This window comes from Solea solea, chromosome 12, assembly GCF_958295425.1.
Source record: "Solea solea chromosome 12, fSolSol10.1, whole genome shotgun sequence".
NCBI lineage: Eukaryota > Metazoa > Chordata > Actinopteri > Pleuronectiformes > Soleidae > Solea > Solea solea.
In genome coordinates this window covers 21,379,278-21,523,456 of record NC_081145.1, presented here as the reverse complement: position 1 = coordinate 21,523,456, position 144,179 = coordinate 21,379,278, and the positions used below count along the sequence as shown (strand labels likewise).

At 40.2% G+C, this 144,179-nt stretch overlaps 5 protein-coding genes across 8 annotated transcripts; 3 read left to right on the top strand and 2 right to left on the bottom strand.

Annotated features, from left to right (window-relative positions):
• The first annotated feature begins 1,674 nt into the window (after positions 1-1,674).
• On the top strand, positions 1,675-6,626 carry LOC131470647 (G1/S-specific cyclin-D1-like). The gene is made up of 6 exons (XM_058646612.1): positions 1,675-1,699; positions 2,016-2,227; positions 3,159-3,374; positions 4,280-4,439; positions 5,545-5,693; positions 5,774-6,626. Exons 2-6 carry the CDS (start codon positions 2,030-2,032, stop codon positions 5,933-5,935), a joined length of 885 nt encoding a protein of 294 aa, XP_058502595.1. The 5' UTR covers positions 1,675-1,699; positions 2,016-2,029; the 3' UTR covers positions 5,936-6,626.
• A 2,277-nt stretch (positions 6,627-8,903) lies between these two features.
• Positions 8,904-14,857, top strand: LOC131470202 (C-signal-like). Its single transcript, XM_058645867.1, has 7 exons — positions 8,904-9,139; positions 9,501-9,555; positions 10,965-11,161; positions 11,566-11,614; positions 12,309-12,427; positions 13,144-13,254; positions 14,561-14,857. Exons 1-7 carry the CDS (start codon positions 8,993-8,995, stop codon positions 14,672-14,674), a joined length of 792 nt encoding a protein of 263 aa, XP_058501850.1. The 5' UTR covers positions 8,904-8,992; the 3' UTR covers positions 14,675-14,857.
• A 24,489-nt stretch (positions 14,858-39,346) lies between these two features.
• On the top strand, positions 39,347-51,106 carry LOC131469462 (C-signal-like). 2 transcript variants are annotated; one of them, XM_058644408.1, is made up of 7 exons: positions 39,347-39,615; positions 39,990-40,044; positions 44,031-44,227; positions 44,752-44,797; positions 48,626-48,744; positions 49,489-49,599; positions 50,758-51,106. In XM_058644408.1, the coding sequence occupies exons 1-7, from the start codon at positions 39,469-39,471 to the stop codon at positions 50,869-50,871; spliced, it is 789 nt and encodes a 262-aa protein (XP_058500391.1). In that variant the 5' UTR covers positions 39,347-39,468; the 3' UTR covers positions 50,872-51,106. The 2 variants fall into 2 exon arrangements, with proteins under 2 accessions (XP_058500391.1, XP_058500390.1); XM_058644407.1 differs by having other exon boundaries at positions 39,348-39,615; positions 44,752-44,803.
• A 1,257-nt stretch (positions 51,107-52,363) lies between these two features.
• Positions 52,364-124,043, bottom strand: bcar1 (BCAR1 scaffold protein, Cas family member). Of its 3 annotated transcripts, XM_058645739.1 has the most exons (9): positions 123,525-124,043; positions 99,197-99,244; positions 75,405-76,139; positions 64,109-64,258; positions 60,210-60,305; positions 58,239-58,619; positions 55,850-56,734; positions 55,229-55,318; positions 52,364-54,009 (listed from the first exon to the last, which is right to left on the bottom strand). In XM_058645739.1, the coding sequence occupies exons 1-9, from the start codon at positions 123,534-123,536 to the stop codon at positions 53,464-53,466; spliced, it is 2,943 nt and encodes a 980-aa protein (XP_058501722.1). In that variant the 5' UTR covers positions 123,537-124,043; the 3' UTR covers positions 52,364-53,463. The 3 variants fall into 3 exon arrangements, with proteins under 3 accessions (XP_058501722.1, XP_058501724.1, XP_058501723.1); XM_058645741.1 differs by lacking the exon at positions 99,197-99,244 and having other exon boundaries at positions 123,525-124,042; XM_058645740.1 differs by lacking the exons at positions 99,197-99,244; positions 123,525-124,043 and adding an exon at positions 91,562-91,947.
• Positions 124,044-127,834: 3,791 nt separating this feature from the next.
• Positions 127,835-139,912, bottom strand: cfdp1 (craniofacial development protein 1). The gene is made up of 7 exons (XM_058646507.1): positions 139,576-139,912; positions 138,258-138,384; positions 137,924-138,161; positions 137,049-137,143; positions 134,362-134,520; positions 130,578-130,736; positions 127,835-129,326 (listed from the first exon to the last, which is right to left on the bottom strand). Exons 1-7 carry the CDS (start codon positions 139,643-139,645, stop codon positions 129,236-129,238), a joined length of 939 nt encoding a protein of 312 aa, XP_058502490.1. The 5' UTR covers positions 139,646-139,912; the 3' UTR covers positions 127,835-129,235.
• Positions 139,913-144,179: the final 4,267 nt, after the last annotated feature.

Genomic DNA, 144,179 nt, shown 5'->3' with positions numbered 1-144,179 from the left:
AGGCCATAAACTCATTCAGAAAAATAAAGAGACAGCATAGCAGCAGGTTAGCGAAGCCGATCGCTACAGATCACTCCCTATTGTCGGAGGGATCAATCATGACGAATCAATGGAATCTATACACAGCTATTGTATGCAGTGTCCAGAGTATGACCCTGGTCCCGGCCACCCCGAGAAAGTGAGGTGAAAGGTCACACGCACACTCGCACACACACACACAGAGACATGGCTGCATAGATCTCTGTCTCTAAGACCATCAATTCAGTGTGGTCTCCAGACTCTAGATTTCTGTGCGAGACAGGAAGTTACGTTACGGTGAAACACAGCACAGTGCAGAGCGGTGCACGATAATTACATCAGGTCTTTCTTTCTCTCGATCCTTCTCATGTTGGGAAGATAGTTTGTTGCATATCCAAGCATGCACTGGGGTAATAGAATCATCCATCCAGTAGACAGTGGACTCGACACAAAGTTTTGTTTAAAGATCTCAGCTCTCTATGAACAAATACTTCGTTACTGTACTTAAGTACAAAATTCACGCATCTGTACTTTACTTTGTTATTTGTATTTCTAGTAACTTTGACTTTTACTCCACTACATTTCCTCTAACTATCTTTGTTACTCGTTACTACCAAATAAAATCAGAGGAAGAAGAGTTGGTCTGTATTTATATAGCTTTACACTATAGTTTTGCCATTCATACCCATTCAACATGGGGTTAAGTGTCTTGCTCAAGGACACATATAGACCAGCAGAGCCAGAAAATTGAACCCACACACAACCTTCCAGATGAAAGACAACTCGCCCTACCACTGTTCTACCATGACTCAATCCTAACTCCTCACTTTTTAATAATTTTACTTGTACAACATAAGTACATTTTATATCAGAAAATTACTTTGATACTTAAGACTTTTACTTGTACCCAAGTATCCCTTTTAATTACTTTATACAAGACTGCTTGAAACAGAAAGTTGTAAATCTCTCACTCCACACCAAAGTCCACAGATTTTTACATCACGGCACCCTGGACTTACTGACTCAACTAATGACTTCGGGGTTTAAAATCACTTTGTTCAGATTCGCTTTAGTGGCACAAACAATAGGGCAGCAGGAGACTAGCAGCTTCTGTAGCCACTAAAAAGCTAAAAATGCTGATTTTATCTAAGGATTCTCAAAGGAGAGTAAGCCATTCACAAAGTTCACTTTCACAAATTGTTCAATGCAAAGGCAGGTTTATTTTTTATTTGGGTGAGCCTTTTATGAAATGGCTAAAATCTGTTTTTTCTTCTGTCCCTCATGGCCACCATGTTTTCAGGTCTCTGGAAATGGCTGCACACACACACACACACACACAGCAGCAGCAGCAGCGTGCTCTATGAAGTCTTTGTTGATAAAACTGTATTTCAACGCCTCAAAACAACCGCACTTCCTGAACTGCCCCTTTAAAGCACCAATACAAATTCCTTGTATGTTAATGTGTACTTGGCAGTAAAACCGCGCCTGGGTTAGTTAAATGGCATTTTATTTTGAAATGTTACTTTATTTTGAAGGCCCCTGGACCGGATAAGGAAACATTCCACGCACGTTGGCTTGACGCAGTGAAGTCATAAAGAGACGCAGCAGCGGCGGCATGTTTAGTAAACCTGGGCAGAAGCGCCGCAGCCGCTGCAGAGAACCCCCGCCCCCCCTCCCCCAGGTTTGTGCGCTCATTCTTTCTTCAGCAACAAAAGAAAGTTGAGTTAAAATTCGACAGGAAGTGAATAAAGCCACGCGCTGACACAACGAAGGCAAACGAGGGATGGTTTCATTGACTACATTTCGCAAAAGTCTCCGCTGCAGCGTCAACTTGGCTCGTAAATTCTCCCACAAATAAGAGAATAGGAAAAAAAAGGACTTTTTTCTCAACAAAATGTGGAGCGGTTAATCGTTAATAGTTGTCAGCGAAGTCGACGATTTTTTTTTCCGTAGTTTGTGACTGGACAAACAGCTGAAAGAGACGTTGCTTTCTTCAGGCAGGGTTCGGTCAATGGAGCCCCAGTTGCTGTGCTGTGAGGCGGACAGGCCTGCCAGGGCCTACCGGGACTCCAACCTGTTGACTGACCGGGTCCTGCGTGTGCTGCTGCTGGCAGAAGAGAAGTATCTGCCAGCTCCCAACTACTTCAAATGCGTCCAGAGGGAGATCGCTCCGTACATGCGGAGGATAGTGGCTACCTGGGTGCTGGAGGTGAGTTACAGCCATTATGTGTCCCACAAAGACACAAGAATCACGTTGTCGCTAATTCTTCCCCAAAGTGTAGGAAGCGGCCCACTGGTGGACCATAAGGGTATTGCAGCTGGACCTCAGACACATCTTTTTTTAACCAAAATTATTCTTTGTTTTTTTGGGGAAAAAAATAAATCTAAAATAAAGATGTTTAATAATATATGATGTCACACATTATTTTACATTTTAATGACGTATGACTGACTTTTGCTCATTTATTATCACCATTTGTTGCATATTATTTAGTTAATTGGCCAGTTATTAGTGTGCCATTTTTATGGTTAAATTCCTATTTATTAGATGCAGTGTAAAAAGTTGAATATTAATGGTCAAAAATGCAAACAGCATAAAAAATGTAGTAACTGCACAACAATTAACACTCATACCTATATTCTGGCTGCTCTCTCCTCCCCTTATGATACTGTGTTAATGCACTGACATTAATGTGTAATTATTTCTCCAGTGTCTTGTGTCAATGTGCTTCTGTTTCTTTGCAATGGGGAAACGACAGAGTGTACACATATAAAAACATATTGCAGTGCTTAAGTTCAGTCTTTCCTGAGGTTGAGCCCTGCTTTTGTTGAACTGGATTCAGACAGGCATCTGGATGTGTGTCAGAAGAAATATGACACCAACAAGCAGCAGACCAATCACAACTTTTGCAATCTGCATTTCTATGACACATAGTTAGATTTCTGGCGAGGTGTTTGTCACGTACATGGAGCATCATGTCATAGTGTCCTGCGTTGGGTAGGTAGTCAGGCAGGCACAGACCAGTGTGTAGTAACAAAGTGGAAGTTGTTGGCCTGGTGTGACACAAAGAAACCGACTTATTTATGACTCTGATAAAGACACAGTGTTTAAAGACAGTATTGTCGGTTTGTCTTTGCAGGTGTGTGAGGAGCAAAGGTGTGAGGAGGAAGTCTTCCCTCTGGCTATGAACTACATGGACCGCTTCCTGTCCGTGGAACCCACAAAGAAGAATCACCTGCAGTTACTGGGAGCTGCTTGTATGTTCCTGGCATCCAAACTGAAGGAGACAATCCCTCTCACTGCAGAGAAACTCTGCATCTACACAGACAACTCTATCACACCTGCTCAGCTCTTGGTAGGTCATAAACAGCCAGGTCTTGTTCTGTTGCCCCAACACAGAAATTCCCCTGGCCAACACTTCTCTTTTTTACTCCTCAGTTCACCTGGTCGGTGTAGATAGTCACACACTGTCAGTGATTGTTGAGATTGTGTGAATGGTTTATTTCTATGATATTGTAATAACATGATCATAACAGATAATGTGCCTTATGAGAAATAAAAAAAACGAATTGCCCTGTGGTTGTTTGTGCTGATGCGTTAGCATAGTCTACAATTAAATACATATTAATTATAGTCATTAAAAACAACACAGAACCAGCAGAGTGATACATATTGCCCTGTGTGTGTGTGTGTGTGTGCATGTGAACCAATTGTCAAACAAACCTATCTTTGTGAGGACATTTTGGCTGGTCCACATCTTTAACAGGCTTTTTGAGAATTAAGACCTGGTTTTGGGGTTAGGCATTTAGTTGTGATGGTTAAGGTTAGGGCATTATGTCTATGAGTGTCCACACAAAGCATGCAAAACCAGCCCACTACCACTACAGACTGAATTAAGTCTCTGTGAAATGCTTTCACTGATGTTTGTTGTCTTTATTTCTTCAGAATTACTGTATTTTTCCTGGGTGTTGATAAAATGCATCTGATCATTTAATTATGGTTCATTAAATACACTGTTTTCAAGTAAAAATGCACTCTTAAAGATGCACCTATTACTGTTTTATCATGGAATCACAGCTCCCTGTATCTTAATCGAACTGTAAGGCACCCAGTGTTTATTAACTATGTGCTATAAAAGTATAACGTGGTTCTCAGGCCTCAGACGAGAATCCCTCATGTTTTCATGAAACTTAACCCCACAATCGACTTCCCCACACAATCTTTTCTCATGAAAGTGCTTCTGTCTTCATCCACTCACAGCAAATGGAGCTGCTGGTTTTGAACAAACTCAAATGGGACCTGGCGTCGGTGACTCCGCTCGATTTCATCGACCACTTCCTGTTTCAGCTGCCAGTCAGGCAAGAGAGCCGGCCCATTCTCAGGAAACATGCTCAGACCTTCGTGGCACTGTGTGCCACAGGTATGTTTGGCTCGATGTTTCCTTTTCCGACACACCTTTACAAGCTCTCTTCACAAGAACAATGCCATGAGGCAAATTTACAAGGAAGATTGAGTGATTTCATGATTAGAGTTCATTTTAGACAGAATTCACACGAAAAGTGTCTCTTTCTGTGTTAAACTGAAGGGATATGCACTGAACATTCAGTTGATCTCATGACTTCACAGGTTAAGAAAACGGGCGTCTTAAAAACATTTTATGTGACAGAACATAACATAACACAAGTGCCTTATTTCTCCTGTTCACCTCGTGATTGTTAAGACAAGGTTGTATGAGGAAATTGCATATTGATTGTCTTACATCAGCCGTCTGCCTCGGCATCAGGAAAAAAGGATTTTATTTTGCGTCATCTCACTGTTTGTCTCGACAACCCAACAACTGGAAAATTAAGTTTGTGTGGATTTAGTAAACTATAAAACAAACAATTTCAGCTCCCAGGACATGAGAGCTGCTGGTCTGTTGTTGCCTCACTTTGTTGATTTTGTGTCACTTAAGTAAATCTGCACGAAGGATTTCAAACAACAAAGTCACACAATAACACACATAAAGAAAGAGAGTAGGAAAGGACTGATACTGTTTTATACTGAAATTTGAAAAATGTCGAATAAGGTGCTTTTCGGTGTGGGGGTGTCACGTTCACAGCAAAAAGATCTGAAGACCAAAGCACTTTTGTTGAGGAAAAGTAAAGATTTTACAGTTAAAATGAATACGGCAAACTATACAAACTAAGCACCAATGTGTTGCAGTGAATTCAGGCTTTCATCAATCGTCTTTTTCACCTTTTGTTTCAACTCTTTTACCGTACCCACAAATCAACTTCGTGAAAGAGCAATTCTTGCGTTCCACGATGTAAAATCACAAATATTCTTAATTGACTTTAGTTGCTGTCAAAACAGGAAGATCAAGTGGCGAACATATTCTAAGGAGGGTGTACGATCATTATTGGAGGAACCTTTTTAAAAAGTGGCTAAAATCAGTTTTTCCTGATGTGAAGTCTGAAGAGAGTTGAATTCTGAATGTGAAAGTGCGCTGATATTAAAATGTTGCTGTCATCGATGTTTCACAGACAACAAATTCATCGCCAGTCCTCCGTCCATGGTGGCAGCAGGCAGCATGGTGGCAGCAGTGGAGGGCCTCCAAATAAAACTGGTGGGAAGTTCCCTGAAGTCGCAGAAACTGACCGAGCAGCTTGCACAGATCATCAGGAGTGACCCGGTAGGTGCCAGAGAGAGCGAACACGTCACGTTCACACGCGTCGCCGTTCATACACTGACCTGAACTTGTCTTCTCTCCAGGACTGTCTCCGAGCGTGTCAGGAACAAATCGAGTCCCTGCTGGAGACCAGCCTCAGACAGGCACAACAGCAACACATTGGCGTTACTATGGAAACTAAGAACATTGGCGAGGGGCAGGACCTCTCAACTACACCCACAGATGTCCGCGACGTAAACATCTGACTTAGATGGGAGTGGAGGAGGTGGAGGAGCAGGTTGATGTGATGAAGTGCTTCTTTGACACAGACATGGCTGTGTTTTCACATCATGTGGTTTGTGTGTTGAACACTCACGAGTAACTGGACTCAATATTGTGTGACCAGCGTGAACCACGGTGGAGGCCACGAGTGGGAGCGGCGTGAAGGTCAAACGAACACCCCGTCAGATGTTGTCGGGAGGTGATTGTGACTCTCGTGGATGTCGTCTCTGGTCGCCTCAGTCCACTGTGTAATGTTAGAAGCGTCTGATAGAACGAGAAGAACTTGAACTTTTTTTTTCTTCTTCTTCCAGCCACACGTACAGCAAGTCTTTCTGTTGTCCCCGATGAAAAGGGGGCGAAAAAAAAAAAGACCTCAGGTGTTTATTTAGATTCTGATATTTATTGTTTCAGATCATTTGACTTGTACACGAAGTCGACGACTACGAGTTGTACTCAAAGCGGGGGACGTCTGTCTAGAATCTGCTACTCTATTAACAGTACGACTAAGTTGTCGTACCTACATAGTGCTATGAACTTTTTTTTAGGGTTTTTATAATGGTGTTTTCCATGACACTAGTGATGTGTATCAGATGAAGCTCTATATGGGTGCTTTTACGGTATGTCTGCTTTAGGACGGAATATAAAGATGAATTAAAGGACGACTGTCTGATAAAACACGTGTCGCGTTTGTTCTTGGTGTTTCTGTAGCGACCTTCTCTTCACCGGCCTATCATAGATGCAACTTTGCCAATCACTATTTGATTATACATGACTAAAATTTACACACATTTACTCTCAGAAAGTTAATAAATGCACTAAAGCTATTTTTTATCCAAGAGTTTATATAACGGTTTAGTTTTCTGATAACCTGTTTCATGTATATAATATTTAGCTTACATAAATTGTTATGTATTAACTGTTTATCACATGGAGGGGGGAAAAGAAAACTTTATGGCGCATTGACTCACACCTTAAATTACTGTGAACTTTGTCATTATTAATATGTAATTATATTCCTTTATGAACTGGCGACATTATAATGTCAGCTGGAATTGTCACCAGTGCCCCCTCGCGGCTCTCCTGTGTAGGATCAAGCGGTAGAAGATGGATGTAGCTGCACTCTTGCAATTCCAATTCCTCTTTTAATTTCAACTTCCGTCTTCTGTCACCATGTGCCCAAGGTATACCAGGCTGTTCTGAATTAAGGTGAATTATTTTATCTTCAGTTTCAGCCAAATAAAATGATTTTCATCTATAGCGTTTAGTATACGTATCTTTCATTGAGAACTGCCTTAAATATTCTGTGTTCTGTGCAGGAGACCGCAATAATACCAGAGTTAAGGACCCGGTAAGTTAAAGTCTCTCACCTGCACCAGAAGCACTTCAGTAAGTATCAATTTATTTCGAGTTTTCTTCTCAAAAACACAGCTTTTTACTGGACGTTTCCTGCCTAAGGTCATTTCTGCACTTCATGGGTTGTAAATGGAAAACTAAATTTTTAGCAGTCTACACTAAAAGCTTCTAGTCGTCTTGGTTAAGTCTCTTCTTCAAGCTTTTTGGCTCTTGATCCCTCTCTGTCGGGCACATCTTCTCCAGCCTTTGTTCGGTCTGTGACCTGCCGTCTTCAGCTCTTCATCTTCAGCTGTTTGTACGGGGCCAAGTGTAAGTGTGAGGCTTTGTGTGAACCCTTCAAGGACAGTCACAGGCTTGTCCTGAAGACACTCCAGCTTTAGGTCCTTGTCGTGCTCAAACGGTCACCTCCACTCTCATCGTCGTGTTGCTATGACTTCAAGGACCCTCTCTGATTTTGTGTAATTAAAAAGTATTGTCGTGGGAGATTAGGGGCCACAGGGAAAACTGAATTCTAAAAAAAGAATCAAGCAGAAATAGCAAGTTGGGGCCAGTCTTCATGTCCATGGAGTCCACACAAAATTAATTAATTATCTAATTTTCATTTATGTTACAAAGATTTTGACCAAGTGACTTGGATAACCAGCACTGAGAGTGTAATTAACTGTGCAGCTGAAACCACTGTTCTTCTGTGATACAGTGTAGTGCACAGTTGTCACCACTAGAGGGCAGTCAGTTGAGTACAATGATTAAAGGTTTGTCAAGGTTATTTTCCCCCCATGTCATTCTGACGCTGCGTTTTTTGACTGCTGTTTTACTTCCAGTCACTGTAACATACAGAGTAGTGGACTCTTTTACCCCTTTAAAGTGTGTATTTATTGGTTTTACTGTTGACCATCTTTATTCATTTGATTTCATTTCAACTTTTATTCCTAGTATTTAATACTATTTAAGTTCTACAAATCTTCATACTTTCTGCTCAGCCGATATCACGTTTTCACACATCTACCAATACCAGATATCAGTCCGACGCAGTCATTTTAGACCAATTATGAACTTTGATGCCATTTAACCAACACATTTGTGCCGAGTCATTTCAAAGACATAATTCTCCAGTAGTGTAACAACTATTGTTCTCCCAAAAGGAAGGAATAAACGGCCCAAACATGACTCACCATTTGATTTGTTGTTTGAGCAATGGTGTAATGCCAGCCCGTGTATGCAGTTTTTAAAATGACACATTTTTTTTTAGGAAAACAAAAAGAGGCAGAGACAATTCTATAGGTTAATGAATACATTCAAGCCAACAACAGTGGTCCTCAACACAGGGAGTGGCTGACCTCTCTTCCATTTGTCAAGTCACCTTAATATTTGTGCAGGTGTGGTGAACCACCCACATCTTTGTCTAATTGTGAAACTATCAAAAGTGTACCGAAGGTGTTTGCTGACACAATGACAAAGGGCTTTCTTAAATCCCTGTCTGCCCCTATTAAACACTGACCGTGTTGTAGAGTAAGATAAAGGTCCAGTAGTATAATATGTGCAATTGGTTACAAGGTCCCGCCCTCTTGAAAAGTAGCCACCTACTGTATATAAAACACACACAGAAGCTGCCTTGCAGCAACAGTGCACTCTCACACAGGTTGGCAGTCACACAGCATCTAGGGGGGTTTTCAAAGAGACCTGCAAACATGTCGGTGAAACTGGACGGCAACATTTTTGTGACTGGCACCAACAGAGGCATCGGTTTGGAGCTGGTCAAACAACTGGCCGAGAAGACAGGACCGACATGTCACATCTACGCCTGCTGCAGAGAGCCTGAGGGCACCGGAGCTGAGGTGAGACACATTTATATTTACAGACTGTCATTACCTGTTTCATACGTACTGCCAACACCCACACACACATGCACACATGCACACACACTATGTATGAAAGTGAGCTGGTTAACTGTTTTTACATGGACTCTGAACCCATGCACTCGAGGACGTGTCCGAGCTTTAATGTCACAGTCATAATCTGTGTGTGTGTGTGTGAGGTTAAAAATAATTGTATATCAAAATTTTGATCCATTACAGTCATGTCAAGTATAGTAAATATAATGTGCACAAAAATATCAACAATTTCATACAGAATTGAGTGTATTTCTATCGTCTCTGTGCATCCTCTTCTCATTCCTTCTCTCTCCGTTCCTTCCAGGCCCTGAGGCAGCTCGTCACTCAATATCCTGGAAAGATCACTATAATCAAACTAGGTAAACATGTTGCTATTATACAAACATACCACCCGGCTAAATTAAAAGAACACATTTATATATTCATATATATATATGTATATATATATACATATAAAATCCCTGTCACAGTCTTCTGTATCATGCAGTTCCACATGCACGTTAGCCTTCATTGAGGAAGAAGAAGGTGGGGTTAAAAGCAGAATGAAAAACAGGTACACAATCAGCAAACAGGATCAGCAGATGTACAAGACAAGACTGAGAAGGCTAAAGGGAAAACAATATGGTCAAACCACTAGAGTCTAACAAAAGAAAACTGCCGGAATGTTACCACGTGAGGGATGAGGCAAGGCGACAGGTGAACGGCTGAATGAACGAGGGCGAGGCATGGAGTTAAGGTGGCGTGCACTTGTGCTCTTTATGAGGAGGAAAAGGCAAGTCCAGTCAAACCAGTACAGATTTCCCCTGTGGATATGAACATGGACTGAAATTGAGTGTGTTTTTCTAGTAAGTTAGTAAGTACCTAAGTCATTCTTTTATTTATAAAACTCATTTAAAACATAGTTTTCCCGACTACAGAGCTGCACAGAAGAGATAAAACAAGTTAATACAGTAAAACATTCTCTTTGTCCCTCAGTTACTGTGTTGGGATCTGGTCACCCTAAGGACACGCTGCTAGTTACTAATACTGAAGCACAGCACCTCCCACCACACACACACACACACACACACACACACACTGTACACATCAATCAACAATGTGGATTTTTACTCTGGCTATTGTTTTGTAAGAGGAGAAATGAGAGGTCAAAGGCAACGTGATCAGAACCATGGACAGCGCTTGGTCCGAGAGGTGAAAACAGTGTGTGAGCCAAAGCGGAGGAGCTGTTTAATGCATTCTACTTGATATAGTCAAGCGGTTATATGAAGTAGAGCACCATGAGAGTGAAACGAGCGGCAATAATGAACAAACATCAAATTCTCCTAAAGTTACCTGTTGCATAGTTGTTGAGACACAGCTGCGCTGATGTCGGTGCTGGCAATGATTACAGGAGGGGAGGCCGTGGCGTTTTTGTTTTTGCTGCTTTCTCCTCCTGTTGGCTCTCTGCTGTCACGCCACCACAATCCAAGCATTCTTGTCATCAAAATCGGTTTAATGTGGTCAACATTCTTGGCAGATGTAATCATGTAATATGTCGCCACACCAGCAGCTGAGCGCAATCTGAGTATTTAATGTCTGTAAGATTTGATGCCACTGACTTGTTGACCTTTTAGTTACCAAAATCATTTTGCCACAACCCTCATTTTTCCCCACATTATTTCACACATTTCAGATATTTTACAGATTTGAATTGTTCTGATTTTATTTGGTGAATAGAAATCACCTTTTCACATCACATGAATATTTTCTGTTGCATGTCCACTTGCAGACGCATCCGACGAGGACAGTATGTCAGCTGCCGTCAAGACTGTGAGTGAGCGTATCGGCGATGCTGGTTTGAACCTCCTCATCAACAATGCTGCGATCAATAAACCTCCCCAGCATGCGACATTAGCTGACACTGGGAAAAAGGACATGATGGACGTGTACGAGACCAACGTGACTGGACCGTTTCTCCTCGCTAAGGTGGGATTTTTTTCTTTCTGTTATACACAGGACTTTTTATTTTAAAAGAGAGGTTAAAGAAAGTAACAAGACATGAACAGATAAAAAAGGAATTTATTCAAAATACGTGCACAAAATCTACATTACAAAGTGCTTTGAAGTGGTAAAAATGTTGAATTATTTGAATTACTTCCTCCTCTATAATTACTTAAAGGTACATTTTACATGGCTTGCACATTTTTACTGATCAGTTGTTGGTCTCAAGCTTAATGCAGCCCCCTGTGCTTCAACCTGAAATGAAAAATAAAGATGAGCTTTGCTTACAAAAAAAAACAGTTTGATGCATTAAAATCACAGTCTGATAAAAAGCATAACCAAACGTTAAAAATGCTATGACTAACAACAACTCTCACCTCTCTCCTCAGATGTTTCTGCCGCTCCTCCAGAAAGCAGCAGAGAAAGGCTCATCGGAGGGTAAATTTTTATTTCATGTGAAGAATATGAGAAGCGTAAAAACAGGAGGATAAGTTGACGTTTCAAAGGATGATCAGATTTGAGAGAGAATGAAAAGCCAAGTTAACAACAGGAAATACTCAAAAGGACTCACTTTTTTGAGTTTCAAACAAAATCAAAACTATGAAAGTAATGACTTACATTTACTTGTCTTACTGTAACTGAGTAGGTTTTTTGTATACTTGTACTTTTCATTTTGAAGCCATTTTTAAAATGTGTAATTTTACTTTTACTTAAGTATGTTTTTTTGGAAGTACTGTACTTTTCTACATCATATCTATTGTAAAACAGAGCAGACAAGGAAGAAAGGAGTGTGTACACACCCAGGTCTATTTATTATAATAATAAACTGTATTTGTATAGCACCTTTTATACAAGGATTGCAGCTCAAAGCGCTTCACATAAAAGGATCTAAAAAAGAAAAGAGATGCAAACACAACACAGGGTGGAATGAAAAGGAAAAGGCTAAAATCAAAAAGTAAAAAAAACAACCTGTTTTAACTTTGAGATAAAACAAAAGATGCAAACAAAACAGTAAAATATACAGGGTGGAATAAAATAAAAGGCTAGAGTCAAGAGGTTAGAAAACCTGATTTACCTTTAAAATATACTAAAAAAAAATGCAAATCTCTCTCTCCCTCTCTCTCGGTTTCAGGTGATAAAATGTCCTGCAAGAGGTCAGCCATCATTAACATCTCCACCATCTTCTCGTCCATGGAGAAATGTCCGGAGAGCTTCGCTTTTGCACCGGTGTACTCTTACAGGACCAGCAAGGTACAGTTGACCTGACAATTACAGTATGATCTATTATTCACATACATTCATCTCATTCAAACCCTTCATTTTTAGTTTGTTGTCAATTTGAGGATTATAATCTGAGCTTCAGTGGATGAGTGATTCCATCATGTGTGCATTGTCATCTTTCACCTGAACATGAACACACAAAGGACACTAGTGTTAAAGGTCAAATGTAAATTAGTGACATCTCACAGTGAGACTGCAGACTGTCTGAAACCGAGAACATCCACACTTTTACGACACTTCTTTTCTGTAGAGAACGTACAAATGTAAAGTTTTCCGTCGTTTGCAGAAACATGAGATAAATCACTCCTGGAGATCAATATGTTAAAATACAGTTCTTAACATGGATATATTCTAATTCTGTGTTCCCCAAACTTTCCTTATGGGACGTTTAAACATGACAAACCACTCTGACCCAACATAAACTGTGACAAGAGTGACTGTTTTACTACCATTTCTGTAGCATGTATGATTGTTCTGAAGAGGTAAATCAGCCACTATTTAGAGGTCTAATCTACTACAGATATAAATCTCCAGTAAAAGTCTCTGGGACTGACTGTGATCGACAGTAACAAAGAGCATCTGCCTCCAATCCAGTGTTTTACGAGTGGCCTCAGGAAGCACTTACCTCATATAAATGTCAGAAATCACATGTTGAGTTTTCCGTTGTGCCTGTGTTTGGTCACCAGGCGGCGCTGAACATGCTGACTCGCTGTCAAGCTGAGGACTTCAAGAGCCGCAACATCCTGGTGACAGCGATCCACCCTGGCTGGGTGCTCACTGACATGGGAGGAGAACAGGTGAGGGGATGGAGATAAGACAAAAAAAACCCCCTCACTTAACAAAACCTATGCCAGTTTCAGTCTGTGATATATGAACTGAGTGTTTGCAACTTTATTTCATCATCAGACAATGTTTTCTAACTGGAAACTGATGTTTCTGACTGTTCCAGTCCATCACAGTGTTACTGATCACACTAATGATGGCTGTGATCAGTTCATGTCAGCCATTTACACATGTGATGTTACTGTGACAATGGCTGCTTTGCATGTGGCTCATTTCCAAACTCCCTCAGTCACACTGGGATTAATACCAGTGACTTCCTTACTGTGTGGTAGAATAGAATAGAATAGAATAGAATTAATCTTTATTGTACACCAAGGTGGAAAATTGTCTTTTGTTCACCAATTTACAGATGACATAACAGTGATTACACTAAAAAAACAAGACCTTAAACCACTATAAAAGCATATTAAAATTATTTTTAAATAAATAAAAAGGAAAGAGTAAAAGGCAGTAATAGTAAGTAAAACAAACAAACAAAAAAAGTAAGTAATACTGTAAATAGAAGTTAAAAAGACCAATCATGCTAACCACCAGCTGGAGGTGGAGATAATTCCAGCTGACATGGGGAGAGAGGAAAAATCATTCATATAAGCACCTTTTAAACATAAAATGCCGAACAAAACTACATTTTGAAAAGCTAACAACTATAACGAACTATTTGAAAATAGTTTTTATTCTGTATTTAATTTTCTTTTCCCCAGCATGTTTAAAAAATGCAGGGAAAAGAGTGAAAAGAAAACATCATATCAAAAAGGCAAATTCCACTGTAATTTTGTCAGATTAAATATGTTTTTTTTTTAGTATCAACAAAGCTTCCATGCCTGATGTAGCTGGACATGGTGTTCCACAGTTTGGCAGTTTGGGTGCATTATTAAGAGATTTTTATGCCAGTAAATGTCTGTATGCTCTCTTCTTCTAGTGTTGGTTTAAAGTCTGGCAACAAAATTCTGAGCAAAGTTGACAAAAGACAAAGACAAAAAATGTATGGAATAGTTTGACTATAGTGTGACTGATTTTGTGTCATGGTGCAAATGTCAGGAACACGATTCAGTTCAGTATCTCGGTCTAGAGGAGACAACGTTCTGATTATAGGACCGTTTTCTGCTCTACACAGCCTTTCCTCCTCTAACGTGTCAATGCTGCTAAAATGAATCAATAAGTTCCACAATTCCTCCACTATGATGCTTCTGTATTTGCAATCTCCTTCACATCGTTTTATGTAAACATGAGTTAACTGACTCCTCTTACTCGTGTCCTCAGGCTCCAATGACCACCCAGGAAAGCATACAGAGCATGCTCACTGTGATGTCAATACTCTGCAACAAAGACAGTGGGATGCTTGTGGACTACGAGGGCAACCGAATCCCCTGGTAGCAGCTCACCTCACAATCCAACATTTGCAGAGTAAACCACCTTTGTCTGCCACCTTACACACTTAATAATACACGATACACAAAGTCCAGTTGCCTCCATCTAACTACTGTAGTATGAACTGTTGTAACTTTACTTTCATGTGAATAAAAGTAAGTAAAAGTGTGTATTTACACTAAAACAATTGTGAAAGTTTGTCATTATTAATATGTCAATGAAATGATATTCCTTACTAAGCATTATTTGAGATTATCAGTTGTGTGTCGCTACATTACAGCATGGCAGGAGAAAAAAAAGGTAATTTCGATGGGGCCCTTAACCGAAATGAAACGAAAAAAGTCATAGTTTAGTATGTCGTCCAAAATCAGTCAAAAATGTCATAGTATAGCATGTCTTCCAAAATCACTCAAGGAAGTCATAGGTTAGTATGTCGTCGAAAATGTGACAAAAAAGACATAGTATAGCATGTCGTCCAAAATGTGACAAAAAAGTCATAGTTTAGTATGCCGTCCAAAATCACTCAAAAAAGTCATAGTATAGTATGTAGTCTAAAATCACTCAAAAAAGTCATAGTATAGCATGTCGTCCAAAATCACCCAAAGAAGTCATAGTATAGCATGTCGTCCAAAATCAGTCAAAAATGTCATAGTATTGCATGTCGTCCAAAAACACTCAAGAAAGTCATAGGTTAGTATGTCGTCGAAAATGTGACAAAAAAGTCATAGGTTAGTATGTCGTCGAAAATGTGACAAAAAAGTCATAGTATAGTATGTCGTCCAAAATCACTCAAAAAGTCATGGTATAGTATGTCGTCCAAAATATGACAAAAAAGTAATAGGTTAGAATGTCGTCCAAAATCACTCAAAAAGTCATAGGTTAGTATGTCGTCCAAAATGTGACAAAAAAGTCATAGTTTAGTATGTCGTCCAAAATCACTCAAAAAAGTCATAGTATAGTATGTCGTCCAAAAATCAGTCAAAAATGTCATAGTATAGCATGTCATCCAAAATCACTCAAAAAAGTCATAGTATAGTATGTCGTCCAAAATGTTGCAAAAAAGTCATAGTATAGCATGTCGTCCAAAATTAGACAAAAATGTCAGAGTATAGTATGTCGTCCAAAATCACTCAAAAAAGTCATAGTATAGTATGTCGTCCAAAATGTGACAAAAAAGTCATACTTTAGTATGTCATCCAAAATGTGACAAAAAAGTCATTGGTTAGTATGTCGTCCAAAATGTGACAAAAAAGTCATACTTTAGTATGTCATTCAAAATGAGACAAAAATGTCATAGCTTAGTATGTCGTCCAAAATGTGACAAAAAAGTCATACTTTAGTATGTCGTCCAAAATGTGACAAAAAAGTCATTGGTTAGTATGTCGTCCAAAATGTGACAAAAAAGTCATACTTTAGTATGTCGTCCAAAATGTGACAAAAAAGTCATAGGTTAGTATGTCGTCGAAAATGTGACAAAAAAGTCATAGGTTAGTATGTCGTCCAAAATGTGACAAAAATGTCATACTTTACTATGTCGTCCAAAATGTGACAAAAAAGTCATTGGTTAGTATGTCGTCCAAAATGTGACAAAAAAGTCATAGGTTAGTATGTCGTCCAAAATGAGACAAAAATGTCATAGCTTAGTATGTCGTCCAAAATGTGACAAAAAAGTCATACTTTAGTATGTCGTCCAAAATGTGACAAAAAAGTCATTGGTTGATATGTCGTCCAAAATGTGACAAAAAAGTCATACTTTAGTATGTCATCCAAAATGTGGCAAAAAAGTCATACTTTAGTATGTCGTCCAAAATGTGACAAAAAAGTCATAGGTTAGTATGTCGTCGAAAATGTGACAAAAAAGTCATAGGTTAGTATGTCGTCCAAAATGTGACAAAAATGTCATACTTTACTATGTCGTCCAAAATGTGACAAAAAAGTCATTGGTTGATATGTTGTCCAAAATGTGACAAAAAAGTCATAGGTTAGTATGTCGTCCAAAATGTAACAAAAGAGTCATACTTTAGTGTGTCATCCAAAATGTGGCAAAAAAGTCATAGGTTAGTATGTCGTTAAAAATGTAACAAAAGAGTCATACTTTAGTATGTCATCCAAAATGTGGCAAAAAAGTCATAGGTTAGTATGTCGTCCAAAATGTGACAAAAAAGTCATAGGTTAGTATGTCGTCCAAAATGTGACAAAAAAGTCATAGGTTAGTATGTCGTTCAAAATGAGACAAAAATGTCATACTTTAATATGTCGTGCAAAATGTGACAAAAAAGTCATTGGTTAGTATGTCGTCCAAAATGTGACAAAAATGTCATAGTATAGTATGTGGTTCAAAATGAGACAAAAATGTCATAGTTTAGTATGTCGTCCGAAATCACTCAAAAAGTCATAGTATAATATGCCGTCCAAAATGTGACAAAAATGTCATAGTATAGTATGTGGTTCAAAATGAGACAAAAATGTCATAGTTTAGTATGTCGTCCGAAATCACTCAAAAAGTCATAGTATAATATGTCGTCCAAAATGAGACAAAAATGTCATAGTTTAGTATGTCGTCCAAAATGTGACAAAAAAGTCATAGGTTAGTATGTCGTCCAATATGTGACAAAAATGTCATAGTATAGTATGTGGTTCAAAAATGAGACAAAAATGTCATAGTTTAGTATGTCGTCCAAAATGTGACAAAAAAGTCATAGTTTAGTATGTCATTCAAAATGTGACAAAAAAGTCATAGGTTAGTATGTCGTCCAAAATGTGACAAAAAAGTCATTGGTTAGTATGTCGTCCAAAATGTGACAAAAAAGTCATACTTTAGTATGTCATTCAAAATGTGACAAAAAAGTCATATGTTAGTATGTCGTCCAAAATGTGACAAAAAAGTCATAGGTTAGTATGTCGTCCAAAATGTAACAAAAGAGTCTTACTTTAGTGTGTCATCCAAAATGTGGCAAAAAAGTCATAGGTTAGTATGTCGTCCAAAATGTGACAAAAATGTCATAGTATAGTATGTGGTTCAAAATGAGACAAAAATGTCATAGTTTAATATGTCGTCCGAAATCACTCAAAAAGTCATAGTATAATATGTCGTCCAAAATGTGACAAAAATGTCATAGTATAGTACGTGGTTCAAAATGAGACAAAAATGTCATAGTTTAGTATGTCGTCCGAAATCACTCAAAAAGTCATAGTATAATATGTCGTCCAAAATGAGACAAAAATGTCATAGTTTAGTATGTCGTCCAAAATGTGACAAAAAAGTCATAGGTTAGTATGTCGTCCAAAATGTGACAAAAATGTCATAGTATAGTATGTCGTCCAAAATGTGACAAAAAAGTCATACTTTAGTATGTCATCCAAAATGTGACAAAAAAGTCATACTTTAGTATGTCGTCCAAAATGTGACAAAAAAGTCATAGGTTAGTATGTCGTCGAAAATGTGACAAAAAAGTCATAGGTTAGTAGGTCGTCCAAAATGTGACAAAAAAGTCGTAGTATAGTATGTGGTTCAAAATGAGACAAAAATGTAATAGTTTAGAATGTCGTCCGAAATCCCTCAAAAAGTCATAGTATAATATGTCGTCCAAAATGTGACAAAAATGTCATAGTATAGTATGTGGTTCAAAATGAGACAAAAATGTCATAGTTTAATATGTCGTGCAAAATGTGACAAAAAAGTCATTGGTTAGTATGTCGTCCAAAATGTGACAAAAATGTCATAGTATAGTATGTGGTTCAAAATGAGACAAAAATGTCATAGTTTAGTATGTCGTCCGAAATCACTCAAAAAGTCATAGTATAATATGTCGTCCAAAATGTGACAAAAATGTCATAGTATAGTATGTGGTTCAAAATGAGACAAAAATGTCATAGTTTAGTATGTCGTCCGAAATCACTCAAAAAGTCATAGTATAATATGTCGTCCAAAATGAGACAAAAATGTCATAGTTTAGTATGTCGTCCAAAATGTGACAAAAAAGTCATAGGTTAGTATGTCATGCAAAATGTGGCAAAAAACTCATAGTATAGTATGTCGTCCAAAATGTGACAAAAAAGTCATACTTTAGTATGTCATGCAAAATGTGGCAAAAAACTCATAGGTTAGTATGTCGTCCAAAATGTGACAAAAAAGTCATAGGTTAGTATGTCGTCCAAAATGTGACAAAAATGTCATAGTATAGTATGTGGTTGAAAAAAGAGACAAAAATGTCATAGTTTAATATGTCGTGCAAAATGTGACAAAAAAGTCATTGGTTAGTATGTCGTCCAAAATGTGACAAAAATGTCATAGTATAGTATGTGGTTCAAAATGAGACAAAAATGTCATAGTTTAATATGTCGTCCGAAATCACTCAAAAAGTCATAGTATAATATGTCGTCCAAAATGTGACAAAAATGTCATAGTATAGTATGTGGTTCAAAATGAGACAAAAATGTCATAGTTTAGTATGTCGTCCGAAATCACTCAAAAAGTCATAGTATAATATGTCGTCCAAAATGAGACAAAAATGTCATAGTTTAGTATGTCGTCCAAAATGTGACAAAAAAGTCATAGGTTAGTATGTCGTCCAATATGTGACAAAAATGTCATAGTATAGTATGTGGTTCAAAAATGAGACAAAAATGTCATAGTTTAGTATGTCGTCCAAAATGTGACAAAAAAGTCATAGTTTAGTATGTCATTCAAAATGTGACAAAAAAGTCATAGGTTAGTATGTCGTCCAAAATGTAACAAAAGAGTCTTACTTTAGTGTGTCATCCAAAATGTGGCAAAAAAGTCATAGGTTAGTATGTCGTCCAAAATGTGACAAAAATGTCATAGTATAGTATGTGGTTCAAAATGAGACAAAAATGTCATAGTTTAGTATGTCGTCCGAAATCACTCAAAAAGTCATAGTATAATATGTCGTCCAAAATGTGACAAAAATGTCATAGTATAGTACGTGGTTCAAAATGAGACAAAAATGTCATAGTTTAGTATGTCGTCCGAAATCACTCAAAAAGTCATAGTATAATATGTCGTCCAAAATGAGACAAAAATGTCATAGTTTAGTATGTCGTCCAAAATGTGACAAAAAAGTCATAGGTTAGTATGTCGTCCAAAATGTGACAAAAATGTCATAGTATAGTATGTCGTCCAAAATGTGACAAAAAAGTCATACTTTAGTATGTCATCCAAAATGTGACAAAAAGTCATTGGTTAGTACGTCGTCCTAAATGTAACAAAAAAGTCATACTTTAGTATGTCATGCAAAATGTGGCAAAAAACTCATAGGTTAGTATGTCGTCCAAAATGTGACAAAAAAGTCATAGGTTAGTATGTCGTCCAAAATGTGACAAAAATGTCATAGTATAGTATGTGGTTCAAAATGAGACAAAAATGTCATAGTTTAGTATGTCGTCCAAAATGTGACAAAAAAGTCATTGGTTAGTATGTCGTCCAAAATGTGACAAAAATGTCATAGTATAGTATGTCGTTCAAAATGAGACAAAAATGTCATACTTTAGTATGTCGTCCAAAATGTGACAAAAAAGTCATAGGTTAGTATGTCGTCCAAAATGTGACAAAAAAGTCATTGGTTAGTATGTCGTCCAAAATGTGACAAAAAAGTCATACTTTAGTATGTCATCCAAAATGTGGCAAAAAAGTCATAGGTTAGTATGTCGTCCAAAATGTGACAAAAAAGTCATAGGTTAGTATGTCGTCCATAATGTGACAAAAAAGTCATAGGTTAGTATGTCGTCCAAAATGTGACAAAAAAGTCATAGGTTAGTATGTCGTCCAAAATGTGACAAAAAAGTCATTGGTTAGTATGTCGTCCAAAATGTGACAAAAAAGTCATACTTTAGTATGTCATTCAAAATGTGACAAAAAAGTCATAGGTTAGTATGTCGTCCAAAATGTGACAAAAAAGTCATAGGTTAGTATGTCGTCCAAAATGTAACAAAAGAGTATTACTTTAGTGTGTCATCCAAAATGTGGCAAAAAAGTCATAGGTTAGTATGTCGTCCAAAATGTGACAAAAATGTCATAGTATAGTATGTGGTTCAAAATGAGACAAAAATGTCATAGTTTAGTATGTCGTCCGAAATCACTCAAAAAGTCATAGTATAATATGTCGTCCAAAATGTGACAAAAATGTCATAGTATAGTACGTGGTTCAAAATGAGACAAAAATGTCATAGTTTAGTATGTCGTCCGAAATCACTCAAAAAGTCATAGTATAATATGTCGTCCAAAATGATACAAAAATGTCATAGTTTAGTATGTCGTCCAAAATGTGACAAAAAAGTCATAGGTTAGTATGTCGTCCAAAATGTGACAAAAATGTCATAGTATAGTATGTCGTCCAAAATGTGACAAAAAAGTCATACTTCAGTATGTCATCCAAAATGTGACAAAAAGTCATTGGTTAGTACGTCGTCCTAAATGTAACAAAAAAGTCATACTTTAGTATGTCATGCAAAATGTGGCAAAAAACTCATAGTATAGTATGTCGTCCAAAATGTGACAAAAAAGTCATACTTTAGTATGTCATCCAAAATGTGACAAAAAGTCATTGGTTAGTACGTCGTCCTAAATGTAACAAAAAAGTCATACTTTAGTATGTCATGCAAAATGTGGCAAAAAACTCATAGGTTAGTATGTCGTCCAAAATGTGACAAAAATGTCATAGTATAGTATGTGGTTCAAAATGAGACAAAAATGTCATAGTATAGTATGTGGTTCAAAATGAGACAAAAATGTCATAGTTTAGAATGTCGTCCGAAATCCCTCAAAAAGTCATAGTATAATATGTCGTCCAAAATGTGACAAAAATGTCATAGTATAGTATGTCGTTCAAAATGAGACAAAAATGTCATACTTTAGTATGTCGTCCAAAATGTGACAAAAAAGTCATAGGTTAGTATGTCGTCCAAAATGTGACAAAAAAGTCATTGGTTAGTATGTCGTCCAAAATGTGACAAAAAAGTCATACTTTAGTATGTCATTCAAAATGTGACAAAAAAGTCATAGGTTAGTATGTCGTCCAAAATGTGACAAAAAAGTCATAGGTTAGTATGTCGTCCAAAATGTAACAAAAGAGTCTTACTTTAGTGTGTCATCCAAAATGTGGCAAAAAAGTCATAGGTTAGTATGTCGTCCAAAATGTGACAAAAATGTCATAGTATAGTATGTGGTTCAAAATGAGACAAAAATGTCATAGTTTAGTATGTCGTCCGAAATCACTCAAAAAGTCATAGTGTAATATGTCGTCCAAAATGTGACAAAAATGTCATAGTATAGTATGTGGTTCAAAATGAGACAAAATTTCATAGTTTAGTATGTCGTCCGAAATCACTCAAAAAGTCATTGTATAATATGTCGTCCAAAATGAGACAAAAATGTCATAGTTTAGTATGTCGTCCAAAATGTGACAAAAAAGTCATAGGTTAGTATGTCGTCTAAAATGTGACAAAAATGTCATAGTATAGTATGTGGTTCAAAATGAGACAAAAATGTCATAGTTTAGTATGTCGTCCGAAATCACTCAAAAAGTCATAGTATAATATGTCGTCCAAAATGTGACAAAAATGTCATAGTATAGTATGTGGTTCAAAATGAGACAAAAATGTCATACTTTAGTATGTCGTCCAAAATGTGACAAAAAAGTCATAGGTTAGTATGTCGTCCAAAATGTGACAAAAAAGTCATTGGTTAGTATGTCGTCCAAAATGTGACAAAAAAGTCATACTTTAGTATGTCGTCCAAAATGTGACAAAAAAGTCATTGGTTAGTATGTCGTCCAAAATGTGACAAAAATGTCATAGTATAGTATGTGGTTCAAAATGAGACAAAAATGTAATAGTTTAGTATGTCGTCCGAAATCACTCAAAAAGTCATAGTATAATATGTCGTCCAAAATGTGACAAAAATGTCATAGTATAGTATGTGGTTCAAAATGAGACAAAAATGTCATAGTTTAGTATGTCGTCCGAAATCACTCAAAAAGTCATAGTATAATATGTCGTCCAAAATTAGACAAAAATGTCATAGTTTAGTATGTCGTCCAAAATGTGACAAAAACGTAATTGGTTAGAATGTCGTCCAAAATCACTCAAAAAGTCATAGGTTAGTATGTCGTCCAAAATGTGACAAAAAAGTCATAGTTTAGTATGTCGTCCAAAATCACTCAAAAAGGTCATAGTAAAGTATGTCGTCCAAAATCACTCAAAAAAGTCATAGTATAGTATGTCGTCCAAAAATCAGTCAAAAATGTCATAGTATAGCATGTCATCCAAAATCACTCAAAAAAGTCATAGTATAGTATGTCGTCCAAAATGTTGCAAAAAAGTCATAGTATAGCATGTCGTCCAAAATTAGACAAAAATGTCAGAGTATAGTATGTCGTCCAAAATCACTCAAAAAAGTCATAGTATAGTATGTCGTCCAAAATGTGACAAAAAAGTCATAGTATAGTATGTCGTCCAAAATGTGACAAAAAAGTCATACTTTAGTATGTCGTCCAAAATGTGACAAAAAAGTCATTGGTTAGTATGTCGTCCAAAATGTGACAAAAAAGTCATACTTTAGTATGTCATTCAAAATGTGACAAAAAAGTCATAGGTTAGTATGTCGTCCAAAATGTGACTAAAAAGTCATAGGTTAGTATGTCGTCCAAAATGTGACAAAAATGTCATAGTATAGTATATGGTTCAAAATGAGACAAAAATGTCATAGTTTAGTATGTCGTTCAAAATGTGACAAAAAAGTCATAGGTTAGTATGTCGTCCAAAATGTGACAAAAAAGTAATTGGTTAGTATGTCGTCCAAAATGTGACAAAAAAGTCATAGGTTAGTATGTCGTCCAAAATGTGACAAAAATGTCATAGTATAGTATGTCGTTCAAAATGAGACAAAAATGTCACAGTATAGTATGTCGTCCAAAATGTGACAAAAAAGTAATTGGTTAGTATGTCGTCCAAAATGTGGCAAAAAAGTCATAGGTTAGTATGTCGTCCAAAATGTGACAAAAATGTCATAGTATAGTATGTCGTTCAAAATGAGACAAAAATGTCACAGTATAGTATGTCGTCCAAAATGTGACAAAAAAGTAATTGGTTAGTATGTTTTCCAAAATGTGACAAAAAAGTCATAGTATAGTATGTCAACAAAAATGAGTCAAAAAAGTCATAGTATAGTATGTCGTCCAAAATCAGTCAAAAATGTCATAGTATAGTATGTCGTCCAAAATCAGTCAAAATAGTCATAGGTTACTATGTCGTCCAAAATGAGACAAAAAAGTCATAGTTTAGTATGTCGTCCGAAATCACTCAAAAAGTCATAGTATAATATCTCGTCCAAAATGTGACAAAAATATCATACTTTAGTATGTCGTCCAAAATGAGACAAAAATGTCATAGTTTAGTATGTCGTCCAAAATGTGACAAAAAAGTCATTGGTTAGTATGTCGTCCAAAATGTGACAAAAAAGTCATTGGTTAGTATGTCGTCCAAAATGTGAGAAAAAAGTCATACTTTAGTATGTCATTCAAAATGTGACAAAAATGTCATAGGTTAGTATGTCGTCCAAAATGTGACAAAAAAGTCATAGGTTAGTATGTCGTCCAAAATCACTCAAAAAAGTCATAGTAAAACATGTTGTCCAATATGAGTCAAAAAAGTCATAGTTTAGTCTGCCGTCCGAAATGAGACAAAAATGTCATAGTATAGTATGTCGTCCAAAATCTGACAAAAATGTCATAGTATAGTATGTTGTTCAAAATGAGACAAAAAAGTCATAGTATAGCATGTTGTCCAATGAGTAGAAAAAGTCATAGTTTAGTCTGCCCTCCAAAATCACTCAAAAAGGTCATAGAATAGTATGTCGTCCAAAATGAGACAAAAATGTCATACATTAGTATGTCATTCAAAATGTGACAAAAAAGTCATAGGTTAGTATGTCGTCCAAAATGTGACAAAAAAGTCATACTTTAGTATGTCATTCAATATGTGACAAAAAAGTCATAGGTTAGTATGTCGTCCAAAATGTGACAAAAAAGTCATACTTAAGTATGTCGTCCAAAATCTGACAAAAATGTCATAGTATAGTATGTTGTTCAAAATGAGACAAAAATGTCATAGTATAGTATGCCGTCCAAAATGAGATAAAAAAGGCATAGTATAGTATGTCGTCCAAAAAGTGACCAAAATGTCATAGTATAGTATGTTGTCCAAAATGAGAAAAAAATGTCATAGTATAGTATGTCGTCCAAAATGTTGCAAAAAAGTCATAGTATAGCATGTCGTCCAAAAGGAGTCAAAAAAGTCATAGGTTAGTATGTCGTCCAAAATGTGACAAAAAAGTCATAGTATAGCATGTCGTCCAAATTCACCCAAAAAGTCATAGTATAGCATGTCGTCCAAAATCACCCAAAGATGTCATAGTATAGCATGTCGTCCAAAATCACCCAAAAAAGTCATAGTATAGCATGTCGTCCAAAATCAGTCAAAAAAGTCATATTATAGCATGTCGTCCAAAATCTGTCAAAATAGTCATAGTATAGCATGTCGTCCAAAATCACCCAAAAAAGTCATAGTATAGCATGTCGTCCAAAATCACCCAAAAAAGTCATAGTATAGCATGTCGTCCAGAACCACCCAAAAAAGTCATATTATAGCATGTCGTACAAAATTTGTCAAAAAAGTCATAGTATAGCATGTCGTCCAAAATCACCCAAAAAAGTCATAGTATAGCATGTCATCCAAAATCACCCAAAAAAGTCATAGTATAGCATGTCGTCCAAAATCACCCAAAAAAGTCATAGTATAGCATGTCGTCCAAAATCGGTCAAAAAAGTCATAGTATAGCATGTCGTCCAAAATCTGTCAAAATAGTCATAGTATAGCATGTCGTCCAAAATCACCCAAAAAAGTCATAGGAAAGCATGTCGTCCAAAATCTGTCAAAAAAGTCATAGTATAGCATGTCGTCCAAAATCGGTCAAAAAAGTCATAGTATAGCATGTCGTCCAAAATCGGTCAAAAAAGTCATAGTATAGCATGTCGTCCAAAATCACCCAAAGAAGTCATAGTATAGCATGTCGTCCAAAATCTGTCAAAATAGTCATAGTATAGCATGTCGTCCAAAATCACCCAAAAAAGTCATAGGAAAGCATGTCGTCCAAAATCGGTCAAAAAAGTCATAGGAAAGCATGTCGTCCAAAATCTGTCAAAAAAGTCATAGTATAGCATGTCGTCCAAAATCGGTCGAAAAATTCATAGTATAGCATGTCGTCCAAAATCGGTCAAAAAAGTCATAGTGTAGCATGTCGTCCAAAATCACCCAAAGAAGTCATAGTATAGCATGTCGTCCAAAATCTGTCAAAATAGTCATAGTATAGCATGTCGTCCAAAATCACCCAAAAAAGTCATAGTATAGCATGTCGTCCAAAATCTGTCAAAATAGTCATAGTATAGCATGTCGTCCAAAATCTGTCAAAATAGTCATAGTATAGCATGTCGTCCAAAATCGGTCAAAAAAGTCATAGTATAGGATGTCGTCCAAAATCACCCTAAAAAGTCATAGTATAGGATGTCGTCCAAAATCGGTCAAAAAAGTCATAGTATAGCATGTCGTCCAAAATCACCCAAAAAAGTCATAGTAAAGTATGTCGTCCAAAATCACTCAAAAAAGTCATAGTATAGTATGTCGTCCAAAAATCAGTCAAAAATGTCATAGTATAGCATGTCATCCAAAATCACTCAAAAAAGTCATAGTATAGTATGTCGTCCAAAATGTTGCAAAAAAGTCATAGTATAGCATGTCGTCCAAAATTAGACAAAAATGTCAGAGTATAGTATGTCGTCCAAAATCACTCAAAAAAGTCATAGTATAGTATGTCGTCCAAAATGTGACAAAAAAGTCATAGTATAGTATGTCGTCCAAAATGTGACAAAAAAGTCATACTTTAGTATGTCGTCCAAAATGTGACAAAAAAGTCATTGGTTAGTATGTCGTCCAAAATGTGACAAAAAAGTCATACTTTAGTATGTCATTCAAAATGTGACAAAAAAGTCATAGGTTAGTATGTCGTCCAAAATGTGACTAAAAAGTCATAGGTTAGTATGTCGTCCAAAATGTGACAAAAATGTCATAGTATAGTATATGGTTCAAAATGAGACAAAAATGTCATAGTTTAGTATGTCGTTCAAAATGTGACAAAAAAGTCATAGGTTAGTATGTCGTCCAAAATGTGACAAAAAAGTAATTGGTTAGTATGTCGTCCAAAATGTGGCAAAAAAGTCATAGGTTAGTATGTCGTCCAAAATGTGACAAAAATGTCATAGTATAGTATGTCGTTCAAAATGAGACAAAAATGTCACAGTATAGTATGTCGTCCAAAATGTGACAAAAAAGTAATTGGTTAGTATGTCGTCCAAAATGTGGCAAAAAAGTCATAGGTTAGTATGTCGTCCAAAATGTGACAAAAATGTCATAGTATAGTATGTCGTTCAAAATGAGACAAAAATGTCACAGTATAGTATGTCGTCCAAAATGTGACAAAAAAGTAATTGGTTAGTATGTTTTCCAAAATGTGACAAAAAAGTCATAGTATAGTATGTCAACAAAAATGAGTCAAAAAAGTCATAGTATAGTATGTCGTCCAAAATCAGTCAAAAATGTCATAGTATAGTATGTCGTCCAAAATCAGTCAAAATAGTCATAGGTTACTATGTCGTCCAAAATGAGACAAAAAAGTCATAGTTTAGTATGTCGTCCGAAATCACTCAAAAAGTCATAGTATAATATCTCGTCCAAAATGTGACAAAAATATCATACTTTAGTATGTCGTCCAAAATGAGACAAAAATGTCATAGTTTGGTATGTCGTCCAAAATGTGACAAAAAAGTCATTGGTTAGTATGTCGTCCAAAATGTGACAAAAAAGTCATTGGTTAGTATGTCGTCCAAAATGTGAGAAAAAAGTCATACTTTAGTATGTCATTCAAAATGTGACAAAAATGTCATAGGTTAGTATGTCGTCCAAAATGTGACAAAAAAGTCATAGGTTAGTATGTCGTCCAAAATCACTCAAAAAAGTCATAGTAAAACATGTTGTCCAATATGAGTCAAAAAAGTCATAGTTTAGTATGCCGTCCGAAATGAGACAAAAATGTCATAGTATAGTATGTCGTCCAAAATCTGACAAAAATGTCATAGTATAGTATGTTGTTCAAAATGAGACAAAAAAGTCATAGTATAGCATGTTGTCCAATGAGTAGAAAAAGTCATAGTTTAGTCTGCCCTCCAAAATCACTCAAAAAGGTCATAGAATAGTATGTCGTCCAAAATGAGACAAAAATGTCATACATTAGTATGTCATTCAAAATGTGACAAAAAAGTCATAGGTTAGTATGTCGTCCAAAATGTGACAAAAAAGTCATACTTTAGTATGTCATTCAATATGTGACAAAAAAGTCATAGGTTAGTATGTCGTCCAAAATGTGACAAAAAAGTCATACTTTAGTATGTCGTCCAAAATCTGACAAAAATGTCATAGTATAGTATGTTGTTCAAAATGAGACAAAAATGTCATAGTATAGTATGCCGTCCAAAATGAGATAAAAAAGGCATAGTATAGTATGTCGTCCAAAAAGTGACCAAAATGTCATAGTATAGTATGTTGTCCAAAATGAGAAAAAAATGTCATAGTATAGTATGTCGTCCAAAATGTTGCAAAAAAGTCATAGTATAGCATGTCGTCCAAAAGGAGTCAAAAAAGTCATAGGTTAGTATGTCGTCCAAAATGTGACAAAAAAGTCATAGTATAGCATGTCGTCCAAATTCACCCAAAAAGTCATAGTATAGCATGTCGTCCAAAATCACCCAAAGATGTCATAGTATAGCATGTCGTCCAAAATCACCCAAAAAAGTCATAGTATAGCATGTCGTCCAAAATCAGTCAAAAAAGTCATATTATAGCATGTCGTCCAAAATCTGTCAAAATAGTCATAGTATAGCATGTCGTCCAAAATCACCCAAAAAAGTCATAGTATAGCATGTCGTCCAAAATCACCCAAAAAAGTCATAGTATAGCATGTCGTCCAGAACCACCCAAAAAAGTCATATTATAGCATGTCGTACAAAATTTGTCAAAAAAGTCATAGTATAGCATGTCGTCCAAAATCACCCAAAAAAGTCATAGTATAGCATGTCGTCCAAAATCACCCAAAAAAGTCATAGTATAGCATGTCGTCCAAAATCACCCAAAAAAGTCATAGTATAGCATGTCGTCCAAAATCGGTCAAAAAAGTCATAGTATAGCATGTCGTCCAAAATCTGTCAAAATAGTCATAGTATAGCATGTCGTCCAAAATCACCCAAAAAAGTCATAGGAAAGCATGTCGTCCAAAATCTGTCAAAAAAGTCATAGTATAGCATGTCGTCCAAAATCGGTCAAAAAAGTCATAGTATAGCATGTCGTCCAAAATCGGTCAAAAAAGTCATAGTATAGCATGTCGTCCAAAATCACCCAAAGAAGTCATAGTATAGCATGTCGTCCAAAATCTGTCAAAATAGTCATAGTATAGCATGTCGTCCAAAATCACCCAAAAAAGTCATAGGAAAGCATGTCGTCCAAAATCGGTCAAAAAAGTCATAGGAAAGCATGTCGTCCAAAATCTGTCAAAAAAGTCATAGTATAGCATGTCGTCCAAAATCGGTCGAAAAATTCATAGTATAGCATGTCGTCCAAAATCGGTCAAAAAAGTCATAGTGTAGCATGTCGTCCAAAATCACCCAAAGAAGTCATAGTATAGCATGTCGTCCAAAATCTGTCAAAATAGTCATAGTATAGCATGTCGTCCAAAATCACCCAAAAAAGTCATAGTATAGCATGTCGTCCAAAATCTGTCAAAATAGTCATAGTATAGCATGTCGTCCAAAATCTGTCAAAATAGTCATAGTATAGCATGTCGTCCAAAATCGGTCAAAAAAGTCATAGTATAGCATGTCGTCCAAAATCACCCAAAATAGTCATAGTATAGCATGTCGTCCAAAATCACCCTAAAAAGTCATGGTATAGCATGTCATCCAAAATCTGTCAAAAAAGTCATAGTATAGCATGTCGTCCAAAATCGGTCAAAAAAGTCATAGTATAGCATGTCGTCCAAAATCACCCAAAAAAGTCATAGTATAGCATGTCGTCCAAAATCACCCAAAAAAGTCATAGTATAGCATGTCGTCCAAAATCACCCAAAAAAGTCATAGTATAGCATGTCGTCCAAAATCACCCAAAGAAGTCATAGTATAGCATGTCGTCCAAAATCTGTCAAAATAGTCATAGTATAGCATGTCGTCCAAAATCACCCAAAAAAGTCATAGGAAAGCATGTCGTCCAAAATCTGTCAAAAAAGTCATAGTATAGCATGTCGTCCAAAATCGGTCAAAAAAGTCATAGTATAGCATGTCGTCCAAAATCACCCAAAATAGTCATAGTATAGCATGTCGTCCAAAATCACCCTAAAAAGTCATGGTATAGCATGTCATCCAAAATCTGTCAAAAAAGTCATAGTATAGCATGTCGTCCAAAATCTGTCAAAATAGTCATAGTATAGCATGTCGTCCAAAATCACCCAAAAAAGTCATAGGAAAGCATGTCGTCCAAAATCTGTCAAAAAAGTCATAGTATAGCATGTCGTCCACAATCGGTCAAAAAAGTCATAGTATAGCATGTCGTCCAAAATCACCCAAAAAAGTCATAGTATAGCATGTCGTCCAAAATCACCCAAAAAAGTCATAGTATAGCATGTTGTCCAAAATCACCCAAAAAAGTCATAGTATAGCATGTCGTCCAAAATCAGTCAAAAAAGTCATAGTATAGTATGTCGTCCAAAATCAGTCAAAAAAGTCATAGTATAGCATGTCGTCCAAAATTTTTCAAAAAAGTCACAGGATAGCATGTCGTCCAAAATCACCCAAAAAAGTCATAGGAAAGCATGTCTTCCAAAATCTGTCAAAAAAGTCATAGTATAGCATGTCGTCCAAAATCGGTCAAAAAAGTCATAGTATAGCATGTCGTCCAAAATCGGTCAAAAAAGTCATAGTATAGCATGTCGTCCAAAATCACCCAAAGAAGTCATAGTATAGCATGTCGTCCAAAATCTGTCAAAATAGTCATAGTATAGGATGTCGTCCAAAATCGGTCAAAAAAGTCATAGTATAGCATGTCGTCAAAAATCACCCAAAAAAGTCATAGTATAGCATGGCGTCCAAAATCACCCAAAAAAGTCATAGTATAGCATGTTGTCCAAAATCACCCAAAAAAGTCATAGTATAGCATGTCGTCCAAAATCACCCAAAGAAGTCATAGTATAGCATGTCGTCCAAAATCTGTCAAAATAGTCATAGTATAGCATGTCGTCCAAAATCGGTCAAAAAAGTCATAGTATAGCATGTCGTCCAAAATCTGTCAAAATAGTCATAGTATAGCACGTCGTCCAAAATCGGTCAAAAAAGTCATAGTATAGCATGTTGTCCAAAATCACCCAAAAAAGTCATAGTATAGCATGTCGTCCAAAATCACCCAAAAAAGTCATAGTATAGCATGTCGTCCAAAATCACCCAAAAAAGTCATAGTATAGCATGTCGTCCAAAATCACCCAAAGAAGTCATAGTATAGCATGTCGTCCAAAATGTGTCAAAATAGTCATAGTATAGCATGTCGTCCAAAATCGGTCAAAAAAGTCATAGTATAGCATGTCGTCCAAAATCACCCAAAAAAGTCATAGTATAGCATGTCGTCCAAAATCAGTCAAAAAAGTCATAGTATAGCATGTCGTCCAAAATCGGTCAAAAAAGTCATAGTATAGCATGTCGTCCAAAATCACCCAAAAAAGTCATAGTATAGCATGTCGTCCAAAATCACCCAAAAAAGTCATAGTATAGCATGTCGTCCAAAATCACCCAAAAAAGTCATAGTATAGCATGTCGTCCAAAATCACCCAAAGAAGTCATAGTATAGCATGTCGTCCAAAATCTGTCAAAAAAGTCATAGTATAGCATGTCGTCCAAAATCACCCAAAAAAGTCATAGTATAGCATGTCGTCCAAAATGTCATAGTATAGCATGTCGTCCAAAATCGGTCAAAAAAGTCATAGTATAGCATGTCGTCCAAAATCTGTCAAAATAGTCATAGTATAGCATGTCGTCCAAAATCACCCAAAAAAGTCATAGGAAAGCATGTCGTCCAAAATCTGTCAAAAAAGTCATAGTATAGCATGTCGTCCAAAATCGGTCAAAAAAGTCATAGTATAGCATGTTGTCCAAAATCACCCAAAAAAGTCATAGTATAGCATGTTGTCCAAAATCACCCAAAGAAGTCATAGTATAGCATGTCGTCCAAAATCTGTCAAAATAGTCATAGTATAGCATGTCGTCCAAAATCGGTCAAAAAAGTCATAGTATAGCATGTCGTCCAAAATCACCCAAAATAGTCATAGTATAGCATGTCGTCCAAAATCGGTCAAAAAAGTCATAGTATAGCATGTCGTCCAAAATCGGTCAAAAAAGTCATAGTATAGCATGTCGTCCAAAATCACCCTAAAAAGTCATGGTATAGCATGTCATCCAAAATCTGTCAAAAAAGTCATAGTATAGCATGTCGTCCAAAATCTGTCAAAATAGTCATAGTATAGCATGTCGTCCAAAATCACCCAAAAAAGTCATAGGAAAGCATGTCGTCCAAAATCTGTCAAAAAAGTCATCGTATAGCATGTCGTCCACAATCGGTCAAAAAAGTCATAGTATAGGATGTCGTCCAAAATCGGTCAAAAAAGTCATAGAATAGCATGTCGTCCAAAATCACCCAACAAAGTCATAGTATAGCATGGAGTCCAAAATCGGTCAAAAAAGTCATAGTATAGCATGTCGTCCAAAATCACCCAAAAAAGTCATAGTATAGCATGTTGTCCAAAATCACCCAAAAAAGTCATAGTATAGCATGTCGTCCAAAATCACCCAAAGAAGTCATAGTATAGCATGTCGTCCAAAATCTGTCAAAATAGTCATAGTATAGCATGTCGTCCAAAATCGGTCAAAAAAGTCATAGGAAAGCATGTCTTCCAAAATCTGTCAAAAAAGTCATAGTATAGCATGTCGTCCAAAATCGGTCAAAAAAGTCATAGTATAGCATGTCGTCCAAAATCGGTCAAAAAAGTCATAGTATAGCATGTCGTCCAAAATCACCCAAAGAAGTCATAGTATAGCATGTCGTCCAAAATCTGTCAAAATAGTCATAGTATAGGATGTCGTCCAAAATCGGTCAAAAAAGTCATAGTATAGCATGTCGTCCAAAATCACCCAAAAAAGTCATAGTATAGCATGGCGTCCAAAATCGGTCAAAAAAGTCATAGTATAGCATGTCGTCCAAAATCTGTCAAAATAGTCATAGTATAGCATGTCGTCCAAAATCACCCAAAAAAGTCATAGGAAAGCATGTCGTCCAAAATCTGTCAAAAAAGTCATAGTATAGCATGTCGTCCAAAATCGGTCAAAAAAGTCATAGTATAGCATGTTGTCCAAAATCACCCAAAAAAGTCATAGTATAGCATGTCGTCCAAAATCACCCAAAGAAGTCATAGTATAGCATGTCGTCCAAAATCTGTCAAAATAGTCATAGTATAGCATGTCGTCCAAAATCGGTCAAAAAAGTCATAGTATAGCATGTCGTCCAAAATCGGTCAAAAAAGTCATAGTATAGCATGTCGTCCAAAATCACCCTAAAAAGTCATGGTATAGCATGTCATCCAAAATCTGTCAAAAAAGTCATAGTATAGCATGTCGTCCAAAATCTGTCAAAATAGTCATAGTATAGCATGTCGTCCAAAATCACCCAAAGAAGTCATAGGAAAGCATGTCGTCCAAAATCTGTCAAAAAAGTCATAGTATAGCATGTCGTCCACAATCGGTCAAAAAAGTCATAGTATAGGATGTCGTCCAAAATCGGTCAAAAAAGTCATAGTATAGCATGTCGTCCAAAATCACCCAAAAAAGTCATAGTATAGCATGGCGTCCAAAATCGGTCAAAAAAGTCATAGTATAGCATGTCGTCCAAAATCACCCAAAAAAGTCATAGTATAGCATGTTGTCCAAAATCACCCAAAAAAGTCATAGTATAGCATGTCGTCCAAAATCACCCAAAGAAGTCATAGTATAGCATGTCGTCCAAAATTTGTCAAAATAGTCATAGTATAGCATGTCGTCCAAAATCGGTCAAAAAAGTCATAGGAAAGCATGTCTTCCAAAATCTGTCAAAAAAGTCATAGTATAGCATGTCGTCCAAAATTGGTCAAAAAAGTCATAGTATAGCATGTCGTCCAAAATCGGTCAAAAAAGTCATAGTATAGCATGTCGTCCAAAATCACCCAAAGAAGTCATAGTATAGCATGTCGTCCAAAATCTGTCAAAATAGTCATAGTATAGGATGTCGTCCAAAATCGGTCAAAAAAGTCATAGTATAGCATGTCGTCCAAAATCACCCAAAAAAGTCATAGTATAGCATGGCGTCCAAAATCGGTCAAAAAAGTCATAGTATAGCATGTTGTCCAAAATCACCCAAAAAAGTCATAGTATAGCATGTCGTCCAAAATCACCCAAAGAAGTCATAGTATAGCATGTCGTCCAAAATCTGTCAAAATAGTCATAGTATAGCATGTCGTCCAAAATCGGTCAAAAAAGTCATAGTATAGCATGTCGTCCAAAATCACCCAAAAAAGTCATAGTATAGCATGTCGTCCAAAATCAGTCAAAAAAGTCATAGTATAGCGTGTCGTCCAAAATCACCCAAAAAAGTCATAGTATAGCATGTTGTCCAAAATCACCCAAAAAAGTCATAGTATAGCATGTCGTCCCAAATCACCCAAAGAGGTCATAGTATAGGATGTCGTCCAAAATCGGTCAAAAAATCATAGTATAGCATGTCGTCCAAAATCACCCAAAAAAGTCATAGTATAGCATGTCGTCCGAAATCAGTCATAAAAGTAAGAGGTTAGTATGTCGTCCAAAAAGGGACAAAAAAGTCACTATGTTGTTGGAGAGAACATGCAAAATACCTGCACAAAGACCACTGTTACAACCAGGGCTTGAACCCTTGTATTTCGCATGAAAGGAAGGAGAACTAACCACTACACCAGCTGTCCATACTGTAATGACATAGTATGTCGTCCAAAATCACCCAAAAAAGCCATAGTATAGTATGTCATCCGAAATCAGTCAAAACAGTCATAGTATAGTATGTCATCCAAAATCAGTCAAAACAGTCATACTTTAGTATGTCGTCCAAAATGAGACAAAAAAGTCATAGTATAGTATGGCGTCCAAAATGAGACAAAAATGTCATAGTATAGTATGTCGTCTAAAATCACTCAAAAAAGTCATAGTATATCATTTCGTCTAATATGAGTCAAAAAAGTCATAGTTTCGTCTGCCGTCCAAAATCACTCAAAAAGGTCATAGAATAGTATGTCGTCCAAAATGAGACAAAAATGTCATAGTATAGTATGTCGTCCAAAAAGTGACCAAAATGTCATAGTATAGTATGTCATCCAAAATCATTCAAAAAAGTCATAGTATAGTAGTTCGTCCAAAATCAGTCAGAAAAGTAAGAGGTTAGTATGTCGTCCAAAAAGAGACAAAAAAGTAAATATGTTGTTGGAGAGAACATGCAAAATATATGCAGAAAGACCACTGTCACAACCATGGCTTGAAGCCCTGTCTTTCGCATGAAAGGGAGGAGAACTAACCACTACACCAACTGTCCAGACTGTAATGACATAGTATGTTGTCCAAAATCACCCAAAAAAGTCTTAGTATAGTATGTCATCCAAAATCAGTCAAAACAGTCATAGTATAATATGTCGTCCAAAATCAGTCAAAACAGTCATAGTATAGTATGTCGTCCAAAATCAGTCAAAACAGTCATAGTATAGTATGTCGTCCAAAATCAGTCAAAAAGTCATAGTATAGCATGTCGTCCAAAATGAGACAAAAAAGTCATAGTATAGTATGTCGTCCAAAATCACCCAAAAAAGTCATAGTATAGCATGTCGTCCAAAATCACCCAAAAAAGTCATAGTATAGCATGTTGTCCAAAATGAGACAAAAAAGTCATAGTATAGTATGTCGTCCAAAATCACCCAAAGAAGTCATAGTATAGCATGTTATCAAAAATGAGTCAAAAAATCATAGCATAGTATGTTGTCCGAAATGTGACAAAAAAGTCATAGTTTAGTATGTTGCTCAAAATATGACAAAAAAGTCATAGGTTAGTATGTCGTCCAAAATATGACAAAAAATTCATAGTTTAGTATGTCCTCAAAATATGACAAAAAAGTCATATTTATTATGTCGTCCAAAATATGACAAAAAAGTCATAGTTTAGTATGTCGTCCAAAATTAGTCAAAAAAGTCATAGTTTAGTATGTCGTCCAAAATTAGTCAAAAAAGTCATAGTTTAGTATGTCGTCCAAAATATGACAAAAAAGTAATAGTTTAGTATGTCGTCCAAAATATGACAAAAAAGTCATAGTTAGTATGTCGTCCAAAATCCCTCCAAAAAGTTATAGTTTAGTATGTCGTCCAAAATAAGTCAAAAAAGTAATAGTTTAGTATGTCGTCCAAAATTAGTCAAAAATGTCATAGTATTGTATGTCGTTCAAAATGTGCCCAAAGAGTCATAGTTTTTGGCTGAGATGAAGCACATTTATTGCACCAGCTCCTCCCTCGTCCAATCACAGAACGGGGACCACCCACATGGTGATGACACTGAGAGGGCGGAGCCTACAGAGTATGTGATTAACATAAGCTTAAACCTTATATTTATTACATGTTCATTCTTTCCAAACACTTTCACTGTCACATGACGGGACTCAAACCCACAACCCCTGGATGACGAGGTCAGATTTCCTCCATGACACCACGGAGGCGCATCGTCTTTGTTCTTGTCTCATCTTGGACGAGTAAACGATGCTTTTCAGTGTGTCGTCCAAAAAGTCATCGTGTAGCAGAGTGTGGACAACTTCAGTGTAAGATGAGACTCTTGTCTTCGTGCTCTCACTCTCAAGTTCTTTCTCATCTTGAGTTTTTCAAAATTTCAACTGTTGAATTACAAGGACAAACAATTGGATCCTTCATTAGTTTACTTGTGTCCTCTGTCACTGTCGGGGGAATCATTGCTGCTGAAGATGGTCCAGTCGACTAAGAACGTCGCATCGCGTCTGAAGACATTGTGGGTTTGAATCCTAGTGGAGGTTAACTCACTAGCTTTTTTTTTTTTTTTTTTTATGTCAGCAAATAAAATCTGTAAAACAATCAGAGATGGCACAAAAAAATTCATACTTTAGAATGTCGTCCAAATTAGTTACTTTCTAAATGTCTCAAACTCAGTCTTGTTTGGGTCATCGAGAACTCAGGGTGACCGCTTATATTTTTTTTCATTATTATCATCATTAATATTATCTTCAAATATAACCAATAACATAAGTACTTCAGACGTTTTGTCAGTGATAACAGCTGCAGCTCCTCTGCGCCCCTTTAAAACCAAATAAAGTTTCGTTCCTGGCAAAAGGTGTGTGTTCGTCTGGGAGCGGTGTTATCTTTTTACAATGTTTGCTTTCCTAAACCCCAAAGAAGGAATTTGCGCACACACATACTCCTGTTCCACTCCCTCACTCACCAGAGAGAGAGGGAGTCAGAGATGTGTCACAGAGAGAGTGAAGATCACAAATGTATAAAGCCCATCGACTCGGCTGCTTTGCTTTGGTATAATACGACGCTAACACTCTATTGTTGCTCGATTTGAGTCCAAAAACACAGTCCCTGTGCCCTGTTTGTTGTCAGTGGTGAACATCTCTGACTCCAAGAGTTGTACTTTTCCACAGATACAAATATGAACGGAAATTCAAATAATAAAATGTTAATGTTGTTTATTTGAAATGCAGCCAAAGCATTTCCATCTATAATGCAGCCAGGCTATCCGCTGTGAAATGTCTAGTCAATTTTGCTAATGCACTGCTAATATTAAAAGTAAATCAAGGTGTACTGCATATATCTGTACGTTAGAGCCTATTAGAGCAATATTATACTGTATATAGTGAACTGGTCTCAGTCTTAATCACAGGTGGAAAGTAATACATTACATTTACTCGCGTTACTGTAATTGAGTAGGATGTTTTGGGTACTTGCCATTTTTAAAAATTTGTAATTTGCTGTAATTTTACTGGAAGTACTGTACTTAAGTAGTAGGAAGTACTGGAAGTAAAAACAGTGTAAAACAGGTGCACCCATGGTAATTTGCCGTGGGAATAAAAAGAAAGTTAAAGCATTTGTGACCTTTGACCCATGTTGACTGACACATGATGTGTTCACATATTTCATATTGTCAGCACTGTTATTTGTAAAGGTTTGCCTTTGAATTAAAAACAATTCATGTGAGATGTGTGTCCCATTGACACTTTTTTTACCTTAACTTTACAGTACATTTTTTGAACCAAAAAAAAGTACTTAAGTGAAAGTACTTTTACTTGAGTAGAATATTTCAGTACTCTTTCCACCTAAAAGTCTTTTGTCTCTCTTTCTTTCTTTTTTTATTAATGTATATAAACTGTATATAAACACACACACTGTGCATGCTATATAAACAGAGACTAATAGAAAATGTACTTATCCAGTTCACTTTTTCACAGCAGATATTTTTCAATATTAAATAAAAGGACAAGCACAGATTTTACAATAACATTAATATTCAAGTGTAGTGTTAAATCACTCACTAAATACTCTTTAACCCTTTTTTCTAAAATGCATACATGTTTCCTGTATTTTCTGGACGTGCTCCAGGAAAAATGATTAAGAAATAATTATATTATTATAACATTGATAAGAACAAACAAGTCTAATCGTCCAACCCTAAGGGTTTTGTGCAGCACTGTATGTTTTTATTTCAAAATAGTTCAGATTAAGAACACATTAATTCATACACTCAAGGTTTCTCCGTCACAACAGTGACCCTGAGCACGGGGAAGAGGCTGAACTCTGTGCATCATGTTTGTCTTGGCGCGTCATTCAAAGATGTAATTATCCAACTGCACCTGTAGAGGGCAAACGGTATGTTGCATGTCTTGCCTCACCACATTTCTGGAAAGTTGTGAAACTATCAGATCTGTACTAAAGGTGTTTGCTCACTGACAAAGGGCTTCTTAAATCCCAGTCTGTCCCTATAGCGTTAAAGGGCCACTTCACCCAAAAAACATACTTTTTTTTTTTTTTACTAATTTCCAGAGATACATGTGTTATTCCATTTATAACAGTGGGTCTGAGAGACACGTCCCATTCCCTCAACAACAGAGGAAGTTGGGATTGAAAAAATAAAATAAAATTGACAAAAGGTCAACATCAAAGTCACCCTTCAAAGAGAATAAAAGCCCTACTCCTGCTGATTTGAAAAAAATAAATGGTCAAATTAATCTGACTACAATAGTTTATTCTTCGTTTGACCACGTGGGAAAAAAAACTTTAACCGGTGCTGTAAAGTAAGGTAAAAGTCCAGTCGTATAAAATATGTGCAATAGGTTACATGGTAAACATGTGGCTTACTCCTGCTCTCTTGAAAAGTATCCACCTACTGTATATAAAGTGCATGACACACACACACACACACACAGGAGTTGCCTTGCAGCCACAGTGCACTCTCACACATGTTGAGTTAATGTCAGGAGAGAGCAGTCACACAGCAGCTGGGGGTTTTCAAAGAGAGCCGCAAACATGTCGCTGAAACTGGACGGCAACATTTTTGTGACTGGCACCAACAAAGGCATCGGTTTGGAGCTGGTCAAACAACTGGCCGAGAAGACAGGGGTGAAATCTCACGTCTACGCCGGCTGTAGAGAGCCTGAGGGCACTGGAGCTGAGGTGAGACACATTTTACATTTAATGACTGTCATGACTTTTCATATGTACTACCATTACACACACAGCACGTGTGTGCACACATACATGTGCTGGGTGTGGAAGTGAGTGAGTAAACCGTTCTTCCATGGACTCTGAACCCATGCACTCGAGGAAGTGTCTGAGCTTTAATGTCACAATCATAATCTCTGTGTGTGTGAGGTTAAAAAGAATTGTACATCAAAATCCATTGATCCATTAAAGTCATGTCATGCCATTGAAGTTAAATTTAAGAATGCATACATTTTGTCTCGCTTTATGCATGTGCACAAAAATAAGTGTATTTCTATCGTCTCGGTGCATCCTCTTCTCATTCCTTCTCTCTCCGTTCCTTCCAGGCCCTGAGGCAGCTCGCCACTCAATATCCTGGAAAGATCACTATAATCAAACTAGGTAAACACAATTCACCCTCACATAGTTGTGTCGAATAGAAATTTACTAAACGGGGAAAATGGTTCATTCACTAAATGGTTGGTTATAAATAACAGGGACGTTTAATAAGGGGAAACATTAAAGTGAAAGTTTTTTAATGTGCTGTCATATGATACACTGACACATTGCCAGTGTTGACAGTGTTGTGTGTGTGTGTGTGTGTGTGTGTGACCAAGTACACACCCTTCGCCAGCCTGACATGCAGAGACTTACTCTCACTGACGACATGTCACAATGAAAACTGATCCACATAAACATCTTTATTAATTCTACCTGCTTAAATGTCCATTTGTGCATTCACACGTAAGGAATCCTTAACCTAATATTCCATATAGGAATATGGAATATTCCTATATGGAATATAGGAATATTATAGGAAACTACTATAATATTTCAGTTCAATTTCTTGAACTGCATTGGAAATGATATTTTACTGTAAATATAATCTCTGGGTCAATGTTATTTTATGTTAATTGAACACAGGAAACTACTGTTGCATTCACACACACACACACACACACACACCATGTTGTTCTGCTTGATTTGCATGGTACTCCAAAACACGCACACACACATACACTCTGGCTTTTGTTTGTCTGTTGGGGCGGTTTTTTTTGTAAGCGAGATGCCTTAGGAACACGCATGAAACCAAAACAATCTTTTACTATAGAGCGCTTGCACTTAAACAAACCTTGGGTTAGTACAGTTCACTTTATGCCAATAAAACTGCCCCTAAATGTCGTAGAACGGACCTTAAAGTCTAACACACTATGTTTGCTGGCTCACGCGCCTGCAACAAAGTCAAGAGAGGGAATGAACTCCTATAAAGAGAGAGATATAGTCCCTGTATCTTTCAGGAAGGAAGAAGAAGGTGTGCGTGCATGTGTGCAACAACTGGAACAAGAGGTGGGGTTAAAACAGGATCGGCAGAAGTACACGATTGAGTAAGCTAAATGCAGAGTTTAAAAGTAAAGTTTGATGAGGCAAGACGCCAGGTACACAGCTCGCTCAAGTGAAAAGGTGAGGCATGGAATCAAGCCAGTTTGAAGTGGGACAGTTATCTGATCTGGATCTACCTCTGCACTCTGCACTGTTCCTATGTAATGGATTCCTTGCCAAGAATCCTTCTTCTATATAACTTATTCCTCTTCAGTAAGCCGCTTTGGATAAAAGCGTCTGCTAAATGCAAAAGAAAAATGTAGGTTAACTGTAGTAAAAAGAGGAGAAAATATGATTGGAAACACATGTGCGCTTGTTGTCCAGGTAAATGTCCAGGTCTGCTGGTCGAGACTAAGTAACTCACACTATGTGGGCTTGTGTTCTTTATTAGGAGAAAAAGAAAGTACAGACTTCCCCTGTAGTGTTGTTGGCTCACTGCACATATGGATATGAAAAGAAACATAGTATGAATGGCGGGGGTGGGGGGGTGATTTAATTACGCAGCTCTCCAAGACTTTCCACATATTTTTGGAGCAAATGGAGTTATTTGAGAGGTAGATGGAGGCATGTATTCACCCTTTTATAGTCCTCGCCTTTGCCAGTAGTTGTGTATGGGGGTGGAGGGGGTTGATTTACGGGCCCGTATGCAACATGTAATGGTCCACTGCGACCCACTGTGCCAGAATCGCCTCACAGCGCAGCAGCGTTCGTGGGAACTCAGCAAACATGCAGCTCCTTAACATTTTTTGGCATGTAATGGACATGTAATGAAATTTAGTGTTTTTCTACAAAAATATGAGGCAGTAAATCTGGTGTAGAGTATGTTGAGCCCTGTCAGCTCTAGTGTTGTAAAGTACTTGAAGAATGTCCTATTTCATTGTTACATTATTCACAAGCTGTAATTAAAAATGCTTCAAAAGGCTTCTTAGTTGATGCAAAGTAAATGTGCTTTGGAAGACGCCTGTCGTTACTTGTCGTTCAATCAAACACGCGCGCGCTTGTGTCATGTTCACAATCCATAAAGTGGGGTGATAATAATTTGTTACACTTGCATGTGTTTAACTAATGTTTAAAGTATACAACAAGTTTTATTTATAGAGCACATTTCATCTAGAAGGCATTTCTACGGAAGAGTAATAGTAATTGAAGGAAAGAAAAAAAAGTATCTTAAATATAACACTTTAATCTCAGAAATATGACTTTAATCTCAGAATCCTGAATTTATTCACAGAATTATGACATTAAGGTGAACACGTAGGCTGAGCGACATTTTGAGTTATTTACAGATTCTGAAAGTGTGATTTCTAAGCTTTCCATCAATGTCTAACACATGGAAATCTGAAAATGTGAAGATGTGGCCATTTCTGACTTTAATCTCAATTCTTAAAGTTGGATTCTGAGATTAAAGAAAAAGTCAGAATTCTGAGATTAAAGTCAGAAATCTGAGATTAAAGTAAAGGTCAGAATTCTGAGATTAAATTCAGGAGTCTGAGATTAAAGTAAAGGTCAGAATTCTGAGATTAAAGTTGTATTCTGAGATTAAAGAAAATATCAGAATTTTGAGATTAAAGATGGATTCTGAGATTAAAGAAAATATCAGAATTCTGAGATTAAAGAAAAAGTCAGAATTCTGAGATTTGTATTGTTATTTTTTTTTTTTTTATCTCATACTCCTGACTTTAATCTCAGAATTCATGGTGTTTCAAAGTGTTTTACAATAAAAAGAAAGAGAAATACAGCAGCAGCAGCATTAAAGAAATAAAAGGTATAATAAAACACAATAAAAGCATTTGAATAGAGAAGTAAAAGAAAGTGGGGAGAAAAGAAACTCGAAGTTGTAGGTGCAGCCGTGATGATAATTGTGTTTTTATTTAAACGTAGTGGAAAACAAGTAGGTTTTTTCAGACTAGATTTAAAAGAATGAATTGACTTTGCAGACCTGCACTCTTCTGGGAGTTTGTTCCGGATATTTCGGGCATAAAAACTGAAGTCTGCTTCCTGTGTTTTGTCCTGGCTCTGGGGACACAGTGCAAACCTGACCCTGGTGACCTTAGTGGTCTGCATGGTTCATTCAGTCACTCAGTGCTTTCTAGATAAAGAGCTTTATATATATTTTAAAATCCATTCTTTGGCAGACGGGAAGCCTGTGTAAGGACCTCAGAACTAAAAGTCCCAAAGTTTAGATTTAGCAAAACACCTTTATGAAAAAAGTGAAATACATGGAGTATGGAGTGATAGAAGTGGAAAGGAGCATTAAAGCATTAAAGATGAGCCTGGCACCTTCACAAAGTCAAATGAGACTGCCTGGCTTTTATGCTCTTCCTCCCAGGTGAAGTCACCAGTCAAACTTCAAAGCTTCCCCACACACACACACACACACACACACACACAGAGTCTACTTACAGAGAGCGACAGCGCGGGACTATCACTATCAAGTGCCTGAGATGAGTAGCTGGTGTGCCGTTACATGTCGCCTGATTTAGACTCAGTGGTCAGACCTGTTCCACACCTGCTTTAGCACAGAGACAGCAGCAGTGTTTAAAAGCAGTGGAAATAAAAAACAATGGATGGACAGAGACAGTCCAAAGACAAAAGACAGGAGAAAGATACAACGATACATGCAACAGTTTCTTTAGAATGAAGCAGTAGAAGCAGAGGCCTGTGTATTGAGTTGTACTTAATTAAGTACTTGTACAAGTGAATTTGTACTTGTAGAAGTGAAGTAGTACTTGTAGAAAATAGAAACCATATATAATTCACAATAAAAAATCTATTCATGAAGTGAATCTATACATATCAAAAACAAACATTTAAGTGGCCCACGAGCAGCCTGAAAAAAAAAATAGAAATAATTGTGCCTCACATTTTCCAGAAGCCATTTCCCACAGAGTCAATCCATCATTTAATCAACATTGTTTTACTTCACTTTGAATCACTGTATTTATTCTGGAGAATCACACGTCTCTGAGTCTCTGAGTGAGTATTTCCTGTTGCATGTCCACTTGCAGACACATCAGACGAGGACAGTATCTCAGCTGCCGTCCACACTGTGAGTGAGCGTATCAGCGACGCTGGTTTGAACCTCCTCATCAACAATGCTGCGATCAATAAACCTCCTATACCTGCTCCATTAGCTGACACTGGGAAAAAGGACATGATGGACGTGTATGAAACCAACGTGGCTGGACCGTTTCTCCTCGCTAAGGTTGGTTCGTCCAACATTTTCTCGCTTAACGATGCAGACACAGACAGAGGAGGAGTCAGTGCTCAAACAGCATCACACTACAACACTGATACTAAACAATATTTGTTTTAGAAACCACTTTACACTTTTTAACAATTTCAGAAAATACATTACAAAGTGCTTTAACATGGGAAAACATGTATTGATTAAAGGTACATTTCACACGCACATTTTTACTGATCAGTTGTGGCTTTTTGTTTGTAAAAACACAAATTTTTGTTTCTCCATGTATCCGTTGTTTCAGTTTGTCTTGTGTTTTATGTTTTGTGGTTGCAACCTCCAAGCTTCACACAGCCCCTCGTGCTTCAGCCTGAAATGAAAAATAAAGATGGGCTTTGCTTACGATGGAAAAAAAACTATTGGTCAAAGCAGTTTGATGCATCATTCAAATCTCTGTGATGACAGAAACTTTCCGATAACATTAAACGTGATGTGATTTGTTCTGTGACACAGTAACAACAACTCTGACCTGTCTCTCTCCACAGATGTTTCTGCCGCTCCTCCAGAAAGCAGCGGAGAAAGACTCGTCTGGTGAGGGTAAATGTCTTTTCATTTTACGGCAAGAAAAATATGAGAACGTAAACAAGAGAATAAATTGATTTAATTCAAATAGAGCAGCAAAACACACAAGGAAAAACATCATAAAAAAAACCATCAAAACTTTGGCACTGGAAAGAAAAATGAAGGACTTCTGGAAGGCTGGGTTATTTTCTTGGATAATAATCTGTAATTGTAAAGAACGTGATTCACGGACAGCGATCAGATTTCAGAGACCATAGTTAGAGACAGGTCAGAGTTAGTGTCAGGAAACACTCAAAAGCAAGATTTAAATCTATTGTGTTCATGTTAATTGTGTTTATAAAGAAAATCTAAGTCTGGCATCTTTATCTAAAATGAAGGAATGACGTGTGATGATAAAAGTGTAGGCACAAAAATCACCTGGTCAGGGTTAAGAAAAGATTCTGTGTTTTCTCCATGAACCATCAGCTTTCCTTTCCATAAAACCCCCACAATGTTGTTGCAGAGTAAAAGCACACAGGGATGTCCCCGTAACACTGTGAAAACATTGGAAAGACATTGAGTTACAGGGGGTTTGCTGCCATCATTTTAACAGACTTTGGGCCCCAAGGCAACGGGGACCAGGTAACTTTACACTGAACCGTACAAACACAAGCATCAGGTCTGGTTAAGCGGTTTGTCATTGCAATTTATTGAGCTTAAACAATCGTAAAATGAGAAGGTGGTTCTCACCAATCTGTCATTTATATGGACTGATGGCATCAGCTATTCTCTCGCTCTTGGGTCTTTGCTGCTTTGCTGGTGGATTTCTTCTTCTAAAAAAAAAAGGTGATTAATACCACTCTCACACTTGCCAGTGGCTGTGCTGCCCTGTGGTGTTTTCCCATTGCTCTCAGTAATAATGTATATTGTTTTGTACAAACGTACAAAATGCTAACTGTATTTTTGAGAATAAATTGGAATAAAATTGGAGATTTAAGCCGACGTGTCGTCTTCCATCTCCACAGAAGCTGCCGCTGAATCCAGACAGTCATCAATCATGTAGATAATCCGCTCGATTAAATAAATGATCATGAGCGCTTTTCCAAGTTTTAAAAAAGTAAGGGTCACTACAAATGTTAATGCTAATGGCTATGCTCATTGTAACATATGACTGATATTTTTCGCCAATGACGAGATTAATCTCAACAACTTGACTTTAATCTAGTGGATCCTTTCAATGACGGATTTAAAGAGACCCCATCACACCTGTGTTGCGCTCCCTCCACTGGCTTCCTATTAGTTTTAGGATTTATTTTAAAATTTCAAATTCTTGTTTTTTAAAGCTTGTAAAAGGTTTGGCATCACTTCTGAACTTCACTTATCTATCTGAAATAACAGGTTGTTATTAGGTGCGCCAAAATCCCAACTAAAAACTTGTGATGGGGCCTTTTCTGGAGCTGACCCCAAACTTTTGGAACAATTTACCCATGGAAATGAAATCTGCCCCCATCATTTAACATTTTAAAAGACCCACCTCTTCTCCTTGGCCTTCACTTCAGGAAAAGAATAGTCAACCTGACACTTCTATGTAGTTTTTACGATTTTATTACGTCATTATTTTACCTAAAATCAATTTGTATTGATGTTTATTGCATGTTGCTGTGCCTAACTCTGTAAAGCACTTTGGTCAACCTTGGTTGTTTTTTTAAATGTGCTCTAGAAATAAAGTTCATTGAACTTAAAGAGAGACATTGAAAGAGTAAAAGAGTAAAAAAAAAAAAAAAAAGTAAAAGAGAGGAGTTTAATCTCAACATGTTGAGTTACAAGTTGACAGGTTTTACCGCTTCTAGTCAAGAAAAGAGTTTCAGCAGGTCACAAACTCCACAAACACGTCTGAGACTGACTGACGTATTCAATGGCAGCTTCTCCACATGATATTCCAACTGTATTCTCAAGATGTTGGGATTAATCTCATTATCTCGATTAAACACATTCCCATTGTTAAAAAAGAAACCATTCACCACTACCCCCTCCACCTTTGCGAGAATATTTCCCCTCCAACACTTAAGAAGTGCGTCACCGATGTGATACGTATGAAACCATTTGCCAAAAAACGTCTCATTCAAACATGTTTTTCTGTCCAGAATGTACAAATCTAACATTTCCCATGGTTTACACAAACGTAAAACAGCAACATTTGACTAAGAGACCAGGCTGCTCCTTGTTACGTGCTATTTGATGCAGCTGATTGAACTCAGACTCATATACATTTGTGTAAGTGTTTATTTATGGGAACCAGCAGCTCTCTCAAACACATCCTAACTCTGATTCAATGTTTTACAGATGAATAAAACAGAAAAGAGCAGAGCAGTGCATGGCCTTGATGTTGTTGTAATGGAACTGGGAGGATGAAAGTATCCAACATGGGCACAAGGCACTGAGTATAACCGAGTTAGTGACTGACAGATTCCAGCAAACATGCTTTGAATAACGGCAGAGGAAAGCTGTGGTCAATATAACGCTCTCCAGGACGGTCTGGTTTAGTGGAGGCCAGAAAGTTGTACTTTTGAATAACATCAGCACAGATCAGGAACACTGTAAGAGACAAGGGGGGGAGGGGGGGAATATTAATACACTCTGTGTGAAAGCAAAGACTGCACTCTGCACACTTCACTGCTCCACCAGAGTCGCCATAAACTAAAATAACATCATGTATTTTAATTTCATTAAGGCTCTCGTGTTTGTCCAGAGATCTTTGAGAGGGAAAATAAAACAGAAGACACAGAAACACAGAGAAACTCTTTGATTCTAGGTTGGAAGATGTGGTGCAGCTGTGCACATTTTACCATTGAACCTTGGGGGCCTCAGGTGCACGCTTCCCAGGGGCCCCTACATCCAGTGGTGATTGCTCTAAAGACAGCAAGGGAAGCTCAGCTTTGTGTCATATTTACATTTCAATACTAAAGGTGTGCTAGAACGCGATTAGAACGTGTCAATAGTTTGTTCAAAATCTGTTATCGCAGATGACGGATCATCTTACGTGATTTTTTATCATCTTACGTGATTTTTCTATTCCCGTAGCACAGTCTTGTATAAAGATTTACTGTACTTAAGTCTTAAAAGCAATTTTCTGATATAAAATGTACTTTAGTTTTAGAAGTTAAAGTATTAAAGTGGTAGGGCGAGTTGGGATCAGTTCTTAGTTCCTTGAGCAAGACACTTAACCCATGTTGCTGCGTGTGAATGGGTATAGGAAGGAACTGTGTGTAAGGCGGAGCCAGTTTTTGATTGACAGCGTTGCAGAAACAAACAAACGGAAGGAACCTTTTCTGCCTCATACCAGTGTGGATTTTGTGACGGAAGTGTAGACAAACAGCTCGTCGTTGTGTATTATTTGCTCCGTGATCTAGACATTTTTTTTATTATTGTACATATACACTGTAAATAAAATCACTATTATAGCATTTCAGTTTTACATAATTATCGCTTTTCCTTGTTCTAGTTGTTTGTTTGCAGAGTTTATGTAAGAATTTATGTATAATAAGAAACGATGGGCCTGAAATGAGCCCCCCCCCTCCCATAGCATTGGGTCTTTTTGTCTATATCATTGTAAACACATCTGTTGACAGACACTATCGACAACATTATATCTAAAGGGCCACATTGACAGAGATGAAGCAAACAAGGGGCCACAAATAAAACATTACAACTACTTTATATATACAACATTTTCTGGCAACAGGAGCATTGTAAATATGCCTGTTTTTGTATGGTATTAAAAAATAATCAATACATGTACTGTTATAAAAGCATGGCTAAGTATAGCCGTCTAATTTATAACACATATTTCTGTCTCAGGTGATAAAATGTCCTGCAGGAGGTCAGCCATCATTAACATCTCCACACTCATCTCCTCCATGGAGAAATGTCCAGAGACCTTCCCTATGGCACAGATGTATCCTTACAGGACCAGCAAGGTACAGTTGACCTGACAATTATGATCCAATATTCATAATGCAATAAGTGTTTAAACCGGTGTAACAAATGCACAGCCTTTCACATTCCATCCTCTTATTTTTGTTTGTTTGTCGTCAACTTGAGGACGTCCAGGCAGGACTGTGATCTGAACATCAATCAGAATAATTTGTCTTTCATGTTCACACTGGAATGATTACATTGTTTTTTCAGCGTTGCAGTCTCAAAGGTCCAATGTGTAAGAATCTATGACACTATGTTTGGACAGTAAAACACTTTTCCTGTACAAAATGTACAAATGGAAATTTTCCCATGGTTTGCAGAATCGTTAAATAACTAAATCACTCAAAATTACAGTTCTCAGCTCCCCAAACTTTCCTTATGGGAAGTTTACACATGGCAAACCACTGTGACCCGACAAAAACTGTGACAAGGACGCATTAGTATGTCATAAAATGTTTCTGACTGACTGCTTTTACTACCATTTCTATAGCACCTGTGACTATTTCTGAAGAGGTAAATCAGGCAGTATTTGGAGGTATAATCTACTACACATAAAAATGTGCAGTAAAAGTCTTAGCCAATTGATTTGGGAAGCCAAAAATGATCTCCTGCAACGCACCTCAGCCAGTCTCCGGGACTGACTGTGATCAACAGTAACAAACAGCATCTGCCTCCAATCCAGTGTTTTATGAGTGGCCTCAGGAAGCACTTACCTCATATAAATGTCTGTGTTTGGTCACCAGGCGGCGCTGAACATGCTGACTCGCTGTCAAGCTGAAGACTTCAAGAGCCACAACATCCTTGTGACAGCGATCCACCCTGGCTGGGTGCGCACTGACATGGGAGGAGAACAGGTGAGGGGATGGAGATAAGACAAAGATTGATTTTCACCATTAGACAACACTGAAGTTTCAGCCCATCACAGGTGTTACTGATCACATTAATGATGGCTGAGATCAGTTTGTGTCAGCCAGGAATGGAACTCAGCCATCATTCATTTGATTATTTACACATGTGCCGATGGCTGCTTTGCATGCAGTTAATTTCCAAACTCCACATGGAAAAACCCTCAGTCAAACTGGGATTAATACCAGTGACTTCCTTACTGTAAAAAAAAACACTGTAAAAAAAATAAAAAAATAAAATGGTTGTTAAACTTACTTCAAATTGGTAATAGCTAAATTAATTTATTTAAATTGAACTTCAATTTAAGTTATATAAAGACAACTTAACTACGAGTTTGAACTTAATTCTTTTAGGCTTTTTCTCAGTGTAGAACACACTAGAATAGAATTATTTTTTATTGTCCACTGAGGTAGAAAATGTTGTCTTTGGTTCACCAATTACAGACGACAAAACAACACTGATTACACTAAAAAACAAGACCTACAACAACAATTAAAATCATTTACAGTACATTTTGAAATAAGAGTTCAAAAGTAAGAGTAAAAGTGAATAAAAAAGTAAGAAATTAGTAATAAGTAAAGTAATAAGTAAGTAAAAAGAGGAATAGTGATCACCAGCAGAGGGTGGAGTTAACTCCATCTGACATCCGGAGAGAGGCAAAATCATTCAAATTATAACAATAATAATACATTCATATAGCACCATTTATACATAAAATACAACTCACACTGCCTAATAAAACATTTTAAAAGATGCATAATTGCATAAATAAGAAAATAGTAAGGGAAGTGTGTATTAGACTGGTTTCAAAAACATGCAGGGAGAAGAGTGAAAAGAAAACATCCAATTAAAAGGCAAATTCCTCCTGTGTCACTGTAATTTTTGTCTGAATAAAAATGTGTTTTGTTTAAGTATCAACAAAGATCTTTGAAAGAGATTCGTATGCGAGTGAAAGCACCTTAAAATCAGTTGTGTATGAAAAGCCTGGTGACAAAGTGATAACATGACAATGCTGCAAAAAATTAATGAATGAGCTCCACAGTTCCTTTACGCTCTCCTTTACATCATTTTAAGAGTTAACTGACTCCTCTTACTCGTGTCCTCAGGCTCCAATGTCCACCGAGGACAGCGTACTGAGCATGCTCAGTGTGATGCCGTCACTTAGCAACAAAGACAGTGGGATGCTTCTGGACTTTGAGGGCAACAGAATCCCTTGGTAGCAGCTCTCATCACAATCCAATATTTCTAGTCAAATAACGGAGCAGAGATAACCACCTTTGGCTGCGACATCATACACTTATTATACGTTTAACATTACACGATACACAAAGTCCAGTTGCTTACATGGAACTACTGAAGATGACGAGTATGAACTGAATCACTGAGAAGCCTCACAGAGTATCGTGTTAGGATGCATGGCTGGAAAAATGAATAAAAACAATATTTATAATTCAAGAGTTGTACATTCATTTTTGATGAATTTTGTCTGTTGAAACTTTGCTGTTGCTGATTTGAACATCATATATTCTCCCATAGCTGGATATATTAAAGGTTTGAGACTCTCAAACTCTTACGGATGCAAAACAAAAATCCAGCATCTACACATTTCTGTATGTGAAGCTGGAATTTAACCTCAGCAGGATTTAAGTTAGATAAATAAACACAGGGTTTCTGCAAAGAAAAAATCAATGTTGTTATACATCTTCCATCAGCAATGTGTGTTTGCATGTTGTCAATGTACAGATAGTTGTGACAGCATTTCTTAAACAAAGGTAGATTATTAATTTGCATGTAAACACTATTTGGATGAGAACGGTTATGAATGTGGTTTGGTTTAGGCAGTACCTTGTTATATATTATGTATTGTGTAATAATATTGTTATATATATATATATATATATATATATATATATATATATATATATATATATTATCAGGTTTAAAAGCCCTGACTAACTTAATCGTGGTGAATTACTATTATCCTGTTAATCATGAATTGAGGAAAAACATCAATTTCCTGTGACTGAGGTGGAAATCCTCAAGCTGCGTCTTTCCTTATGACTTAATATTCACTCATTCATCATCTCTGATCTTAATCAACTATTTTTCAGAAAGAAAAGTAACGTCGCTGACCATCGTGAGTGCAGAGAGAAGGCGGAACAATTACATTAAAACACATTCAATAGTGCTGCAACTAACAACAACAAAAACAAAAAAGAAAGCAGAAAATACTCACATTGAAGAAGCTGGAAAATCAGAGAACAGATGTTTTAATTATTTAAAAAGAAATTCAAACTGATAAATCGATTATCAAACTATTTTTGATTAATAAGTCGCAGGCGTCCACTGTTTGGTCAAATGTCACGATGACGAGCAAAATCCATGTGTTTCGAGGATCTAACGCAGTTTCCGATGTCTGCGGAAGTTACCAAATATAGTTCTTTCAGCTCCACGTGACTCTCCCCGTGTGTTTCTCAGTATCGAGGTGTTTTATTCTCCCGTGGCCTGGTGTCATTTAAGCAGAGCGTAAAGCGAGTAAGCCAAGGTGGCTGCCGCGTGTCTAAAAACGCTAAGACGCACACGTGGAAAGTTCCATAAACAGCTAGAACTTTGATGTAAAACGAGACCTGAGAGGTGTTTTTGTGATTTGAGCCTGAATCAACAAGAAAGAAAACCAAAGGGTGTAAGGAAGACAAAGAGTAAGGAAAAGAGTAAGGAAGACAAAGCAGTTTTAATTTCATTTGTCGTCTTGAACCTTATACAGTCCTCATCTCTAATACATGCCTCTTACAAAACACCTTACGTACAGATTTCCCAAAAAGAAGCACTCGACATGGCACTGAGATCATGTGTAATAACAGTTTTGCTGACATCTTCTGGCAGCAGCGTTGACTGCACTGGTGGCTCCGACTCAATGCGGACCAACTGGTTGAACCACGGGCGATGACGACACACAGAGGAGAAGGTGGCGACGCGTCGGGCGGGTGAAGTCGAGCGGCGGCCCGCGCGCTCCGGTGTTTTCTCGGAGAGTGTGCCGCTGTGTTCCGGGATGGCGAGGAGCGTCGACGCACTACAACACAGTCATACAGAGCATCTGGAAGTGACACATCCATTACAATAATGATACGAGGGTCGAGAATCAGAGCCATAATCATACAGTAAAGCAATAATCATAATAACAATTATTGGATATTGTCTAAAAACTACACTTAGGTTTTCATCTTTTCTTCAAAAAAAGAAAAAAAAAAAGAGCCATATATTTATATTTATATACTGGAAGTTCTTCAGTCTTTATCGTTCTGTGTTTTTTTTTTTTGACTAAATAGGTAACTTAAATATTTACAGTGATTATTTTACAACCATTGGCCCAGCCCACTGATGATAAAATGTTCTTTTAGTTTGTCGAGAATAAAAAGCACGCAGTGGAAGGAGGGACGAGAGAGAACGATCCCGGTGAAAGGTGAGGTAGGGAGGGAGCGGAGGATGGATGTGAGGTCAGCGTCCTTGTCCCAGACAGGGTCCCAGACCCCCAAGACCAAGGGCCACACAGGGTTTCTCATGCTTCTTAGCAGGAGTCATGGAAAGCCTCACCCTACTGAGGCACACAGGGTCTCCAACCTCACACTGGAAGGGTGTACAGGGTCTCCTGCAGCACTTTGTGCTCCTGGACCTCTTACCTTGTGTATAAGGGGGGGGGGGGTGTAAAGGGTCGTCCACCATGTGTTACAAGGAGAGTTTACTGCCCCGTCTTCCTGGGACATCCCAGTTTGTGTCATTGTTTGTTTTGTTATCCCCTCCTCCTTCCACAAACCCTACATCACCAGCAGCTGCCCCAGCACCATCCTAAACTGCTGCGTATACCCCGCCAGCTCCCTCACCCTCTCAGTCATGTCTCTGCCGGCTCCGGGCGAAGGATACTGCAGCGCCGCCGTCTTCGTACTGATCACGATGTCTTTGAGTTTTTCACAGAGGGCGTTGCTGCTCTGGGCCACTCGCGCTCTCACCTCGGGGGACTTGGCTTGGCGCGACAGCGTGTCGCCGATGAACACCAGCTTGTGCGCGCTGAGGATGACAAACTTGCTGTGCGCCACGAAGATCTTGGGCGGCTGGTTGGAGTTGACGGCGGTGAAGAAGGCGTCGATGGCGTTGGTCACCGTGGTGACATTCTGCTCGCACTGCTCTTGGTAGAAAAGGAGGAGCTGCCTGTCGCCGTGGCAGAGCTTGGCGACGGCCGGGCCTCCGGAGCCATTCTGGGGCAGCTGGTTGGCCAGCGGGTGGTGGGGGGGCGGGACCCAGCCGGTCATGTCGTTGTTGATTGGCCGACTGACTTCCTGCTCTAGCCGCTCAAACTGTTTAATCTACACAGAGAGAGAGGAGAGGGTTAATACTAAATGACAATACTACAACAACTAAATCAGCAAGTTTTATATCATTCTGCGCATAATTAAACTCAAACTGCACCGCAAACGTTTAATATGCATCTTTCACTTTTATATCAAATAAACAATAACATGATTTAATAGTTAATTAAGATGCAGGAGGCAAGTAAAAAGATTGAATTCATTCTCATGCCCAGGTCAGAGGTTCTCTGTCCTTAGCCCCTCCCACCCCTCTGTCACAAAGCAGTGTAAGCAGTTGTTTCTTCTCTGATGACACGAGGGAAAAGAAGAAGAAGAAGAATGCGTGGGGCAAAAATATTCAAAAAGCAGACGATGAGCATAAAAGTTAATAAATTTAATAAACCTAAGGAAGACAAGACGCAGGACGAGGGAACACAATGTAACGGCACTGAAGAGATGAACCGACAAAGAGGCTGGAAAGCACAGAGACTAAAGAACATGTAGCCCAGGTGAAAGACATCAGGGGGGTCACACGCGAGGGGAAAACAGGACAAATACAAGATGTAGAAGGTACTCGCAAGAAAGAACGACAGATTCAAACAGGAAACACAAGAAGACACAAGGAAAACCAGCTCAGAGGAGAAGACAGACAGTAATCACTGCCAGATTCTACATGGTTTTACTTTCATGGTGAAAACAATGAATTCATATGAGGATCTTTAAAAGTCACATGACTAATAATTGTCTATCTTTAAGGAAATTGAATAAAACCAGCAAACACAATAACAAAAATCCATATATCTTTAATCATTGTTCTATTCTGTAATGGTTAATACGCCAGTATTTAAATATACTGCTAAAAATGTAATGCTAAAATATAATTATTATCGTTATCATGCATTTTCAAATGTTTTACAAAAAACTGAAAAAATAGTAAATCAGATTATTTCTTTCTTGATTAAGATGTTGAATTAAAGTTATTTACTTGCATTCCTGAACAGAAACACTGGTTTAAGTGGTTGAATGTTGTGTTTGATTCACTTCTCAGAGAAGAAGCCCAGTGAGCCAATAATAAAGTTTTAAACATGTTTTTGAAAGACTTCTAAAATATGTTATGTAATATGTTACACCTGTGTCCATGTGGTTAATCTGCAGGTGGGGCATAGAATGTATAATTTTAGATTCACACACACACACACACACACACACACACACACACACACACACACACAGGTACCTGCTGGTGTTCCAGTTGTGTCTTGTTGTGTCGTATGATGTTGCCTTTCTCCAGCAGCTGTCTTTGGTTCTTTTCAAACTCTTCCTTCCCCTGAAACAGCAACACACACACACACACACACACACACACACACACACACACACACACAACAGTTACACCACTATTACACATGAGTGTTCAAACACAATTCTTTGTCTCCCTCTAGCTGTGATAATAGGAACTGCAGAGCCAGTGTGCTTGTGTCCATGGAAACAACTTTAATAGGAGTGACAATGCCATCCAAGTAATATTAATTTTGTTTGACAAAAAAACTATGACACTTTATAACAATATAAAAACCTCTTCAAACTAAAACCACAGAGAAATTATAGAGTTTTATCAACATTTAAACATATGAGAAAGACTCAATAACTGAACTGTACATCAACACAACCAACAAAAGGCAATAAATCTCAGTGACGAGAATGTGAACAGTTGTACATACATGTATACACACTTGTGTATACATGTATCTTTGAGAGCACAAGGACAGTTTATATGTCAAACTTCCTCATATATAAATATATATATATATATAAAAATTAAGGAAATTAACTCATAAGTGTGTGTGTGTGTGCGTACCTGTAGATGTACATAGTCGTAATCCTCCATCCAGCCTTCCTCTGTGGTCTCATACGGCCTGTCCCCACCTTCCTCTTCCTCTGCCGCTGTAAACTTTGGTGGCGACGGGAGGGGCCGCGACTGGATGTTCACCTTCTCCCCTCCCTGATACGTGCCACTTCCCGACCCTGTCATGTGACCACCGAGCTCCCCCGGGATCGGAGGAAGCGGCAGCTGCTGCTGCTGCCGGTTGTTCCGTTTGAAGAGAAGTGAGGCATTGCCGTGAAGAAAGGAGGCGAGCTGCTTCGTGTCGTCTGGGATGCCTCGCGCCGTCATGATTAGCCGATCTAAGTCATCGCCTCCTGGCGGCGGTGCCGTGAGCGCCGTGTGTGACCAAGAAATGGCATCTAAGCTTTGACTGTGTCGGACCAAACTCTGGAAGACCTCCTCCATCTTCCCCACCTGACGGCCCAGTTTACTCTGCAGAGACCGGTCCGTGGCCTGGCCGGCGTTTGCCACAGCCCCCCGGGAAAATTCTAGGAAGTCTCGGACAGTGGCGCGCACCCGGTCGGCCGCCTGATGAATGGCTGGGAGGTTCCCTTCCAGGTGAGCGGGGCTTCTCCAGCTACCTGTGATGAATGACATCATGAGGGAAACGCTGGACTCGACAGCTTGCTGCAGGCGGGACAGACGCTCCATGGCCTGCTCCAGGTCCAAGATGAGGGGTTTCCCTGAAACGCAGCCAGGAGCAGCAGGAAGTGAGGAGGACGAGGAGGTGTCGCGGACAGGGACCATGTCCAAGGATGAGGCAGAGTGGTTGCTCCGCGTGCTGCCTGTACTCGAGGCAGACAGACGCTTGAAGGACATGGTCAGCTCCTCGCTGGTGGACTGGACATCGCGCACAACCTGGACAACACATATGACAAGGCGTAGAGAAGGTTAGCTAGGTTTCTTATCTAGACGTGTGAATCACATCAATCACATCAACAATGACAAATGAAATGATAATCTGGGAGATGAATGAATAAGTGAATGAACATGACTTTTCCATTATACAGTTCTAACTTGGCGCTACTCCATTTCCATTAGGGATAGAACCTGGTGCCTGGTGCTTTGTCTGGTTCCTGCTCTGGTACTGATACTAAAATTAGGGGTGTCAAATTACCGCGCTTAATTAATCGTTATTGCGATGAATTAAATATTTAGTGTTTTATGTTTTTTAATCGTGTTAATCTAATTTTTTATCTCTTACTTTACTGTTTCTGTATGCGAGTCGCTTTTTTATAAAAATCCGTTTTTATGTGTTGGGCTTCTTGCGCTTGAGTTGTTGGGGTTGGAAATTTAAATGAAAATGCCTCGAGTTGAGGGCTTTTCTAAGTCATTTTTAGGTGTGATTAAAAAAGAGATTAATGAGATCAATTAATTACAGATCATAAATAATTAATCGCTCAATTTTTTTAATCTCTTGACAGCACTAACTAAAACATGACGTTGACAGACTGATTGGTCAGAGAGCATCGTCCCTGGAAGAGTCATAAGTGTGACCGAACAATGCCGAAAAAATCCTGAAAACTTGTGTTAATCTCCAACATTTATCAACGAAACTTCTAAAATTTCAATATTTAACAGAGGAGTTTGGTGTATTTAGCGACATACATTGTGAAAGTTCATGTCTTCTGATTGAACTTAGTTTTTTGGTTTTAGACAATATTTGGTTCTCCTTTCCCTCGTTAACAAGTTTCGAGGCGTGTATCTTCCACCTTCCTCAGAACTGTCACCTGATGTTAGGTGATGACATTCCTTATCAGCTGATGTTAGCGGGAAACCGGACAGCAGGAGGCGTGATCGACCCGTCAAATCTGACAGGGAGATCACACATCCGCTGATAAGGCACATCACCACCTAACATTAGGTGACAGTTCTGAGGAAGGCAGAAGATACACGCCTCGAAACTTGTTAACAAGGGAAAGGAAAACTTACTATTGTCTGAAAAAACAAACAGCCGTATTTCACTTCAGTGTCAGATGGAGTCTGTGCTCCGGTCATGCAGGAAGTACTGAGGTAATGATTCTAATGATTTAGTACATCGAAAACTGCTTTGCTCATCACTAGTTTGTTTGTTTGTGTCACATATAAATACGAGGTCGGTGGTTAATAGCAGCCGTGCTGTGACGATCATGTTGAGGAGGTACTTTAGTGATGGAAAATGATACCAAACCGAGTCGAGTCGAGTCGTGCTAGAACTGTATCATGGAAAAGCGCCATTACACTGTGATGGCTGACATGACACAACACAAGCCTCACCTAGTAAAAGCTATAGTTGTTTATGTCTTAGATATGTTATAAGTATGTGTATGCCTAGACTAGAAACTATAGTTGGGGTCACACAACTGCTCAAAAAATCTCCTACCTGTGGTGGGACATCATAGATATAGTGATCTCCTCTCTCCTCTCGTTCCCGGGGGAAGTCGTAAACATCCTGAGTGGGGGCGTGACCTCCGGTTCTCAGGCTGGCTGGGATGTCATAGATGTCCTGCGTGGCCTGGCCCACCCCGGTCCTGTCCCTGTGATACTGCTTGTCAGTGAGGATGGGGGGCGGAACGTCGTACACGTCCTCAGGAATCGGGGGCTCGTTGTCGTCGTCAGCGAGGTTGTTGTGCAGGTACTGGCCGGCTGGGACGGGGGCGTAAGACTTGAGTTTGGCAAAGTGGGGCGGTACGTCGTACGTCTCCTCTCGGATTGGCTGAGAGTCAGGGACATCTTTACTGACAGACGGCGGGAAATCATACACCTGAGGTAAAAGAGGGACAGAGGTATTCAGCATGAAACAAAAATGTTGCCTTTAGTAAATTAAATTCAGACAGGAGGACAACTCTTCTGTTTGTTTCAGTTGTTCTTAAGACTGGAAAAATATGCTTTTCTCACAGTTTGTATAACAATAGAATCAATTTGTATAGTGATTCTGATTTACTGCGATTCGATAGTGTTGATAATTGTGACTTTCTTTTCCTCCTTAGACCAACATTTCTTGAAACAGTTGCACTGTGCATAACATGAACATAGCAGAATGTTGTTGTTTTTTGACGTAAACTACCACATTTAGCTGCTCCTGCTAATAATAAAATTATTACAGTCAGGGAAAAGAAAGTTCACTGAGCTTGTATTGTAAGTAAATAAAATAAACTGCTGCACTAAATAGCCTTCTTATTAACATGTTTCAAAAGAAGCTTTCAAAAACCTGGATTGTGGGTTTCACTAACACATTTTTGGAGGTCGACATGTAACTGATACAACTGATTAGCTTTTTCTGTTCATTAAACCCGTAGAAATATCATGATTCCAGGGGAGGAAAAAAATCTAAAATCAAATTAAAATACTCCTAGTATTTATATTTAATCATGTCTTTGTCTCCAATCACACAGAAACAGTTTAATACAGTTTCACCTCATACTGCCAGTCATCCATTATGAATTCTTGATTGATTCATAAAATTTTACTGCAAATTTCTATTATTTCTCTTTTTCTTTAATCAACCACTTGCACTTAATGTGTCTCCTGGTGCACGAGCCTGGTAGTGTTTGCTGCTTTATGTGTTGTCTTTTTTGTTTTGCCGTCTTCACCACGCTGCTCCGAACTAATTGCCCTAGTGGGACTAATTAAGTTCTTTAAATTGACTTGAATACACACAACATATATAATTAAAATGTGAATCATAAAGAAGAGAAGAAGAAGATTAGATTAGATTCCCGCCCCAGAACAATGAATATATGTTTCAATTATTTTTAATGACCCAGTCTGAGGCCCACTTGCAATACACGCAATGCCCACCAGAGGGCCACAACCTACACTTTAGGAAGCACTGCTGTGTGCGAGTGATAATATTACATATAGTGCATGTTAGGATATTTCTTTTTGAACATGCTTTGTTTGTGTGTATTAGACCAGCTGAATCTTTTTTACTGAATAAATGAGAAAAATAAAGCTTGAATTAAATGAACACCTCGTTACTGATGCTCTAAAACACTCTGACAAAGGCCCTACAGTTCATTTATACACTGATTTATCAACAGTGACGTTGTTGATGATTTTATCATTGGACACCTTGTACCAGAAAAAATAAGTGTTCAGTGATATTCCTCTTTCCTATCCCCGAAATTCTGACAGGTTGCATGTGTAACAAACACAGGATGTGCACAATAGTGGTAAGCTGCCAATAAAACATTCTTATCAGACCTTATCCTGTGAGCGGCTTTAGCCCCACTGATCAAACCACATTATCGTTACCACGACAGTGAGGATACAGTACGTTGGATTACCACATAGTCTGTGACAAACATACATGCACAACAAAATAATCCCAAATGCAAAAAGAAAGCCTTACTGTCTGCTGTGTGTTCTTCTCTGTGCTTGCTGGGGTGTCGTATATATCCTGACCACCAGAGGGCCCCTTCGCCACCATGGGAGGGGTGTCGTACACCTAACACAAAGCAAAAAGGACAAGACCATTATTAACATGTTGTTATAAACACATCACACCAGAGACAAGGCACACACACACACACAGATACTTACACAAATAAACCCACATGTGCCCTGGAAGTTGACTAAATTAAAAACCTATTCAGGTAGAAAATGGGCTGTGTGAATTAGGGGAATTTGAGAATTAGTCACACTTTATTCTTGTATTTTTCTATACTCGTGCCTATATTGAATGAAAAATCCGAATTGTACCTGACGATGACATAATTAAATGCCTCTTTAAACTTAATCCCCACAAGTCGGATACACGTGTGTCTAAAGCCTGATAAAAAACACAAGAGCGGTTTATTTGCTAAGCACTATTGGTAATTCATGTTCCGTGTTCTATCTGTGCTGGGCATATTTTCTACGCATGACGCAATCATTTAAAAAAAATAAAATAAATCAATATCTATCAGTGCAGTGACATGAAATATAAGAGAGAATACAGCCAAGATATATTCAGTCAGTGGTTGTTATGAGGGGCACCTGTCTGTGAAGGATACAGTGTGTGTGTGTGTGTGTCTCTGCATAAATCCTGCCGTCACTGTTCGGCTTTAAACTACAGCATATGTAATGGATGAGATGAGGGAGATAAATCAGCCGCTGTGGCTGTCGGTGCCAGATGTGGTGATGATTTCAAACATCTCTGTAGCAGCTGCTCTCCTGGGATCTCTACTCTTCACTGTGTGGGAACAGTGACATTAAAAACAGACACAGGCTTGGATGTGGAATAGAGCGGGCACGCATTAATAAGGAAGCTGCTAATAAAGGGAGAAAATACACTGAGCCTGTGTGATAAGAGAGAGAGAACCTAATGTTGTGAGAACACAGTTGACACAGGTGAGGATTATGAACTTCAAAATGTGAGGGTGTTGATATATAAACAATCATATCTGGCCAGGATTTAGATGATAGGAAACGCAGAGGTGGAGTCAGTATTTAACCCTTTAACATCGAGCGTATCGCTGACAGCACGTTTGCACAAGTCCAACTCCAACTTTATTTATAAAGCACTTTAAAAAACAACAACAGCTGAAACAAAGTGCTGTACATCAGACATAAATAAGACAAACAAAATATAAAAAACAGGCCTAACAACAAACAATAAAACAATAAAATACTGTAGAAGGTATAAATAAAACACAAATGAACAAGTCAAACAATAAAACTATGAAACGATAAAAACCAACGTCTCAAACTGGGTCGAAATCCAAAGAGTAAAAATGGGTTTTAGAGAGGAGAGAGTGGGAAGAACACCTGTACATAGTTTCCATTTTTTGGCCTGTTTTTGCACATTGAGAGACAAAGTCTCAAAAAAACCTTATTGTAAATATGTTTTATACTGTTCCAATTTCAAATTTAACACGCACAATCTGTTGTTCGTGTACAACTGCAGTGTTTTTCTAAGTAAACCTTTTTGTTTTTCCTCATTTTAAATTGTTCAAAAACAGTATTTTAACATGCAGTAGATTGTAAATTATATAAAAAAATATTATATAAAAATAATAAAAATAACCTCTGCTAATTCTGGGGAAAATGGGCAAAAGCACTTAGCCAAAGGACATCCTCTGGTCCTTTTATGGTTTGAATAAGTAAAAAAGGCCAGACGGACAATTTGAGGGTTAGGTGTTAAAGGGTTAACTGAATTTAAAGCTTCCTCAGATCCTTTAAAACCCCTCATGTGTATTTTTATCAATGTTTTTGAGTTATAGGTCTGGGGTGGATAGCACAGCGCTCCGGATCTGTATCCTGCAGTTGACTCATTAGTGACGACTGCAATAAACAATATTGTTTATGTGGTAAATGTGACTACAGTGTGGTTGTAAGGATGAGAAACGTGACAATCACACCAGGAGAGTGGCAGAAAATCCCAGTCTGGAGACGACACATCAGACAGTTACTGCTGAAACACTGCTCATGTTCCTGTAAACTGGCCTTTAGCACTCGAGATGGCATTAGAGCTGATTTCAGTAAACAAAAACACACCGTGGTGCTCATTTCACTGCACGGCACGCTGGAATTCACTGTCACACAGTCTTTGTATGTCCCTCCGCTGCACCAGAGTCCATAGCGAAAATGTGGGATTTTACACCACAGCACACAGGAGCTGCCTCCATCAGTTAGTTCATAGGTGTTATCTTATGACTTAAGCATTTGAAATACTGCGTTTGCATCTACATAAGTGAACCAAATGTACCAAATGTGGCAGCAGTCGACCAGCAACTATTATGTGCTAAAAATGCTGATTATCTCTATGGACATTGGCACAGGGAGTGTGCAGAGTGTAGCGAGCCGTATATGCTGACAATGAGTAACAACCACACACACACACACACACAGAGAGAAATCCTGAACTATTCCTTTAGACCCCGGTCTCCATCAGCTCAGTTTCCTGAACACAAAACCCGGCTGAGCGTTTCAGTGCTGCAGCTGTGGTCAGAGGTGAGTTGTTGTTTTTTTTTCTGTTCCACAGTCCAGTCGCTGATGCCGCTCTGACAAGACAATCTGATGAGTGCAGTCATTCTCTCTGCACAGCTCCACTAAGTGAGATACACTGTGTGTTGTGAAACAGTTTCGCTGTGGCTGGGCTCTGATCTTTCGGAGAGTGAGCGTGATTACTTGTTATGGTCAGAACCATCTAGCATGAGCCATCTCCCACACAGCAGACATTTTGATGAAGTGCCTTGTGTTGCGGTGCGTTCATTCTTCACCTTTCAGATTGCCTACTTTTCAAAAAGCCCAGCAGCTACATCTGTTGTTACGGCTACACATTGTCATCCTGTTCTACCTCATTTTCCCATCCTTCGTTTTTCTCATCATTCATTGTCATCTCTCGTTCCTGACTGTGCACCTCCTTCTTTTCCTCTTCCTACTCCTGCAGCTCTAGCTCTAAAAAGGCAATGGCTGCATCAGAGTGACCTTTCTCTTTAGCCATGTCAGCATCAAAGTTCTCCTCTACTATAGATATACGATCTGCTCATTAAAGAGAAAGTTCAGTTCAGAAGATTCTTGGCATGGTCCCGTCCAAGACCTGGCACACAGAACCTCCTGGAGACACTGAAACATGGCTGCCAGTACGGACACAGGGAAAAAAGATTTTATTTTGCCAGTACTTTGATTTGTAAAGGTTTGCCTTTAATTAAAAACAATTCATGTGAGATTTGTGTTCCATTGTCCTTTTCGCAAGACACAAGAAAGAACCTCAACTTTGTTAAAAAAGTAACTTTTACTCTGAGAAAATTTTAAACAAACTACTTTTTTTACTTACTTAAGTAAAAATGTTATCAAAATGTGGTACTTTTACTTGAGTAGAATATTGCAATACTCTTTCCACCTCTGGCAATACCATAACCTGTACAACCATGCTTCAAAAAAACCTGAACTATCACTTTAAGCAGTCAACATTGTGTAAAATTACACAAGAATAAACTGTGTCAGTGCTCAACATCGCTCAGTCTTACACACACACACACACACACACAGGTTCACACAGCTATCCTGTGACACTCATTTGGTACGTCTAAACAAAGCGTTATCCCTAACATTAACCATAACCAGTTTATGGCTAACCGTAACCCGCCACAATTCCAACCGTAACTCCAAACAGTCCGTGAGAAATTAGGTTCTGCCTCATTACGACCAAGTTTTACTCCCCAAATAGAACTACTGGTCCTGGCAAAGTCAGTGTTTATGTCAGAAAAAGTGCTAAAGAGTTTAAAAATACAAGTACACACACACACACACACACAGCAGTCTGACCTGTGTGTTGTACTGTTGGCGGGTAGGTGGCACATCATATATGTCCTGATGAGTTGGAGGTTGATGTCTGGGTGGGACATCATACTCGTCCTGGTCTGTCTTCAGTGTGTCGTACACGTACACCTGTCCAACCCGAGTAGGAACTACCACCTGGATACAGAGACACAGGCAGGTTATACACCAATCAGACACAATGGAGAGTTTAATAATGGATTCTTTTCACTCAGTCGTGGCAGTCGTACTGTAAGTAAACAACAACAAATATCTCTTATCAAATGTAAGGAAGAGTCATTTCATTGTTTTTTTAGAGCCACTTTAAAAGGTAAATCTTACTGCTAATCCTATTCTCGATGGTTCAGAAACACTCTGATCAGCCACATAAAAAGCAGTTTAAATGTGTTGCTGATCTGTAGTCACACTGCAAACATCCGTCAAAAGAAAAGAAGGAAGGTTATCATAATCATATTAACACACTCTCTTCCTCAGACCACGTCGTCCCTCCCTCTGGGTCACAGTCCACCACTGAGTAACAACAGCCTCTTCGATCAGACTGAGGTGAAAAAAAAATGAAAAGGCTTCTTCAGCTCTGAATGAGCATTTATTGATTCTTCACGGTGGATGAGCACAGACTAAAGGTTGTCCAGTCTCATAAAAAACAAACACAGACAGAGGCGCAAGAGGCAATAAAAATAGAAGCAGAGGTCCTGACGTAGTTGTCGTGGGAACCCGGGCTGCTCTATTGTGTGCCTGTTTAAACTGTGTATTATATGGCCGGAGTGTAGAGTCAACTGGGCCGCCTGGGAAACCACAACAGATCAGGTACACAACAAATACACAACACGGGGAGCCATCACAGCTGGACCGCACAGTTGTTCTCACATCGCTTCCTCAACATTTCCACGTCCAGGTTAAATCAATACTTGGTAGGACATCGTTTAACATCATGGCTGAACATCCTGGTGTGGGCGTGAAACTGTGTACTTAAAGCTCTCTGTGTGTGTGTGTGTGTGTGGGTGTTATTGAATATCGATCATTGTTTGATTATATATAATCAATATAAGATATGTAGCTATACACTATAACAATATATCACATCAATATCTTCTCAAATGCCCTTGACACGGGAGACAATAAAGGCTTATGTTCTCTCATGTTTTCATACATTTTACCAACTGCAGACCTAAAAACTATTGTAACCAGAAGATTCCTGTATCTTGTATTCAAGCATAGAAATACTGTAGGTATTATATTATATACTATATACTTATTATAATATACTATATATTATATATATATAGGAATTATAATATGTGTCAAGTTTAGTTAATCTTATGTCTCCCAATCAGTTGTGTATGCAAAGACGCGTGAACTTCTTTGCAGACGATTTGAGATCATTTGACAAAGTGGTGATGTGTGAGCCAATCAGTGCTGTGTATCAGAAACGGACACCGTTGCTGTATGTAAGGATGTACACAGCCCTTATTTGGCACTGCAGATTGTATTATAGACTGTGTTGATAATTACTGAGGATTTAATGAACGACTTGGGTACATATAGTGTATATACATATACAACAGCTGATTTTGTGCACTCCATGTGTCCGAGAAACCCCTGGGGTCAGGGATGGGCCAGTCCATCACAGGGCCACATTCAGAAAAAACAACCATCGACTCTCACTCTCACACCTACTGTTAATTTAGAGTGTCCCATTTGTCTAATCCCCAAATCTGCATGTTTTTGGACTGTGGGAGGAAACCGGAGAACCCAGAGAAAACTCCTACTGGGTCGCAAACCCGGGTCCTCTTGCTGCAGAGGCAACAGTCTTAACCTAAAAAATCATTAGACAGCTGAATTTTTAGTTGCTTGGTAACTGCCTGATTCCTCCCAAATTTAAGTCCATCGGAACAAAAAAACATAATGTGAGCATTTGCAGATATCACTGTTAACCCTCACACTTGTAAATTGTTATAAATAGTATAAATAGGTGTCCTCAGTCAGTCAGTCAGTATTTGTTTAATCACACTCATCTCCACTCGTGATTAATGGAAGCTCTCTGATAATATTTGCTCAGCACCCAGCTGTCAGGAGTCTGCTGTGTGTGGGACGGAGACAAATGATAAATCCATCCATCTGACAACCTGTCTGTACTAATCTGTGTCTGCCCCACTCCTCACTCTCCCTCTGCCTCTGGCCCTCCCACCTCAAAATACACACACAAACACAGACACAGGGAGGGGGGGGATGCTTTTTTTTTTTTCCCCTCTCTCGGAGAACAATAATAATAAGAACAACGTTATTATTTTAGCAGCAGTCGCATCAAAGCTGATGTGTATTTTTACATTTCTAGCATGGTTGCTCTCCATTTCCCCGTCTGTCTCACAGATACACATTCATCCAAAGAACCCCTTTGCTCACTGTCAGAAAGCTTTCAGCAGTATTGACGAGACCTGGCTAAGTGCCAGATGGGCCCCGTCACCCCCACAACACACACACACACGCACACACACACACATGCACACCATCCTCAGTCCTGTGGGCAATTGATAACTTATGTTATTGATCACCTGTCTGTGTGTACCCTGGAGAGTAGACACACAAACACTTGCACACTAATGCTAAGTAGGTGTGTGTGTGTGTGTGTGTGTGTGTGTGTAAGGTCTAGTAATAGTAATAGCCGGTTGAGCCTTTTTAATTCCTTTAGGAGATCGGGTTTATGGATCAGTGCTCATCACAGTGAAGACCTCCTACACTCTGTGTGTTGTGTCACACCATTTTCTCTGTAATCATACCCTGTGGTCAGAGTGTGACAGCTTAGTTATGGCTATACATAGATTAACGTTGAACAGCTACATACAGTATGTGAAAATCCGTCTGATGTCAGATTCGGCACTTGAGACTGAGTTAAAGGCGCAGCAGGCAGGAGGATTTTTTCTTTGTGGTTATTGATGATGATTTTCCATAAAAAACCTCTCAGCATCAAGTACATCAAACTATGTTGTTGTCACAACACTGTAAACGTTAATATTTGAAGATACGACGATACGCAACATGACAACAAGGAACAAAACATAATTGAGAATGTTTGTAAGGAATCTTTCACCTCCATATCAGAAAGTAACCTGCATCCATACTAAGACGTGATAACGTGCAATAAATCATAAGCTGCGTGAACAGAGCTGAAACAATATTGCAATAATGTAATTGATTAATAAATTAATCGTCAACTGTTTTGATAATCGATTAATCCATTTGAAGCTATTTTCGTGATTAAAACAAGATTTCTGATTGTTTCAGCCTCTTAAATGTGACTATTTTCTTCATTCCAAAGAAATCATTTTAACTGAATCATTTTGGTTTGTGGACAAACCAAGACATTTGAGAACGTCGTCATTTCCGGGGTTCGATCAACATTTCTTTTACATTTTCTGACATTTTATGGACCAAACGATTACTCAATTAATCGAGAAAATAATCGAGAGATTAATCCATGATGAAAATAATCGTTAGTTGCAGCTCTGTATACGTGAATGCAGGTAACTGTGTCATCTATGTTTTTGTCATACTGAAACACAGCCAGTGAAAACAGGGCCAGCAGCATTTATAGCATCCTCCATTCTTGGCAGGGTCGTGTGGATGACAGGTGTATCCGGAGCAGATGAAAATGAAGCCAAAGTTGTTTTTCAACGTGTACTAACAAGGCTTTGAAGCTTTGGCGTTACCTGTATTCAACAACGACGTTACACCGGCTGTAAAACAACGGCCTGTCTTGATGCCGGCGAACACACACAACTGTGTGTCAATCTCTTAACAGCCTTGTTTCTTGTGTATCCTCACACAACTGTGGCCTGAGGACGGCTGTATACTTTCAGATTTACTGACCTACATATCCACCAAAGGAAACTCACTGTGTCGTGTTCTCAGAATAAATCAGTGGCCTCATAAAAGCTGCAGCTACACTGACCTGCAGACAATAAAATGCCTTTTTTTTTTTTTCTTTCTCCAGTGAAGGAGAATTCCTCTACATGCAATCATGCACACATATGAGAGAGAGCTGGGATGTTCATTCTTTTGTTCCTCGCCTATGATTACATCAAGTAGAAGTCATTGCTCAACAGATGACCTTCGCTCCGAGCAATGTCCCTCCCTCCTGAACAGCAGCCACCTCCACCCTCTCCCTCTCTTCCGCCTCCTTTCCCCTCGTTTTATTTGCTGCTCTATGCAGATGAGGAAAGGACAGATGCTGAGGAGCCAGGACGCTGGCTTTTGGTCTGGAAACAAAAAGCAGGATGAAGTCTCCTCTCTTGTATCTGCTGCTAAATACAGTTACATTCTTACAGGGAGCCCAGTCTTTGAACTTCAAAATGGCCACTGTAGCCACACACGCTATATAAAAATACACTTTCTATAAATGCAGCTGCAGCAGAGAAAATAAATCTTTGCAGCACAGATGTGCAGTTCAAAGAGAGCGGGGGGTAAAAAATAGAGAGAGGCCTAATTACAGAAGGAGAGTGGAGTGGTTTGTCTGAACTGAAAGGACAGCAGCAGCTTCTGGTCTATACTGTGCCCTGACATTGCTCACAGTTGTTTACATGAGGATAAAAGGCAAAAAATTAAAGACTTGGTGGCTTTTAAAAAGGTACCAAATACAAGGGAACGGTCTGCATGTTCAAATGTTGACAGCACATGCAGTGCTGTTTACATTACGGCATTAAGAACAATAAGGAATTGGCATCATAATCCTTGGCTGGATTATGATGCTAGATGCTTCCTATCAAAATCTGAGCGATGGACAAGAATCCTTTCTTTTCCAAAGCAAAACTACACACTGACCAAATATCAGGCTGCAAGGTGAGCAACACAAATACAGTCAGTGAGTTTACTTAATGGTGTCATTCAACCACTTGACAGCACTATGGGTCTGGCAAAGTTACTGCACTCTTTTTAAATGAACTGCAGACTCATGAGCACAAAGCACCAAGACAAAGAAGGAGAAGAAGAAGGAATGGGAGAGAGTTGGAAGCCCAGCCTGTGAATGTGAATACCACACACACACACACACAGACAGAGGCACCAAGAGGCAGTGCAGGGGTCTTAACAGATTAGTGCGGGGGGGGGGGGGGGGGGCACCAACACACTCTACCCCCTACAGAACTGGATTCCACCATGACTGGTGTGTGTGTGTGTGTGTGTATCTGTGTGTGTGCCTACATACTCAGACTGGCTGTCTGGTAAATCTGGACAGATGGGATTATGGTGATGTAGAATGAAAGTAGTGATGTTCATCAGATGATGCATTTTGTTGAACTGAGAGACAGGCTTGTGCAGTCGAGGTGTGGCACTGCGGGTTATCGTGTAGGGCTGTATAACGACTTTGAAAAAATATCTAATTGATAATACGATGATAATTAGATAATAATTATCTAATCTAACATAGTGTGTAATTTATAATTTTCTTTTTTATTGTATTTTTGGCACCAAATTCACCACAGCAAATTCCCTGTATTGATTCCAACATACAGTACATGGCAATAAACCTGTTTCTGATTCTTCTGATTCCTCTAATTGGGATTATTTTGAATTTGAGGAATTTGAGATTGTGATATGATTCGCAATATCAGAGGGGAATGGTAATTCTTACATCATTACCCTCATTTTCATTGGAAAAACATTTAAAATGATTACTGTGTGATATGTGTGCAGATCTGTGAGAGACAGAGATGTTCTCTTCAGTCTGCAGTATAAGATGTGTATAGATCAAGACAGTAATTAATCTAAAATCATATTTCGACACGCATTTTGGCTTTAACAAATCTTGCGGCTCCTGTGATTTGAAAATTACAGTAGGCTGAGGTTGACTTATACCTCATTTAGGCTAAAGTCAGGGGCTATGAATAAAAGCTGCTGCTGACTCATTTCCCACCACTGGAAGAGGAGGTTGTCTTTGCTTTTTTTAAATATACACTTAAGTCCCCGTTTTAAACTCGGCAGCAAATGAATGTCGATAGCTGCTTGAATGTGCCCACCACACTGTCACAATGAAAGAGGTCATGTTGGCATTACTGCCACTGCTAAAATCCTGCCTCTATATTCCCTGAATGCCTAAAGGTGTTTGTAGTTATTGTGGCTGATGGAAAATTGGCTTCAGTTGTAAAAATAATACTATATATATACAAAGAACAGCAAGGGTAAGAAGTAAGAACGGGGACAAACAACGAGGTATATTGATAGTTAATGTTTGCAAAGCTGTGTAGTGATCGCTGGTCGGAAACTGACCATGGGCGACTGTGGGTTTTCCAAACGGTCTGGATTAGTGTGGATTACAGACGTAGCAAAGGAGACCAAAACATATTAGTGTCGATGTAGCCTGTATGTGAGCACGGTCATGTCCACAGATGAGTAGCAAGGCAGACGCCGTGACTTCATTAGTCTCCAGTTAATCTCTCAGCATGTGGCACACACACACACACACACACACACACACACACACACACAGATTGCCTTCAGCTGTTTCAGTGTGTGTGCGTCTAAAGAGTGAGAGCCGTTGTGGCACGTGGCTGCTGATCCTCGCCTCCCAACACTTCAATGCCTTTGATGACAGCTGTGTCAGCTGCTTGACCTCCTGTCAAACACACACACACACACACTTATGGAAATTGGTCATTTTCTGATACTTGGTACAACAAACACATTTAGAGGAGCTGTTGCTCAGAACTGTGTTGTCCTCTAACCAGAAGTTTGTTTGGCTTGGTTCGATCGCTCGCTCCTTCACTGTTCTTGAGCAAGACACTGAATACAGAATTGCTTCTGACAAAATTGTGGCAGCAGAATGTGAATGATGTGCGATTTTCATAAAAAAAAAAAATTAAAAAAAAAACTGCATTCAGATGAGAGTTTCATCACTATGTTGGACGTAATCTAGGTCCATACGACATGAAAAGGCTCATCTAATGAGACTCATACCAGCTCAGGTTTGCACTACTGCAAGAAATGATGTTCTCTGCTTTATCTCACTGTTACACAACCTTTTCCAACAGGAAACACTCCCCAACTAATGCAGCGCAATTAATCGCAAAATAATTGAAATCACATTACCAACTACAATATCCCAAAGCAAATATTTAATGATTATAAAGTTGAAAGATGTGATTAATGGAGATGCAAAAACATTATTAAATTAGTCAAAACAAAACTGCAATATGACTAAATTGTGCATCTCTACAGCCCATTGGTACGTTCAACTGTATAATTTAGTGACTATGGTATTTCAAATAATTAGTTTGATTTGGCTAAGTGACATAGATTTACTGATGGAGACAGCAGTCGAACAACAACTCCCCTGTCATGTGAGCCGGTCTGATTTTCAGCCATGCTTGTTTTGTAGTGTAGTGTTGTAGTGTAAATGTTATGTCGACACGCAGCAACATCGTATACATCATAATATGGCACATAAAATATATCGCACCGTCCTTTTGCCAAGGTTAACAACGTGTGAAGGATATTCCGCTAATTCTTGAGCCCGAATGTCTGGGCACAGATTCAGTCACCTGTTTGGAAAAATCACAATCCCAACTCCCTGTGCCAAAAAATGTAAAATAAATCAGTTAGGAATTCCCCTCAAATTACCCTTGTTACCACTTCTGTTGTGTGTGTGTGTGTGTGTGTGTGGCGGCTGTAGACAGTCATGTGTGCCTGATGTTTACAGGAAAGTCTGTAAATTGCTTTGTGCTGCCGTGTGTCTGAACAGTCCCACAGAGGAGCATTTGGTGTGTAAAGTCAAGCTGGAGCCTCGGTCAGCAGCTGAGAGCCTGCAGCTGCACCTCCCTCTCTGCCTCTCGGCTCACTTCCTCCATCTTACACCCTCCACGTTCCAAACAAACACTTCAGTTTTCATCACTCTTCAATTACGACCCATCCGTGTGTGTATGTGGGAGAGAGAGGGAGGAGAGAGAGAGAGAGAGAGAGAGAGTGTCCGTGTGGAGTCTTCTCTCAGCAGGAATATCTTATCTCTTAATGAGTAACTGGAAGGAGTGAAGTGTGTGTGCTTGTCTTTTTATTTGTGTCTGTGTTTGCACAGAGTGTGCGAGGCAGGGGGGAGGTAGGTGAGCTCATTACAATGAAGGGCATTGGCAGGGCAAACACATGACGCATGTGACACACAAACACACACAGTTTGGTCTCCATCAACGACACAGGACATTACTTTGACGCGCATTCATTTTACTGGAGACTGAACGAGGCCTAACCCTAACCCTAACCATGCAACAGGTCTTCACCTTAAAATGTAATCATTTACGAAATGGGGACTTTGTCCTCATGAGGAAGACTGTGTACACAGATTGAGGTCCCAACAACATGAGTAGTACTTGGCCCAGGTCAACATGTAACTGTGGCTAAAATGTTTGCTCAGTCCATTCACAGGATCGTATTCCTCATTACGTGGCCTTGATCTTGATAGGAAACAACATCAGATGAAGGAAATATTTAAATGGCAGGAATTGAGAAATTTGAAATCAGCTGAGTACAAAAAGTGACACTTTCACTAGTCATTGCTTTACTAAAATAAATCCCTGCTCTGACCACTATTGTTTCACATCAGTAGTAAAAACATTTTTTTAAACTAAGCAAGCGACTGCAGTGATGGAAAATCTGCTTCCTGGTCACACCAGCATGCACTTAACCATGTGACACTGTGTAGTTGGGATGCAGATTACACCTGACACGAGTTTAAACGCTCGTCGAGACTCACATCATTTTCATTTTGAAATGAAAACATCGTACGATGGCTATAGCCTCAAGCAAGCCAGTGGCATTGGATTAGGGGGTTTTCTTTGAGGGGGTTCTACTGAAATTGTTCTTGTTGTTCTTGACTAATATAATCAGCCATTATTGGGCACATTTGACTGCTTTTCACACCGTGTTGCTACTTCATTGGATCACTGGATCACTGTTAGATGAAGTAGATGATTATTATCATTTCTAACTACAATCCACACCAAGGTTCCTCCACCACCAGAGGCTGTAATATTTACTCTCTTTCCTACAGTATGAAAATGTTGGTGTAAGAACATGGAAACAGAAAACCAGCATCTCTTCCCACCTTTATTTACAACTGATCTAAATAAACACAATGTGGCCTTTTCAGTTTGACGGATGATAAAGTGTCTGACCTCGTTCTGAAACTGAGCTGAGACCATATCGGCAATTATCGGGACCAAAGCAATTCACATGACATGACATGACAAAACGATCGTGACTGTCACTCAAAGTGATCTTTAGCATCCTTTATTTAGTCTTCCTTCTCTCTGTTATGGGGGAAAATAAATAATGAACACTCTAAAAACACTGATACCTAATGGCTGCGAATGTTCTCACAGTGAAAAGAGGTGGAAATTCCAGAAGGGCTCAACTACTTACACGATATAATCCTAACTGTATAATTATCATGAAATGATTCTTTTTTTTCTATCCCATTATCACCACTCCTGGTTTATCAGGACACCCATAATACACCAATTAGAGTCCATGATTGGGTTTTTGTGGCCGCAGAAAGATTGGAGCGACACCAAACTCGTGGTACATGTGGTTAAAGTAGGGCACTGAGGACACAGTACAGCATCACTACTGAATTTATCATAAAGCATCTCGGTAAATGTTGCACAACAACTCAGAGGAGGTTACGTGTTAGGATGCGGCAGGGGAGCAGCTGTACCCAACATTACACACACACACACACACACACACACACACACTGGTGTTTACACATTACGCCTCGCTTCCTCATGAACGCACACACACACGCACTATGTCATCTGTGAAATGCTTACTCACCCAACCACAAGATCAAACCTAAATTATTAATAATCTTATTATTTCCTCTGGTCCCTCCTCTAATCCCCCAAATGTATTGAAGCATGGACACGGTGATCGGCAGCTCCATGTTGAGTGAGTTCTGAGTCAGGCTGAAGCCTGGCCTTTCATATATGGTTAGTCCTGGTTCCTATTCGTGAGTTCACCTGTGCCAAATGTATGTAAAAGGTCTTGTGATATACATTTACAGGCGTACTGGTGTGAAAGCAGATAACATCTGTTTTCAACCAGAAAATCTTTCTTCAAACACCGAACTTCTCACTGTCAAACCACTTCCTGCACTTTGTACCCACGGTTTCCTCGTCACGTTTGAATGAAATGATCAGAAACACTGGCGTTCAAAACGAACGTATGCATGATAAAGAGTCATTACTTGAACAGCTTGATAAAGCCGGCGATGATACGCCGCCATGCCGCGGCAGCTGTCGGCAGACTGAGCACCTTTCCACTTTGCCGTGTAATGTAGAGCGTCGCACACTTCATTAATCACAGCGAACACTCTGAAGCTGTCCCATTATGGTGTGAAAGCCTGACTGGAAACTCCGTGGAGGCTCAGAATCAGAGGGGTGTGCACGGTGAGGATGACTGACCACACCCACGCTCACTGACTGACTGATATCACACAGCACAAAGAATAACCTTGCAGTATGTTCACACGTGAACATTAGCCGTGACAATAGAAGGAAGTGTGTGCTCGACTTTCAGTATTATGTGGAATCTACGACACATTCCCTTTCTCTTTCTGCCCGTCCTACCTTTTTCCCTTTGTCTAATTATCAGGGATGATTTTACAGGGTCCCTGTTACTGAGCCTGGTCCTCCTATTATAACTTTCTTGTGATGATATGGCACTCATGCAACTTTGGAACCATTACAGTTTGACATTCTAGTTGGATCCCTTAGAATTACAGTATGAAGGTCTACTACTTGAACTATATTTATTTGTAGGAATGTCAATACTTGTGTTTGCCTACATGACACAGCTTCAGTATACACTTTATTTAAGATGGTCAGTGTATGAAATAAAATGAACAATATTGTTGACTTAAGTGTAGAAAGAGTCTCTTTGTACTGTGTAAAAACAAGGCATTATATTAAACTATGACCATACCAAACACAGATAATATAAAATAATGAATCAGCCCTACAAACTGGTCACTTGTGAAAAGTCCTGCAGCTCACGTAAATGAGGTGACTGGAGTGACTGCCAATCTCTGTCTAGTACACTTGACCCCCACCCTGATGCTTCCCAGTAAAACTGGCCTAGAACCACCACTTGTTTCCTCTCCCCTTACCCTTCTCTCAGTTTCCATAACCTAAATACCACATTTATTTCATGGGGATATAAACACTATACCTCTGCTGGAATCCCTCATCTTCTCCCATCCCTAATACATTATACATTCCTCCTTTGCTCTGTGCTTTCTTACCTTCCCCAGTGGCTTGTTGCTACTCTCCCAGTTCCTCTTATCCAGGGAGGGGGGCACCTGGTACACGTCTTGCTCAGTCCCCGTACCACCACTAAGGCCTGCTCCCTGGCCTGGCACCGGGCCTAAAGAGGGGGGCACCTGGTAGATGTCCTTTGCAGACATCTGGTACTGTCTCGGGGGTAAAGCTGACGCTTTGCTGGGGGGAGTGGGACCAACTGGACCAGAGGGAATCTGGTACACACTGTGCGGGCTTGGTTTTGTGTTGTGGGAGGGGGGCATCATGTAGACAGAGTCAGGGTTGGGCTGTGCAGGGCATGGGGTAGAGTAGGCTGAGTGCATGGATGTGTACTGAGCTGCCGGGAGGGGCTTGTTGGCAAACCCAGAAGAGGACGTAGCGATGGCAGCAGACGACGGTGCAGGTGTTGGTATGGTGTAAGCGCTCTGAGGAGGGAGGGGTCGGTGTGCCAGCAAGGGCGGGAGAGAGGGAGGACAGGAAGCTACTGGATCTAGTGTGGAAGGCGAGGCCTGTTGCTGCTGCTTGCTGTCATACATGCCGACCAGGATCTTGAGGCGGTTGCCCGGGACGATGCCTTGGCGACCATGGAGGGAGCATAGCCACCAGCCGTCCAGTCCCTGCGTGTCACGCTCCAACACCGTCATGATGTCACCCTTGCGGAAGGACAGCTCGTCCGGGGACTCGGCCACATTGTCATACAACGCCTTGGCCAACACGTTCTGTGGAAGGAGCAAAGATTAAAATGTAAATATGCAGCAGGCAACAGGAAGTGCAGGACGGTAAAGCTGCTTATTGTTTGGTTCCCAGATTCACAGCAAACACAAGACGTCTTTTAGAACAGAAGAATACTTTCATCATAATGGCACTTAGACTTAATTACACCACAAGCTTGGTTGAATACTTGGTTATGACTCGTCGGTTACAACACTCTCGGGTGTTATTTCTGTGTCACAGACCTGGATACACCTGTATAAATCTGTGTAACCACACGATGAGGACGATTCAATTACCCTGTGAATGAACACACTATTGACCAGGTCAGACCAACAAAGCTACACACAAAAAAGAAAACTACACTGATTGTGTTGTGTTTGCAATGCAGAGCAGTAAAGAGAACGTCATACTGCTGTTCTTTATTTGACTTTATTAACAGTTCTGTGTTATGTTAATGTAGATACTTTATTTAACATAATTGCACCAGTAACACGTTAAAACATGATTGAAATGATACTGAACTTTAACTTTACTACATGTGTGCACACAGGGAGGGTGACAGCCATGTTAGCAGTCATTTTCCTACATGCTGCAGTGCTACGTGTTATGTGATTCGCCATGTAGACAAGGAGAGGGCAAAGTACAAATCCACTGAACTGCTGTTCCTGTTTGTTTTAGGTCGAATCTGGAAAAAAAACGACAACATACTGTAGTTCTGAGTTAAATGTTATGATCTTAACAGCTTCTGCGTCTTTCCCACATTTAGTGAACACTGAGAACTTTCTTTAAATTAGTTTTGTATTTTGTAAATATTTTCATTTCCGTCACAGAATCAGTAAACACCGAGGCGACAGGAGAAGAAGTGCACTGAATCTTTAAGTTACATTATCGTTATCGCAGTTTCCATTCAGTGCCTGCTGTTTATCAAGTCAAGGACCCAAGAACTCAGTCTTAAGAAAATTTCAAATAAAAAACAACAACAAATGAATGTAAGCTGTATTCAATCATCCAAATGTGACATCATTTTTAACCTCCCATACACACACATACACACACACACAGCTCATCTGCATGGCAACCCAGCGCGCAAACAGAAACACCTCCCCTCAGTCCCTCTGGAACTCTCTGAAAACTAAACCAATATTTGTCGTCAATGTCCGACCTCAGCCTGGTCTCCTCCCTCTGTGTCTGAGTTCCACCCCAGTTATCACACACTGGTACAGCCTGTACTGGCCTCATGCCAGCCTCTCAGCCTCTCAGCCTCTCAGCCTCTCTCTCTCACTCACACAAAGCACTGCCCATCTACATAAGGCCATGTAGTTAGCGTTCAGATTTACTGCCGATCTTTTCCTTTCACTGCACTTAAGGGCCGTTCACGGTTCGAAAGTGGGCTGGGAACCAGACGGTGAAAGACACCCCACCCTCATATATCCACTTCACTGAATTTATTCACCCAAAAAATACATTCCGGTCACTCCTACACAATTATATAATATTCAGCCACTTTATGATCCAAAAATTACTTTCAATTTTTTTTTCTTTTACACACCCACTGCTCCTCAGCCCCGACTTTGGCTGGTACTCTAACTTGTAATAGGGAGTCCCAGTCGCAGCCCCTTCAGGCCTTTTCTCGCTTTATGTATCTTCGGAGAGCGGGTTTAATCTCCCACAAGCGTCTAACTAGCGATCAGAGGCTCAAAACTACCAGAATGAGGCTCAGCGAGATGTGGTAATGAACTGTAGAACATTTCAGCGAAGAGGTTATTAAAAAATATTCCAATATTCAGGGAGGAAACATCATTTAAGTTTGCTGGGAGTGTTACAGTGACAGCGACGATGTCCTCAGAGACTGATAAGACTTTGTCGTCTGTACATGAAAGCAAATGAACTTACACACACACACACACACAATATAATGATTTACCACTTGCTCGTACAGCAGTCACTATTGTGCGGTAGTAGTTAGATTGTGTTGCGTTGAAGTCTCCCGCTGCAACCCCATGTCTGGGTGAGCTTACATTTCTGAACCATTACTTATTTACATGTCTATAAACATACAGTACATATCAAAGTAACAGTGTTTTAACTGCGTGTGGCACTTTGGGCTGAAAGAAGGAAATGAGCATCATGAAAACCATTTTCTGGTTATGAATGTGGTTTGGTACAAAAAGCACCAGGCTAGGAAACATTGGGTTAAAACAGGATTGTCAAACATAAGGCACAGGGGCCAGAACTGGCCCAACAGAGGGTCCGATCCGGCCCGCAGGATGAATTTTTGAATTTCGAAAATACTATACTTTTCAGTTCCAGATACCTGTGACTAAATGTTTTGTGCCTTCATAGATCTAATGGTAAATTTAGGCATAATATTGTTATTTTTCATCTTATTTCCGGTTGTTCATCATATATTGTGTAAGAAAATGCCTCATTAAATGTAAAACCAAGGGAAACATTTGGAGATCTTGTTGTTTATAGGTTATTATGCTATTATTTTACTGGTCCGGCCCACTTGAGATCAAATTGCAAATTGTGTTTGGCCCCGTAACTAAAATGAGTTTGACACCCCTGGGTTAAAACCATGTTGTGTGTATTAAAAAAAATTGACAGTCAGCTTCTTTCTGAAGTCTAGCCACTAGGGGGCGACTCCACTGGTTTCAAAAAGAACTCCCTTTGAATATTGTCTCAGGGCAAAATGAGCCTTCTTCTCACTTGATTTATGACATCAGTAAACATGTTCCTGAGGAACTAATGGTCTCAATCATTAGTCAATTTTGTGCGTTATGTTAATATTTAGAGGAAAATAAACGATAAAGAACAGCACGTTCAAGTGTGATTGACGAATAGTATCTTGCAAACCCAACTGCAGGTGATGCCTACGAATTTCCGTTTGCGAAACCTGAACATGGCGCCAACTATGACAACTATGACCATGCAGTTGTCAAACACACAAAGACCATTAAAATAATTTTTAAAAAAACACTGATGTTGCACTGAAACATCATCCGGCTCTTGAACCGTGGTCTGCTGCTCTGGGAACGTCTCGCTCTAACTCAGAACCGTTTTTTTCTGTCCTTACTTACAGTGATGTTTTCACAGTGAGCTGCATCTATGTGTTTGTAAGTACCTCATACAAACCCCACTTTCTCTTTAAAACACCATCTATAGCTTATCCCTAAACGTAGCTGTGGATTTTAAATGTTGTCTTGTTTGCTCTTCCCCACCATAAAGCCTTATTTATATCTCTCCACTCTTACTTCTTTCACATCCCCTCTCGGTCCGTCTCAGTCACTTTCTGTCATCTACAGAACACTTTCCATCAGAGTGACGTAGATCTCCTCACCACATTATTATACGGCCCGCGGCTACTTCCAAAATCGCTGAAGCACTACCTCTTGTCTTTTTCTGAGCAGTTGGTGCCGTTTCTGATCCACGAGCGCGAGCCAGGTTCGTCAGTTGCCGTGCAACTGTCAGAACAGACACACACTGTAATCATTTATTTATTTACACTGCTACGTAACAGCTACAGCAGCTGGACTGCTCATGGACATCAGCGATACACGCTCGCTCATTCACGTGTGAGGAGTCGCGATGATGTGACTGATCTCTTTCTCCGAGTGTCCTCGCAGGAGCAGACGCGTCTCTGCTGCAGCTTTTCATTTTGAGCGTGAAGACCCTGCTGCCTAGCAGCACCACTTCTCGTGTGAGTGCTGAGAGGATGATGAATGCACCTCTCTGTCTCTTCTCTGGGGTCACCCTATCTCACTCACATACCAGCCAAACCCCCCCCCACACACACACACACACACATAAACATGCTCAAAACAAAATTCCCCCGCTTTGGTCCATTGCAGTGTCCAGAGAAACAGGAAGTGCAATGCAGATGATTCACACAACCTCCTGATTGAACAATGAGTCACTGACTTGACCTGCATGGTCTAGAAGCTCCCCTGACTGTGTTCCCATGATCTCTCTGTTATTCTTTGTCCAGTCAAACATTTAAAATTTTGACTAATTCAGAATCTTTTTTTACAGAAACTACATTACAAGAACTATAAATAGAGTTTCATGGTACACACAAAAAAATGAGACAACAGTGATAAAGTGTGTCTGAGATTGTGTCTGAGTGGACCACTCACTCACTCTCGTGGACCAAAGTCCACAGAGAAAATCAACAGTTTTGCATCACAACATTCGACAGTTGTTGATCCACTATCTAAACCAGCAGCTCCTGTGTCTGTGAACAAAATAAGCGGAATGAGAAAAAGAGCTAGTTGTAGCATTGAAAGATAAAGCAGTGAACATATTCTTACGATAGCTCATACTTAAAACTGGAGACTGGTGCATGCCCACCAGTCTCCTGCGGGCTCAGACGCTGTTTTGTTTTTTATTGTAAATGCCTTGTTGTTGAAATGTGCTGTATAAATAATATTGCCTCGTCACTTCCTCATACTTCAAAACACCTGGAACTATCCCTTTAAACTGCAGGCGTGTATGGGTATTCTACATCAAAGAAATGACAGGTCCAAGATTTTAGATCCATATTGATCTCTAGGAGAAGCAGAAGAAAAATTAATGTAGTCACATTTCTATGATTCACTGATTTCGTGAACATCCTAACGGGAGATGCAAAAAGCATAACTGATCATCCAAAGAACCATGAACTACCAGAATAGAAATGAATCAGATACAGGTGTAAAAGCTTTTGTTTATCAAACTCCATAGAACATTTTGGAACACGTTTGGGTAAAATTGAAAGCATCCCGACGGTAAAAACCAAAGCCGAACCTTCACAACAGCCAGTCATCTGTGTGCGGACGTGGCTGGAAACCTTTAAACATCCGTGTCTGTTAATCGGCGTGAGAAAGTCATCAAGACGACACTTGTGCATCCACCCTACAGACTCAGCAGACTGCGAGTGAGAACACAGTAGGGGCTGAACACATTACCCAGACCTCTCAGGACGAATCCCAGCAGCAACAGGCTTCAACAATGAGACGTTACCAAGGCGACCATTGACCCCGACAACCGGCAGCAGCTGAGCGACGCCAAAAGCTACACTTAGACTGGTCAGAGAGACGAGACGGATGACGATAGAGAGGAGAGGACTGACAAAGAGAAGAGGACTTTACAGGGACGAGGTGTCAAGTGAAATGCCGAGCGTCTGATGAAGAACATTCAACATCCAACTGGAGAACGTCCAAAGCAACACAGCAGCAGCAGCAGCAATTGTTTTGGTCCACACTCACAAACCTGAAATTGTATTGTCAAGGTTTTGTGACATTTGTGTTTGACAAGTTTGACACAATTTCCAGCTGAACTCCAACATCTGAGAAGAAAGAGAAGAGCGGGGGAGAAACAGAGAGATGTCCACTGAAGAGGAAGTAATGTGAACAGCTGGTGGAGCGCGCACACTACAGACAGGTTGCTCATCTGTGTATATGTGTGTGTGGCCTAATGCCCTTTGTCTCCTGCCTCCTATTTGACCCCTTGGGACAAATACAAGCCTAGGAATAAAACAAGGCCACCTATGACACTCCCTGTGTGTCCTCTTTCCCATTCTTTTCCACCCAGTCTGCCATTTCAGCAGCAGTCACATGACGGCCCCCCCGCTCCTTTCGTCTTTGTTCACTCTTGTGGTTCACTCGTCTGCTCTGTTGATCCCTGAGCTCCTCTGCACGGAGTCAGTGGGCTCTTGCAGGTGCTCAGCTCTCTCTGCAGCCTGAGGTGAATTTGAATCAGTCACGTTTTTCATTAGAATGAGCCTGTCTGGGCTCATACGTGGGGACGAGCTGTAGGTGTCAGTCAGGAAGAACTGCGCTGACGGTGATGATTTGATTTCATCTAAATGCATTTACAAAGCAAGGTTGAGACCTCACTGAAATGATTCTGTACTAGTCATTATAAACTAATTGTAGACGAGCGGCCTATAAAGCCATGTGCCAAATTTGCCTCTTTTCATGTAAACTCTCTATTAGCAAAGCAAAGGTACAGCCAGAGGAAATACTACTATGCCTGAGTTGAAGCCAACCACATTTGTATCGATCTGGTGAGCGGCATCACTCATGTCAAGGGCAATGAAACCCTGTCACTGACCTGTTTGCCCATGAAAATGTCAGACTTGATGTTCTCAATCTGCTCGACTAGGAGCTGCACAGTTACACGGATCACGATGCGAGTGCGATCAATAATATAAAAAGCTGCAATTGAACTTTTAGTCAGTTGTATTCCCTTTTTTTAACTGATACACTACAGTAACAATATACAGTACAAGCATCAGGAATTGTGTTGTAAGCAAAACATGACTTTTTTTGTTTCTTCCGTTTCTTCTCTTTGGCCCAGCCCACATGGACAAATCTGAGGTTGTACGCGTGCATGCGTGCGTGCGTGTGTGCATGTGTGCATGCTTCCTTCCTTGCATGCATGCAATCTTTGTGAGGCAGTGTGTGAGAGTTAAGACTTGGTTTATGGTTGAGGAGAGAATTTGGGTTTGGGCTTTGGTTTATTCTTCTGCTGAATAAACATTATTTTCATAATGATGATTCAAATAAGGTTTCATTCGACAGACGGTTCGCTGAACTCTGAGCCCTGAAATCTTATATCAAGATCATCGAACGTTCCTCCTTAGTATTCATTTGTGTCCTTATTCTTGGTATTACATGTAGACAATTTAAAGAGAAGACAAGACTTTTCTGAGCTCCCTGAGTAAACATGTAACTGATCACTGTGTCAGAGGTTGAAATGAACAGGTTAACGACAGCCCTGGACCTGCAGATCCTCTGTACTTTGACAAAGTACAACGTGTGTTTATTTCTTCTTAACCCAGGTGTGTGTGTGTTGCTACTGGTGCAGCGAGCTGGGGCCTGTAGTCCATCTTACTACAACATTCCAGTCTCCACATACAAACATCCAACTCTCCTATTACCTCACATTCCAGAGGTCTCTCTCTCTCTCTCTCTCTCTCTCTCAAACATTCACATTCTTGCACATCATACAGATGAGCAACCTACACAAGTGTTGTTACCCTTCCTTCCTTTGTTTGTTTCTTCCCTTTGCTCTTGTCATTCTCTCTCTCTCTCTCTCTCTCTCTCTCTCTACCACCCTTTATTTCTTTCCTACCTCTCATTTTCCTTCAGTCTGTCCTTCCCATCCCCCCCTCCTTCTTTTCCTGCCTTGGCATGTCAGACTGTTCTTGAGAAACACTTGAGTGCACGGCTGCTTTGTACAACATCAGAACGCCCCAAACCCAGTGCAGCATCTATCGCAGGACGATGACTATGACACGTTCATAAAAACCAGCGCGTGCAAGCGGAATCGACTGCGACATTTTAAAATGACAGTAATGCTCTGACTGTCAATGTTTACAGAAAGCAAGTGGTCGTTTATATGCACAAACAGGGATATAAGAATGTTACCATATCTATAGAAACATCATATATTCTTCTTCTTTAATTGCAAACACAACATAGGGTTTCTCAGTTATGACCAAAATGATAATCCTTATATGTTGAGATTATGATTACTTCAGATTATTCATTGATAATAGGTACAAAATCATTGAATTTCACTGCTAGTGTTTACTTCAATAATGTGCTGTTTCAATCTGGATGTGTGACTTGTATGTTTTGTCGATTCCTTGAGGAAGGCTATATATATATATATATATATATATATATATATATATAAATATTATTTTATTATTATTATTATTTGTACAAAACAAATGATTCAAATAATCCCCGTGCTCAGTTCTGTGTGACCAAAGGGTTCTTGGGACACTTGGACTCTTTCACCGTTAACCCTTAAAAATCTAAATACTTCTGCATTTCTTTTGCAAACAGCCACATCTTTATGTGCCCTGTTAAATGCAGGTTAAGACTGCTGCTTTAGCAAGTGATGAGCCCGGCTGAAGAATTCCTGCCCTCAGGCTATGACTAAGAGCAACAACAACAGCAGGGATTGTGTAGCCTCCAGCTCAGGATCGGCTCTGCAGGCGTGGCCTCAGAGTTGCTTAACCTGTTGACAGACAGACAGACAGACAGACCTGCTGGTTGGTTGCTCTCTCTCTTTAATACGCTCGGTCTCTCCGTCTCTCTCTGTAACAATTACAGCTCATACAAGATTATTCGATTAATTGAACATGAATTGATACTAAATGAATCATCACCTTAAAGGTGAATATGTTCTGGTTTCTTTGCTCCCTAAAAACAAAGGAACCATTAAAACGGAATCCTAAGGTTTGAGAGACACCGGTCAACACTTTTTAACACTTTTCTGACATTTTCTGGACCAAACAAACAACAAATCGATGAATTGAGAAAATAATCTACACATCGATCCATTCTGAAAATAATCTTTAGTTCCAGCCCTAAAACATTTCATCTTGAAAGTTGCCATTAGCTGCTGATAGCTGATAGGACTTAGGACAGAAAAAGCACCCTTCCATTCATCATTCTGACACTTGCTTTACCTGTGATGCATTTACAAACCATAACAAACAAACAGCTGGTGCTCCGTCACAATGCCTGCTGGGAAATACAGCATTTTAGCAGCTCATAGCCTCTGATTGCCCCCTTAGACAGAATAACACCACCAGATTATCACCGTCCATTATTTTCAATGGCCCATGCTGCGCAAGGGTGGTCTTTAACTGCAAAAAAACTAAATGTGCGCTCGGTCAGTAAGCAACGCGACTTATACGTATAAAAGTTAAAAATATGTTGAACTTTGAGGGCTGCATGCTGTGATGCACATTTAGATGCTTCCAGATAGGCACAGTAAGGAAAAATATGTTTTTAAAGAACAATATGACACAGGTTTACCACAGCACGGAGATTTAAAAACAGGGCTCTATACACAATTCACACGGTTAGCAGAATACCTGAGATCTTTTACAAAATAAACATCGGTTAAAACCATACAGGAATTCATACAATTTTATTTGTTTTTTTTTACTATTTTAACTTCTAAGACGACGGTCGTTGCTCAACACCTCCAGAAATGATTATTATGTGCAATGCACAACAGAAGGAGTGGATGTTTGCTCACAGCCAATGCCTGTGTTTAAGAGCTTTAAAGAGCTGGCACACCCTCTGTTCACCGTGTGTGTGTGTCTGTGTGTGTGTGTGTGTGTGTGTGTGTGTTTCACACAGGACAAAGTCTTTATTTCTCGTCTCACAATCATTGACGATGACAAGCTGAAGCCCGCGTCTTCACACCGCTCTAAAAAGACACAATCTCAAAACACCGGTGGCGTGCAGCTGCATGAGAAGTGTCGGTATTTATTAATGCGACATCTCCGCAGGAAAAAAGAAAAGACACACACACGCACGCACACACGCGCCACACAAACGCACAAACTAAAGGTGTCTGCTTTAAAATGGTTTCACAACCACGGGGCATAAATCTACACAGTGGTGACACTCACATAAATCTGTTGAGAAAGCTGCAGCTGAAACTGCAGTGTTGACTCTATGATTCAGCTCGGAGCAGCAGGGAAAAACATCCAGTGATTCATGGCTTGTTGTTTGTGGACTAACTGTACTCTACTGTAGAGTGAAACTTGGGCCAAAAATAAAAAGTGCACGCGAAAAGGCAAGAGCACAGGCAGCGACGTAGATTTAACTTGTATGTTTTTTATTATTTGGCCCCATTAGTATCAACCGCATTTGTATCACAACACAAATTTCAGTGCCTCAGAGCTTTTTTCATGACGTTTCCACGAGGTGATGCATTGCCCCATCCATCGCCTCTCTCTCTTTTTGCAGCTTGGAGCTGATGTCCTCTGACCCACTGCAGTTTCACAGTCACCTGAAGCTAGCTTTGCACTTCTCAGTGTCCGTACCTTGATTTAAATGTGGCCACCACCACAATATTAACACTAGGTGGGATTTCATTTCTTTAATTAGTTTAGTTTACTTTGCGACCCCGTCGGAACAAGGGCCCTTCTGTATGGAGTTTAAATGTCCTCTCCTTGTGTGCATGGGTTTTCTCCCACAGTCCAAAAACATGCAGATTTGGGGATTAGACAAATTGGACGCTCTAAATTGACCGTAGGTGTGAGTGTGGATGGTTGGTTGTCTTTATGTAGCCTTGTGATGGACTGGCGATGTGTCCCTCGCTGTGTGTTTTGGCTTGTGCAGACAAATACAACGTCAGACACATCTGTACTGGTTAAAAGCATAATTTGACAGAAATGATGCGTACTTTGCACTTTTACTTTTTTTTTACGATGATCCTTGCTAACAACTGAGCCCCTGAGATTTTTAAATCCATCCTGAGACGAATCAGTAGTGGGAAAACATGAATTAGAGCTGGTAACATCCGTCGGATCACATGCAGATTGCACTAAGCACAGGTCTGAGTCCTTATTTCATGTCACAGCAGTGCGAGTAGGGCTTTGACTCACTCAGCCGTGTTGAATAAAGGGCATGGGAATCCCGATCGCATGTGGACACACGTACACACATACGTCTTACTGCCACGTGTGGAGAGTCGTACTCGACTCTGTCCGCACGCAGTCCGATCACTGAAGACGGATGTTAATACCAAGGCTGAATGAGGCCTAAGATCCTTTGAGACAGCTCATTCAAACATTCTGTGAAAGCAGACGTGTGTGTGTGTATGTGTGTGTGTGAGTGAGGATGGTCTATTCATGTTCTGGGAGATTACGACTGAAGAATGTCGATTTGTATGGAACGCTCTCTCTAATGTGCAGTCCATGACCAATGTGGTTTTGAGTCAGTCAGGACAGGACAAAGCCTTGTCTTTCAGCAGCGCTCCAACCCTCAGTGTGTCTCAGTGACACTGCGGAATCTGTCTCCTTAGCGACTGCGTCACTAATCTGGCACATTTCTCTCACACACACACACACACACACACACACATACACACACACATACACATACACACACATACACACACACACACACACACACACACACACACACACACTTGATATGGCAGTATAATTATTGTTTTTCACACATTGTTGGTGTGGTGGAGTTATTAAAAACAACATCCCTGATTCAATCAGCCCTCCTAACCTCCTAACACCTCTGCTTTTTACACAAACGGTTTCATAAAAACATTGTACAAGACCCTGAGATGAAGCAACCTTTGCGGTTAAATGGCCTGGTGTAGAACACTTTACTCAATCAATTTAAAGCGACATCGTACGGATTAAAGCTGCTGTCAGTGAGATCCTTGTTAGCGTTTCTGTTTGAAACCTCAATATTCTGACAGCTGTCACTGATCCAGCGGGTTTCAGAGTCTCAGGGCTCCGACAGTACATCAGGGAGCAGAATAATGGGAGCACATTCGCTAAAATTCAGTCAAAATTAAATGGGACTGCAGTGGTGAGTGACCCTGTTGGAACTATGTCAAAGCTGAAAACTAAACACCATTCCCCCGTTTTACAAGTCTGGTCTCGCCCACGCTGTCCACGCTGTGTCCGTCACGGTCTGGATAATTAATGGGAAACACTCAGAACATCCCAATTTTTCTCTCCCTCACAAACTACTGCTCACACACACATTGACAATGAAGATATCTGTGCAGTCAAATAGCTTAAAAATAACAGTATTTTCAATCAAAATGGCATCCAAGTGTGTCTGTGAATACAGGTGGTCACAGATGCTATAAGAGATGGAGTCTCTCAGGATATCAGGTGGGTGTAGAACCGGACAGGACAGTGTCCAGTGAAGTGAGCTTCGCTTAGCAACAAGCGTCCATCTCTGGCCTCTGGAGACGAGTCACATCATGATAGCATGAATGAGTCACAGAGTATCGACTCTGATCCGTACCGGGGCAAACTCAGGTAAAGTTTATGATTACAAGGTGTAAAAGGACAGAACACACAGTGTAGAAATTCATTGACTGATTATTAACCGACTGCCTGTGTTCTGACTGACTGCTTCACCGCTCCACTGACTGACTGACTCTATGGTTGACACCACTGTGTTCCTCGGAGGGGGCTGTTGATGGTGAGCATGTGTATCTGTGTGTATGTGTGTGTGTGTACATGTGTTAGTCATGCAGAGGACAGACAAGAGGGAAATTCCTGCTCTAAGTTCAGCCCCTGTGACTCAGTCAGTGAGTCAGGAGAAATACATGGGCAAAGAGATGTGAGGACCACCGACAGTCCTTACTCTGACACTTCAAAGAGGAGCTGCGGTGGCTCATCTTCTAACAACGAAAGCTGGATATCTGATCCACCGGCTCCTCCGATAAACCCAAGATGCTCCTGGTGGTTGAGCCAGCAACAGCAGCTTGTGAATGGGTTATAAAATATAAAATGTGTGGTATAGGAAATGCACTGCATATAGCGATGCTTTTATATTCTTACAGCAAAACAAGACTGGGCCCTGTGTGCAAATGAAACATAAAAGAACAAGTACAAACGGCGGAGCAGATGAGTTAGTGTGACATAGGCTGACCACAGAACCATGAAGCCGTTCCCTCTGATGTAAAGAAAACACTACAGCAGGGGTGTTTAACACTTAAATTATACAATTATATTTTCATTATCACAAACTGTAACTCACAGGTGGGTTGCAACCCCTGGACTCTGGTTTTCAAAGTGCAACTGACGTGTGTACCTTCATTACCATCAACACACAATGTATTTAAAGACTTATTCTATTCTATTCTATTCTATATCTGAAATAGACTTTACAGGATTGAATCACAGTCTGTACTTCAAAGTAAAGTTTTAGAAGTGTTCTGCATCTCACTTTTGAATTTACTGCGTCACACACACACACTCACTCAGCATCATCTTTACACTTCCTAATTGAGTGGTATTAACGGGGGGGTGGGGGGGGGGGGGTCACCCCTGCATCTGATAGCGCCGCTCACTGACACTGAATCTGTCTTGACAGATTTACAGGCCAGATTTGCCATGTGTTTTAATGAGCCTGGGTCAAGTTAGAGTCAGGGAAACCTGGTTGTTTGGATGAATGTGTGAACCTGATACTCTCTCTAACACACACACACACACAGACACACACTCCCCATGGTATAGAGGGAATTCCTCTTTATCTTTTTAAAGCCGACACTTTCTCCTGGCCTGGTTAACTCCTCATTTCTAAGACAGATTATGTGTCACTGGCTGTTTCGTAGTCTTGAGTGGTGACTGCACTATAATAGTCGTAACAGGAGTTTGTTTTAACACGATAAATATGTGTACTTGTGTCCCTGCAACCCTTGAGGCAACTGGTCTTAATGTCAGCCGTGAAGAACATTGGCACCTTCGCTGTGAAGTCTCCAGAGGTGATCGGCCATTTGTTGAGGTTGTGCACTTGAAGTTCAGATGACAGCCACAGGTCAGTCACACTGATGTCCACTCACATGTGCTGTATTTTATTGTCTATTTTCCTCTAAATAGACCAAATTTCACAGCAGCAGCAGAGTCAGAGTTTTCTTTATTGACTTGGGCAAGGAAACCAGAAGACTATGTCCATTTTTTTCATATCCAGTCTAGGCTCCAGCCTGAAGAGGACATTGTGTGAGGTTAATCCGGCTGCGTTTCAGCCTGGATGGACAGAACCAGGGTCCTTTGAAAATAAGGACACAGTAACCTGCACTCACACGTTCACTACCAGCTATAAACCAACACCTACTTTCAGTTTCAGCTCGACATCAGTCTGATAAATGAAATCCCTGCTCTTACATTTGCACCGTTGTTCCTCGATGATCATGAGGATTTGCATTTCCTGAATTTTTTCCTTGAAAACACTTTTAACAAATAAAAAACAAAGTAGAACATGTGAAGCTACAGTGGTTCTCAAAGTGGTAGCCAGGAATTTCAGGACATTTTTTCCCGGTGACTCTTTCAGGACATTTTTTGAGCAGCCTTGCCTGCTGTGACTCGTCTCAGGTCTGATCTTCCAGTAAAAAATTGACATTTTACCTGAATGACTATTCGAGTTCAGGCCACCAAAATGTGGATTTCTTATAAAAACAGAATGACTCTCTGACACAGCCACAACAGTGGAATGTGCTTCCATATTAATTACACACTAATTACTGGCGTGTAATTACTAGTTACACACACACTGATCCGCTCCACAGTATTTCACTGTCTGTCACATTCCTGGCTGTGTAGTTACCCCATACACACACACACACACACACACACACACACACACCAAGTGTGGTATGACATGTCATGAGCAGTGAGCCAACACTGACGCAGAAGCCTTTCAAACAATAGCAGAGAAGCACTGTTACTGCCCGTTTCTTTGTCTTTCTACATCCTTCTTCCTCTCCTCCGTCCATTCCCCGCATTCTCTCCCTCCTCATAAACCATTTGTTTATTTCCCCTCGTTCCCCTCTGTTTAAACTTAATTCCTTGTCATCCTCAGAGATTACACATAGCATATCTTCCTGCCTCTCTTTCTGCTCTGCTTGTGTTCCACTGTAGAATTTTTTTTCCCCCCTCTTTCGGGCAACTGATCACCTCCCTCTGTCCTCTGGCCATAAAACCTTCATTTCTCTACACTTTCCTCTGAGTCAGCAGAAAGACAGACCATGGTATTGCCTCTCTCTCCCTCTCCCCCACCTTCTTCAGTCTGTCCTCCCTTCTGCTGTAGCCATAAACGTAAATGTTTGAGTGTAGTTGACTCAGGTTTGCATTTTTACACTAAAAAGAAATAGGCAGACAGCTCAATCTGCTGTGTTTTTGTCCTGCACTGCAGCCACACATTCAAAGTTCAACTGCATTCAATCGGCGTCAAGAGGATTACAGGCATCCAGTGACAAACTTGAACCCAAGTCTTATCAGTGTTTTCAGAATAGCAACCTCCGAAGGTTACATCGCTGCCTTACTGCCAAGTTTACCTTTTATTTTGAATAGTTTGGCCATTTCTTTGCAGGCACAGATGTTAAATGTCCCGACAAAGTCTTTCACTGTCTTTAAAGCTCCTTCCGTATAAAACAATCATTCTGTGGAATTTATAAACTCAACACAGGAGAGGGGAGGAAATTTAAGCAACTTTGTTGGTGAACATTCCATCACAGGGCAGTGAAGTCTCCTCAACTGGTGTGAACTGACTTTAAACCCTTCTCCCCCTTGACACACACACACACACACACAAAATCCCCGCTGAGATCCAACAAAAGGTGAGACTCCGCAGAGAAAATGTTAACTCGTTTCCCTCTCCTCCCCCCTTCACATTTTCCTTTTCTTCATACCCCGAGTCTCCCTCACTTTTCTTTTTTTTTTTGCCCCCTCCTTACTCATGCACAGCTGGGGTATAGCAAGTTCGACTGAAGCACACTGACACACACACACACACACGCAGACACACACACCAACAGAGGCACAGACTTATTAATCAAGTGCAACAAAAGGCAGTGATTTTCATGCACACACTGGAGTGTCTCTGTGTTCTCTCGCTCTCAGACAAACATACACAAACACACTCACCAGATAGTTCATCTTGTCCCTGCTGCAGCGAGGCGGCTCTGGCAACTCCGGGGCAGGGCTGTAGCTCAGCCCCTGTGGGACACTTTGCCGACTAAACCCTTCACAGGGAGCCGATACCCAAAGATCCCAAAAGTCCTACAAGTCTCCTCTTCCACCCTCCCGCCTTCCTTCCTTCCTATGTCCTTCTGTCCTCCCACCTTCTCCTCCTTCTTCTTCCCTATGGCTCTCTCTTAGTCCTGTTCAGTCTTGTTTTCAGGAGTCAAGCAGATCCCGGTACATTCTGCTGCTCCGTGATGTCACACAGCAAGAATGAGACTGCTACTTGGCCCATTTACTTTTGCCTCGCTCACCCCCTCTTTCCTACTTGGTCTTCCTCTCTCCCTCTCTCTCCCCCCGCCCCGTCTTGCTTGAGGAAAAGAGGGAGAGAGGGAGGAGTGTGTAAACCGACACGTCACTTCCTGTTGGATCCAGTTAGACCCTCTCTCCAGTCTGGCCATTGGCCCGAGGAGCTCTTCTTATGCAAATAAGCTTTGCCCTGCCACTGTCAACCCCCACCATCTCTCTCTCTCTCTCCCTCTCTGTGTCCCCCTGGCTGTGAGAGGCAGTCAGTGCTGCTGGGACACACTCATGTGTGTTCTGCACATGAGCATAAAGCATCATTACCTCATCTCATTGTCTTTCAACAGATTGGATTTCCTTTGTCACGCTGTCATAGAGACCCTATAACTCACCTGCGGCACAAGAGAATAAAAGACGAGCAGGGTCTGGGTTTGGCACTTAGATCACGTCAGCTTTTCCTCAACTTCACAGTGAAAATGATTTCACATCATTTTTAAAACCAGTCATAGTTTTTAAGGTGTATGTTTTTCCTCTTTGTCCTCCACAATACACTTTTTTTGTCCTATAATCAATTGGTCACCAAGGGCTTTTATATCTCAAGCTAAAGTCATAGTATACCAAAGAGCGTGTTGTGAATCTCTGCCCCACCAGTAGGCGGAGTATAAGCTCCGCTCACCAAGCAGAAAAACCATTTCGACAACAGAAGAAGTCACCAAGGATAGTCATCCAAGCCTCGAACCGGCCGACACTCCGACTCCCCTGCCCGACAGACCTCCGAGGGAACTGTAGCAGCATATACCGCCACCTGATGGTGACGTGAGATACTACAGGACCCTGACGTGCGGAGTATACCAGGGCCTTTAAGCCAAGCCAGCCAATCAGAGACCAGAACAAGGGTAAAAGGCAGATGAAATTTTATCAACGAGAAGAAGGAGAACGGAAAAAGAAAAATACTTCTATATTAAGTTCAGACATCTGATTCAGTGATTTTCACCAATACTGGATCGATAGCGATACCGTTACATATCAGCTCCCCCCTTACTCCTGCTCACAGGACACCATATCGCGTCGTGTGGAACGTACGACGCTCCTACAAGTCTGAAAGTCGTGTCGTGTGAAATTGACTTGAGAAGAGGGTCTTGCATTATTCAGTACCAGCAGCAGACGTCTCACATTTGCACACTTTGTCATATGCCGCCACCGACAACCCCTCTCGTTAGGAATTTCGCCTCAAACACTGAGCAAAAAATCTGTGTGTGTGAAAACTGATTTGTTTCTGCCCAAGTTAAGCACAGCAGGAACCTGTGTCAACTGGTGAGACGCATTAATGATGTAGCTTCTCCTGTATCAAATTTAGGATGTCCAAATATGGCCACGCACCCTCTGCTCCTCCTGAACCCTCGCTCTGTCACAACAGTCGTCACATTGTGCCTGACGCTGAGCAGATCCATCAGAGCATTCCACACACCTACACACAGTCACACACTGTCACACACACTTCGCCCTCCATGACCTGGGCACTGCCCTCTCTGACTGCCACACACAACAACAACAACAACAGCCTCTATCACGACGACCTACAAATGGCAAGAACAGAGAGCAGCCATTGAGGAGTCGGAGATATAGGTCAGTCGCAGTGAATCTGAATATGGTGATGGAAGAGCCTTCATGGACAGTCTGTCCCTGTGTCTTCTCTCTCGGTTCAGTTCAGGTTGTCGCTCTGAACGTCTCAACGCTGGATCGGGGTGTGTGTGATGTCACAGGGAGATGTTCATCTGTGACTACATGCCAATTAGGGGCTATTAGTCATGGCTTGCAGAAGGCTAAAAAAAAAAAAAAGTGTGTGATCCTCAACAACTCCGGTGCTTCCTCTGCAGTTAGAACTGCTAGAACAAGCATGGAGATCATTTCTGGCAGCCATCTTGGTTTGAGTCAAGCAATGAAGACGCATGTTGTATGACTTGTATATATTATATACAAGACCAACTTTCAGTCAACAACAACCAGCCTAATATTTACTTACTTAGTACTGCAGGTGTTATTATGTACTGACACCTATCATGGGTTGGAAATGGGATAATTCTTTTTCCTGACTACTTATAGGAATTCAACAACTAATAACTTAAACAAGTGCTCTTTAATTGGTGAAGTAACTTCATAGTCATAATTTCGATTTAGTCCACCTAGGACATTATAGTTGTTTTTCGACAGCATTCACGTTATTTCTTGTGTTGCTCACAGGGCTGTAATGTGATGACGTGTGAAGTACAGTATGTCCTTCATTTCCATCTCCGAAAACTGTAAGATTGCCACATCTTACACACGAGTGACGACAAGTCAATTGTCTGACAGGAACAAATGAATTCCCTTTCTTCTTCTTCTTCTCCTGCACCACAGTGCTTAATTCCAGTATAGATTAAAGTCTCATCTTAAACAGGAGCAGTCAGTTGAATGAGTGTCTGTGTGTGTGTGTGTGTGTGTGTATGACCATCTCATCTGCTCTGCGCTCCCTGACTCCATCTTCAGTCACTTCATTCTTCCCTCCATTCTCTCACCATACACATGGTTAATAACTTCATTAACCCCTGTCAGCTCTCTGCGCTGGTCCAGCAGCTGACACACACTAATTGATGAGGTTGGAGAGTGGGTGTTCATCATTTAGGCCGCCTACTATAATGGCAAGTGATGATCTCTCTCTCTCTCTCTCTCTCTCTCTGCCGTGACCACTAAATCCAAATTATACCATATGTCTGATTTTTGTCACGTTTAAGCGGCCGTTAAAGAATTACCGCAAACCTGTCTTGCATAAATTACCCTTTGAAAAAAAAGGTATTTTCTCTTACATTAAGTTGGTTTTTGAGACAAATTCTTGCCCTGAGCCGGAGGAAACATAAAAAAACCAACAAACTTAGTGTTCATCAATTGCGGCATGTTTTAAAATCGGCCGGTGTGTTTCAATCCACGCACACACGGCGAGAACATGCTAACTCCATGCAGAAAGGCCCTTGTTCCGACTGGGTCGCAAACCCGAGTCTTCTAGCTGCAAAGGCATAATGACCATTTTCAAAACATTTGGGTAAAGCTACAAAACAATAGCTAAACAATACAAAAAAGATACACTACAGCTACAAGCACTTGTTTCCCACAGATTCTAATGACTATGACATTTGGTGCTAATGTTAGGTCAGTCACTGGAGTAGTGGTTTATAATTTCCCACAAGCAGTAGTGATGGAACAAAAGCACCACTGTACTGCACAAAACACACACACACACACACACAGGTTTGTGCAGCTATTCTTCTTAGGACACTGCATTGAGCCTAAACAAAGCTTTGTCCCCAACATTAACCATAAATGTCTAACCCCTACCCTAACCTACCCACAATTCAAAATCTTACCCCGGCTCCCTCAGAAATGTTCTGACAAGGTCAGTGTTTACGCCAGAAAAGGTTATAAAGAAGTGACAAATACAAGTACACACATTCCACACACACACACAGGCACAACAGCATAATAGAACTGGTATGTCTCCAGATATGAAAGTCATTTCCTATCATTGTGCGCATCGATTCAGTGATTTTTAATACTGCGTTTTTATTGATGTTTGGGAATTCAGCTAATGCACTCAAGAGATAAGCCTCTCTGTGTGTGTGTGTGTGTGTTATCATGACTAAGAGGACAGCTTCCGATTTAGTTTGTGATCAGCAGTTCGTTTGAATTTTGGTCTAAAATGAGCAGTGGTGATGTACGACTGTGAGCAGTGATCAAGGCAGTCCTGAGATTTTGTAATTTTGAAGCCTTGAGTTTTGCATCTTGTTTGTCATCTTGTTTTTTTTTATTGAAACTAGAGGAAATCATATTTTCATGAGAGGAAGTGGCAAAAACTACAGCCAAACCCCAAAATTATAAGCCGCTTTATGGTCTACTTGACTCTAAATGGGACCATTAATTTACTATATGGACATCACGCTTTATTAAAGAAAACCTGTAACTAGTGACTGAGACCATAAACCGCTCAGGGACATGATTATCGGTGTTATAAATCAGGTGAGATGTAGGCTCATTTTCTCATAGACTTACATACCAGTGCAGTGGCCCAAATGGCCGTTCAAAGGGAAAACAGGCCTTCCCACATTGGCTTCACTTTCCTCAAATATCTGAGTCATTTCTTAACACCGAAATGTGTAAACCAGCAGGCATGTGACAGTTGGCCAGGGAGATAGTTGGTTAGCCAGAGAGCCAGGGAGCAATGAGTTCTTGTAATTACCACGTATTTAACTCCCAGTGCGAGTGAGCCGAGGCAAACGGTTACAGCCATCGAAAAAAATGCTCATGTTTTAACTAAACTTCCAGACGACTTTGTTAAAAAAAAAGAAAAGAAACATGAATAAAACAACTGGAGACGAGAATCAGCTTCAGAGTCTGCTTCATGTCAGAAGACCAGCACTTGTGACACTTGGTCCGAGCCTTGAAACTGCAACGCTAATCCTTAACCCACTCGTAGAGGGACGGGACCTCACTCCCACAATGTAAACAGTGTCCGCCATCTTTGCTAACAGTTACGCTAACAGGACCATGTGTCACTGGTGGGCACGTAACAAAGAAACGATATGAAGATATTTCTCAACTCAGGGGAAGGTTAGGAAGCACAATTTTTCAAAAATACTAGCCCTACTCTAGTATTCCTTTAAGCTGAAGCTGAAAACATGATCTGGGGAGGGTGGAGGACGATGCCTCTGTGAGTGTGACGTCACAGCTTGACTGAGGTCAGGGGTCAGGCACAAGAAATAATGTGACTTGTTGATTAAATGACCCCATGGACATGTGTGTTCATCACTTAGGCCCCAGAGAGAGAGACAGAGAGAGAGAGAGACAGAGAGAGAGAGAGAGACAGAGAGAGAGAGAGAGAGAGAGAGAGAGAGAGAGAGATCTTTAGCTGCACAAGGTAAAAAAAAAAAACACATTTAAATGTAGCATATTTATATACAGTGGTGACAATTTGGAATGTTGACATTTTAGGCTAAATGTAAAGTTAGGTAAATAAATTAAACATGTAAGTAAAATTGTAGAAGCTTTGTGCACATGAGGCTTCTGCAGAAGCGTCTCTGATGAGGTCAACAGTCTTTTTTATCAGCCATAATCTGCAGCTGCAATATGTGAGAGCAGCACAGTGTGAATGAATCCTATTCACTGCACAGCGACAGCCATTCAGAGCTGCCCGGGCCATTATCATAAAACTGTGGCATGAATGCCATCCTGTCAGCGCAACATTAAGGGGACAAAAGACGCTGGACGCGTATTGTGGAGAAATGCACGCTTACTTCACGCCGTCTCTACAATGATGTTTTACAGAGTTATTAGCACAGCTGAAGGGACACACCACTTCTGTATCTATCTGTAAATCAGGCAACTTTAGGATTGGGAATAACATTTCTACTAAAAAAAGCATTGTTTAAATAAAAGGTCAGACCACGGCCGGTCAACAGGGCGATCGAATTGACGTCTTGTCTAAAAGGCATATTCCACATTCTCACAGAGTGACTCAGTAGAGAATCAGTCATGCCAGAGGCAACACTTTTTTCAACTACATCACACAATCAGCTCTTTGACAGTGAGGGGGGGGGAAAAGAAATACCAGCTACTGTAGGGGACATCACAAACACAGCCTGTGGGATGTGTCAAGCACAGACGTATTCACCTTCCTGTCTCACTCACACACCATCAGCATTCTCTCTCCGTGTGTTGTGAAATGCCTCTCTCCTCTCTCATTTGAAAGAGCAGAGATACGACTAAGTAAAGTCAGGCTATATGACTGGAACTAATAATAGCTACTGTGACACTTGTTCTGCTGCTCACTCTCCTACCTCTGTTAGAAAAGGCAGGCACTGGTGTGAGCAGATGTGGGGGTGTTTCAGTGACGTTCTTTGTGGTTTTATTTTTGTTTAGAAAATGAAAATGAAGCCAACGTGGAAATATCTAAAACTTGTTTCTTTTGAATGATCACCAGGGGGCGACCACAAATGTTTGTATGCAATCTATGAGAACATTTTTCACTATTCCCTGTGATTGTTTTTATTTGTAAGGTGCATGGTTGCAAGACTTTTTAAAGTTGTAAAAGTATCCAACATTTTAATCTCTAATGTAATCTAATCTGCAATATGCCGTCAGAATCCAGATAGCGAAAGGCATCGAGTCAGGTGTCGATGTCGGAGATGATGCCCAAATGCTCTGAGGTGAATCCTTTTTTGATAGATGTAGTGATCTCTGTGATGTACGGATGTCTACCTGCGTGAGAGGCGGGTCTATGACAGGTCAGCAGCTGCTGGTGGGTTCATATTTAATTATACAGGATTATGGCCGCCGGCGCCACTGTTACAGGTGGTCTACAGGTGGTTATTGACGGTGTTGTGTGTGAATTATTTGAAGTAACGTTGGACTGTTTATCGCCTTCATTGTTCAATCTTGTGAAAATGACCGACAGCTTTCAGATTTTGCCAATGACAGAGAATTCTCAGTTAACGTGACACCAGAGTTGTAGGTCGATGTGCAGTAGATTAGTGCTTTAACGAGTCATTATTGATCCGTTCATTATTTCCTTTTCCGTTTGACCAGTATTTTTATGGGTATTGAAGCCAAAAACTCATACAAAGTTGTCCATAATATAGGATATGATTTGACAGAACTGTATCTATATGCAGTTCAGGTTGTTACTCAAAGTACTCCACACTCACTGTCATTTAATCCCCAGTGTGAACCAAATTTAATCACTAGTTAGTGTAATGACTGTTTGCTCTAACAGCGGCGTCGTATGGCGGCTGTGAAGTGCGGATGAGAGATTTAGCTCTTGTTGTTATGGAGTCAATAGACTTTTGAAAAAGAAATTCACTCCATGCAGCTTCACACATGCACAAAAGACACTGATGAATACGACATCTAGCATCCGTGTCCGGCTAAATGCATAAAACAGTGCATTTAAAATGACAGACTGCTCCTTTACATATTCTAGTGACTGAATCAGTAACTGTAAAACTAAACACCTAGAATGACATGAAAGTCACTTTAAATGACATTATTGTAACAAATAAATGACTAGGACTGTACAGTATGCTGGTGAGCATGACAGCAACACAGTCGCCGTATTGTGCGTGATATTTATCACGATGTGTGATAAAAAAAAAAAGATAAATTGTTTAACTGTTTCAGGCAAAGGATTAAATGATTCAATAAATATCAAAATAACTGAAATCCTGTTAGTCACTTCATTGCAGTTGTTCCACTCCATGCTGTCAGACCTACCTCTACCTGTGGTGCCCCCTGCAGGCAGCCAAATATTCTACAGAACACCTGGAGGACAAGGAAGGACCACAGAAAAGACACCACAGACATGAGCAGAGAAAAAACAACAAGAAACAATGAGTTCTTTTCTTCATGTCAATATTTACACATGTTTAAAATAGAAATGCATTCCATTGTGCATCACCTTCATCATAGATCATTCTAAATATGTCCCTTCACTCTTCGCCCTTTCTCTCTCTCTCTCTCTCTCTCTCTCTTACACATACACAGGAAGGAGGGGGTTACTATGGCAACTGAGCCTGAGGTGCAAATGAATCAGTCTGGACTTTTCTAGATTTGCTAGATAAGTCACATATATATATATAAAACACACAAACATACACACTTGCAGTCCCACAGCACATAAGGCTTCACCCGCATGTTGAGGTGCATAATAAGGGAGGAGCTAATAAACGCACACACACACGGCCTACATTTCCAACACACTGAAACGCTGGTTCAGCTGAAATACAGTCAGGACATGATAGCATTAAGACACAACACATTCACCGCATTTGTTCACAGTGCGCTGACTTGTCTGCTGGCAGAGCATGACCTGCATTAGCATCAAATTACATTAAACACCAGCATACATAATAAGGTTTTATACCGGCAATAAATACTCTCAACAGCCTCCCTCCTGAGAGTGCAAGCTCAGTAGAAATGATGAACAAATCGAGATGGGGATTATATTAAAGTCATGAAAACAGTCATGTAAAGGTTGGGCGATAAAAAACCTTGGTTTAATACAGCGCCGGGGTCCAATACTGTACCACTGCTATTTAAGCAACCAAAACTCACATGTACATTTTGGTGCCTCATTTCCTCGTGCTCACAGGTCTCCATTTCCACTTAGTGGTAATGAAGGAACACTGCATATGGAAGCAGCTTTTTATTATTATTGTTATTATTATTATTATTATTATTATGTGAATTTGTTCCCTCCCCATAGCGGCTGATCTATATTACATCATTTCAAAACCAAGCCGCTGTCGGCTAAACACAAGAGCTTACTGAAACCCATGGGATTCTTGATTACACACGCTGCACATGAGAAGGCTCACACTCGTGCTAACAAAAGAGAGAAATTAGACATGAAAACATAGAAATACGCACTGATTCGGTCGACAAAAGATGTGCCAACGTTATTATAGTTAAAGAGAAATAACGAAAACTAGAATTAAAAAGTTTAAAAGTTAGTTTTGTCTTTGTATAACCCCATTTACAGTTAAAAAAATTTTTTTTAGGTTGTCGCAGAGGCAACGTTTAAGCACCGGCACAGTTTCCAACCTTTGCACCTCGACTGGAAAAACCCCCATACATGCTTAGCCACTCATTTGGCAGCACTAGGTTTCTCAATCCTGGTCCTGGGGACCTACCTGGTGTGGTGGAGCAGGGTTAAACATCTAAAACATGCAGGGCAGTGGGTCCCCAGGACCAGGATTGAGAAACCCTGTGTTGTGTGTTGACTGTCACACTGAAACTGCTGATCTACCTCGGACAAATCCGTCCCTTAATGTCCTCCAGCGGCTGCTTGTTCTTTTTGTAGGCCGTCAGAAGTAGAGTAGGCTAATTAGCATTCCTTCTTAATATAGACCACATAGGACAACAGTCGGCCATGTTCTGCAGTTTCAGACAACACAACAGAGATGATCAGTCTGAGGTTTTCACCACTGGTGCCTACACCCTAATATATCCATATATTATAGACTATATTGATCTATTGGCTGAGAGATCTTTAAGCATCATACAGCATTCATGACCTTTTGCCTCCACAGGGGCCTCATCAGCAGCTACAACTAGCTGCTTTTTAATCCTAAAAATATGTGGATTAGAAAGAGATTTATGTGGATTATAGACAGATTTCCATCGCTGGGGCTCCTGGGCCGTTAAGGCTGTTTCAGGAGACTAATCATAATCATCTTTAGATCATTAAAGTAAAGAACAGGTGGTCATGGTTTGATTTGGACATTTATGGTTTCTACACACTTTTTTTTAATATGCCTGACCTTTTCTCTAGAGCTAACATCAGGTCATTAGCACATTCATGCTCCCGCTGGGGTAAGGATTTATGAATAGAACCAGATTCCCCGACCATCAGCTCGTGGGTACGGCCGGCTAATACACTCGTTTAATTTCAGCTCCACGTGAGCATCTAATGTTTTCATTACCTCCTCCAAGGAACTCGCTGTCTTTGGCCACGTTTGCCTGTGTGATGGAGAGCAGCATAACTCAAAAAGTAAAGGAGATTTTTGAGAGGACATTTTCCAGGGATTTAAGAGGTGGGACAATATATAATATTATCGCACATTGTGATAAAAAGCACTTACAGTGAGTTCAGTGTGGTGAATTTCTATTATTGTGATCATCCTAAATGAAGAAAAACATTAATATTTCATGTGAGAGTTAAAAATTCAGACAAACTGATTTCTTATAACTATCTTTCTCGATGAACTCCAAATGAGTCATTGTTTGGTCCATAAAAGTTTAGAAAATGTGGATCAGTGTTTTGTTCTCTAATGACTTGTTTTGTCCAAAATTATTCAGTTTTATGGAGCAAAGAAACCAGAAAATATTCAAATGTAAGAAGCTGAAAAAATCTGACAATTGATGAATCAATTATCGGAATAGGTGACGATAGATATCGAGTAAGTGTTTCAGCTAGGGATGGCACGATACCACTTTTCTGTGTCCGATACCGATATCAGAAAACTCGAGTATCTACCGATACCTATATTAGTCCCCTACAGTCATTTTATACCATTTATAAACTATGAAGCTGTTCACAACACATTTGTGCCGAGTCATTTCAAAGACATAATTCTCCAACTGTTGTTCTCCTGAAAAGAAGAAACAAACAAACAGCCCAAACATGACTCAGCTAAAATGCCTTTGCTGATATTTATTAACATTTTAACAGTCTGTGCATAGTGAAGCATGGGATATGTAGGATTTTTGGATTCAGGATTTTCATCTGTCCGATATCCAATGCTGATGGTGTGCATGAATGGTTGTACGTTGTTGTTATTTCAGTCTCCTTGTGTTTTGCTTTCACTCTGCGCCCCCTGCTTATTATTCCAAACAGTGACGACTGAATTTGCTGCCGCCTGTGTCTGAGCCAAACAAAGGCATTGCCATACTTCCTCGATCAGTCCCTCAATTCATACTTGGGAGGAAATATGGCACCACCAAGAGGACAAATCACAGCTCTTGGTATCTGCAATGCAATATGTAGTGATATTTCCACAAAAGGTGAGTAGCTATGCAAAGAACAATGCATAGGAACAATGTGGAACCATAAATCAGGCTTAAATCTCCATTGTGGTAACTGCTCTGGTATTATTTTACCACTTCCTGTCTTACACTCATTGAGCGTTCCCTAAAGAAAACTCTATGTATGTCCAACAATCACTCCATACTTATCCCTTTCATTTAAATGCTATTTGTGACTGTTTCTCACACACAAACAAGCTGATAATACTGGCTATAATGTAGCGTTAGTGAAATAAAAGGAAGGAAGAAAGGAGGTAACTCTATCGGTGTGAATGAGCCACAGTAATAAGACTGACCTATATTATTCTAATGGACCAGTGAGGGGGAAAAAAGAGTGAATGAAGAGCTACAAAGCTTTATCGCCTCACGACGAAGAAACTCATGTTCGTCATTCATCCACGCTATAAACAGGAAATCATTAGAATTCAGTGACCATGATAATTAATTTCAGCTAAAGGCTCCTCTGCACTGTTGCCTTTGATGACATGTAACGCATAGTTGTTTCTGCTTCATTACACTTTCCTATAACTAGCTTTATCTTAATCGCTACAATATCGCCCGCTTTTGGGCACATTTCTGTCCTCCTCATGACTCTGACTCTAACAGAACCGTGGCAGGAGTTTAACATCATAACCGATTCTGACCTTCACAGCAGCCATTTCTCCCATCCAATATCTCGATAATTGTATCAGAGCCATGAATAAAACAAATAAAACGAGTATGTGACAGATCTGAAACTGTTTCGATCTTGATTGTAAATTAAATGTCGGTCGAAACGACGTCGCAATCTCAGCCATTAAAGCAAAGGTGGGATCAAAGATTTAACCTGCAGGCGTGTCAGAGGGAAAGAAAACACAGTTGTGGTCGTAGCCATTGTAGAATGACTACGCGTTAGCTCCTCCCGCTAACCTGAAGCTGCCAACAAATAGTAACCAGGGCAAACTGCTGATCTGAGCGACATAGCAACCACACTCGAACCCCGCTCCCGCTTCTCTGAGGGTGTGTAAACCACGTGTGTAGCAAAGCACAGGACATCTCCGCATGCATTGTAAGGACGTAGACGTCACTATGTAACCAACGCTGTCAACACCGGCCACTCTTCCGTCCTTATTTGGAGCGAAAATTCAACTGAAGAGACAACTAGCGCTATAGGCGTGTTCGTAGCGTCAGACATGTGATCTTATTCAGTGACTTATTTCAGTGGAGGTCAGAGGTCATTTTTAGTGACCTTAACAACAGATTGCTGGACCATCAGAGCAACACAAAGACATATGACTCTCTATGACTCCTCTTCTTTTTACCGTTAGTTTCCAATCGACTGTCACATTCTCAGTGTTAATAAGTTATTTAAGTCTGACAATGAGGCCTTAGTGCGGTACATAAAGCAAACGAACGATGGACATTATATCACGAGTTATCATGGCATAAAACCAATGATCCTAGACTAAACTAGACAAAGTCTAAACATGGCAGACTATGATTTGGAGACTCATGACACTCCTATTAATATTTCATTAATACTAGGAGATACCAGAGGGAAAAAAACAAACACAAATCCATTGGCTGGTTCCACTGCTCTAAGAGGGAAGAAAGACTGCAACTCGCATTATGAATCTCATTATGAATGAAGCCCATGATGAAGATTGCATAGTTAATTTTCTTTTATTTGTATATAAATCTGCAGTCTTCTTCCTCCGGGGGCCATGACCAATCACTGCACACGTAATGGTAATCCAGTTTGCATGCACAGTTGTACTATAAAAGGTCAGGCTCGTGAGAATCATTATGATTCATCCTCTGGGGGGCATGAACATCTGTACTAAATGTCATGGCTCCTGGCCAGTACATATTCTCTGAGACACGGACTGGAGCTGTCAGCGTCCAACACCGCCGATGATTAACCTCCATTTTTGCTTCAGTGCTGCAATCACTGTGAGGAGGCGTGATCTGGAGCGACAGTATAAATAGGACAAAAGGACCTATTTTAAAGTGACTTCAGTTCGAGAAAGCCGGCCATTTCTTGCATAAGAGCTGGTGGGAGATGACTGTAATGTGAGCTGGAATAATCCTGACCCAATTTCACCGATACTCTCCTCCAGTGAGGTCAAGAATGTGTTTGAGAGATGTACAAGTACACAGAACAGAACACTCACACACACACACACACACACACACACACACACACGGTGCAGTTTGGCTGCTGTCCCACTTCCCCCTCCGTCTGGCTGAAGGAATGCTCCATTTCCTGTGTGTTGTGATCGGTGCACATCGGCTGCTTCCCAACAGGCCTCACTTCTAACAGATCCGAGCAGTTTGATAAGTGAATAGTTTTCTCTGGTCGCAGAGGCAACAGCTACTGAAACCGCCGCACTGTTTAGCACTCAGAAACTGCATTACAGCTTTAATTCTGCTTTGCTGAGAACACTTTTCGCGCATGAATTGAGGACCTCGGCAGTGCATCGGAATAAAAGTGCACAATGTATGTGTGCGGTAACACTTCACAGTCACAACACTGTAATAGTATGGTAGTAATTTTGTAAAATAGAGGTAATATAATGCGTAATAATAGGTAGATCATTCCAAAATGTTTGTGAATGTAAATTGATAAATGCAATATTCTAAATATGAAATTCATCATCCTCTATGTCCATTATTATGGGGCAGTGGTAGCTCAGTGGTAGAGCGAGTCGTCTTCCAACTTGAAGGTTGTGTTGGGGTTTGATTCCGTGCAGATGTGTCCTTGGCCAAGACACTTAACCCCAACGTTGTGAATGGGTATGTAAGATCGGTGATGGCAAAACTTTGATCATCAAGACTAGAAAAGCACTGTATAAATACAAACCATTTACATTATTACTTGGTGATTACTGTTTAACTATCTATTACACAACATTGCGTTTCAGTCGACGTCAGAAAACAAACAAAACGGATGTGAATATACAGTAGATTCCTGAAGAGAGCGTGACATCACACTCCTGTGTATCAGTAACCAGTCTAGTCCATCAGAAAGGCTGAACCCTGTATATAAACAAGCTGCGTTTCAATGGGGCTGTTCACTGTGCTCACGATACAAGCACATTTGAACCTCTACCATCATATTCACAAACTTTTAAGTCAAATTTTTCTGCAATTTTAAATGCCTTTTTAACCTTTCAATATCATAACCATGTTTGTTCTGTTATGACACGCAAGGAACACTGAGTTGAATTGCTGCTAAAAACTGTGAAGCTTAATACTGGACAGCCAGAAAGTCACTCAGACAGTTATTACCTTACAGTTGAGACAGACAGAGACTGTCTTTATTTCAGTAGCAACCAAATGCTCTTTTACGTCACCAGAGACTGAATTATGTCACACACAAGCCGAAGGTGCTGTTAAAAATAGAGCGGTTCTATGTTTGTCTTGTGTCTGTAAAAATAGAAAGGAGTCATATTTAATTAGCCAGTACACTTGCGGGTGCATGGCAGACAAAACAAAGACTCGGTGCAGATAGACTGCTAAGAAGTGGAGCATGACACCCTCTGTTAGTCGTGCTAACAGAGTTTAACAGGAGCTTTGCGGTTGGCTCACTCTGAAGACAGTGGCTGCAGGCACCATCTGTAAGATTTTCAGGCCAGAAACTCCTGGAGCAAAATATGCATTTAACTGCACATTCAATTCACTCGCATGTAAACCAAACCTGCTACAAACGCGTCTGCTGAAATAAACCCCATTCTCAATTCAATTTCCTAAGGAATTTTATTTTCTCCCAAAGACATTACACAGGAATTAAACACTAAATTTTAAAGTGTACGAAGTGAGATGTCCATCAAAGCCAAAAGCTGCGGACCACACTGTGAGACCCTAACCAACCGTGTCCAAACCTAAGAAGTGACTTGTATGCTGTCTTCCCCTCTCTTTCTTTGTCTGTTATAATGCACAAACAGGACACGCACACAGATCCTAATGAATGTACCATCTGAAGCCCATGTGCAGCGCTCTCACTGCCGTCAGCAGAAAATGTCTGTGTTAAACGCTTCACTCAGCAGAAAAGTCCACTGACGTCGTCTCTACGGCTCACAGACGCTCTGCAAGAGGCTTCTGACCGCACGTGTGTTCTTAACACACGGCTCACTGAGACAGAATGGGTCAAATGTGATGCAACGCGGTCGCGTTTCAATGGGTTTTATAGTTTTTATAGTGTGGTGGTGGTGGTGGTGGTGGTGGTGGGGGTATTTGGTGGTGTTCATGTACAGGATGTTGACACTGAAAAGAAAAAAAAACATCTTTTCCTCGACCTAACCAGGTACTTTCTGTGCCTGAACCTAATCACAGGTTACTCACTGTGCTTAAACGAGACCACAATTATAACCAGTGTGCGGATAATTGTTCCTCACTAAACACTATTAGGAATGCAGTCTAGTTGTGTGGGAATGTTGTTTTTAGCAGACAAGGTTGAATGACCTCGCACCAAACTGTACAAGCACATTAACCCTAGCATCATTTCACGGGGAATTTGATAAAGAAAAGTGGGACAATGTCCCTTAATCTCACAATGTTAAGAACAAACTGGAACAGAGGGTAGAACGCAGACCACAATGAACAAAAACAACATAAAACAATCCAACACAGACCAAGGTTATCTGGATGTGATGGTAATGACAAATCCTTGCAACTGTGAGGCTCCATGTGTTTGGAAAAGAGTAACTCTCTTTCTCAAATCAATCAAATGTACTCAATTCGGCTTTGGACACACTCGGCATACAGAGAGGTATTCATTGATGGAGTTTGGGTCAACAACAAAAATAGAGAATAATAATAATACCAGCTCTATACGAGGACTAATATAAAAAAATATGGACAGACTGAATGGAAAATAGAAATCAATAATGGAACAATCAGCTTGAGAAATTAGTTTCTGCAATGACTTGGAGGAACGCCCATTTTCATCTCTTTTCCATGTTGCTACTCACTTTCTATTAATGGAAGCATCTTCTGAGTTGAAACAACTGTACACACACACACACACACACACACACACACACGCGCGCACACACACTATGGGGAGCTCTGAGTTTAATCTGCCCAGCTGCCATCCTGTGAATTGGTTGTGAACCATAAGGCCAAGCAATTTACTCCTCACAAAGGCCATTCCACACCACCAAGCAATGGCCGCACGTGTGTGCGTGTGTGTGTGTACATATGTCTCAGGCTGTGAGGACACATTTTGGTCCAAATCTATCTCTGTGAGGACATTTTGACCTTGTGAGTGAGTGAATTTCGGCTGGTCGTCACAAGTTTAAAGGGATTTATTTTTATTTTTTGGGGGGGTTTCCAGAATAAGGGTTAGGTTAAGGGTTAGTGTAAGGCATTCAGCGGTGGTAGTTAGGGTTATGATAACGGGCTGAAAAATGCATTATGTCCCGAGTATTCTCACTGAGAGTGATGTACAGGAATGTGTGTGTGTACCTGGTATTTGTTATGTTGTGGGGACCTAAATCTGTTTACACCCTCACATTAAGGGGTCTTGTCTTCCTTATGGGACCAAAAATCAAGTCCCCGTAACGTAAACAACTACATTTTAAGGTTGAGGTGAGGGTCAGGGTCAAGGTTATAGGATTAGGTCAGTCATAATTATGGTTAAAGTCTCAAGGAAATGAATGTAAGCCAATCCAATGTCCTCTGAAGTCATGGAAACCAGTGTGTGTGTGTTTGTACATGTGAGCTCACACACATATGATTAAATTGCGGGGTGGAATGGTGTGTGTGTGTGTGTGTGTGTGTGTGATAAAGAGTGCTGCAGTAGGGACGTTGGAGAGATGATAGGGATACAGAGTGACAGAGGGCTGAAGGGGTGAAAGCAAAATGAGAGGAGGGTGCCGGAAATTGAGGGAGGGGGGGAAATGGGAGGAGGTAAATGCACTGTTTACAGGGAGGTGAGGAAAGATGGACGGATAGAGTCTGACGGAGAGAAAAGGTTGTTTGGCCCGATGTTACGCTGTCAGATAAATAAGCTGCATAACGGAATCGCTTGTCACTGTGATAATTAAACATACAATTTCACATGGGCATTTCTTCAACTACAGCAGAGGTCTCAAACTCAGGGCCCGTGGGCCACATGTGGCCCGCCAAACGCCTGCCACTTAATATGACGTTCTGGCTTTATGAGTTGTTTCTGTATGTTTTTTTTTTTTATTAATAGATTCATTTTGCATCATAAACCTGTTCATATTGTGAATATTATTATTGTTTTATATAAAAAAACAACACTTTTATTTTGAAATGATGTGAAATATCATCATAAATTCTTTTATTTTAAGTGTGTGAACATTACCATGAGACACAATCAAAAACATCATCTACGTCCAGACACACAAGGGAGACAGCATGAATTTGTCAAACCCTTGAGCCATGATCAACTATTTTGATCAACAATTTATTAGTCTCTTTGCGTATTCTAAAATAAAAACACGAGCAAACACTGACTGCCATTTTTCACCTATTTCCTAACATTGCATTGACCAAACAACCAATAAATGAATCAAGAAAATAACTAATTATACGATGGCGAATTATAAACCCTGGGTCAGATGCATTCTTTTCAGCTGCGATTGGAAAATGGCAAATGGGTGGAGCAGAATGTGGTTCTGGCACAGGCTACAGTCTGGCTGATCTGCTGTCCAACAGTCAGGACATGAAGACATGACACCACAGAAGACGCTGGCGCCCTCGTGACAAGACACCACAGCCTCTGTGCCCATTCACACCTCCAGCATGTGTGGTTAAGCCTCTCTCCGTCAACCATCCCATCTGTTGCCTGAGAGCTTCGTCAGTGATTGTGTTCAGCTCTGCCTTCTCCTCTGGAGACAACATCTGGATAACCTTTCCCAGTACAAGCAGGCAGCGCCTCTGGCCTCAGGCGTTTTGCCCGCAAACTCTGGGTCTCTCATTTGCATGCAGGTGTTCACCACCCACCACAGCCTTACAGGAGCACTGGCATCAGCCTCATCAACGTGCCGCAAACCCCCCCCCCGAGCTGCACTCTCAGCCATGTCTTTAACAGTCACCTCAGATAGAAGCTGTGACTTCTGCTGAGACTTTACAGCCGTGAGGGCATTCTTCCAATTACTGCAGTTGATTGTGCTTAGATTGTGTTGTGCTAAACAACAACCACCCCCACCGTCACCTCTGCCAGCAGTGTAGTTTAAGTGACGTGCACCAATCAACCACAACAGTGAAAGGTAAACCTTCACATTACCATCAAAGTCACATTACACAGCCGATCCTCCAAGGGCAAATGAACAGAATCCAGACAGCAGACTGTAGAGGCCCTGGATTCCACATACTATTACTTTTGTCTCTACAGCTGTTTATTAGACGAGGACTGTGGAAAAATGTCGGGAAATTTGGGTCTGTGCAGTTTCCGGAGTTTGCCGTCTGGGTCAGAAATCCAAACAGCAGATACATTTCAGGAACAAAGGGGCTCTCTCTCTGTGTTCCCCTCTAAAACACAGCGACAACAGATCAGGCTGTATGAGAGAATGCTAAAGTCACTTTGGACTTTCTCTGACAAGTCCTCAGTTACATTTCCAGATCAAATGTGAGAACACAGATCTGGATGATTCACAGTGTCCTGCCTCCTTCATGCTTAAGCCACCTCTTCTATTTTCTCCCTCTCTCTCCTAAAAATGTCCGGACCAAGTTTTCTGGACATTTCCCAGAATTCATGTCAAAGACACAGACTATAGACTGGCTAAAAACGTTACTGTCTTTCCTAAGATGAAACAATGTACATTTCTTTTTACTTGTGACTGTGAGATGTGAGAATTGACATACTTCCACTTCCACAATTAAGATTTGACCAACTGCAGGGATGGTTCTTATGCAAATATTAGGATTAATTCAAGTATGGGAATTAAGATGCCATCAAGATCATCTACAGAATCCATGCCCTGCCGTGCATTTAAACACATTTCTAATGAAGCAGCGCGTCGGCCGCCTCAGCCTCATTAAAAAAAAAAAAAAAAACACAAACTAAACCTTTCAATCAGTGTAAAAATGTCACTACATACATGTTCCGATGTAATGTGGACGGCTACGAGACCAATAAGTCGTGAAGTGGTGATCATGTCTCCACTTGAAAAGAATGATCGCCTAGGCAACCTGGCATGAATTTCATTAGCAGGTATGCGACCGTTTACAAGCCACAGTGTTCTTTATAATGGAGATAATTCATTCAGTAAAAACCCAAAGAAACTGCACCTGCAACATCATTTATTGTTGGGATGCTGTGCTTTTTCTTACTTGAGTTGTGTTGTTGAAATGTAAAAAATGTGCGACCTTGTTGTTGTGCTGCCTTCTTGGCCAGGTCCCACTTTTGAAAGAGATTTTTTTTATGTCAGTGAGTACAATACAATAATGTGCTTTTACCTGGTTAAATAAAGGATATATGAATGCATAAATAGTGGGGGTTGTTTTGTGCTTTTATGCTTTTAAGGAAATGCCGTTCCCAACGCAAGCGTCTGTAATTGTTTTAAATAGCTGTGTGTTTATTTTGCATATTATTATTTGTCAGTCTCCACTCTGCAGGGAAACCTGTGCCTATAGCAGTTACCTGAGGGCTCAATAAAAGCAGAGAATAATTATTATAATAATAATTATAATAATAACATATCTCAAGGTGAAAACAGTTGAAGACTACATTTAATTAATTTGTTTTCACACGGCAAATAGATAAACAAGAAATTTTTTAAGGTAAAAGCACAATCAGCATCCTGACGTGGGGGCGGGGTTATAAACCAGAGAAATCACTCTTTTAAAGTGCCACTAAAACGATGGACATTTACAATATACAGTTTGTTATCAATGGGAGTCATTAAGCGACGGCTAGGCTTCACAACAATGTTGGTCAATTCAATACATGGAATTACAAAAAACCTATTAGTTCGAGTGCTTGTTGATCGCATATATGGAGTTTTCTAATGTCCATGACATCATGTCTCACAAACTGTGGGCACAATTATTCGGTTTGTTTGTTTTTTAATACCAACTGGAGAAATACACAATTTTATTTAAGGAGTCGTTTCAATCCCATTCACACGCTCTCTGTTACCATTTCCATGGACGTGAAGTATTGGGAGCTAAGCAGCTTACTAGTGCTGCAGTGTTGAGGAAAATAAAAATCCCATTTTTAATCCCGTCTGCAAAAACCAGAATGTTGGGGAAAGGGCTGTGGATTAAAATCATTCACATACAGTGTAGGCACTTTTTTTGTATGGTGTGGTGATGCAGAAGGCCTATGATACGCTGTAAAGACATGAAGAGATCCTTAAAGCTTCAGGACGAAGGATCACGAGAAAAATTGCTTATTCTCAAGTCTCAACCACCGGTTGTTTAAATACTTACTTTTACAGATGTGTGAGGGGTTTTCCTTTGTTCTCTGTCCTGAGTTCCTCTCACCAGTTGAAGATAGACAGACACACTCGCTGCATGCACGGCAGATGACCCCAGGCAGTTTCTCCATCTCTAAAAAGCTGCACCTATATTGCAATAGAATGTGTTGATTGTATAATTCTCTGTTTTTAAGGTTGTTCGCAGTGTGTTTTCACTGAGTGGAACACTTCGGTTTGGTACAGTAAAGTATTTTTTAGCATTTCCATTTGGAATAGTACCAAAATAACCAGCCCATTTTTTGGTACCCTTCCCTTGGGGTACCACAGTAATGGTACGGTATGGTTCAAGTAGAGCTGATCAGGTGACAGAAAAGCGTCCCTCCTAGAGATGACATGATTACTTAAATTAACCGACAACTATTTTCATAATCGATTGATCGGTTTGAAGCTTTTTTCATTATTAAAAAAAGATTTCTGATTGTTTTAGCTTCTTAAATGTGAATATGTTCTGTTTTTTTTGCTCCACATAAAGAAATCATTCAAACTGAACAAGACATTTGAGAACATCATCATTTCCGGGTTTGACTAACACTCATCAACATTTTTTAAAGGTTTTCTGACATTTTATGGATCAAACGATTACTCGAGTAATCGATTATGAAAATGATCGATAGTTGCAGCTCTAGTTGCAGCAAGAAACTGAACTGTAGCTTGTTTATGGCTTAAATGAGCTTTAAAGCTCTGCCATTTGTATGTGTGTAAGTGTTTATGTTATAAAGTGTCATAAACCGACATTTCCACAGTAGTGAACACAAACCAATTGGCTTCTTGTCAGCAGAAGCACAGTGATGACGGTTGTTCTGCAAAATTGCACATTGCCTCCTCTGGTGGAGCTGGCCAGTCAGGACTTACAGTATACATCATTTGATATTCAGTGTGTGCTGAAATGTGAGATATGAAGAAGAAGGAGGAGGAGTGACATTAAGTGAAAGATGACTGAGGAGAGAGATGGAAATGCAAGATGGGGAGGTAAAGGGGGAAGTAGTGAGAGGCGAGTGAAAAAGTATCTGCAGAGGAAATTACATCAAGTCCTCCATCTTTCACTCTGGGCACAGTAAAACCTACCTCTTCACATCATTAATCTCTCTCCATCTTTGCCTTTCTCCTCCATCCATTTACCATTTCATTATCCTCATCTCATTCCCTCCTTCCTCATCCCCCCCCCCCCCTGCCCCCCCTCCCTTCCCTCCTTCTCTCTCTGCTGCCTTTCCACACTTTGTAAATCATCCAATCAGGCCTGATGTAGACCCAATCATGACAGGGGCCAGAGGCCAAGCGCAGACAAACTGGGATGAGGCGTGTCCAACCATGAGGATGGATTGGGGGGGGGAGGGAAAAACAGCTGGATGAACAGAGGTATTCTGTGATTGAAGGAGACACAGAAAACGGGGCTTTGCAGAGGAAGAGACGAGAACAGTGCTGTCACAACACGCTCAATATGTGTTTGTGCAGTGCCGGAACATTACGTCAGTTTGAAGATCATGCATACAGGTCACTTTAACCTTGACCTTTCACCACTAAATTCTAAATCAGGTCATCAGTGAATGTATGAGTGACATTTGAGAAGGAATTCTCCAAGACTATCTTGGAAAGAATGGGGATCAATCGACAAACCAAAACAGCGTCTGCCTGCTGTCGCCAAAGCAGAGGCTTTGAAAAACAGAAAAACGGACGCACTGAGTTTGTGTTGCTGAGGAGACATCATCTCTGCCTATGAAATGTGAAACAGTGGAAGCAAATTCTTTAATCCAGTGTGTCTCTGCCAGGCGAACACCTGCTAACAGCTGTCTTCACACATCAGTCTGATGCCCTTTCAACACACACACACACACACACAGGTTTGTGCAGCTCTTCTTCTTAAGACACTGCACTAACTTTCATGTATGTTATCCCTGACTTTAACCATAACTAGTTATTGCCTAACCCAAACTTCAAGTTAGTAACAATTCAAATCTTGACCAGGTCCTCAGGAACGAGGCTTAGGACCAGGACTATTTCTGCACAGTGTTTATGCCAGAAAACGCAGCAAATACAAGTACACGCTCACCAGATGAGAGCAGTCTTTTTAGTTTCCTGTCTGAGATCAAATGTGCTTCCCCACTGGTGTAGCCTTTTTTTCATGACGTGCATAATGATGACACCCTTGGAAAAGTTGCTGCTCCAAAAATATATAGATGAGTCATGCCAAGCAAAACAAACGTACGGTTTAAAGTTTTATAACTCAATATTTGCTCATAATTTAGGCTGCACGATTACACTGAACTGAACTGCCGCTGAAGAGTTTTTAATAATAGCAACAAATTATAGGAGATGCAATAAAATGTTTATTTAAAAAAAAAAGAAAACCTTTAAATAAACTCCATGAAGGCAGAATACACACACACACACACACACACACACACACACACACACACACTAAAGCTGCATTTAATGGAACACTCATTATTTTAAACTGCCTCATTGCACAGAACGACCGTTATTTGCCAGCAGGGTTTTGCGAGTGTTGGTGATCGATGCCATTTCACTCCACTGTTTCCAGTCTCTGTGCTCGGCTAGGCTAAAGACAACGTCACATAAAAAGGACACACTGATATTAATCTGATATCAATCTTCCAATGAAGCAGCTACCTCGTTCACTTTTCCTTCAACAAAACAAGCTCAACATCTCCTCACATACCACGGCATCAAGTTGCCACAGAGCAGCATTTAAACATCTCACATTTAAAATATCCTCATGTAAACAGATTGAGGTCCCCAGAACATGAATAACACGGAATATTTATTTTATTCTTTGGTCGCAAATGGCAGCCTGAGACAAACGGGCAGACTCCTGTGAGACTGATGGAAGACGGTGTCTTCTGATAAGAATTGCAGAATTTACAGAAAGTACTCCGGAGTGCACTTTGGTCGAGCGTGTTTGAATTTTACACATGACCTACACGTTCATCAGTCAATAAAGCTCTGTGCCAGCATACTGGCCAATCAATACTAAACCATTTATGGCTAATGGAGGCACGGATAATGACACAATATCACAACATGCACTGCGTGTTACAGTTCAGTACAAACACGGACCGACTCACGTTCCATTCCAGTTCAAGCCTAATGGATAATGGGTTTTTAAAAACAATACTGAGGGTATTTGTATAAAAGGAAATAATAATTAACAATTTTTATCTGTATTGTAATATTTGTTTCGGGTTTTAGAATGGACTGCAGAATGGGACAAACCTTTTTGTGAACAGTTTTAAGTGGAAAAAGAAAGAAAAATTATTTTTTCTCAGAATTCATGCCGTTGTATTTATTTTTTTTAATTTTATTTTTACATGTGGCCCTAATACTCCGTAACAGTATATTCAAGAAACTAATGAGAAATTTTCCTTAAAATGTGAATTCACCTCAAATCAACTCACTGTATTGTGAGTGCACATTAAAATAACATCCCATCCCTACACCAAACATTATCAGGTATTCATACATAAAAAGTTTTATGTTTATGGTTTCTAGTTACCAAGATGAGCACTAGCCGTGGGACAAAATAGCCGACTATAAAAACACAAGCACACGACTTCTGTTATTATTAATGCATGAATATCCTCAGATGACATTTCTGTTGTGTGTGTGTGTGTGTGTGTTGCTCTGTGTGCCGACTGCAGTCGACCACCGAGGCGCGTTGAAGCGAGATGCAGCTCACTCACACACACACACACACACACACACACACACACACTGCAGCTTACGCTGATTTCACAGGCTGTAAACACCAAAGCAACAATTGTGAAATGTGCTGATAACACTGACAGCTTCTTACCTGCAACTCTGTAATAACACAACTCCCAGATGTATTCTCAAGGGAGATCATGGCATTTCTACGGCACAGCGGTTCCCTGTGGTAAATAGCTGTACCTTCAGAGCCGATTATTATTATTATTATTATTATTATTGTTGCTGTGGCTTTATCAAAAGCGGCAGAAGCTTTAAGTCTGCCCCCACACTAGAGGATTTTTAAAATCTGACTTGATTTTAAAAAACGTCGGCGACCACAGAGACACTTTGGAACTGATTTTCAATGTTTCAATCCTGAGAAAGCACAGACTCGACGATCCAGTCAAGACGCGGGAGCACACACCTGGCGTTTCATCAAACGATTTCAGCGCAGAGATTCCAGGGATTTTGGAATCTCACAGAAACTCGCTTGAGTTAACGTGATTTGAGAAAGAGATGTTGAGAAACAGACATGTTAACCGCTGTTGTGTGTGCAATATTTTGTGTTGTGGATAAAGTCATGTACAGCTGAGATGAAGGAATCAACTTTGCTTGTACAAGTTAGGGTTCTAAACAAAAGTACGCAACATTCGTTTCCCGGTCAATTCACTCTCATTGGTAATTGCTGTTCAGGCGTAAATATCAAACACTTAATTAATAATTATGATTTGAAATTTGAAGACTCTGATGCGTCCGATGATGTTAAAATTGCGTCTGTTAATCCCTCACACTACAGGATAATTTGGCCACAAAATCAGCCTAAAATCGGAAGCACCCACATTTGTTGGAAGGGCCAGATCGGGACCGAAAACTGGCAAATTATTCCCTAATGTGGGGCAGCCTGTACAAAGCACTTATGCCATAAATAAATATCAATACAGTGGCAGCACCATAGACCATATACTGTATATATACACCATAGACCATATATATATGTACAAAAAAGTACATGTAGTCTGAGTAGCCACCACCAGGGAGTGACGTTGCTGGTTCCAGAGGAAAATGAGCCCATGTCTTTCTTGATTTATAACATTAGTAAACTTTCCCTATAGGAGTTAATCATCTCATTCACTATAGCTTCAGGTCTTCTTCAATAGCATGATGTCAAATTTGTACATTAGTTTCCCATTTTAGGGAAAAATAGATGAGGCAGCATGTCACATGTCCACTGTACACCAGTGTGATTGACAGCTGGTATCATCCAATAAGACCTCAACATTGCCTTTGCAAGGCTTCAGATTATTTTGGGTGACTTCACAAGCAGTTGCCACTAGGACTCCAGTCCACTGTGCACGTCTTTGTGTTGGAAGCTTGAAGCATGTCCCGTACTTTAAATAAATAAATTACAATACGCTATTTGAATGATGGTCAACACGATGCAGTCGCTTCTTTGTTTTTTCATTCATCTAAATGCTTTCCACTGCTGCTTATATATTTAAAAAGGACCACACAGTGAGCAGCTCTAATAAACCACACACACTGATTTCACTGAAGCCTCCAGGAACCCTAACTCTCCCAATAACTGTGACTCACCTCAAACCTGTTCTTATATCACAATACACACACACACACACACACACACAGGCTGCCTATATGTTACTGCCACGCATAGCAGAGCCTCCTGTTGCCCCTAGCAACTCCCTACCAAGACCATGGAGAGCTGAGGGAAATTGAGATGCAAGGTGTATGTGTGCGTGAGTGAGCACTTGGATGCGATGGAGACGATTAATGAAACAAGATTAATGAAACATTAAGCATTACTGAAACAAGCATTACTGTTATGCACAAACGACACTAGCATTGCCCTGACCACGCTGTCCCTGTGCACAGCCATAGGAAACCCCGCCTACCATACCCAAGGAGAGTGGGTGTGTGTGTGTGTGTGATTAATGCATGACTCAGTCTTCCCGAGTTGAACACAAATAACATGTATGGACAGCATTATGCTGTGGCCACATCAATACACATGCATGTGCAGAATGAGACGCACATATCACAGATTCATGTATAAATGCAAGAACACATCCGCTCTCATCAAACGTTAAAACAAAATTTATCTATTCATGTGTCCATTTAGAAATCTCTCTCTCTCACACACACACACACGCACAGAGGAAATGGAGAACACAGACTGAACATGAGAAGCACTTAACCCCAACCCTTTCTTCCCCTCTGTCATAAAACACTCTCCAGTGGACACACTGCTTGAAATAACACACTCACTTGGCTCAGCTATAACAGTAGCAGTTCACAACACGACTACTACGAATATTCTTTATATTTACCTTCAAATAAAACAAGCAACAACATTTAACAAACATCCAGGTGATGTCATCAGGTTTCAATCTCTTAAATAAAACTTTCGGCAGTTGAAATCACTGAGTAAACATGCATTTTAAGTTCAGTGATACCAAACCTTGCTGCTTGGTTGTGAAAAATGTGGTTTTTTTATAAAAAAAAAAAGCATGTTTTTATGCTTTGCAGAGGTGGATACAGCCCTACAAAGCCTAAGGAAGGTAAACAGGAACTACACTTCTCATACAGATGAACACATGCCAGGTTCACCGCATGCCTCTGCCAACCTTTCCCCAAGCTTGGTTTCTCCAAAAATCTACAAAAATCATCAATCTTCCCCATTTCAGTGTTTGAGGTGAGGTGAGGCGGGCCCCGTATTTACATAAACATGTTTTGACTGCCCCGTGCCTGAGCTGGGATATTTGCATGGACGTGATTTGATTTGCTGATGACCGCGTTGCCTTTTGAAAAGTTGAGTTTTTCTCAACTTTAGTGATTCCACTGGCTCGACTCGGCTCGGCATGGCACGGTTAAGTTGCATTTTCACTCGCGATGTGTGACGTCGCCAGACTGCCGGCCACTGATTGGTCAGAGTGCCGTCACAGGAAGAGACGTCCGACACAAGAATCTGTAGATCAGTTAAAAAAGACTTAACAGTCCTAAAAAACATGGGATTATCTCCAACAATTACCAGGGAAATGTCTAAAATCTCCGTATTTAACAGAGGAGTCTGGTGTATTTACGACCAGTGAGCCGCATCGCAAACCCTGCTGCTGTATTTCAGTCCAGTGACAGTCTGTGCTCCGGTCATGGAGGAGGAACTGAATAAATCTTTTTTAATTAACTGATTCTAATGATTCAGTTACACTGAAAACAACTGCTTTACAAGTCACTCGTCACTCGTGCAGTTTCATGCAGCCGTGCAGTGACGACTACTATTTTTGTAGTGGAAAACCAACCTAAACCGTGCCGCCCCGAGCTGGGACCATAGCAGAAAAGGGCCATATACTGTATGTTGTAAACACGACAAACTGAGCCATATTTCTACCGATCGAAGAAACAGGAGCACGCTGAGCTTTGCAAGGACTCTTCCTGTGATGTAGTTGAGTGAAATACGATGTGGTGTCAACACGGGAGGTTTTATTCTGAAAAGTAAGCCGGACATTTTATTTTCCTACTTCCTCTCCCGCTCATGCTGAATTCTGCTGAATTACTCTTTAAAGAGCTTTACTCTCACTATGTGTGCCTCGTTCCCCCCCATTCACACACTTTCACACAGTGATGGTGCAGCGTCAGCAGCAGCGGTTAGGAGCCGCTCAAGGACACTGAGAAACTGGAGGGCTTCTTCATCATTACATTACATCATCAGTCCGCCTCACAAGACAGGTGATTTGGGAACAGTCGGCGTATTTGTGGTGATTGGTCTTCATTTATTAAAGCCTGTGATCTGAAAAAATGCTGAAACCTAAAACTGATTTAATTCAACACAAAGACTAAATCCAATTCGATTCAATTTCAAACGAATAAAGTACTTCTTTTTTTTTTTCGAACTACCACTTAGTTCAATTGACAGAAAACCAACTAAACACAATTTTTTTTCCCATCAATTACTTTCAGTAAAGAACAGTGGAACTGCTTGGGTTGTTGTTTTTTGGAACATTTGGTGCAAATGACTGCATATTTTTTGTATAAACCACTTTAATTGAGGGATGCACAATATTATCGCCAGATATTGGATGTCGGCAAACACACCAGGATCTGCGGTTATGACTAATGACTACAAAAGTAGGTTAAAATAGGCCGCTACCACCTTGACTTCTATGCTTGTGCGCTCTACAACTATTGTTTTTTCCCCCCCCCCCAATATATCGGCATATCAGATATCGGTGAAAAGTCCAATATGGTGCATTTCTTCTTTAATTATTTAATAGAAAACATTAAAACAATCAGGTTTAATATGACTTACATGCACATCAGTAATGTCTTGGTGTGCATGTGTGCAAAAACCTCTCATTGTGCGCTCAGCTACTCTCTTTAAATTCTATAAATATATCTGACCCAGGCTTGGCCTCTGCTGCTGCTGCTGCTGCTGCTACAGTAGTTGTGTGAGTGTGCACGTGTAGGTGTGCGTGTGGGAAGGATAATACACAGTAGACAAGCCGCCAGCTACAGTCTGGTAGATTCAGCTGCACACAACATCGCAGTCTGAAATTAACACCCTGGGCTGTGTGTGTGAGTGTGTGTGTGATCCGCACATCAAGCTGCGTTGATTTTAAAATGCTTCAAACACTTTGTTTCCAGGAACAGATCTTCCATAAGCATGTGCGTCACGGAAAGCATGCGTTTGTGTTTGCTCATGTGTGTGCGACCCACGATGACGATAAGCTGCGAGGATCATGGGAACAGTTGCTTTGGAAACTCGGCTGTCACTGGCCGACACTGCAGGTGTGGTGATGTCACGGGTGATGTCAACAATGGTTAGAATGCATGAGAACATTGAGGAGCAAATACTCGGCATAATGCACTTCCTTTCTCCACCTGGTAGATCAAATACGCCGATCACTTGCAAACACACTCGCACACCGGCAGTGACCCCACTACCACTCAGGTAAGTAAACATTATGTATTATGTCTCCATCACCATGGCAACGTGCTGCTGAGCCAACACTATCACCAGCAAAAGTCCACTATTTAAAGAAACAAATCCTTAACAGCACTTCTCGTACAATCGCTTTTACACTCAGTACAGAAATAATGTGGATGTAATAAAAATTTAAATCAACTTCGCGTAGTTTACGTAGAGTTCTGACAATTAGCTTATAATCATTGCAAATGAAATGAAATGGTCTTAAGATAAGCAGCACAACATATCTGTGTGACTGCCAACACAAAATAGGGCTGCACAATTCCAGGAAAAGATATTCTATCTTTCTGTTAAAAAAAAGTTATAATAAATACTGTGCTATGACAAAATACAAGGATTTTAAGGATTTAATATGGGTGTGCTATTTAACGTTTGCCATCAAATCTTGTTTTCTGTGATCATTTTCAAATTCATCATCTCCTAGCAGGGCTGAAAGAGAAAATGATCGAGACCAAATGTGCATGCAGTTTGACGGTCGCTCACAGCTACTAACTCATGTAACAAAGATAGTACAGCCAGTAGCACATATTATCACCAAGTGATGCTGTTAAGGAAATGAAGGCTTTATCTCTGGATACATTTAACTCAAGCTGATTGAGGTTTTTCTGAGAAAAGTGAAGTTTTGTGCCGATAATATTTGGTATCATCTGTGCTTCCACTACTTTGAAAAAGTGTGTCCTCCTAGTAGTCTGTCTGCCTGTCTGTCTGTCTGTCTCTCGCTATCTGTCTGTCTCAGCTGTCAGAGAGAATGAAGCTGACTGAAGAGGAATTCACTGCCTCTGTCTCTTCTTTTAGTGAAACACATTCACATACTGCACATCTCTGATTCTCTGTGACACACAAACGGAGAGGCAGAGAGAGAGAGAGAGAGAGAGAGAGAGAGAGAGAGAGAGAGAGAGAGAGAGAGAGAGAGAGATCTGAATTTCCAGCATGTCTCGTCAACTAGCAGGAGGGAGCAGGTCCATGTGTTCTTGCCAGGTTGAACAGATCAGAACACATTCTTCCACAGTGGGAAAGGGCAGAGCAGCCACCGCCTTTGCACCTCAGTAGGTGGAAACACCTTTTCACACGGCAGCGGACTCGCATTAATAGAGATGACAGCGATGTAGAGGAGCCTAATGTAATAGTCCTCTACATGAGTGCTCTCCTCTTCCACATGGTGTGGGTGCAGGAGGTACATAGGTAGGTAGGTAGACGGATGAATCCACCAGCCAAGGTATGAATATTCTTGACAGTGAGCTAAAAACCACCAAACACTGGTCCCCACTCAAAGCACCACTCACATCTCACCACCTACACATAATACACATCAGTGTGGAGTGTTTACAGGTGAGTGCCAATGACAGCCCACACTCAGATACAGCATCATCGCATCATTGCAGTAAATACATACGGTCGAAGCTGCGATAGACTTTAAAACTGAGTTTAATCCACAGATTACAATAAACACACATTTTCCCATGTCTGCAGTAAACACAGTACAACCTGTCTATATCGGCAGATTCTCTGTTTCCATTTCTTTTTAAGGTTTCTTTGCAGCACAGGCAGTTGTTACTGGTGCCGGAGTAAGACTCGGTACGATTACATGCACGGATCAAGCTAAGGCGAGCTTAGTACGACTAAGACAGGCAACCGGACAACTTGCAGAGTCTGTGAAAGTTTGACTCCGCCTCCATAGGTGGCGCTGTATCGCTCTCTAAGCTAGTGCATATTGAATCACTTTCCTGCTGAGCTTTACGTCACAGAAAAACAAACAGCGAGCGTTGTACGTCATGTTAATTGTGATACAAATTGAATTTTTGATTGCGACGTTGTCCGAAGGAAGATGCCACCGCAGTTCAAAGACGGGGGGAGAAAGTTTCCAGTCCCACTAAGTGTGTACATGCAGGAGTAATCCCACTATGACTCGCGCTATCCAGGTATGTTAGTCTGACTAAGACTAGCTTGAATTTAGTAGGACTAACGTGTTTACATGACATTGAGAAAACTGGATTTATTGTCTTTAAAATCTGACTTTAAACATGCTTGTAAGCGCACCGAATCGTTCCAAATTAAGGGACCTGTATGCATATTAGTTTGAGCAGAACAGCCAAATAGGAGCTCAGGCTCTCTCTGGAGTCTGGACGCCCCTGTGACTGGTCAGATGTAGATATGAGGCCCAGAGGAGATGCAGGAGGGTCATTCTCTCCCTGATCACTTGATTTACCAAGAGGTCTTCCATCAATAATGCCAAAGAAAATCCTGTTTACTGTACCTTTAAATAGGACCTATGGGGCTGACAAACACACACTCACAAATGAGAGCCTTCAGGCAGAGTTTGTGAAACAGATCCTCAGGAATGTGATAAAGAGCAACACAACAAGCTCCATCAAGACCATCTCGAGCAGCACACACACACACACACACACGTAACATCCAGCTGTCTAAATGTGTTGACAGGGCAGGTCTGCCGAGAATAGCTATGGCACGACAGAGAACCTAAGAGCAAGAGCACAGCCAAAAAACTGCCACATTAACGCCCCTGCGTTAATTTGCAGAGCTGCACAGTATCCTGCTGATATTTCACTGTCGCCGTTTAACTCATGCAGTTCCTCCAGAGGAATCGGCTCACTGATGAAGAACCATGGTTCGCCCTGTGCTCCAGTGTGACGCCGCTCGACACCACTGGCTGTTACAGTGACAGCACTTCGGAAAGTTGGCCTTTTAATAATGGAAGTGCTGCATGGTGCAGCGCTGGGTGTGTACGCGGTTGAACGCGAGCTGTCACTTGTGTCCTCGCGCAGCAGGAAGAAGTGTGTGTTCATCATAAATGTAATGTATATAAAACAATAAATAAAATAACAGCTTGATAAAAGCCCCCGCGGGCTGTGCTTACACTTACCGGGACAGACATTTTGGCTGGTGCTGTCACTCTGGCTGCTGGCTGCTGTCTCCTGGCGTTAACGCACACGGTGGTCTCGCGTCACAGACGTCGCTACTTTTTTTTTTTTTCCCCAATAAAGCGAGGTTTCTTCACTCACGGCTCCTCCAGCGTCACTCCTCCATCTTTCATACTTTGTATGCCGCGCTGAGCTCTGGAGGAGAGGAGGTGGAGGCTGGAACACTCAGCCGAGAGGGGGAGAAAAAGTGTCGAGGGTTCGGTTGAGTTTGCGGGCGCGAGCGGTGGGAAAGGTGTCTGCGGTAAAACAGGCAGAGGCAGCGGCGGCGGCGGCAGCGCGGACGCCTGAATGTCCAGCGAAGCAGACGCCGGTCTGTCCTCCTTCTTCACTCCGCTCGTCTGTCACGCTCCAACAATTAGGAAAAAAAGCCAGAGAAAACGGCAGTTGTGATGTGACAGGACAGTTGCGTTGACAGGTTCGTGTGTCGCGGGAACGGGGGAGCACAGCACCGCCTAGAGCCGCTGACTGCTGCCGACAAGCCGACCTTCCACAGGGACGAGCCCGTCCACGCTTAAAGGGACCGCCTCTCACAGCAGGGAGAAGCAAACACACACACACACACACTCATATCACAAACCTGAGAATTCCTGTGAGCTCGTACATGTGTCAGCTTGTTCACATCTGCAAATCATCTTGTTTTTGTAACACTGGCTGCACTTCTGTGCAGGATGATGATGTGTGTGTGTGTGTGTGTGTGTGTGTGAAATCTATAAAAACTACAGCTAAAGTCAAAGCATTGGGTCGTCTCTGAGGTTCTGTGGGTTGCAAAGAAGTTTGTGTGAGCAATTGTTTACAAAAACTTCTAAAGGTTGCATGAAGGTTGTGACAAAGAACCGAATGTGAAACCAAAAACTAATGTTAGGAAAACTTTCCATATCAACCACATGAGAATCTAGGGGGGAACCTTCAGGGAACATTCACACAACCAAAAGGTAACGTTCCCAGAACCAAAAGATTGTTAGCCAGGAAGGAGATTCACTTTTATCCATGGACAGTTTATGAAAATGGACATGGAAAACAAATTCCTGTTCTGAAGCCTTCAGATTCACAATTTGACACCTGCAAACTGGCTCCTGTTGGACAATAGATGTCCAACACACTGGTGTCCACTCCATGTTCCATGCTGCTTTATAGAGTGTGAATCACAGGATACTGTACAATACGTTATGACACACGATACATGGTCCGCGATACAACAACTCTCTATATATTGCAAGACAATCACAAAGCGATACATCACGATATCTGTCCCACTGAAGAACACCAAAAAAACATTTGTGAAAAGTTAAAAGTGCAGGATTTCTCTATTTATTCACGACATAGAGAACAAAGTGCACAAAGTCTGTGTATTGAACGTGGATGGAGCATCTCTTAACGTAGCTTTCTCCACCATTATCCCACTGTAAACCCCGTCTTCTTAACCAAAAAGGTATTTTGAACCACTCTAATTCTTTGTCATCTATTTTCCTCTAAATGGAAACAGAATTTACAAAACTTACGGCACGTTTTACAGGAGACCGACCATTAGGTCTTCACCAAAACATTAATTGATGTTAAAAATCCAGTGGCAAGATTTTTAGCAACAGGAGAATTATCACATGATGAGACAAGGTGGACAAGGCAACAATGGTCAAGATGTTTTTGAGAGGGGTAGCAGGGCCTTTTAGGTTTGATAATGTTAACCATTTCCAGCCCAAAGTTGCAGTTTGCTGTGTTTAGCTCCTCTAGTTTACTAGACCCAATGTGCACCGTGCGCATGATGCGAATTGTGTCATGAAACCACTTCCACGAGCGTGTTGGTTGTGCATGCACAAACTGAAACTGAGTATATGCCCCGCTCACCAAGCACAAAAACGGGCCTTTCATCTATGAACCAGATGTGTCTGAGGGAGTTGTAGCATTGTTCTCTTCTTCTTTGGTAGGAATGTGTCCTATTCCCTGCGTCTAGACCGCCACACACACAGATAAACACACACCCAGCACCACAAGGGGGCTTAAGTCCTGTACATACTCTGCAAGAACAAAAGAAACATGTTCTCTCCTTACCAGGGCTGCGAGAAAAGAATGAAGTCATTATTTTCTTGCAGCTTGTTCTTGACACATCATCTGGACAGAACTTTTTTCTTGTGTGGCGTCCGACAACTATTGTGTGATTGGCCAGAATTTTGAAGTGGGTGTGGTTAATACAGAAATGTGCTGTCATTCCCTATGAGGACTTCCCAGGAGTTCTGCAAGTTTCTCGTGAAGAATGAAATGTCCTGGCCAGAACTAACTTTGTTCTTGTTCAAAGGAAAAGAAGCAATTTCTCTGTTCTTGTGCAGTATGTGCAGGCATTCAGCGACCTCAGCTGTTTTTCCTGGTGCCTCTATTTAAAAAAAAAAAAAAAAAGAAAATCAATGGAAAATGACAGACGGACTTAGAGACTGAAAAACACAAACTCACCCCCTTAGATTGTTTTCTCAACTTGCAGCGCTTTTAATGTTGCGAATGAAACTTTCGGCCCTAATTTAAATTTCCCCCTATCGTGTGAAACCACAAATGGACGGGAAATGGACAGTCAGCAGAGAGAGAAAGGGGGGGAGAGAGAGAGAGAGAATGTTGTTGTCGAGTCCAGCTCCCTGTGTGAGGTTGTGAGTAAATGCAGCTGCTGCAGGTTGGTCACAGTTAGTATATTTGTTGGTCCTTTATTGAATTCCCCAGCAGAGCCAGCAAATTAAATCTAGATTTGTTGAGTGAAAAAAAAAAGTGTAAAACCTTTACATTGCTTGCTTAAAATGTATTCCCCTGTCAGAATCTGTTGCCTGCATAAAATATCCACATCCATCCAATAGCCAATCTCAGCTGGGGTACACCCTGGACAGTAAAATAACTACATTTATATGAAAATGACATGAGGGAGAAAAGATAGGAAGTGTGTGTCTGCATGTTTGTTGTTGAGGCAGAATGGATGGACATTCAACAAATGATTAGAACTGTTCATTTAGAATATCTTATTATTCAAAAAATAACGGCAGTGACGTTCAACAGTGTCTTTCTTATCGCTCGCTGATAGAAGGTTTCAGGAACATCTAATCTTCTCTCTCTCAGTTTCACGCACACACACACACACAAACACCAATACAAGCAATTACATCAATGAAAAGACATGGCTAACAGAGATCTACAGGGAAATTAAATTCATATCGGGCAGGATTACTGGAAAAATAGATGGTTGCTGAGTTACTGTCATGAGCTCCTTTGGCATGTTTCATTGCATTAATAGCGTGACACTTCTTTCATACTCTTTCCCTTTTTTTTGTTTTGTTTTTTTGCTGCATAAGACGTCCACACAGCCACACGGTTGGTGTAGCAGCAAGAACACCCAGGTTCCAAGGGCCCTTTTGCATGGAGTTTGCAGGTTCAGTCCAAAAACATGCAATATGAGTGAGTGAGTGAGTAAAGTTTTCATTGGTGCTGTAGTAGCAGGTGAAACCCTACTGCACCTTTACAACAACAATATCAGCACATTCTGGACCTGATGTCTATCTTCCTTTGCCGGTACACATCTTTAATCCACAAGACTTTTCGTCTTCTGTGTCTCTGGGGGGTATATAACCCAGATGTGTCCGCAATAAATAATAAATTAAATTAACTTCAGTTTTGTATTCCCCATTAAAGGGATTATCATGGATGATTGAGTTTATTGAAACTCACTGCCGTGGAGCACGTGTACAGTACAAGAGATTTACAAATTGTTAGCGTATCGCACATCTATAAATAATTACTGCGCTACCTTCATGTTAAAATGATCAGCCCTCGAGCTATGGTGTAAATAATACATGGCCGGTGGAGAGCGAGGCTGCACACGTCCGTTTGTTAATTTTTCTCATCTGATCTACCTCTGACCTAACGGAGCAGACAGACGGTTCCATCGTCATCGCAGGTGACCTCACGGTAGGACTTTTTAGTGTCCTGTGATGATGGAAGTGCCGTTTAAGACACCATCTTGGAAAGAATAATCATATTATGGCAACAAACACCCACAGACACCTTCAATCATCCTGTGTTGTGTATGAACATGAGCTCCTGTCAGGTTAATGCCATTTAAGTCTATATGTGTGTGTGGAAGTGAATAGCAAGTGTTCTTGCAGTTCACAGCTGTAGATCGTAGTTGAACATCTTCAGGAAACTGCTGAATCATCATTTAGTATGACGTCATTTGTTCACTCTTTTGTTGCTGTTTTACATCTAGAATGAAACAATGAACACACACTGAAAGAAAGAGCGTGTTTAATGGATATGATTATTTACATAACTGAACAGAACTGTAGTCCTCTTCTTCTGCAACATATTTGTCAATTATTAAACAAATACCACAATTTCCAATGGACAAACCAATTGACAAGCCAGTGTATGTTAGTCTGCAGGGTGTGTGTAACATACTATAAATGTCATTACACACACACACACACAGTTATGTTTTTGTGATGTAATGAATGAAGATGCACCCAGTGCAATATATCCTAATATAACCTTCCAGTCCAGCAGATGGCGCATGCTTTTAGTTTGCTTGCCAAACGGCGATGGAAGAATACAAGTGTTTATGACACTGATAAGTGTGTGGTTGCTATTTTCTTTGTTTGATGCCGTTCATACTGTGCATCTTTCAAGTTTGATTCAAATGGTAGTTGACCAATAATGTTATCGCTCCACCACCGCCACCTACTGGCATGGCAAGTGTGATGCATGGATTTGGTAGGAATGGAACCAAAGATGGCGCAACTGTTAGCGTACATGCAATTCACAAAGTATGGCAAGGCCATAATACACACACACAGTGGACGCTTCCCCTCCACCTCCAATAGGTGGCGCATGCAGCAAATTGACAGTTGCTGGTGCATTGCCAGATATTTTCTTTCTCATCGATGTCATTGATTTTCTCCACCTACTGGAATGGAAAGCGGGATCAGGTACAAACTGCTGCAGACTCTCATTTTAGTACGGATGGATCCGAATTGAGAGCTCAACCGTGAGCGAGCAGGCAATGTAATTCTGTACTTACACAAACACGGGTGGTTTCATCTGAGATGCAGCTCATTCACGTTGAATGCGGCTGCGTCATATGCCGCTGGACTACATTATGGATCTGCTGCTGGTCGAGTTGAGGGAGTGGTACCAGTGTCGAGCATTAGAGCAACGCGTACACGTGACTGCAACATAAGACTCGTCTGTGCTTGTGCTCTCGTCCTGTCAGATTTGTATTTTTTTATCTTAGCAATCAAAATTGATGACCATGATCTTATAATTACAAACAGAAAGCAAAAACAAAACAGAAGATGCCTCTGGACCTGGTCGTACAGTCACTCACCCAATTGGGGAAGTAGAACAGGCATGACCTCACTTTCCAAAAATGCCCTGAATGAGTGAAGATTAGACATTCTAATTGGTTCTCAAAACGATGGAGAAACGGAACACTCAACACCCAACTATTACACAAACTCAGCCTATTAATATCCTTTTCCTGAAATAGACTCAAGCCACAGCAGCAGCAGCCTGAGCTGCCTTTGCAAAGAGAACAGAAACTGTCATTAGAGAGAGAGAGAGAGAGAGAGAGAGAGAGAGAACAGAAGATACAGGCATCTGCTCCAGTGTGTGTGTGTGCTGTCAGTCTCTGTCATCGTTTCATGTTGTTCAGTCGCACTGTCTTTTCTAACTGAAACTGGCGGTGGTCGACTCGCTCCAAGAAATTCTTCCGCTCCACATACCTAAACACAAAGACAGGGAGAGGAACATCAGAGCAACTTTATCATCACAACTACAGACACTGAAAGTACAACTGCGGGACAAAGACTATAGAGGCAATGTGCTCATCGCTCCCTCTCTCTCTCTCTCTCTCTCTCTCTGTCCCTCACACACACACACACACACATTATTTTTCCACTTCAGCACAGGAAGTGGGAATGCTGTTTTCCTGCGGTGTGTGTGTCTGTTTGCTTGCATGTGTGTGTTTGTTTAACGACTCGAGTCCCTGTTGAGTTTAAGTGCTTTTTAATTAGCCCCCATGCTTCTTTGGTTTGAGGCGAGTGCAGTGCAAGTACGGTATCACAGTCTGTGTGACTGACTGTGAACATGCTTATTTATTTATTTATTTATTTTTTACCTCTTTGGGACCTTCCTTAGTATAAACACCGACCTTTGTCAGGACCAGTAGTCATCATGAGACCCAAACCTGGTCCTAATATGTTGAGGGTAAGGTTTTGAATTTAGGGTTTATTTATGTAAAATGTGTGCCAACAGTCAAGTTCGAAATTGAAACCAAAGCTTTAGCTCCTTTGGCTGAAAGGAATGATTTTGACTGGATAGGACAGTGTAGCTTTATATACACACAGCATATCTATAAATATCTGTATGTAAAACCGTGTTATTGTGTATGTTATTATGTAGGTACATTTCAGCATCCATCCATATCTGCTTTGATACACACAAGAACACAATGTGACTGTGCACAACAACTGCACATGGACTAGGTTCTACATATTTTACTGTTCAACCCTTTTCCAGTAAAGCTGGGGGCGCACACTCTTGCAAGCTAACGACCTCTTCTGAGTAGAGGTGCCACTTCAGGATTTAAATGTTGGTTGATAAAACACCTAATTGAGCGTAATGGGAACGGTTAACCATTAAATCTTTGGTACCCTTCCCTTGCTTGGGGTACCAGAGTTAATGGTACACTATATTAGTGGTGGAGCTAGACCGGCTCCCCTCATGACAGTCAGCTGATTGGGTGACAAAAGTCTATTCTCATACAAAGCTTGACGTCTTGTTGTGTCAAACATCCACATAAGCAGCTGGTGGATGTCCTTGTGTCGCGTTCGTTGCCGTTGCTCGTTGTCGTCGCACTGGTACAACATCCAGCTTCATATCTTGCCTACCAAGTAAAGGTACTGTTCTCTCTTTTACAGGACATGTGGACACAAACATTGATCAAAATCCAGTCCCTTGGGACAGTCTCTTACCCTTCTTTGCCTCTGTTGTGTATGGCCAGCTCCTCTGTGATGCCCTCCTCTGACTTAAAAGCGTCCCAGTCCATCTTCGACTTCTCCAGCGTGCTCATCTTCTGTTTCTTTCCCCCGAGACGATTCAGGAGGCTCGACATGCCCGCTGGCCGCTTAGCACTGCGAAACAAAAAAAAGAGAGGGGGGAACCTTTAGGTGACACATGATTAAGGTGAGGAGCTGTAGCATGTTCCCATGACACACGGCAGCAACTCTGTAATAAGGAATGCCCCTGATTTTTTTTGACCCGAGTCAGTTCCATTTAATAACAACCTGTTCTTTCACACAGTGCATTGATTCAATGAGAAGACGTTTAAATGTCATAACAATAAGGAACCGGCGTGTTGTCCACTTCAGTGTCATTTGCTTTTTAAAGGCCCAATAGGATTCATTGTTGGAATTATTGCTCAATAATTCCAACAATAACCTTCCAGCTTAATATAAATCAAGTGATAAGAGAGAGAATAACACTTGTGCAACTCCGATTACAGCCTTACTATTAGGCTATTCTACTATACTGACTCTAAATATACAGGTCTCTTCAGTGCAATTGTGGCTACTCCAACACTGGCAACACATTTTCAGCATTTAGGGCTGCAATTAATGATTATTCGATCAATTTATTGATTAGTCGCTTGGTCCAAAAAATTATTATTTTCTCAAATGTCTCGTTTTGTCCACAGAACAAAATTATTCTTTGTATGTGGAGCAAAGTAACCTGAAAATAAAGAAGGTCTTTGACTTACGACCTATATATTGGTGTCTTATATGACTGATCCTGTATTGTGTATAATTTGAAACCCATAAGGACCGTTTTTGATTTTTATTTATTTTTTCCATTTACTTATGTATCATATTATTGTGTCTGTATAATATAAGTGATTGCATAAGTTCAATCAATACTAGGCTGTTGAATGGTACAGTAATATTGTTGCAGGGACGGGGCTCTGTTGGAGCGAGGGTGGGAGGGGGGGTATGATGTTTATACTTATATTGTTTCTGTTATCCCATGCTACTGAATTTATATACTTTGTACATTATCTCTCTATGTATAAATATCAATAAAAAGACTTGGACTGACGCATCTGCCTGTGCTCGTCCTTTTTTTCAATCAGCTAATGTTCACTGCGCTCACAGTTTGTCCGTCATTACACTTTCATTACTGGATCACCACTGGCCTCACACCTCACTGATTGTTTTATGGCATGGAATGTGTCGTATACACACATTTAGTGAGTTGTTAAGTGCTGGTGGCAGCATGAGGAGAGTTTCTCTTTAAGACAAACCTATAAATCATCCCGTGAAGGCATAATGATGTCCCACTGGAGGCCACAGCAGACTGAGCTTTTCATTTACCGCTGCATGACTGGATACAGACGTTGTTAATTACTGTGAACCATTTAAACACCAGTCATTTTGGTATTCCACAATTACACACGGCCATGACAACCTCACATTAATGCACTTAAATTGCAGCGTGTTGATGTTAGCTTTGCTCATCCAATGAAAATCAACCGAGGGCTAAAATTCCAAACTATGTTTAGATTATTTTATTGCTGCTGTGAGGACAGATACTTTAAATATGCGCGGATTCATTTGGGATTGTGTCAACACATGAGCCAATTATCTCATCGTGTGATCACAATTATTCGTTCCAATGTCTAACAGCAATTATTTTTGCATTATTCTCATTGGTTAAATAAAAATATAAAAAAACAAATATCAGCATCAGTTGTTTGTCTGGCATTCTTTTACTGACATCCGACTGTGCTTCTTCTGCTGTGGTTAACTAGCACTCGAGTGGAGCTTTAGCGCCACTGGCTGTTATTCATAAGATGTATCTGGAGGCGGTGAATTCTTCATGAGACTGGTGTGAGCATCCATCAGGGATGAGTTTGTCGTTAAGCCCAAAAACCACATCACCAAAGTGGGAACATGTTAGTTTTCAGCCAAAAGTCTGAGCAGAACGCCCCAACTAATTTGCACCAAAAAGATGAAACACAGCAATAAAAAAAAAACATCTAGGAGGGCAATTAAATGAAATAGTTCCATTATTTAAAATGGTAGTTCAGGGTTTTTGAAGTATGGTTGTATGAGGATTTGACACATAGCACTGACTCCACTGTGCCGAGAACTAGCCAGAGACATGCAAACATCCCCTCAGTGAAGACATAGCTGCTAGCAGAGAAGCCACAAATAACAGCTTTTTGCAACTTAACAAAACGCTCGCCTAATACATTTGAATTTCAGGAATTATCTTCACTACGTCTCACTGTTTAACAGCCTTTTCCTTAACAACAAACTGAAGTTTGTGTGAACCACTCGCAGAATCAGTGATTTCACAGTATTCTACACAGTGGTTGTTAAATCCACTGCTGCTTTTTTTGTGACTTTGGCAACTTCCTCATCTACTACTAAGTGAGCTAAAAATGCAGATAAAAAAAAAGGTAAAAAAAACAAAGATGTCCCTGCTGACAGTTGTGTTTTCCCTAATTGCGCACATGTCTGTGTTTTGCCAGTTCTAGGATCAGGGGGCATGTAATCAGCACCGACTCTGTCAGTACCTCAACTGCATTATCAGCAAAAATGTTTTACGGTCAGACACATATCACTGAACATTTTGGTTCACCTCTTTTTATCATGAATATGTCCTGGTCCGTGCCGTTTCCTTTCGAAGCCAAACCAAGCCACGCCAGCTGTGTGATTGTGTGAATATGTGTGTGTGTGAACCCATGCCATTGTGCAGGCTCTGATTTCCTTCCAGTCCATGAATAGACTGAGAACTTAAAGAGTGAGCTTCCACTCAAGCCACAGCTGAGGCTTTTCATCTGGTCTATCAACCCCGACGTAAGTGGCTTCATTCGATTTGGCCCGTTTGGGATACATGCTTGAATCTGAATGTGGCACATGTGAACAACACACCCGTGACGCCAGAAAGTGTCCATTTCAGTAAGGCTAACATTTGAGAGAAATCATGTGACACCATTTCACTATATTGTAATTAGGGACACAAAAAAAGTGGTATCGTTCCATCCCTAATTGTAATCGTTGACTATATTGAGCTTACTTGAAGCTCTTTCTTACTTCTAGCTCTTATTTGTACCCAAATGTTTAAATGCACTTATTGTAAGACGCTTTGGATTAAAGCGTCTGCTAAATGACATGTAATGTAATGTAATATTGAATTAAAGGAACAGTCAGAAAGAAGACAGCAGAGTTCCTACAGCAGGAGGAGAGAGCCTTCAAACTAAAGGCTGCTACTGTGACGTTTACATAACAGCTGCATTATCAACTCAATCTGCATCAAATAAACAACTTACTTTACAAGCTCTATCTGTGTGTGTGTAAAAGGTTAACGAGGGAGTGGTGCTGATGGCTCTTTCCTGTTGTGCTCTGTGTTTTCTCTCTCGCTCTCTAAGAGACACACACTCTCTCGCACAGACACACACACTGGATTGAGATAAATAGGAAATAGCTTGTGGATGCACTGTACTTCCTGTCTGTTGGCAGCTGATTTCCTGTTTCCTGTCTGGGGTTCAGGAGGGAAGAGCCACACATCCCAAATGACTTGTCGCCATGGCAACACAAGGTATTAAGAAGTGTGGGCAAAGAAGCATACTGTATGAAGGGAAAACACGTACATACTGGCCTCACTGCAGCTGCTAAGCTGTGGTAATGCCAAAAAAACAAACTTAAACAACATATTGGTGTGGGGTTGGGTGAGTGTTTGTTTCACAGTGTTTACCTGGTGCCAGGCTGACCAGGGGAGCTCTTCTGTTCGTCTTCCTCTTCTTCTTCTTCTCCTTCTTCTTCTTCTTCTTCTTCTTTCTCCTCCTGATCGGTGTTTTGGCTCTTCAGATAAGTCTGAGCCTCTTTGGAGTCTGCCAATACCTCCTTTTGCACCCTGGCACATAGGGAAACACACACACAGGCTGTTAAACTGTAGACAGATAGATGCAGCACAGTTCACAAGCAGTTTGAAAGAGCCACTATCTCACGGTGACACCGGCTTTTCATCAGTAAATAATGAATGAAGTAGATCAGCACGTCATCCTTTTCTTGTGGTTGGCACAGTCGATGACTAATGGACTCAAGAAAGATTTGAACTCAGATTACCATCACCATGGGTCCTGGACACACATTTGCCATAGGCACTTATCTACCCACAAAAGTTGGCCACATCTTCTTGTCTAAACTTGACCTGTGACATGGAGCCGTTACCATGGTTACTGCCAGTTTTCCCTGCTTAAGATATCTATCTCTAACCGTCACTCGGGCTGATTCAGAGACAACGATGCACACATCAACACATCTGTACAGACTGAAAATGATTAAAAACATTCTTTTTTCTTTGTGAACAAACATGATGTCCACATTTATTAGCACACAATGTTGGGAAGTGAGATCTGATCACAAGTGTCCACAGGAGACCAATCCAGGTCCCATTTTAATACCAGGTGTGAATATTCATACTAATCACTGTCCCCTTGTGATGGTATCTCTCAGGGCTAAGAGGATAATTCTACATCTGAACAGGGCTTTATTTACATCTATAACGAAATAAATAAATAAATAAATAAATAAATAAATGAATGAGTAAGCTGTAGAAATTAAAAGACACAAAATCAAAGAACAGAAGCTGATAAAAACCTGCAGAGTGAAGGTTAAAATCCACACATCTGTCTGGAATCCCATTGTAGAGTTAGATAGGAGGACTAAATAAGGAAAAACCGCCCAAATCCTCTGGGAACATCAGCGCCGCACAGGCTCCACGACCACTTGCATCCATCATGAGGCTTTTCCCCGTTACATATGCTAATTACGCAGCCATAATTACACACAGAACACGGCTCATTGCAACATGAGGAATAGCATTTAGTAATGGCAAGATATCAGAGTTACAAAAAGAAACTAGAATTACGGCCTCATCGTGGTGCACGGTCTGCCGACCAGTCGAGTAGCATTTCATGTCCACATCTGTCAAGACTCATTTACGTGGTGGAAACTGAACGTCCAACAAGGCACGGCAGAGGTAATGCAGAGGTAATGCATCCAAGACTGCAACATTTAACCAATTAGTAATTAAATACCTAAATCTATAGATATACAGAACTATTTTGATAATCAATGTATCAGTTTGAATGAAACAGCTTCTGTGATATCAGCTAGTTCCTAGTGTGTGGGATTCAGCAACATCTAGGGGTGACATTGCATATTGCAACCAAATCATGAACTCCATTCAAGACAGAGAACCTAAAGCAGCCTTCAGGTAGGATAAAAACTCCCTTATTTGTTCGTTCTAATACTGTAAACATAGCAGAACAACACAGTGGACCCTGTGAAACAGGAAATGCTCCACGGGATGGGAGATGTGTAGGGCTCACAACAGTGCTTATTTTAATGTGAAGGTAAAAATTATAAATAGTACATTCAGTTACTGTTGATAGATCCCATCTTCAACACACTGGATCATAAATGTGAATGTTTTCTGGTTTATTTTGTTCCCCTCTGTGACAGTAAAACATATGAATTTGGTTTGTGGACAAAACATTTATGAATAGCTAGTTTCTGACATTTTATGGATCCAAAAAAAGGGAGAAACCCTGATTCATTCATACAGCAACTAATCAACAGATTGTTCCATAATTAAAATATTCATTAGTTGCACAACCTGAATGCGGGAGAGGGTGAAACCTAGCACGGAGCCATAAAAATTGAGAAAACAAAACACAATCAGGAGATAGACGTCTGAAATACTGTCGTGTTTGTAGCCTTTAGCCAAACGTCACTGAAACATTAATGTACAAACGACAGACATTAAAGTCAGTAGCATATATTGTGGCTCTGGGGATTGGCTCCTACTATCATTCACGTACTAAGCTCACGCTGTTGTAATTACAGAGCACACAGCTTCATGCATAATGAATCAGCTGAATTATACCCACAATCACACTCGGCTCCTGAATGAATTCCACAGGCACGTAAACAGGTCTGAGGCAACATTACTTGCTCCATGCAGGGCTGTCGCAATCAATCAAGGTCATTTAGCTGACAAATAATTTGTCATTGAAAAAAAGAAAAAAAAAACTGATTGAGGATTGAATTGTCTTCTATTTATTTTATGCCATAATTACACTATAAGTTTATTTAATAACACAAAGCCATTTATTGAAGCACATTTCTGTGCTTCAATGAAAGACATTTCTTGTGATTATTTTCAATGTCAACTGAGTTAAAAACTTTATACAAACAAGATCTTTGGACGTAACATCCAGCCCTAACTCAATTTATTTTTTCCGTGATGCAATTTCTTTTATTTTTTCACTTGTAAATAGTCAGGATTCATTAAAATGATCCACATTCCTGTGCTTATCATCAGAAAACTTGATGAAAACCTTTTCACATGAGGTCTGTAATGATTAAGAGACATACCGAACTTCTTCTCCAGCGAAGTCGAAAACTTTAGTGATGGTGACCTTGGCAGGTTCTGGTGCTTTTGTTTGTGTGGTCAAAGGAGCAGATTTAGCCTGAGGATGAAAAGAACTAATTAATATAAAAGAAAATTATCCAAGAGGTTTGAGTATTAGTTTTCTGGTAGTCTGGACTGTGTTGGTAACCCTTCCATTTGGTATTCACCCTGATATCAACATCTGTCCTGAGACATCTGTCTGTGTGTTTCAGACATCTGACACAAGAATCAAACTGAACAATACCGAACTGTAGATCAGTTAAAAAGACTAAACATCCTGAAAATATACATTTATCTCCAAAATTCAGCAAGGACATTTCTCAAATCTCAACAGAGGAGTCTGGTGTATTTAGCGACAGCACTGCCGAAAGCCAGCGTTCGTGAGCCGAATCACAACCCGTTCAGCCGTATTTTAGTTCAGTCACTGGGTCAGACGGAGTCTGTGCTCCGGTCATGAAGGAAGCACTGAACTAATCTTTTTAATTAACTGATTCTAATGACTGGGTTACACTGAAAACAACTGTTTTACTCATCACCAGTTTGTTTGTGTCACATATAAAAGACACGGCAGTTTCATCTTACGAAATTGTTCTTGCACAGAAATGGAAAAGGATTTTTAAACATTAGGAAAAAAAGGAAATCATGTAGTCCTGTCGCGCCAGTGGTTTCTGTATTCTGTATGGTCACTGTTGTAAAGCTGCAAAGAGCTGCTACACACCTCTGTCTGCAGATACTAAGTGAATACTGTTCAGGATGAATGTCCACAGTATTTCAACTTTCAGAGTCTGGAGGTGTTGGTGTAAATGTATTAATCACATATTAGTGGATAGTCATTCACCTGCTGCGTGGAACTTTGCGTGGACTGTGGGACATCTGTTATCTGCTTGGGTCTGGTTCCAACATCAGACAGGAAACTGGCCCAGAGGTCATCAGCTTTTTTCTTCTGTTTTGTTTCATCCACCTGCTGCACAGCCTGAGTGGGTTTTGCCAGCTCGTCCTGTGGAGGCTGCACCATTTCGGATCCAACTCCATCCCCCTCTTCCTTCTGTAATTTCAGAACACCTTTCTTCCTCTTCCTGTTGATTTTTTTTAGAAACACCAAATAAAAAAAGTATATCAGATGACTATCTTTGATTAGAAATAAAAACACAAATGAGTCAAATTACTGTCACCTCATACTGATGGCTTTTTTCTTCCTCTTTGCCTTGCTGGTGTCATCAGGACGTGGCACATCATCATCCTCATGGAGAGGGTCCTCTTTTTCACACTCATTAATGTCATCCTCACTGAGGTTGTCATCTAAGGAGAAAGAAGTAGATGAAAGTAAACAGACGATAGAGAGATCAGGTGTCCTAATGTAGTACAGATATTATGGGCCTACTGATTTCCTGTTATTGGATTCCTGAGTACACACAGTGTCATAGTATGTGCAAGAATTGTCTGGTTTTTTTCAAATGTTAATTTTTTTGTACTTTGTCTGTTTGTGTATCCTTTCAATAAATGTCTTGGTATCTGTGATTCATTTTCCTACCATAAAAAAAATGAACATTTAAAATGTAGGGCTGCAACAATTACTCAATTAATTGTGAACTACTTTGATAATCCAATTTTTCAGCTGCTAAAAAGTGAATATTTTCTGGTTTCTTTGCTCCATATAACACATAAATCATTAAAACAGAACTGTTTTTGTTAATGGACAAAACAAGACATTCAAGGACATCATCATTTCCAGGTTTTTTAAGATTTGCTGACAGAAGGACCAAAGTACCTAATTCATTGAGAAAAGAATCACCAGATTAATTGATTATGAAAATAATTGTGAATTGCAGCCCTAACACATTATATGCAATTGTCATTTTAAATAACTTCTTCCCTTGCTCCTAAGACAGATGTCACTTTGTCCACAAATAAGTTTGTCATTACATCGAACAACTAATCTACAACTATTCATAATTCAAATTCTACATATCTACAATTTAATTGTACAATTCCCCTCATTTAAATGTATCTTTTTAAATTAAGTTGTCACTAGTTAAACGGAGGTTATAGATATCTTGAACTGGAATTATGATAAATCAAAATGATGTGGCCATACAATTAAATTATCACTTAATATCCTAGGTATTGTGTTTTTATGTTTTGACACACATCATTTTAAGTTAATTTCGTTGTATTCCCATGCAATGACAATGGAGGCTTTCTGATTATGATTCTAATATCTGGAATAATGTATACTAAGTATTTATCAAATTATATTTTCAAATTGAGTTGGATTACAGAATATGTCAAACAGAACTTTCAGTCTGCCTTGTCGATATTGAGCTAAATACGTACAGAAGTGTAATTTCCATCGACTGATGTGTAATACGAGCAACAACAAGGATGTAGATATCTGTAATGTCTGTTCCGGTGGGTCACATTGAGCCATTTAAATGTAAACACGCCACAGTACAGCACGGTCCAGATGAGAAGTGCAGTGACAGTCCTCACCTGATGGGACGTAATCTACGTCTTCATTAGATGAATAACCGTCAGAGTCGTAATCGGAATAGTTCATCATTGTGGAGGGAAAAGCTGTTGATGAGGAGAATGAACGTGTGCCACCGCAATATGTTTCCTCCCGACGTGTGTCCTACCCCGGTAACGTTCCTTTCACTAACAACACACGTACCTCCAAACCACGAAAAAAACAACAACCCGCTCCCTAAATTATGTCACAGAAGCGAAAGAATGTTGTGAGGAATGCATGAAACACGGGACTTTCGTTTTCGTCTGTTTTTGTGGAAGATAATTCAATGTGGCTTCCTGGGAAGACGGAAAGCTCAAAGGTTCAAAATAGCTGCTTCGCGTGCCTTTCCTTTTTCGGGCGATAAACAGGCAACGTAAAAATGTATTTGCGCCACCTAGCAGACTGGAGTGTTAATGCGGGCTTTGATTTAACTTTATTTACACCATCATTTTTCTTTAATATCATGTAACAAGAGTTGTGTATTTTATTAGTAATATTATTATTATTATTATTAGATTCATTTTGCATTTTTATTGTGAAATATTTGTCATTCCATATCAAAACAAACACTTTAAAACAAAATAAAAAAAATATTGAAATTGAATTGAATACTGAGTGCTGACTAAATAAATGTAATTAAAAAGAAATTCATAGTTTTGCCCTCTTTGTAAATAACTCGTTCATCACTGAAATAAAACATCCAATATGACTCATGTTATTATTATTATCCACATATCATACAAAAACATGTTATAATGGTTGGGGACAGCACACTGAAAATCCATGGTGAATGATATAATTACCCCCTCCATCATCCAAGCACAGGTGCAATAGATCATTTCTAACACATCATTTTTATTGACCTATAAACCCTTTCAATGACTGTGTTACATCACTTTTCATCATGACCCTGGAACACTGTACACACACAACTGTGGACAAAGACACAACAGTAATGATTATAATGGATTAAGTTTTCCCAGGATCTGAATCACTGCCTGGGCTATGCAGACATTTTTGATATTTCCTGTGAACAGCAGAGGGCACTGTTTAGTTAAATTAGACAGACAGACAGACAGACAGACAGACAGACAACTTGGTAAAATAAATGGATGGATTACAGATGTATGGACAGACTGATAGACAGATCTGGAAGTGATTGAAAAATGATTACAGTGTTTGGTCAAATCAAAACTGATGGTGGTCTACTAAGACTTGGATAGTTGGACAGATGGATGGATAGATAAAGTCTGGTGCAGAGTGAACATTTTCCTCTTTAATGGCAAAACATCTAAATTCCCCCATGTTGTCACGGCAACGTCGTTTGACAGTACCCCGCAATTTTCACAATATAGCATCATCAAGGTCTAAAGCAGGGGTGACCTAGGGGCTGCTGAGCATGGGAAAAAAGCAACTGTTTGGTAGAGGGTGGGCGATCTTAAAATTATAACACAGAGTGTCAGTGTAAACGTGCTTGTTATGATATGGAATGACATATACTTTACAATAAAAATGTATGTATGTGGCTGCCAGTTTGTCTTCTTGCTGCAAAGGCAAGAGTGCCCGAGAAAACTGTCAAATTTGAGGCAGGACATTTCCTGTCACCCATAGGGGGTGCTACAATATGTGTGTGTTCAGCTCAGATTGAGAGGTGTACCCCGGGTATTACAGCAATGTCCTGTTTCCTGGTGAAACAAGACTCAACGCTACACCACAGACACACTGTTCAAAATCTTGAACGTGAAACACAGATCCCCTCAACGTTGATCATATACAGAACATTAAGGACTCTCTGTATGTGTGTGTTGTGTGTGAGCATATGAGTCACCTATAAAAAATTGTTGCTCATTAGATTAAAGAGCTAAATTACTGGTCGTGACGCATCCTGATTGATCCAGGACAAAAACATAACCAACAATGGGGGAAAGAGAGAAAGAGGGTTAAAAGGTGAAAACCACTTAAGGATTCATAATAGTTCAAACACATACTGGAGCTGCTCCACAGATGCTGAGGGTGACAGTCTGCTGTAAACCAGCAAAATGATATTTCCATCTCCCTGAATTTTCTACACGTGTGTTTTAGATTTACAAATTACAAAGTTTGTTTGTCTCAAAACGGTTCGATAATCAAACTTGCTTGTTGGAGAGTCACGGGCGAACACTGGCAGAATATAAGACGACAAAGATCATACGAAGCACAGAGAGAGACGTTCTCACAAAGAGCGGCAGCCATTATACCGTCTCCTCCCAAATAACACATAATTGCTATGTCACAGTGTGATGTGTTTAGATGGCAGACATGCGGCTCCATTTGAAGATGACCTAAATGACGAGTGATTAAGTGTAATTTGCACATATTATGATTAGCGGGGGGGCGGGGGGGTGATGCTAAACATGCGCTGGGTTTAGTGGAGGGGCAAGCCAACGAGGCCTAGTTCTGTCATCAAGTAAAGTGACTTGATGTTTAGTTGCATTTGCACTGATGGCTGTATAGTTGTTAAATTACAGATGTGATCATTCAAATATCATTGTCGCAAATTATCATCAGCCTGCTCTGCCAAAGAAACAACAATTTTACCTTTTTTCTGGTGAAATTTGAACATTGTTTACAAAAAAAAGGTCATTGTTTTCAGGTATATGAGGCAAAACTCACAATTTAAGGTGATAGTTCATGAAGTGTGGCTGTATGAAGTATTGACACAACCTCTGACAGCGCACGGGTCATCTACACTGAAAACATACCTGACAATGGGTACACAAAGAAAAAAACAAACTTAATCACTTAATAAAATCTGCACCTAAATCTTTGAGAATATGTTCATCATTGTATACATCTTGCCATAAAGCAGCATTTTCTGACTGAAAACTGAGATTTGCATAGTCTTATTGTCCCAGGCCAAAGTCCATAGAGAAAATAAGTGATTTTGCATCATGGCACACAGTCGTGTTTTTTAAACATACAGTATATACAGAGGCTATAAGAATGTGCTTATATCCTTTTTTCAGCACAACCTATAGGCAATCTGAAAGAAAACAAAAAAAAATTTCACCAACTACATAAACACACCTGAGCAAAAAGTAGAATTTGTGAAATTTTGGAAATACATCACAGTTCAAAGTTCACTTGGCTCGTTTTTATGAACAAAAACAAAAGACACACGGTCTAATTTGTGACTTCTGCACAATTATTGCTACTTTATATCACCACTAAAAATGGGATAACTTTGACTCAGCAACACAAAGCCTGAATATGTGACCTATAAACCCCCCGCCCCCCCCGCAATGTTCAGTTGTGTATTATTCCCACGGCAGTTTACCATGGGTGCACCTGCGGCACAGATTCATGCTGTGTGAGCACTAAGGGTTGAAATCATTTTGTTGGGGTTTAGCTAATTGATTATTTAGGTGAATACGTGCATCGAGTCGTTTCAGGGGTCTCCGTGTGGACGGAGATATTTTCTGAAACGATGCCGTCTTGGCGGGGAACTTTTTGAAACCAGCAAAAAAAGGATTGAAATGTTTTGTGCCGTTTCCATCTGGGCGTGGCCTAAAATGCTGGTTTTCTCTATGGACTTTGGTGCAGCAGTTTAAGAACATTCTGTAAAATGCAGATTTTACAGGATGTAGGAAATTTTTAAAAGCAGTTTTTATTTAAGTCCCCTGCCATGTTTTCAGTGACAATAAGCCTCTGTATCTTCAGGTTGGCTCTCAGCACAGCAACATCACTATCCGTCGACTATTTGTCTGCACCACTCAAACCCACACCTCAAAAATCATCCCTTTATAAGTGTAGTGTTTGATATCAGCGGGTGAAATCCTGACCATTGACAGCATCCCCTTAGCTGAGAGTGAGAAGGTGAGGTGAAGCGTAAAATTTCTTATAGACTGATTGATATAAGAACAGGATATATATATATATATATATATATACTCTTCTCTTGTTGTAATTCCATTTCCATATGACTGTGATGGAAGAAAGAGGTTAGCTTGGAAGATTATGGACAGGACTGAGGCTGTTGAACAATACTCCGTCCTGATCTGGCCTCCTGTCACAGAGCAAGGAAACCGCTTAGTGTCATCGTCCACCAGGAATAGCATTGTGATCTGAAATGTACGCGGTTTCTCCCGTGTCCTGTTTTGGCGTACCACTGTGAGATTCTGCAGGCCTCTATTGGACAGAAAAGTGTTTTTGTTTGTGTGGATCCCGGGATGATCCCAACCTCTCTAAATGCTAATCATGTGCATAGGTGAGTGTTATACCTTTCAGTAAGCCTTGCTTTAGACCAGCAGGGAATCAAAGTGAAGCTGCTGATGCTTCCGTGAGTCATGACAAAATAATCACACGGATGCAGCGATGACCGCGAGAGTTAGCATTTTAGCATCAGATTTAGGAGCCACATGAGGAGACCTTCTTTGAGTCCTGAGATTTACTTAATGGAAAACCTCAGCTTGATGTGAGGGCAGGAGGAGGAGGTTATTCTGGTCTTAAAAAAATAAATAAATAAACATCCGACAGTTACCTAGTGCTCTGAGGGTCACCGGGAGTGATGGAGCCATTCCCAGCTGACATCGGGCAAGAAGATGGA

Coding starts and splice junctions, on each gene's coding strand:
- LOC131470647 (XM_058646612.1), top strand. CDS start 2,030: ATGGAGCCCCAGTTGCTGTGCTGTGAGGCGGACAGGCCTGCCAGGGCC. Junction 2,228..3,158: donor TGGCTACCTGGGTGCTGGAG/GTGAGTTACAGC, acceptor TTGTCTTTGCAG/GTGTGTGAGGAGCAAAGGTG. Junction 5,694..5,773: donor AGATCATCAGGAGTGACCCG/GTAGGTGCCAGA, acceptor TCTTCTCTCCAG/GACTGTCTCCGAGCGTGTCA.
- LOC131470202 (XM_058645867.1), top strand. CDS start 8,993: ATGTCGGTGAAACTGGACGGCAACATTTTTGTGACTGGCACCAACAGA. Junction 9,140..9,500: donor CTGAGGGCACCGGAGCTGAG/GTGAGACACATT, acceptor CGTTCCTTCCAG/GCCCTGAGGCAGCTCGTCAC. Junction 11,162..11,565: donor GACCGTTTCTCCTCGCTAAG/GTGGGATTTTTT, acceptor CTCTCTCCTCAG/ATGTTTCTGCCGCTCCTCCA.
- LOC131469462 (XM_058644407.1), top strand. CDS start 39,469: ATGTCGCTGAAACTGGACGGCAACATTTTTGTGACTGGCACCAACAAA. Junction 44,804..48,625: donor GAAAGACTCGTCTGGTGAGG/GTAAATGTCTTT, acceptor TTTCTGTCTCAG/GTGATAAAATGTCCTGCAGG. Junction 49,600..50,757: donor CTGACATGGGAGGAGAACAG/GTGAGGGGATGG, acceptor TCGTGTCCTCAG/GCTCCAATGTCCACCGAGGA.
- bcar1 (XM_058645739.1), bottom strand. Junction 76,140..99,196: donor AGGGGGCACCACAGGTAGAG/GTAGGTCTGACA, acceptor CTCCTTCCACAG/AACGTGTTGGCCAAGGCGTT. Junction 54,010..55,228: donor CACAACTGGAACACCAGCAG/GTACCTGTGTGT, acceptor CTCTCTGTGTAG/ATTAAACAGTTTGAGCGGCT.
- cfdp1 (XM_058646507.1), bottom strand. CDS start 139,645: ATGATGAACTATTCCGATTACGACTCTGACGGTTATTCATCTAATGAA. Junction 138,385..139,575: donor CGTAGATTACGTCCCATCAG/GTGAGGACTGTC, acceptor CTTTCTCCTTAG/ATGACAACCTCAGTGAGGAT. Junction 138,162..138,257: donor AAAAAAGCCATCAGTATGAG/GTGACAGTAATT, acceptor AAAAATCAACAG/GAAGAGGAAGAAAGGTGTTC.